The 128,475-nt window shown below is 34.8% G+C and overlaps 9 protein-coding genes and 1 non-coding gene across 15 annotated transcripts; 3 read left to right on the top strand and 7 right to left on the bottom strand.

Moving 5' to 3' along the window:
• Positions 1 to 6,817: 6,817 nt before the first annotated feature.
• TRNAM-CAU lies at positions 6,818 to 6,891 on the top strand. The gene has a single exon. It is a non-coding gene; the product is annotated as a tRNA-Met (tRNA).
• Positions 6,892 to 17,399: 10,508 nt separating this feature from the next.
• On the bottom strand, positions 17,400 to 26,633 carry LOC108994089 (putative aminoacrylate hydrolase RutD). 2 transcript variants are annotated; one of them, XM_035684856.1, is made up of 12 exons: positions 26,314 to 26,633; positions 25,871 to 26,066; positions 25,078 to 25,160; positions 24,665 to 24,765; positions 20,863 to 20,958; positions 20,771 to 20,773; positions 20,533 to 20,586; positions 19,857 to 20,005; positions 19,487 to 19,604; positions 19,194 to 19,281; positions 18,450 to 18,678; positions 17,400 to 18,354 (listed from the first exon to the last, which is right to left on the bottom strand). In XM_035684856.1, the coding sequence occupies exons 1-11, from the start codon at positions 26,432 to 26,434 to the stop codon at positions 18,467 to 18,469; spliced, it is 1,221 nt and encodes a 406-aa protein (XP_035540749.1). In that variant the 5' UTR covers positions 26,435 to 26,633; the 3' UTR covers positions 17,400 to 18,354; positions 18,450 to 18,466. The 2 variants fall into 2 exon arrangements, with proteins under 2 accessions (XP_035540749.1, XP_018824727.1); XM_018969182.2 differs by lacking the exon at positions 20,771 to 20,773 and having other exon boundaries at positions 26,314 to 26,632.
• Positions 26,634 to 33,541: 6,908 nt separating this feature from the next.
• LOC108994058 lies at positions 33,542 to 39,820 on the bottom strand. 3 transcript variants are annotated; one of them, XM_018969137.2, is made up of 3 exons: positions 39,511 to 39,820; positions 37,265 to 38,367; positions 33,542 to 34,401 (listed from the first exon to the last, which is right to left on the bottom strand). In XM_018969137.2, exons 2-3 carry the CDS (start codon positions 38,236 to 38,238, stop codon positions 33,936 to 33,938), a joined length of 1,440 nt encoding a protein of 479 aa, XP_018824682.1. In that variant the 5' UTR covers positions 38,239 to 38,367; positions 39,511 to 39,820; the 3' UTR covers positions 33,542 to 33,935. The 3 variants fall into 3 exon arrangements, with proteins under 3 accessions (XP_018824682.1, XP_018824681.1, XP_018824680.1); XM_018969136.2 differs by having other exon boundaries at positions 37,265 to 38,361; positions 39,506 to 39,820; XM_018969135.2 differs by having other exon boundaries at positions 39,506 to 39,820.
• Positions 39,821 to 45,110: 5,290 nt separating this feature from the next.
• Positions 45,111 to 51,369, bottom strand: LOC108994060 (RNA-binding KH domain-containing protein RCF3). The gene is made up of 8 exons (XM_018969140.2): positions 50,236 to 51,369; positions 48,369 to 48,845; positions 47,844 to 48,092; positions 47,157 to 47,417; positions 46,241 to 46,320; positions 45,992 to 46,100; positions 45,760 to 45,886; positions 45,111 to 45,643 (listed from the first exon to the last, which is right to left on the bottom strand). Exons 1-8 carry the CDS (start codon positions 50,905 to 50,907, stop codon positions 45,624 to 45,626), a joined length of 1,995 nt encoding a protein of 664 aa, XP_018824685.1. The 5' UTR covers positions 50,908 to 51,369; the 3' UTR covers positions 45,111 to 45,623.
• Positions 51,370 to 66,538: 15,169 nt separating this feature from the next.
• Positions 66,539 to 68,683, top strand: LOC108993975 (protein PLASTID TRANSCRIPTIONALLY ACTIVE 7). 2 transcript variants are annotated; one of them, XM_018969049.2, is made up of 4 exons: positions 66,539 to 66,655; positions 66,915 to 66,971; positions 67,085 to 67,144; positions 68,158 to 68,683. In XM_018969049.2, the coding sequence occupies exons 1-4, from the start codon at positions 66,608 to 66,610 to the stop codon at positions 68,491 to 68,493; spliced, it is 501 nt and encodes a 166-aa protein (XP_018824594.1). In that variant the 5' UTR covers positions 66,539 to 66,607; the 3' UTR covers positions 68,494 to 68,683. The 2 variants fall into 2 exon arrangements, with proteins under 2 accessions (XP_018824594.1, XP_018824595.1); XM_018969050.2 differs by having other exon boundaries at positions 66,542 to 66,652.
• Positions 68,684 to 70,115: 1,432 nt separating this feature from the next.
• Positions 70,116 to 79,460, top strand: LOC108994067 (protein phosphatase 2C 57). The gene is made up of 10 exons (XM_018969152.2): positions 70,116 to 70,601; positions 75,977 to 76,105; positions 76,225 to 76,330; positions 76,648 to 76,758; positions 77,261 to 77,340; positions 77,467 to 77,520; positions 78,202 to 78,373; positions 78,514 to 78,546; positions 78,641 to 78,687; positions 79,181 to 79,460. The coding sequence occupies exons 1-10, from the start codon at positions 70,288 to 70,290 to the stop codon at positions 79,302 to 79,304; spliced, it is 1,170 nt and encodes a 389-aa protein (XP_018824697.1). The 5' UTR covers positions 70,116 to 70,287; the 3' UTR covers positions 79,305 to 79,460.
• A 4,544-nt stretch (positions 79,461 to 84,004) lies between these two features.
• Positions 84,005 to 85,093, bottom strand: LOC108994016. Its single transcript, XM_018969086.2, has 3 exons — positions 84,972 to 85,093; positions 84,788 to 84,846; positions 84,005 to 84,483 (listed from the first exon to the last, which is right to left on the bottom strand). Exons 1-3 carry the CDS (start codon positions 85,027 to 85,029, stop codon positions 84,334 to 84,336), a joined length of 267 nt encoding a protein of 88 aa, XP_018824631.1. The 5' UTR covers positions 85,030 to 85,093; the 3' UTR covers positions 84,005 to 84,333.
• Positions 85,094 to 98,047: 12,954 nt separating this feature from the next.
• On the bottom strand, positions 98,048 to 99,751 carry LOC108993977. The gene has a single exon (XM_035684380.1). The coding sequence runs from the start codon at positions 99,749 to 99,751 to the stop codon at positions 98,048 to 98,050; it is 1,704 nt and encodes a 567-aa protein (XP_035540273.1).
• A 9,514-nt stretch (positions 99,752 to 109,265) lies between these two features.
• LOC108993992 lies at positions 109,266 to 109,805 on the bottom strand. Its single transcript, XM_018969064.1, has one exon. It carries the CDS (start codon positions 109,803 to 109,805, stop codon positions 109,266 to 109,268), a length of 540 nt encoding a protein of 179 aa, XP_018824609.1.
• Positions 109,806 to 117,058: 7,253 nt separating this feature from the next.
• On the bottom strand, positions 117,059 to 121,720 carry LOC108994081 (acyl-CoA-binding domain-containing protein 1-like). Of its 2 annotated transcripts, none has more exons than XM_018969172.2 (6): positions 121,007 to 121,720; positions 120,136 to 120,241; positions 119,918 to 120,021; positions 118,742 to 118,833; positions 117,696 to 117,793; positions 117,059 to 117,475 (listed from the first exon to the last, which is right to left on the bottom strand). In XM_018969172.2, exons 1-6 carry the CDS (start codon positions 121,480 to 121,482, stop codon positions 117,296 to 117,298), a joined length of 1,056 nt encoding a protein of 351 aa, XP_018824717.1. In that variant the 5' UTR covers positions 121,483 to 121,720; the 3' UTR covers positions 117,059 to 117,295. The 2 variants fall into 2 exon arrangements, with proteins under 2 accessions (XP_018824717.1, XP_018824718.1); XM_018969173.2 differs by having other exon boundaries at positions 119,918 to 120,018; positions 121,007 to 121,701.
• Between the last annotated feature and the right edge of the window lie 6,755 nt (positions 121,721 to 128,475).

Consider the following 128,475-nt stretch of genomic DNA (forward strand, 5'->3'; position numbering starts at 1 on the left):
ACTGTTCATATATTATTAGAATCACTGTTTTGTAATGTTCTAGTTTTATTTTGGGAGTGTGTTGATTTTTTATAATTCGTCAAAATGAAGGAATCACGAATGACGCAAATTTTTATTTTGTCTTAGAAATATTTTTGTCAATGCTTGCTGGTAATCATAATAATCATAATAAGGTGGATCATAAGGATGAGAAAACTTTCTAGTTAAATAAGAAATTTTTTTCCATTGTTCCAAAATGAGAACTTGTTTAATGGTAATTTTATGAAAAACAATAATTAGAGATGCAGGTAGAGAAGGTTAAGTTTGAAAAGAACAATGAATTTTAGAGAGAATTGAGTCGGTGCCTACTAATATGAATTCATAAAAATGCTGAGTTTTATTAATATAAATAATATAAATAGATGAAGGACTGGAGTGGAGTAGTTTGGGGGAGAGAGGAAGAGGCTTCAAATGGGAATTTTGAATGCTCTTCTTCCTTCGCGAACTCTTTTATATAGACACTAGAATAGTACAAAACAGTGATTCTAATAATACATTAACAGTATCAGCCGACACTAAAAACAAGAACAGTATCAACCATCACTTAAAACAAACTATGAGCATAATAATTAATGTATAATAATTTATATGAGTTAAAATGTCGAGAATATATTTTAAGACTTGAATTAGAAATCTTGATAAATAATATAAATGATCTTAAGAGAAAATAAAAATTGATGAGACAAGATTATACATTAATGATATCTAAATATCATGTATATCAGAGTAGACAGGCAGCAATAGAATTATATGAAACTGACTGCAACTTCCTAAGAAACGAAATTAAAAGTCTAAGAAATCATTTGAGGATTCTTGCTTTATAAAAATAAAAAAATAAAAAAGAGGAAGAAATCACTGATACAAGTTTTTTACAAAGATAACTCATAACAAAAGAGAATGAAGTATATTGGGAAGCTTGTGTTGGTAAATCATGAAAAATCGATAATTAGCCCATTCATGCTAGACGGCTTTAAAGGTGGTCCTGGTGGTGTTCCCTCAAGTTCTTAATTTACTTATTTCTCTTTGAATATATGAAATCTTTGTCTAAAAACATGTCTCGATGAATTTTTTATTCAAACCTAATGAATCCACTACTAGTATTCTCATAGAATCTGATAACATCAATCAAGAAGATTACAACATAATAGATATAGAAATAAATCTATAAGACTTGACAATTCCTAATGTTCCAAAAAATCAAATATACAAACATTCTATTTTTTCTTCTAAATTATCATTTCTTACAAATTATACAATTAAAACAGTAGAAAAATCATTAGTTTAAATAATGATTATGAATCGTTACAACTATTAACAAAAGAAGCAATTAAACATCACAAAGAACAGAAATATTCTCTCAAAAACATATTGGACTAGTACAAGTAGCTATAAAATCACTCACTAGAAGTGGATTAAACACCTCAGCATTACTCTGTTTAAGAGACGGAAGACACTATAATTTTCATGATTCATTACTTGGAATGGTAGAATCAAGCATGTTCGAAGGACCAGTTTATCTTAATTGTTATTCCAATTATTCTATTTCATTATTCAATACTAATATTTTACATGTTTTAACATTAAATATTAAAACAAACGGTTATCAGATGATGAAAGGATCACATCCTTTAACAGTAGTTTATAGGATTTATTATAAATTAATGAAAACAACATTTGAACCACAAACTCTTATTACCAGTCTAAAAGGATATACATTATTATTACAATCTAGTACACAAAACTCTAGTGTACAAATTTCTAAACAAATCAATTGGAATCAAATTACTCTTCCTAATGAATGGTAATTAGAGAATCTTAATCCATTACCTAAGATAGAAAATAATTCTAAGGATGATCTTAAATATATAGATAAAAAAACAGACGGAACAGTCCAAATAGCTTTTCAACCTTTTAGAATATCTTTTTCATATTATTCTTCTCCAACACCCTCTAGTTATCATACACTCAGATCTGTTCTTACATCAATCTCTCGGAATAAATCTCAAAATTTTGACACCAGATCTTTTGACACTAGATTCCAGAGTCTTGACACACAGATTCGAGAAATTATTCTCGGAAATATTATTGATACACCAGTATATACTGTTAGCCATCTTGATAAAGCATCCACCTCTCATAATCCTGAAAATGAACCTTCTTTTCCAACATATTCACAAGTAGTTGGAGATGATGTTCAAATATATACCTTGAATAAAGAAAAATTTAAAATTAACAAAGAATATTTCAAACAAGATTATATAAAAGAAAAAAATAATCACAAAAGATTAATATTTTTCTCAACTTTTACAAAAACAGAAAGAGATTATATTCAAGAAAAATATTACGAGGATTTAGAAAAAATACAGATTAATATACATTTATTTACATGGTTTAAGATATATAAATCAAGTCAATTGTCTACCATAAACAGGACTACTAACCAATGTATTAAATGAGAGAATAATCAAATTGTTTATGAAAAATACCCATTTTGAAGTCATCAAGTTCAATCAGAGAAATACTCAAATTTTGGCTTCACCAATAAAAAAACATAATATTACAAACACTGATAAAAATCTTGATAATATAATTCAACAAAACAATTATACCAATTTATATCTAAAAATCATGGGTAAACAATTAGAAAGAATTGAAACCCAAATATCTCATATAAAACCTACTATTAAAGAAGTAAAAGAAACCCCTTTATTTGTTCTCCCATGAAATTTCATCTCATTTAAAAACTATCTTTTCTAAAAACAAAAATGACTTATTGGAATAAATGTCTAGTAAATTAGAAAAATTAACTATTAGTAATATTGCATCTACCTCAAAACAATCTCATATTAATGTAGTATTAATGTAGTAAGGAAGACAGACTCACATGTAATATCTGACTCTGAAATTAGTAATATTGAAAACCAATTTAAAAATCTAGATTTACAAATAAATAAAAATAGAGGAAATCATGTTAATAGTTTTTCAGCTAGAGATTCTAAACATCATGTTTCTATTACTCGTAATTGGTATTTGAAGCCTACTCCACCAAATATGTAATTTGAAGGGAGATAACATATCGTAAGATCTACTTTCGCACTAGATGTATTATATGAATGGAATATAGATGGATTATCTGAGTATGAAAATTAAATCATTTCCAAGAAACGATTATGGTTACTAACGTATATAAAAGTAATAGAAAAACTGGTCACCAAGTAATACATATTATCGTCACAAGGTTTACTGACCAATTAAAAGGCTGGTAGAATCACTATATTTCGTATGAACAAATGTCACAAATATTAACTGCATATAAATATGATTAAAACATGCAAGTGATTAAAACATAAAACGATTTACTTTTGGAAGATGCTGTAAATATATTAATATATGCATTAACTAAACACTTTGTTGGTGATCCTGTTCAATTCAAGAAAATAACTAGTGATTTATTGATTAATTTAAAATGCCCTCAATGATATGATTTTCATTGGTATAAAGATGTATTTCTAACTAAAGTTATGATCAGAAATGATTGCCAACAGCTATACTGGAAGGAAAAGTTCATAACCATACTTCCATATTACTTCGCCTAAAAGGTATGAGAATCATTAGCAAAATCAGATGGTACTATTGACTTTTGTAATCTTGCATATGATGATATAATTAGTAATATTAATAGAACTAGTTTAACTATGTGCTGATTTAAGATTAAAAAAGCAAATGGAGAAATAAAAGAAATTTGCTAGAAAAGAATTAGGTACCTTTTGTGAACAGTTTGACAATACCCTATTATTAGCCTATTCAAAAAGACACAAAAAAAGAAAAAGAATTTATAAGAATTATTCTAACAAAAATCGAAAATACAGAAAACCCTATAAAAAGATAAAAGATAGACAAATATATAATAAACCACTAAAAAGTTCTAAAAAGACTAATAAAAAGAAAAAAATAAATTGTTTGTTATAAATGCGGAAAAGTTGGATATTATAAATCATATTGTAAAGTCAAACAACAGATTAATGAACTAGATATATCTGAAGTATTAAAATTACAAGAAAAATTATTAGACATTTTTATAATACATTCAAGTGAAGAGGAAGATAGTTCTTCAGAAGAAGAAGAAATCTATCAATTAAAAGAATTAATTTTTCAGAGCAATCTTCTGATAGTGAATCCAAAGAAGATGAAGTACAAATTTACAATTGTCTAAATAAGGATAATTGTATTTGTAATAAAACTATTAATGTACTTTCAAAAAAAGAATATATTATATTAGAATTAATATACAAATTTATATAAACCATTATTTAAAAAATTAAAAAAGAATACAACCCCATGGACAGAAAAATATACAAATATTATAAAACAAATTAAGACTCATGTTAAGAAATTACCATGCTTATGACTCTCATCTCATCATACTTTAAAATTTTTTGAAACAGATGCCTCTGATCTTGGTTATGGATGAATTATGAAACAAAAATTATCAACTGATTCTGCCCAAAAGAATTATAGTACTATTAAAAAAGAAATTTTAGCTATTGTATTATATATTTCTAAATTTCAAAATGATTTGTTGAACCAAAAGTTTTTACTTAGAATAGATTGTAAATCAGTCAAGGAAGTTTTGGTTAAAGATGTGAAAAACCTGGTTGCTAAACAAATATTTGCTAGATGACAAGCTATATTAAGTATTTTTTATTTTGATATTAAACATATTACATGAGAATCTAATTATCTTCCTGATTTTCTATCACGAGAATTCTTATAGGAAAAATCATGTCATCTTCAAAGTCAAAGCAAAGTCCAAATTTTCATACGCATGACCACCATCTCCTCCATATCTTTCACCTTGTCCTTCTGCAATTCAAAGGCCATATACGGTATTGAGATCATTACCACAAAATATTAGATCATCTTACAATTCATTTTCACCATTAGCCTCTCCAAAATTACCAACCTATTCCAAAGTTGTTTCCTCTTCTTACTCTTCTCTTTCCCAAATTATTAATCCTCCAATATTATCTCAGCCTTCTTCATCTCCTATTATCATCAAATCTCATTGGCATCCAGTCTTCCCCATCGAATCTGAAATTCAACACCTGCCTGACCTCCAAAAATTACTTGATACTTTTCTTTTACCAGACTAGTATTATGTTCCAAAAAATATGAAGAAAATCCAGCATTTTTATGAATTCATATTAGTAGATACCGACTCAATTATTCTCTCTGAAATTCTTTGTTCTCTTCAAACTCAACATTCTCCACCCGCATCTCTAATTATTGTTTTTCATAAAGTTACCATTAAACAATTTCTCACTTTGGAACAATGGAGAAAAAATCTCTATTTAACAAGAAAGTTTTCTCATCTTTATGATCCATCTTATTATGATTATTATGATTACCATCAAACATGGACAAAAATGTTTCTAAAACAAAATAAAAATTTGCGTCATTCGTGGTTCCTCCATTTTGACAAATTTCAAGAAATCAACACACTCCCGAAATGGTTTTCACTATTGTGAGAAAATTATGGACCTTTTCTCTTTCCTCTTCCCCTCCAAGAGAGTTTTCGAATTTTTACTACACAAGATGACAGTCCATCAGCATTAAACCATTGTTTACAACTCCTTATTTCCTTTCTCAAAACAAAATCAAATTGGATTATGAAATGAGAATATGTTATCAAACCCCATCTCTCTCTCAAAACCATTATATTTCTAGTTCGTCAAGTTTCTATCAAATGGTGGAAAAAATACAATTATGATCATGTCTTAAAAGTTTTTTCAAAAGTTACCAAGACTCCAGAAGTTCTAGTCCAATAGAGTAGATGTCAAGCGCAATTAGCATCCATTACCAACAAGAAGGATTTGAAAAAATTAACCGAAACAATGTCACAGGTTTCAGATAGTGACAATGAAGAAGAAGCACATCGTCTCGCGAAATTATCTCCATTACAGCAACCCGCCTTATCACCAGCCCATTAGCCTCTCATTCTCAACAGGCATCTCATTCTCAGGGAAACCACGCCGCCTCTCCTTCTCAAGATTACTCACCCTACCATCCAGTACATCTGATGAATTCCCAAGACCCATTTGAATTGGAATTAACAAATTATGACTCTCAGATTATGTGATTCCAGAAGATTACCACTTTCTCAATTAGTCAGCATGACAGATGGAAGTTGTCAGAAATATTATCTCCCTAGAAGATTATTATTCATGTCAGATTATTATCCAAAAAAAAAACAAATGACTTTATATATACTAGTTTACGTGTCCTATACTGTGTGTGTTTGTTTTTAGTGACGGCTGATATTGTTCTTGTTTTTAGTGTCGGCTGATGCTGTTCATGTATTATTAGAATCAGTGTTTTGTACTGTTCTAGTGTCTATATAAAGAAGTTCGCGACGGAAGAAGGGCATTCATAATTCCCATCTGAAGCCTCTTCCTCTCTCACCCAAACTACTTCATTCTAGTCCTTCTCACTTTGTAAATCTTTCTTCCTTCATGTCTTCTGCTTGCAACTCTTTTGAGAATTAGTCTCCTTGTAAATATTATGTTTTTAATGAAGAAGTTTATTCTGTATATATTTTTTATATTATTTACTTCCTCATGCATATGGTTCGTTATACTGCCTACTCTATCTGCTATCATGCATATGGCTGGTTATACTGCCTATTATTCTTATTAATATTATTGCTATTATTATCTATTAATATTACTTGGGATATACGCCTTTGGTAACAGAGCCATTGGTAATTATTCCCCGCTGAGCATCCATGGCTGAATGGTTAAAGCGCCCAACTCATAATTGGCGAATTCGTAGGTTCAATTCCTACTGGATGCACGCCAATGGGACCCTCCAATAAGTCTATTGGAATTGGCTCTGTATCAATGGAATCTCATCATCCATACATAACAAATTATTAGAATATCCTCTGGTGTTGAGGGAATTGCATGTATAGAGATTCAAAAAAGAATCGATCTGATTCAGGTCATAATCCATATGGGATTTCCAAAATTACTAATAGAAGGTCGGCCACGAAGAATCGAAGAATTACAAATGAATGTACAAAAAGAACTTAAAATATCTAAATACCAAATTCGCCCTCTATATAACCTCCGCAAACTAAAAGAAGTTCTTGGGAAGATTAAAGAAAGAAACTCTTCTTCCTCGGTGAAGAATTCTTCGAATAATTCCGAACCTAATCTTTTTAAAAAAGCGCGTACAGTACTTTTGTGTTTACGAGCCAAAGTTTTAACACACGAAAGTCGAAGTATATATTTTATTCGATACATATTGTTATATTTTATTATTTTGCCTTTTATATTGCTATTTTTGTTTTTATTTAACTTTGAATTATATATTTTATGATGGATAATTATTATGCTCATAGTACTGATTTTCGTGATTTATATGAGTTAAAATGTCTAGAATATAATTTAAAACTTGAATTAGAAATCTTGATAAATAATATAAATAATCTTAAGAGAAAACAACAATTGATGAGACAAGATTATACATTAATGATGTCTAAATATCATGTATATCAGAGTAGACAGGCAGCAATAAAATTATATGAAATTGACTGCAACTTCCTTAGAAACAGAATTAAAAGTTTAAGAAATCATTTGAGAATTCTTACTTTATAAAAGAAAAAAAAATAGGTACTATTGACTTTCATAATCTCACATATGGTGATATAATCAGTAATATTAATAGAATTGGTTTGATAATTTTGGAGAGGCTAATGGTGAAAATGAATTGTAAGATGGTCCTCAGATTATGTGATTCCAGAAGATTACTACTTTATCAATTTGTTAGCATGACAGATGGAAGTTGTCAGGAATATTATCTCCACAGAAGATTATTATTCATGTCAGATTATTGTCCAGAAAAATGGGCGGCTTGGTTGCCCTGAGAATGAGAGGCCTGTTGAGAAGGAGAGGCTGATGGGCTGGTGATAAGGCGGGTTGCTGTAATGGAGATAATTTGGCGAGATGATGTGCTTCTTCTTTATTGTCACTATCTGAAATCTGTAACATTGTTTCGGCTAATTTTTTCAAATCTTTAGTGTCGGCTGATACTGTTCATGTATTATTAGAATCATTGTTTTGTATTGTTCTAGTGTCTAGATGTGAAAAACCTGGCTGCTAAATAAATATTTTCAAGATGGCAAGCTATTTTAAGTATTTTTTATTTTGATATTGAATATATTAAAGGAGAATCTAATTCTCTTCATGATTTTCTGATCCACCTTATTATGATTATTATGATTACCAGCAAGCATGGACAAAAATGTTTCTAAAACAAAATAAAAATTTGTATTATTCGTGGTTCCTTCATTTTGACAAATTACAAGAAATCAACACACTCTCGAAATGATTTTCACTATGGTGGAAATATTTCTTATTATTAAAAATGTAAAAAAAATAAGTATTTTAAGACTAATAAAAATATAAAAAAATAATACTACATAGTTGTGATAATGTTTTATTTAAAATAGTAAAATTATACAAAATTTGACTATCATCATACTCTCCGATAAGCTTATTGCTAGTCTCTAGTAATTAAAGCAACTAAAAACTAAAGCTAAAAAGGTTAATTTTTTTTTTCATTTTTTTAGTTAAGTTTTGATAAAAGGTAAAAACACTATAAATACTAAAGAAATTTCACATGCATTCAATATTCACTGTGAGTGAAAGTTTTAGCCAATAAAAAAATACCCCTTGGTTTTGGATGATGTGACTTAAATTTCTATATGAAAGTATGATTCAACTCAAGTATTGCTAGGGTGTACGCTCAACAAATGAAATCACTTTGAATGAGTTATAACACTCTTAACAATATAATATGTGAGCGGAATCATATAATCAAAATCAAATATTTCACATATAAATTATTAGAAGAAATGCTTAGCAAGAAAATTTTAAAGTCTCGTGAAAGGATGCCCATGATAGAATTTATATCACATTTTATTATATAGTCATGTCAATATCTAAATTATGCAATCTTCAAAATCAAATAAGGACTTTATTGGCACGTAATCTAGGGTAAAAGAAAGGAAATATATAATATGTGTGTAGTTGTAAAAATAAGAAGTGTTTACAAGAATAATTGGACTTTAAACTCTCTTTGACATTTTTATTTCATTCATTTTTCCAACATTTTCAAGAAGCACTATATATTTCTTTCTTTCTTTCTTTGGTACACTTCTTCATTTTGACCATCTCTTTTTTTTTTTTTTTGGATTTATTTTTATTTGATCTTTTTTATCATCTTTTTCTACTTCTGTTTTTGGCAATCCCCACAATTTTACTACACTTTCACCATATGGATTAAATAAGTCTATTCTAGAAATACTTTGGAAAAAATGCACCTAGGAATGAAATGAGGACGAAGTATTGGGACATACATGGCTCAATGAAAACGTGACGGAAGCCTAAACATTTTGTGTAACATATGAAATCTTATTTTTGTAAAAGAACTTAAATTTTTATTTAATGAGTTCTGCAGCAAAACTCTCTCTTAGATTTATAAATGCAAGTTTTAAATTTTAACTGTAGAATCTTTTATATCCTGAGAAGGGAAAGAAAAAGTTTTAAAAGTTCATTAATTCCCGTCTCGTTTTTCTAAAATCATTTTCTAAAGTCTCACCACAAAGATGAGAGTTACAACAAATCTCAGCAAGTTAACAATTTACTTAACTAGCAGCATACAGATACATGTATGACAATAAAAACATGAATGCTAACGTGAACATGACGTGACTTGGCAATTAACATGACATGAGATTACATGGACTGAACTGACTCGAGCTGAAATGAACGTGAAATAAACATGATGTGAATTAAAACTGAACTAAACTTGAAACTGAACATGAACTTGGAATCTAGTTCTCATAATAATTGATTAATTAAACATGAACTGTGGATGCTACATGGGTCCCCTTGAGTCATGTGTCATTGCCAATACCACATCACATGTATTTGTACCAACTGTGAGTACGTTCACATACGCATCACACCATGGGTATATGCACCCACTATGGTTTGACCGTCGTTGTTGGTACATGACTTTTCACTAACCAAAAATTTCTGAAAAATCATATAAAAAATATCCCAATGGAAACTAGACTCAAATAGTAACAACTTATATGAAGAAAATTTTGTGAGAATCTACTTCCAAAGGTTTTTAAAAATTCAAACAAGAAAGGCCAGAAATGATGTATGAACTCTCTCCTTGAGTTCTTTCCAAGAAAGTGATTCAGAAGTGAAAAAATCCTAAGGAAAAAGCCATGGACGACTCATATACTAGTGGAGAGTTTGAGAGGGGATGTGAGGGTGACCATTTGGTGATGTGTTGTCAGCCAAAACCATGGGCTACATCACACAGTTTTCTGCCTTGAAGTTATCGTGTGATGGGGTGGTGAGGTGGTTGATCGCCCTCCCATGAACCCCTATTTGGGATTGACATGTGTAGTGAAAGTACACTCATGGTAGTGGGAAAACTTCTCAAGAGTTAAGAATCCTTGCATAAGTGGAGTTTTTTTGTGGGCTTAAACTAATTGGGCCTCGTTTGGGGTTTTAGTTTCTAACAAGCCCAAATCCAATTTATTTTGCCGCAATGAAAATACTATGGCATAGAAGAGTGGATAAGGGTGTAATGATATGAATTTGAATTGTTAATAGCATGTAAAAGTGATTTTATCAAATGATTAAACACTAAACTAAAACTGGCTTCATTTAGGGTTTGAGAAACTATTTAGGTTTTTTTATTTTTACCAGATTTTTGGAGTTTCAATTGGATCTCAAATATTTTGGATTTCACTAGGGTTTAAATCCTCTTTAGTTTGACACAAAAATGAATAGTCGGATGGAATAATGTTTGGCTTAAGTGGTATGATCACAAAACTTGATTTTCCTTCATTTCCCTCATATTGCCATCTCATAATTCCTATTGGTACCAAGTATCCTATGGTATTCACTAAGTGTGACAAAGATATTGTCATGTGTCCAAATAAAACTTCTTTAGATTGATTTTAACATTCCACTATGTGATCTGAAAATGACTCACATAAGTTACTATTCACTCCAAAAATTATGAAAATAACTTTACACCATAAAATCATAAATAATCTTATGAAACTAAGAGTGCAATTCATTTCACGAGTTTCAACTCCTAAGTGTCTTGAATAAATCGAAACAGTTTTCGAACAACTATTGTTTGAAAAACGAAAATCATTTTATTGCCCCGTAAAATCTTAAATATTCATCTGAGACTAAGGGCTCAAACTGTCTCTCATTCTCACACTCCTAAGTACCTTAAACAAATAAAATCGTATTTCTAACACCGAAGTGGGTAAGAAACTAACTGTGCTAACAGATTAAAACCTACATGATTGCTCAATTCGTGAGACCTTTCCGGAGTTTTCATGACATTCCTAAAGCTCAAAGAAATTCATCTACTGAATTTCTGATGGGTTGTTACAAAAATGATCTTTCATTTTCATGGGATTCAACTTGCGATAGTCACTCTCCATCTTGTTTGCACTTGAGTAGGAACTAGCTCATCAACTTTATTCTTGACCACTATTATGCTTGAGTTCTTTGGCACAACTTGTACTAGACTCACTCATTTGCTATCAAAGACTGGGTAAATGATACCCACATCCATAAGCTTTAACACTTCAGCTCTCACCACCTCTTGCACGACAAATCTTACACATCTTTGTGATTCATGAGAAGTTTTAACATCTTCTAAGTGAATTCTATGCATAATCACTAATGGACTAATACCCTTAACATCAGCAATTGTCCAACCTATAGCTTCCTTGTGTTCTTTAAGTATACTTATCAAATAACGCTCCCTAGAGTCATCTAACTCTGAAGCTATAACGACTGCTAAGATCTAAGAAGAACCTAAAAACACATATTTGTGAGTTTCGTTCAATATCTTTAACTCTAACTTTGGGAGATCTACATTAGATGGAAGCGGTCGTTTGGAAGATAGAGAAAGATAGACCACTTTTTGTTGCCACTTGTGGTGCTCAAAGAAGGGACTGAATCTAACAAGGAATTGACATCTTCAATTGATTGCTCCATATTAAAATTGCACCCAAAACGAGTAAGACAAGATTCTAAAGGGTCTTCACAACTTGCTTGTACAAAAGTGTCTTGAACAAGACTCTCAATTATATTGACCTCACAAACATCTTCATCATCTGGTATTTGCTTGCTTATGTGGAAAATATAAAACTCAACAATCATGTTCCCAAAGGAAATTTTTATGACACTACTTCGACAATTAATTAAAGTATTAGATGTGGCTAAGAAAGGGTGGCCCAAAATAATATGAATTTGTGTACTAACATTTTGAGTGGGCTCAGTGTCTAATACCACAAAATCCACTGGAAAGTTGAATGAGTAGACTTTGATTAAGACATCCTTGACAATACCTTTGGGAATGTTAACAAACTTATTACTTAACTAAAATGTCATTTGAGTGGATTTTAGCTCCCCTAAGCCTAACTGTGAATATACAGAATATTGTAGTAAATTCACACTCGATCCCAAATCTAACAAAGCTTTCTCAATGTGATGATTCACAATGAAATTGTAGGAGATCTAGGGTCCTTGTAGTTGACTAGATGTTTACTCTGAATAACAGAACTAGCCTGCTCAATAAAAAATGTCTTTTTGGAATATTGGTTTTTCTTTTTACTGTAATAAGATCCTTTAGAAACTTTGCATAAGAAGGTAGTTGCTGAATTGTATCAAGGAAGGGTATATTATTAATTTGTACTTGCTTAAACATCTCCAAAATATCATCAAATTTAGCATTTTTCCGAGGATTTGCCAACCTCTTAGAAAATGGGTCTCTAGGAACAAGTTTCTTAACAGACTTAGAAGGACTAGAATCATGAACTTTGAGGAATGTTAGGTGGATAGAATTGACTTTGTTGCTACATCTTAGGTCCACCTAAATTCATGGGAGGTTGATTCTGCCTCTAGAAAAAATTAGAATGATACCGCCACTTAGGACTGAATGTCTATAAAAAAGGATTAGCAAACGGCTTCCTAAAATTAATTAGTGCATTTGCTTGCTCAGCATAGCACTATGGGGAAGGATATGTTTGTGTCATATGCATGGGACTAGTACAGAAAAACATATTTCATCCTGAACTTAATTGTTAGAATTCAAGGTTTTACTTAGAGTCAAAACTTCTACCTTACAAGTGAGATTGTCTAATCTGACCTTAATATCATAATCTTCATTTAATTTATACAAACCTCCTTTCTTGACTGTATGTGATAGGATGGGATTATCTCTCTCTACGATTAGAAAAGTCTCATTGTTGGGAGCTTTAAGACAAATTTTCAAGAAATTTAAATGCCACATCATCCATTAAATTTAAAAATCCACTACCATTTATTGACTCAATCATGTTACAGTTTGTCTGAGTTAAACCATTATAAAAAATATTGCACCAGTCTCCATGTATCAAAACCACGGTAGGGACACTTTAGAATAGGTCCTTAAATCTCTCTCAACACTCATATGATTTTTCATTTTCTTCTTGATAAAAATCAGCAATCTCTCTCCTCAAAGCATCAGTTTTTTACATTGGGAAAGATTTAGAGAGAAATTTTGTGACAAGAATATCCCAAAAAGTGATAGATCTAAAAGGCAGAGAGTTAAGCCATGTCTTTGCCTTATCCTTTAAAGAGAAATGAAACAAGCGTAGTCGAATTGACTCATCGATGAAGTTTTGGAACCTAAATATAGCACAAATTTCAAGAAAATCATTTACATGCATGTAAGGATCTTCTCTCTTAAAAAAAGTTTTGCCTTATCCTTTACATGAAGTTGAATTATTTGTAACTTCAACTCAAAACATGTCGTAATAGTTTCAGGCAACACTATACTTCAACTCAAACAAGCAATCCATGTAGTTGCTGATGAAAAGATTGTTGTAGGCAACACTATACATGATGGAGGTTGAAGCAATCCAGTGGGTAAAGATTGTTCAACCTTAATTCTCTGACAAACATCACAACCCCGTATAAATTCCTTTATGCCTTCTTAATTCTTGGCCAGAAAAAATTTCTCCTAACCCTATACAAGGTTTTATCAACATCAGAATGACCTCCTTCTGGACTACTATGTAACAAGTGTAGTAGTTTGTTGATAAAATGATGATCATTAGGCACATACAACATGCCTTTATAGAATAGTAAGTCCCCTTTTACAATAAACCTCAAAGAGCCTTGACCATCATTCACCTTCTTAAAAAGTTCCTATAGCTTAGAATCCTTAGCATAATTGTGCTTTAATCCAGTCAACCAATTGAGAGTAGAAAAAGAGATAAGAAATAAGGATCCGATCCCTCAAATCTAGATTCTTCAAAATGTCTTGACAAAGCATCTGCCACCCTATTCTCCTACTCTTTTTTATACTCCACAATATAGTCATATCTCAGTAGCTTCGTTATCCATCTCTGGTGCATAGGAGTACCTATTCTCTCTAACACGTATTATAAACTCTGGTGGTCAATCTTAACAACAAAAGACTGACTTAACAAATAAGGCCTCCACCTCTGAACAATTGACACTAAGACCAATAGTTATTTTCTTACTGTTGAGCATGGTTATTTTTTTTACTTGTGATTTGATGGGGACTTCTTGATTGATTTCTTATTGTTGAGCATGGTTATTATTTTTTTTTTTTTTGAAAAAATAGTAAGAGAGGAAAAACGGGAACTTCTTGATTTTGATGGAGATTTCTTGATTTTGTTTGTTTGAACATGGTAGCTGACATTGTAGCCATTACCTTTACCATAGAAGTCCTATTGTTCCTCCTAGAATAACTAGAGTGAAAATCTAAGTATTGCGAGGGAACCAAGAATTAAGTTCATTCAAAAAATATGAAAACAAAAAAGAAAAGAGAGAGCATGCATCTTCATGCCTGCCCGCATGAAACCACATATAGACAGACTTGTTGTATATATGTGAAAAGAGGGAGAGCTTAAAAATTCAATTTTATGTATCCTGTATGTGTATATGCTTTAATAGTTTGGTTTTTCTTTTCTTGTGTTATTCCTGATGGGTTATTTTGTATTTTGTGTCATGAATTAGTTAAAGGTTTTTGTAGTAGACTTTGTATTTTTTGTTTTGAAAATAAACTTTTCGTGTGTGCCACAAAAAACTTTTAACTAATTCAAGACAGATTTAAAACCTTGTATGTTTGTCTGTGTGTGCTTTTACATGCACGTGTTATTGTGAGCGTGTGTGCGCGCACGCTTTTTCACATACACCAAGCTAATATTGTTTTGAACCAACAAAACAGAATTTGAAATATTGTATTCTGCCACCACCAATACTATTTTCAATTAATACAAGTCAGTGGAAAAGCTAATATTAGAAAGTAATGTCCAGCATTATGTTTCATCACACTTTTGCAAAAGTGGTGGAGAATGTATTAATAAAGTGGCTGGGGTAACTCATTGATCCACCTACTTTGTGTTACTGTTTTGATCCACCAACTTTGTTTTGTTGTTTTGATGAAATTATACTTGGTTGGATAGAAATGAACTTTTGATGGCTGGACAGATTATGTAGTGGCTGGACAAATAATGTAGTAGCTAGAAATGTATGAACTTTTAATAAACTTTTGTTTGACAGATTATATATTAGGTTGATAGATGAAAATGTATAAACTTTTGATACATGTGTATGAACTTATGCAGTAGCTGGAAATTTATGAACTTTTGACAAAAATTCAATTTGACAGATTATGTATTAGGTTGATAGATGAAAATGTATGAACTTATGTAGGAGTTGGAAATATATGAACTTTTGATAAACTTTTGTTTGACAGATTATGAAATGTATGAACTTTTGATAAATTTTTGTTTGATAGATTATGAAGTTACTTTAGGTTGATAGGTGGATTTTATGCGTTTTGACATAGAGATTGTTGGAAATTATGAAAATTAAAATAAAAGTATTTTAAAAATAATTAAATGATGCATTAAAAATTATATACAAAAATTTTAAAGAATAATATTATTTTATTATTATGAAGAGTAAGATAACTAATTCAATCTAAAGTCCAAGTTTTGAATGATTAGGCATAAGGCAAAAAGTAGCACATTAGCCAAACTGGAATAAATTTTGCCAAGCCAACAAGAGTGCTCTAAGCGGCCATCATTCTTAGTTCCTTAAAAAAAAAAAAAAAAAAAAAATCCTTTTAAATTAGGATAATGATAGGTTAACTAATCTCCTATCACTCTTTTACTATTCTATAGTGTATTTGAAAATTTAATTTTCTTATTATTTTCTTTCAAGTATTTATTTGACATTCTTAATTATTAAGAAAAAATTAAAAAATATACCACTTCACTAATACTCATTTTTTTAACCATTAAGTAAAAAAAAATTAAAAAAATAAAATGAGTAATAAATAAGTAGTAGAAAGTAGTAAGCCTATCATTATTCATTAAATTATGAGTCTTGCTTTTGATACGTATTGAGGTGAAAGTTACTGTAATGAATTGGCATAGACGAATTTATGACTGTTGTTTTAGAAAAGAAAAATGGTATATACAATCTCTAAATATATTAATTTTGCATAATTTATTTGTAAAAAAGTGAATTTCATCGTAAAAAAGAATCGTGAAATTTTCTTCTTCTTCTTCTTCTTCTTCTTTTTTTTTAATAAAAAAACCGCATTCTTTCCAAAGACTTTCAAAACTTATACATTTATAATTTATACAAACAGAATAATGCTATATATAGTCGTGAATTACAAAAGCGTCGCGTAATTTTTTTAAAAAATAATAGAGTTTACTGTTAAAAAATTAGTTCTTTTCATATAAATATCATATTTACTTTAAAATTTTAAAATGATTACACAATCCTTACATATTACTACTACAAGTATCATTTTTCTTATCGCGAAAATATTTCTAAAGAGTTAGTCTACATACAATGTCCAAATGAAGACTATTCATGTAAACTCATATAGTTAAGTTTAAAAAAAATTAAAATTTTAATAATATTATTTTTAAAATAATATTTTTTTTCCTCTTACTTCGTTTATCAATAAAATTACAGACATAATCTCTTACTTAAAACTCCAAACAAAATTTCTCATTTTCAAATGAAATGACCCCAAGACAGTAAGAAAAGACGAGGTTTTAGGATTGGATACGGAATATCTCAAATATTTTTAGAATATTTATTGTTATTTAATATTTTTTTATTATTATTCCGTAATATCAGAAAATACCCCTTTAAAGGCAACCTGTTTCAGAGTTTTGCGTGCAAATATCCAGTGGGCATATTCCCGCGGTATATTTCACATCGACAATAGATTCTCACCGCCACCAATAGATTCTCTCTCTCTCTATCAACCTTTCTTTAGACTTTTGCTGCTTTTTCTCAGCAGACAACACACTAGCAGCTTCAATGGAATTGATGTTCCTTCATCTTTCAGAAAGAATTGCCAGGCAAGTTTTCTCTCTCTCTCTCTCGTGATTTTTGTTGTGATATTACTATCTTTGTGTATGGGAATTTGTTGAATTTTTCTTGTCTTGGGTTGGCCTTTCCACAACTGTTTTCTTCGAAACAAAAGTTTATTGTCGCACAAAATTCTGAATCATTGGTTTGATCCACCATAACTTATAGGTCGTGATTAGATCGCCTGAATCAAATAGTATCTGGAAGTGCTTGATATCTGGCTTTACCATGTTTTTGCTACTCTTCATACAGAACTCTGTTGGCTCTTTTGTATATATTTGTCGCAAACATGCCTATAAAAACAAAATACTGAACCAAATCACTTCTATTTTTTTATTTTTATAAATTTCTCTGTTGTCCTCGATAAGCACAGTTTAATATGTAGGTTACTTGTTTTAAGTTCCATCAGTTGCAGTTCTGCTGTAAAGATTCTAAAAACTGTAATCTATTTTGTATGTCAAGAAGCAGAAGGATTCGAAACAAAGAGAGTGATTAATCTTCTCGCTTTTAAATTTCACTCAAAAAATATGTTGTAGATACAGAGGGATTTGTTAGCATAATCGTTTGCAAGAAGAATGAATTGAAGACATGGGGAGAGGGATCTGCCTAAATTTTGGGGTCCCAATTTCCCAACATTTTTTGTGCCTCCAACTGCTTTGAAAATGTAGATTCCCGAGTACAGAGTCCTTGCATCTTGTTACAAATGTTATTTCCAGAATCGTGCTATCCATAACCTGTTTTACTTGGTAGGTATGGTAATGAGGAAGGGTGACAAATCAATAAAACCCTGCAAAAGAAGGGAACAAATCAATCTTTTGAGCTTCTCTTACTAGTGACTTTAGACAGGAACAAAGAGAGAGGAATTTAAGAACAGGCAGTTACCAGTAAGAAATAAGGGATCATTCACCATTAGGTAATGCCAAAGAAGGTCCAACTCTAACTGTTTTAAAACCTTTTAGAGCCCTTCTTCCATACTCGAATACCATAAAAAAGAGACCAAAGAGGTATAAGAGAAAAATATGCAGCTGTGATAGCAAGTAAAACGGGAAAGAGACATTGCTTCCCCCCTCCATGTTTACTCTGATTAACGCCATCCTTGTTCCTATCCACCCTGAAGAAAAGAACAGTATATATCAAAATGCCATCCTTGTTTCTAGAGTGGTACAGTGAGTGTCACTAATTTGACTTTCCTATGATCTAGGTAATCAGTGTAGTTTTGTTAGTTCCTAGATTCATCAATACAATTGCTACTCAGAATCCATATTTCAAGCTTGGTTAGATAAATTATCACAACAAAGAGTTGAATATCATGAAATCAGGTTCTATTTCAGGCTAAGTTGATCTGAAATATTATCAAGCAAAGGCTAAAACACCTTATTTGGATGTACCCTTAAGTGCCATCTACGATTATTTGCATTGTTACAGCACTAAGCTTCCACTGGCATTCATGTCTGCCCTAATATGTAAAGCTCCACATGTGGGAACGTGTTTATGGGAGTAAGGAGCTTGGTACTCTATGATTGCTATCTAATGACTTCTTAACTACAGTTAAAAGTCCTGATGTAACCCAAGTGGAAGGGGGAAAGAGGTGGGGAGAGATAGTTGTCATCATTGTAAAATACTTACCAGAAGTTTTCTTTGGCAAATTAGTCCATTCGTGAGGATTGATCTTCACTTCTGATGCCTTTATCAGTTCAAGAAGTGCTTGATTGACCTATAATTTTGGGGGAAAAGTAAAGTAATTAAGGTTCCTTTTTCCTTTTCAAGTACAGTCAAATCAAGTCATGCGGAGTAAATCTCCAAATCATTGAGATTTGGTATGATGATCGCTGAAATACTATTGTCTTAGATTTCTGGACACATCATAATCGGATGAACTGCTGTATCATAGTCAACTTGCCTACATATGTGAAATATACCTCTTCGGTCCTCTCGTGGCTCACTAGATGACCTCCATGAAGTTCTATCATTCTAGCAACAGGCTGTAGCTTCTCTGCAAGTCTCCGCGCATAATATAGTTGAGCAATTATATCATGCCTACACAGTCAGAGAGTAGTGTTGAGTGGAAACCATAAATCAATAAGATTAAAGTTACAGATTTATAGAGTCCATCTCATTTAGAGCTCAGAATTACAGAAACTTTATTTTGCAAGGTATTTACTTGATAAAAAGAGAATGTGTTATCTTGGTTCAGAACCGAGAAAGTACGACTATGCTTGAGTGCAATGACAAAAGGGGTTGAGTAAAGATTTTATGTGACTAATTAATACAGAGAATATGGCTGCACACCTGCCATGAATGACTGAAACAAGAAATCCAGCAGAATGGATCCGTTCAATTTCCAATCGTGTCATTTTATGTGTCCAGCAAGCATTGACTTGACCCTCAAAACCATTGTTAGACTGCATTCCAGTTGCTGATATACATCTTACATATTCCTGCATAGACATTAGTGGGTCAATTAGTAAAGATTGATGTGCTATTGAAAGATAAATCTGTTCAGAAGCTGATAAACCCTGCCTACCGGTTTCAACCCGATGTTTAAGGTCAACACTACATGTGATGTTGAAAACAAGTACAACAATGGATAAAGGAAACTTATTACTTGTAACTTGACACATGAAACTATTTCAGCATCATTTGGAAACATGATGCTACAATCATCAGACAATTAGAATAGTGATGATGCCTACATCTAGCCAATTAGATTAGTTGATTTTACCCTTGCTTAATTCTGCTCTCTAATCTGTTTTTCACTGCAATAATGTGTCCAACAAAGTAGGAAAATCAAACAATCGACTGAAAACAAAATTAGCAACATGTTATTGCAAATTTATCATGGTAGAGAAAGTGAGTGTATCCACTTCCATCTGTAAATAAAATTAAAATGCAAAGGCTAGCCACCTTTAATAAATCATAAAATTTCTTACTAGATGCAACATTGATGAGCATTAACATTTCTTACTTGATATAAAATTGTTTTTCTTGTGTTTGGCCCAACATACTCCTCAAGATATTCCTGCATCATATGCACAGAGAGACTGAAATTGGATCTGTAGTTTAGAATATAAGTGAGCATACAAAATTTGAAAATTAATATCCAGATGGCCCTTCAACTAAATATTTAAAGTTGATGAGAACTCTTTGATATGGAAAGTTGCAAAGATATCAGCTGCAGCCTAGACAAATTCTTATTGCTTTACCCGCTGTTCAAAATAAAAAGGGTTTTGTTCCTCAGTCATTATCCAGAATACATAATAGCAAAACCGGGTACAGAATAGGGAGTATCATCTACCTTTGAGTAGTGGGTGTCCAAGTCAACAGCTGCTCGTTGCTCGGGAGTTTTGGCCCGTAAGAAACGGATTGCAATTGATAATGTTTGTCGATCGAGCTGCAAGAAACAGAATTATTTTGACCATCCTTCTAAGAATAAATTAATCGCCAAAATTGTGTTTTTGAACATAATATATTCTATTCATTGGCGAGGTTTCCATTATTTATGGCTCTGAAGTTACTTTTTATCAGGATATCCGGCACGAATAATGCTACAGTCGCCGGGAGCTCTCGCTAGATTCTAGTATGTGTTTTTTTTTAGTTCTTTCTTTTATATAGATTCTTTTAACAATTTTAAATATTTTGAAAAAATAAAAGAAATTCACAACATCATTAAAAAATATTTCTTTAATCACAAAGTAAAATAGAAAATGATAAAAAAAATATTTTTTATTTTACTTTGTGATTAAAGAAGTAATTTTTAATGATTTTTTTTTACTTTCTGATTAAGGAAGTGTTTTTTAATGATGTTCTAAATTTATTTTATTTTTTAAAAATATTTAAAAGTGTTAAAAAAATCTATGTAAAAAATAACTAAAAAAAAGCACATGTTAGAGCCAGCGGAGCCCTAGTGGTGGCTCTAGCATTGTCCATCTAACACTCTCAACTCATCTTATCATTATAATTTTTTTAAATTTTCATACAAAATATAATAAATAATTTAATTTTTTCAAATCTTAAAATAATAATAATATAAAAAATAATATTTTAATAATATTTTATTCAATTAATATAAAACCATCTTATATTATCTCATGTCACTATCCAAATGAGCCTTAACTTCAATTTGCCCTCCCCACCTCCCCGGCATGTTTGTTCTTCAGTTATATCACAAACAAAGCTAATTCTCTACAACTAAATTCCAGAAACTTACTACACTAAGTTATCTTCACAATACCCCAAAAAAGCTGCTACCCATATTGTGAGAAACTCCTTGAGGGCATGTGCACCTTCAGGATTATTCAAGATACCCAATGTTACTAAAAAAAATAAAAAAAAAAGGGGTGCTACCCAAATATTGCTGCACTTTAATTCTTCATTTTCTGCCTCTGCTTTCATAACTCCACTAGCTTTTCCCCAAAAAATGCTGTTTATCAGCATTCATGAACATAATCCCACCTTCCTTCGGTAAGACAGACCATAGCCTCAATGATTTCAAGGTTGTTCTGTCTCACTATTCCAATAAATTTATAATAACTACGCATTCTGCACCAGCATAAATGTCGGATTTCTCCTGAATCTATTATGGTCGATATACCATTGTCAAGAGACCAACTTGAAGTGACCTAAGGATGATAAAGGTTTTCCACAGCTTAACCCTACACCATCTTGTGGATTCTCAACTTGAGCTACCGTCCTTAGTAAACCATGCCATGTTTTTGGCGTTCATCAATTCAAGACAAGGACGATTAGCATATGCTTTGCAAAATTTATACTAGAAACTAGTTTACACTTTCATTATCTTAAAAGTAAAACATAAATTCAGTACAAGGAAGATTAGCATATGCAGTTTTGGTGAAAGCGCCAGTTATACTTAGCTCCTGGTTAAAGATAAGCGCACATTTTTAAAAATAATGTATATTATTATTATCAAAGTATCCATAAAATACAGTAGAAAAAGGTTTAAAATAGATAAAAATATACTTGTCCCTCTAAATCAATTTGTTAGAGTAATATATGCAATATTTTCATGGATATGGAGGTGCTTTTGATGAATTAAATGTCAATCCTTGCTAATCTGGAAGACAAATGATAGAAAATTGAACTTGGATATTCTAAGACATCAATTTGGTAGTTTTTTTTTTTTTTAAATTCATTTTGTATGAGGATCTTCAGAAATTATGTAAAAAATACATGGGGAAATTGGTTATTATATAGATGTATACCATTCGGGATTGGATTTCTGGGCAGCCAACAAATCAATGTTAAACGATTCAACAACTATTATACACATCCATATTTTGATTTTTTTGACAGATATATAATAATGGTAACAGGGAAAGAATAACGAGCAAACTTTAAAGGGTTGGTATGTGTCAGGTTAGATGATTTTTGAAATTAAAGAGAGACAGAGTGTGGGTTAAAAAAAATAACGAATGGGGGGGTATCAGAAGCGTCCAAATGGAAAAAAATTTGGAAAGATGAGGAATTTGAGAGAGAGAGAGAGAGAGAGAGAGAGAGAGAGAGGATGTATAGCGGTTGAATAGCAAATGTGTTTGATAAAAAAAATTAATGGATTTCAGGAGAGTCCAAAGGAAAATGAGGGTGGGTCGTGGGTGTGTGTGTGTGTGTGAGAGAGAGAGTGTACACGGTAGGGGTGTTGTCATGTGGTGTCCACTGTCCATGGGAAATCCTTTAGTTTTCATGTCTTTCTTAATAACTGATATTTTATATATTTTTATATTAAAAAATTATCCTTTTTTCCAACACTTCAAAAGTGCACTTTTTGCACCTTACACAGGCCTCGTTTGGTTATATATACAAGATAAAAATTGAAAGTTGAATAAAATATCATTAGAATATTATTTTTATTTTGAGATTTGAAAAAGTTAAACTGTTTATTGTATTTTGTGTGGAAGTTTGAGAAAATTGTAATGATTAGATAAAATGAAATAGTTTGTGTAACCAAATGAGATCTTAAGTTCGTAATTGTGCTTTTACCAATACCGATGATTATGTAACTAAATATTTGACAGAGAATACATTTGGAACCAATGAAAATTGACATTATATATATGATAGAGCTTTGTAGTTAAGTATTATAATAATGTTATGCCTTAGGACTAGAAAACTTACGCATCTACACTATTAAAAATTGGTATATATCAACATCTTGGCAAATTACCAAAAAAGTTACTTTGGAAAGATTTGCATGACTGATTTTTGCTCCCTCTTGCAGGAGACTTAAATATAGTGAAGGGGAGCATCTGCTAGGCCTTCCCAAAATCAAGCATTCTTCCATCCTGCTCCTCCCTGCACATTTTATCTCCTAAAGCTGTTTTGGTTCACATTTAAAACATATCTTAATTCTTTGGTTCCGGGTTCCGAGACAAATTAATACAGTGATGCAACTGATTTCGGCCTCGTTTAGATTCAAAAAGTGTTTCATTTCATCTCATCATTACAACTTTTTTAAATTCTCACATAAAATATAACAAACAATTCAATTTTTTCAAATCTCAATTCAATTTTTTCAAATTCTAAAATAATATTCTAACAATATTTTTTTCAACTTTCATCTTTCATCTTAAATTATCTCATCTCATTTCTAAATCAAAACCAGCCTTTCATCTGAATGCACTCATACATGATTATCAAATCATGCTGTTGCAGTACTAGTTCCAGAAACTACACTGTAAAAAGCCAAATGTTTCCATACCCACGTTGGATTGTGGCCATGAGTAAACATAAAAGGGATATATGGGAAAAATCTCTCCTTAACTAGTCATTTAATGCAGTCTTCGAAGATGAATGAAAATGTTAACAAAAGATGTAGATCAAGGGATGAACTATATGCTTGAAACCAACATGGACTAAAATGCAATATTCTTTGAACGGTAAACTGAAAAGCTTAAACTTTATGCACTGCTTTCAGATTAAAAAAAAATATGGGTGTGGCCAGATTCGTTTAACACGAAGTTGGTAGCTATATTCAATTAAGGGGAAACAAAGTGTACTCAATGGTAGACATAATATCATTATTCTACAGCAAAAAAAGGAATGGAAGATGGTCTAGCTGAGTGGCACAAAAAGATATACAATACCTTCGGAAAACATTCAAAGCCTCCACCTGTTACATTAAGTAAAGCCAATGACAGCACTCTTTCGGGCACCATTGCTGCTAACTTGCAAGCTATCATAGCTCCTGTTTTGATGGTACAAAGAAAGAACTTCAAAATGAATTTGATTCATAACCATCAAAGAAATTAGTTTTCATGCATGTGAATCTGGTTGATGTTACTAAAGCATCAAGTGAATAAACCATTTGCCCAATTTTGAAGGTCTTCCTGCTTCAACCATTTTCCAGAATCTTAAAGCTGAATGCCAGTGTTCAACAAAGCCTAAATTACTACTAAATTCGCAAGCTTTTTATCTCTTGTATTACATCGAAACCAGTAAAAGTTTCCTGTATATAAACCTAGTCAAAGTCTAAACACACTCAGGGGCATTGACTCACCCATTGAATGTCCAAAAACATGGGCACTTTCCCACCCCAAATGATCCAACATCGCAATTGCATCCTTCGCCATAATCTTTGTTCTGCACACAGCAATCAATCACAGGCCATTATGTTTATAGAGGAAACATTCAGTAAAAGAGCCGTTCCACAACAGAGAAAATGAAAACTTTTTTGAGTACTACAAACACAAAAAGATTATACAAAATAAACCTACAAATTAATATGGTTTCATAGAATCCGTTAGATCTAATTTATAATAACAATAACTTTACAATCTGACATGACACATCAAGCCAAATCAGTTTGTGAGTTTACTTTTGTGTAATTCATTTGTGGCTAAAGTATTTTCGTAACTTTTTTTCTGGTTAGAAAAAACTTCTGATCTGATTCAACTGTCCCGTTTGATTTTGAATTCAAGATGAGAGAAAATCACCCTAACTGTGCAAGTCAGCTCATTTAAGCAAAGGCTTTTGTTTCTTCCGAACGAAGATTATACTCCCAACGTAGAACATTCAAATTAATCAAAATAAACTAATACAACCACACGCGAGCACACACACGACAACGCAAACGTCGATCCGTAAATTAAACCATTAGAAAGGAAAACACTACGAAACCCAAAAAATACACGAAGTTTCTTTTTAAAAAAAAAAAAAAGAATCAGCTTGTACAGTGCCATAGAGCCAAACAAAACTTAACATTACAATAAAAAACAGAAAATTCACAGAACCCGGAGAAGAAATATAAAAACTAGTTGTTCAAATTACATGAAATTGAAACAAAAACTCACGTGTATTCAGATTTTTTGGTGGGTACGGAGCTCCGACCCATTCCACGGTTGTCAAACGCACATATCTGGATACCACTGCCACTCTCATTGTCATCTGAATTCCAATCGCCGGTTCTCGTTTCATCGTCATTGGGCGTATCGGTTCCCACTAGCCCCTTGATCTGTGGACCCCATGAATCGTGGGTCCCTGCCAATCCTGACCATTCATCATAAAAACCATAAACAACGCGGAATTTATATATATATATATATATATATATATATATATATATATATATTGAAACTTTAAATTCTGAACTGAAATGGAATGTAGACGATCAAGCGATTCAAGCCATTGAAATGAAGAGCCCGAAAAATGATAGTTCAACCAAAACCTAGTTGAATAATCGGAATTCAGAGTTCAAACTTCAATATAAAAGAGAAAATAGAATCTGAAGGGAGACCTATTATGAGGAGGATCTTTGTGGGTCCCTGACCGTAGGTTCTGTAAAAGATTTTGACTCCATTGTCGTTGAGCTCTGCGTCTGCACCGCCTGGTTGTGTCCCAGTCGTGCAAAAAGGCATCGTTACGAGAGAGAGAGAGGTTTTAGGTTGGTTTAGCTATGTAAACTATTTCTGGGTAATTCGGGGAGGAGAGACTAGAGAGGCAGAGGAGGGGAGACAGCCCGGGTGCGAAAAGTTTTAAAGGCATGGCGGGGAACACGTGGCAAGTAACCAGTGGTTGGTTGTTACCACGTCGGATGGTCGACTTGTTAATGTGTCTCAATCAAAAACGAGGGTGAAAGAGGAAGACATTCGGAAGTGGGAAGGAACGCAAGAGAGAGAGAGGTCGGCCTCGTTCGTTTTAATGGAATTTTCAGAATATTTCATCCTCATATTTCATATTTATCATTTTTTTATAAAATATAAAATTATTTTTTATAAGATGTAGAATATAAAATTAAATAATAAATAATAAGTCAAATAAACAATCCCCTGGTGAAAAGGGAATACACTGAGAAGTGGAAGGCAGACAAGAGCACGAGGCCACGTTGGTTCTAAGTTTCTAACTTCTAAAAGAATTTTGTGAATATTTTAAAAATAAAAAATTGAATGAATTTTAAACTAATTTTAAATATTAAACTACTTTTTGTATATCTAAAACCTTCACGTTGAATTATTTATTGAGTCTAACTTTTAAATTGCACTCCTCAATTATGCATTGTTAGATAAATTATTATATGCTTTTAGAATATGAATAACTCAGTACTTTGATTCTATTATAAAGTGTTATTAAATTAAAATTATTTATAGAAATATAAATCTTAATTAACTTGATATGAGTAACACTTGTCAATGACTCTCTATGCCGAAAGTACTTAATAATTATTCTCATTACTAAAAAAAAATATTTATCTTATGGCGAGAAAATATAAATTATTTAGTGAAATAAATTATTTTAAGTTTCAATAAATATATTTCAAAGAGTTTCATTATATACAGTTATTTTTGAATATTCTACTTATATGATTAGTCAAAATAATTATTTTATATTAAAAAAATAATGTAACCGATCACATTAGTGAAATATAAAAAGAGTATCCAAAAGTAACTATACATAAATTTTTTATATCTCAAAACTTATCAATCAAAATATTTTTTTTACACAAAATCTAAACAAACAATTTTGATATTTATTATTTCTATACACTACACATCATATTTATTTTTATTTATTTATTTAAATTAATTGAATTCATCTCTTCATTATTTTTACTAGACAAAGAAATTATATGTAGTATTTATTATAGATAATGAGTAAAATTTTTGGAAAAAAAAAAAAAAACCACCTTGGGAAAAGAGATGTTGAGGTGCGACAATGGGAACTGCCTTTGTGCTGTGGGTCCGACTCATTCAAATCTACGCCGCGCGATTTGGACTTTTTTGCCTTTCGGTTTCGAAACACTTCAGAACTTTTCGACATTTTTAACTCTTCCAGTTTAGGAATAAAGGCTTTATTGTCGGTGACAAACGGATATATAAAGTTCTCCTTCGTAGGAAATTCTTTTCGATCTATGATGTATTCTTTTATTTTTTTTTTGAGGTCAAAGATCGTTGCTTTATTGCATATCAATAAAAATCAGTCGCCAAGTATAAAATTAGTGATTGTATAGGTCCTTCTTCTATCCAGACCATCTCTTCAGTATAAGCAAAAGCTAATTCTGCAAGCTTGTGAGCAATGTTGTTTGCTTCCCTGTAGTCTGTACACGAATCTAACACCAGTTTGAATATCTAGAAATAAGCTTTCTTATATCCTGTAAGGGGACTTCCCCCCACTTCATAAGCCTACTGGGTGTTCTGCTGAAAGTAATGGGCATTGCCCTAATACCTGGCCGCAGGGCCCGAACTTGCCCATAAAGTAAACTACCTGCAAGAGAAGGTAAATAATGATGGCTGATGGAACAGACATATTTGACGCCGCTCGACTTCCCTCTGCTCATGGGGACTCGTATAGGACAAAGCGATAAAGATGGAGAACCTTTCATCTTTTAACGTAGAAACATTGACGGACCATCCAAGATACCAGCAAAGTAAGGGAAATAGGGAATGATACCGCATTGATAGCACCACTACCTGAACTATACGCTACATTAATGAATCTGTCATAGAGGCGCATCATATTAAAGGAATCTAATAATAAGAACAGTAAAAAGGACATAAACTCCAAGAGGGAAGGCACGATCTGTCCCCACTCCCTGTTAGGGACCCCAGTCAAGTCCCTAAACACTAAGACCTCCGTGCCTAGGATCTTCTTGTGATGACTGAGAACTCGTTCCTCTCTTGCTTGGTTCGTGAGCAAAGGTTACCAAGATGGCAATTTTGGTAGGGTGAGATTAGGTATTTAGGCTTGGCTTGGCGTGTAAGGGTTGCAATGGGTGATGGAGGCACATTGCAATAGATGAAACTAGGGTTGGCGCCACCTAGGGTTTAGGATTAGGGTTGGATGAAAGAAGATGGAGTTAGGGCAAGATGTTGGGCGGCTAGGGTGGACGACAACAAGGAATGGATTGATTGATTGGTTGGGAGATTGTAGGAAAGATTCCTAAAATCTTGGAACTCCAGTAAGGAAAGAGATGGCCGGTTATGGGGGAGAATATGGTCAACTAGGATTCCTAAGTTATAGGAATCCCAATATGGAAATGGAGGTGGGTGGCTAGGATTAATCCAATTAAGGCAAGTGTTGGCCGAGAATTGGACTTGTATTCAATTGTGATGGTGTTTGGCTAGGGTAAACAAGGATGGAAATAGGATAAATATGGGAATGTCGTGTATGAAAGTGGGGATTTGGCTAGGGTTTTATGAGAGTGGCGGCAAAGCTATGTACGGAATGTGGACCAAGGCAAACACTATAGTGGGCGACACTAAGTGTTTGGTTGGATCAAATTGGGCAAATGATGGATTTTGCCAATGAACAATCTGAAGAACTCAATGTATTCTCAAGAATATTTCAAGAACAATTCACAAGCAACACACATAAAATAATAGTATCAATTGAGAGAAAATGGAAGACAATAGAGTAAATGAATAATACTCATAAGATTGATAAACTTGAATTCCACTTATTCACGAATTGCAAAGTGTGATTCTCTCCTTAGGGATTCACGAATTGCATCTTAAAGAGCCCAAGTGCTAAGCACCAAATTGTTTGATCTCAAGAACAAAGTCGTCCAAAAGGAATTTGTCAAAAGATATAAAAGAAAATACTAAGGTTACTATTTATAAGAGTTACAACTTGAAAACTTCCAATAGGTCCTTGCAAATAAATAATAATTAAATCAATAAAAAAGAAATAAGATAGTGACATGGACCTATCTTGGCCGTGACATGCATGGCCCATGGTGGGTTAGAATGGTGCATGGTGGTCTTCGAGTTGGACCATGGCTAGGTGGCACAACATGGCTTGCTGATGGTCATGGCATGGTGCCCTGCATGAGCTTGCTGATGGGCATGGCCTGGTACCATGCAAGGCCAGATGATGATGAGCCATGTGTGCGTGCTGCATGGCCCAGGCTCTGGACAGCAAGGCATGGGCTGGAGCCATGCGCTGGATGGCATGCTTGGTATGCATGCCACTGGCCTGCTCCACAAGGCACGGGCTGGAGCCGTGCGCTGGATGGCATGCCACTAACCTCGCTGGTGTGCGGCGTGGGGCGCATGCTGGGGCATGCGCAGGAGCTTGCGCGCAAGGGCGTGCGCAGTGGGGCACACAGGCTCATGAGCAGGGGGGCGCAGGGTCGCGCACATGTGCATGCACTGGGGCGCGCGCGGAGGCATGGGCTTGTGTACAGGGTGTGCGCTGGCGCGCGCATATGGGCGTGCAAGTACTAACCTCGCTGGTCTGCATGCTGGGCACCTCGTGCGTGTCAATGCGCGGGCCAAGGTATGCATGCATGCTGGGCGCCCGTGAGTGTCACGGCACAGGCCAAGGCATGCATGTAGGCTAGTCATGGTGCTGTCCTTGCCTTCCAAGGGCAGTGTCAAGGCTTGTCCCAAGGCCATTTTCCTAGGGATTTTAACACTTCCCTCAGACTTACGGTATAAATAGTAATTTCCATGTACGAGAAACCTCTCTCTGATCCCTAAACTCTCTCATTATTTACAAACTTTCAAAATACTCTACTAATTTTGACATCAGAGACTTCCTAGCCCCAAGGCCACCCTCTTCCAGTTTATTTCTTCTTTATTTTCGTAGGCCTAATTTTGAAGACATGAGTTACGGGAACTTGATCTAAAAACGTACTAAACACGACGTTAAGAATATCATTATTAAATTTATTGTTTATATAGATTCAAATCATTACAACTAGGCCATAAAACCAAGGATAACAAATGACAATACCTTAATTTGAATGATATATAAGTTCTAAATGTATAAATTTTGTACAGATCTTTTATGAAAAAAATGAATCACATTATGAAAAAGATTTATGCCGAATTTGTGCATTTGGACTTTGTCGCTAGCATTATTATATATGAAGATACATATATTACATTCTTTTTTATGTTCTTTTTAGTAATAAAGAAAAACTCGATACTACTCTTACATACAATTTGACCCGGATTAGACTTTTATATATATTAAAAACTTAAACTAATCATATTTTTTTACGAAACATTATATTGATATGAGATTAGATGAGATGAGATGAGATGATTTTAAATAAAATTTAAAAATTAAATAAAATATTATTATTATTTTAAAATTTAAAAAAATTGAATTATTTATTATATTTTATGTAAAAATTTAAAAAAATTAATAATAAAATGATATGAGATCAGTTGAAAGTATTTCTCAATTTAAATGACTCGTAAAGCTAATCATAACTCATATGATTAAGGAAATTAGGAGCAAATAGATAGTTACAGAAAATCCTCTCCGATTTAAGGTAACAGAAATGTTAAATGTCTCGAAAATATATTTTAAAAATGTGTCTCGAAATTGTTTTTTTTTTATTTAGTGATTAAGAAAGTATTTTTTAATGATGTTGTGAATTTTTTATTTTTTTTATAAATATTTATGATGATTAAAAAATACATAAAATAAAAAAAAAATAAAAAAATAAAAAAATACTTTTTACGTGTTCGGTAGACTTTCGGGTTTAAGGTAAAGTGGAGAGAATCCTTCCTTTAAGGGATAAGATTGGTTTTTAACAAGTAAAAGAAACATATCCATCCGACACGGATGTCACTCTTTCCACGTGTTGGAATGAGTCTTTCATGCAAAAACCCATCTTCCACGTGTATCATTATCACCACCTAAATTTATATGCGTGTTTAATGTTACTTACAAATCTCAAATATATGTCTTGCAAGCCTTTTAAAGTGATTATTTTATATTTTTTTATGATAAAATCATCCTTTTTATAAAGAACATTTTCAATATGAAAAAATCATTACTCGTTAAAAAACAAAAAATCTTTGAAATGTGGCCTAGTTGACATAATTCTATCTCTAAAATGAAAGTCTCGAATTTGAAACCCTCTCCACCGACTCAAATTTTGATCGGAAAATAAGTGATGCAAATTTGAACACAAAGTAGGGCCATCAAGAATTTTTCTCATTATGTGAAATCAATGAGTTAGGTCGGCATTTTCTTTCATTTTCTGGAGAAAAACATTACAAAATTTTCATTTAGGTCGATAGGCTGATATTTGAGTTTAGATTTCAAATCAATAAATTTAAAGAGTAATGATAGATACAGTTATAAGTTATGGAAGCATCGGGCACTCTTTTGAAAAAAGAGTAAGGTTCATTATTACAAAATTAATTTTTTTTTTTTATCTAAATCTCATACTTCTTCACTTTTTTTTTTAAAAAAAAAATATGTGATGCTTGTGCACTCCATAACTGTAAATATCATTTATCAAATTTAAAATACCATGATTATAAATTAACTTATTTTCATACTAGAAATACAATGTTTTGAAAGAGAGTAATGTTAGATACAATCGTGGAATGCGTAAACACCGCACAATCTTTTTGAAAAAGAGTAGGATTCACTGTTAAAAAAATAATTTTTTATTTATTTAAGTTTCATATTTACTCGCTTTTTATAAAAAGATTGTGTGATACTTACGTACTCTACAAATGAAATATTATTTCTCATATTTATATTAGAAGAATTATATTTACAAATCGTTGAAATATTATAATTTGATTTATAAGATAAATTTAAAAATTAAAATCTTGCAATTAAAGTTTTATTATTTTTACTGATGTGGGTGATGCGTCTTCCACGTCAGTTTGCAAGTATAATGACTCTAAACAGGAGATTTTAGATTTCAAAGACGGAAATACAAAGCATCCTTCCAAAATCCATCTCATGTGCAGCCTCATCTTAACAAATTGTCAACTTTGCTCTCTAGAAAAAGGAAGAAGGAAAAAGCTCATGATCTTAAACCCTTTTAGGTATAGGCAGAGGTGGAGTTTGCTGCCATACCCAACGTATAGTTGAAGTTTATGAAAAGTATTAGGAAAGGCACTGATCTTTAGCTTTATCATTTGGAAATGGGTAGTGCTGTCTAATCAAACGAGCTGACTCCAGCTATAGCTTAGCTTCATGAATTTTGCATGAGATTTGACTAATAATACATTATTTGCAGTGCCAAGTAGTTCAGAACGCGTCACCCCAAAGAATCCCATCCAAAATTTACAAGCAAAACAAGCCGTCGACAAAGCTTGACCAAGCCCAAATGAGTACTATTATTTATTTTTTCGCTAATCCTTAATAAAGTTTTATAAATAGATGTATCAATTATTATGCCTATAAGGATTCAAGTAACATATTTGGTATTAAGAATATGATATCCTCTTTACCAAACTCATGGGTGTCTTATGTGTGTGTAGAGGTGAATCTTACTTATAAAATACCCAACATTCAACTAATTAATTGTTATATCCATAAAAATCCTCGTTTGGATTCGGAGAGTTTTATCTCATCTCATCTCATTATTACAACTTTCTCAAATTTCCATACAAAATATAATAAATAATTCAACTTTTCAAATCTCAAAACAATAATAATATTATAATAATATTTTATTCAACTTTTATCTAAAATCATCTCATCTCATCTCACTATCAAAATAAGCACTAATTAATTGTTATATTCATGGTAAGAAAAATAACAAATTAACCTTATAAGTCAATTCATAGAAGTAAAATAAGCAATCTTGTTCTGGCTTTTAACTTAGGAGCCTAGGAGCCTAGTTCCCAAGTAAAATAACTCCAGATAGGAAACCAACATTTCTTTTTACAAGGCAGAAAATCTAAAATCAATATGTTTTACCTAATATTATACATATATGCACATCTGGTCAGGTATAGTGTACAAATTATGTACTTTAATCTACATAATAAACAACTCTAAACAAGTGCATGCATACTTACAGAAGTTAAGAAAACGTTACCAATTTGAAACATGCCTCTCCGTGCAATCCTTTGATCAAAATGGAAAGCAGATTCCAATCAAGCATGATACCTAACTGCACGAGAGTCTCATTCACAGCCATAAACAAGAAACAATTTAAGGAGGCGGAAACAGCCACCCCATGGTCCAACCAAGAAGCAAACCAGCACTGGCAAGACCCAATCCCACAGCAAAAGCAACCGCACATTTTCTAATTTCACTTCTATGTTTACTTCGCTTTCGCTTCCCAGCCTTGTGTCGGCCCTTCTTCATTTGCCTGCCTTTGTGTGGAACCCAAGGTAAGACACCTGGAAAAAGACTGGATATTGGTTCGTTTTTGTTCTTAAGCTGGAGGCAGAGATTCTCAATCTGCAGTAGTTGCAACCACTGCTTATAAGCAAAGAGCTGTGACGCCTGTCTCAAAAAGAGCATGATAATATGCTCCTTATCAGCATAGGCTTGCTGTGCAGCTTCCTCAGCTTCCCTTGCTCGTGTTTGAGAATGACATAGTGCCTCCAACAACTCAGTCTTGCTAGGATCATTGTCTGCCTCATCCTTGGTTGTACTATTACCAGTACTCTGGCTGAGCAAACAAACTTATCAGCATGTATAAACTAAAAAGTAAAAAAAAAAAGTTACAAAAGTGATGCTCCAAGACTTTGAGGACACTAGGGATCGGCATTACTCCTTAAAACCCAAACATAGGCATAATGCTGCACCTTTAGAACCATCACTAGAAATGGGGAAGCAAGCAGGATTTTTTTTTTTCTTTTTTTATCAGTAAGCAAGTAAGCAGGAATGAACACAACTTCCTTGATTTTCATGAAGAATGTGGAAAAATGTAAAGGATAAGTTAATAAATGTTGGAAAATTATCCAGCATGATTTAGAGAAAGGATTTTTTTATTGATTTATTAAATTGCTTTATTTTTTTCTAAGTAAAGATACCACACTTTACTAAAATGACAGGAGCACAACCCGAGTGCGCTAAGATTATACAAAGGAATTCCTATTCTAGAACATAGAAGAGTAGCAACGGCTAATAAAATCTACAAAGATGCAAAGCGGCTACATTATGAGCTGTAGTTCATTATTTAAGACTTAATAGTGTTCTCTCACAGTCTTCGAAGTTTCATGCGTCTTACTCCCTCCAATTACTCCACATTATGCAAATAGGAGCCACCCTCCCAACGTCTATGTCCATAATTCCTGAATTACTAGTAGATTAGATGAGCATATCATATGTTTCATATCTACTTCCGTTACTAGGTCAAAATCATTGACACCTTCAAAATATGGGTAATTTGTCACAGTAGATATAACAGGGAGATGATCAAGCAAATCTGTAGTAGCAATCAGTTTTCTCCTTCTTCAATAACTGATTTTGATAACTCATTGTCACAACAATATTGTATTATAGAAATGGCACGGACAATATAATTCATATGCCACCCACAGTAGTCATTGCCATCATGGGGCAGTTTCTGTTTGTCCAAATTATACTGACTACAAATTGAAATAAAGATGAGAATATGAAAAGCTCCCAGTGTTGATGGTAAGTTACAAAAATTGAAAAATACACGGCAACTAGCAAATAAAATAGTGAGTATAAATCCCTCTGCTTAGGATATGTAGTCAAAGAAAAGACTTGCAACAAATGTGCCAGAAGTGACCACAACATTTGTGCTTGCACCATCAGTGTCTAGAAATGCAGATACGTGTTCTCGCAACCAAGGGAAACTCCTCATTATATGAAGGACAAAGACAACTCCAGGCTGCATATAAGAACCCAAAATCCTTAAAAATGTAGGAGTACTGTTATAACAACCTAAGGAAAGCCTAAGCCATGGAATAATACTCCCAAATCCCAAATGACTGGTCAAGGTTTCAATTGGAGCTCCTTGTAATCAGTGTAAAACTTTGTTCCATTTAGTAAGGAACCATTGTTCTGATACAATTTGTAACAACTTAAAGAAAGTTCAAGCCGCATCTAGGCTTACACACCAAAAGGTCAAGTTAAATATTTGAGTCCTTCGAAATCATTATAAACTGTAAGAATTTCTACCTCCCAGACAATATGGGATCCCGAATTCACCTCCCCCAATACTCAATACAAGTGAGCGTGACTAAGGGCAGGTTTGGGAGGTGAGATGAGAATTTTGTGTTTTGTTTTAGTGTTTAAAATATTATGTTTTAGTATTATTATTGTATTGAGATTTGAAAAAGTTGAATTGTTTATTATATTTTGTATGGAGATTTGAACAAAGTGTAATGATGAGATGATAATTTTGTGTCTCATCCCATCCCCCAAACCTGCCCTAAATCCCCGCCCTCCGCTCCAAAAACACAACCAAGAAAAAAAAAACTATTTTCCCTCTATCCATGTGTGTACCATCTCATTGGGGTGTCATGTGGGACTACCGGACTCAGCACTTACAGAATAACAATTGGACAATCATTAAACTGGAAAAAACTGCGAAAGAGAAATGATATGTAAATGGATCAAATAGGATGAGAAACCTCAACGTAGTCATCATACGAGCAATGAATTCTTTGGATTTGAATTTTGGATTTCTGGAGCATCATAATGGTCAGAAATTCTTAATTATAAGAACTAGATAACAAGATACACAATCTTTCATAATTCTCTTTCAACAGATAGATAACATGATAAATTACTCTATTTCTCAGGCAATTTATACATGTAGCTATTATAAGGTTGTACGTCAAATTATGACAAGAGTGTGGCGGTTTTGCTAGCATGTAATAAGCAATCTTGTTCTAGCTTAACCTAGTCATGAAATAAGGGAATTTAATGAATCAAATAGATTATATCCTGAAATTTCATTTGGTGATTACTGTATAGTGGCTACTCGTGTACCCTAATAATTTTTTGGGGCATCCATCTTATCAAACTGAAAGGGCTTCATTACCTTTTATTTTTTTTAAGTAAAAAAGCTTCATTACTACATCCGTGAAATGGTGAACCCTTGTAACAATCAAGGTCTTTTAATAGATTTAGATACTCCTGTATGACGACAACAATTGATATAATCCTCTTCATAAAAATAACTTAACTTTAGGCTAATCGAATTAAGCAATGATCATTTTCTATATATATATATATATATATATTTCTATATATATATATATATATGTAACTGCAAAATAATTATTAAATGTTCTTCTAAAATAATAGCTAAGTTGACACCAATATACATCAGTAATACTCACTAGTACATTGTATGAGAAATTGATGCGAAAGGGGGAAGTTTTCGTTTGGGTAGCACCCCAGCATAGATCGTTCCATATGCTGAAAAGTTAGGACACAATTGACATTCATGAAGCATCAATAAGCTCCCTAAATGGAGTCCCAATGATGGTCTTGTTGATTGTGGAAAAAAAAAAAAAAAACAAATAATGTAAAGTAACAATCTAGAGATGTACCTGAAAGCCTGGTCCAAATTCTGCAGTGAGAGATCTGTAGTGAGGCTTTCACAGTTATACTTCTCCAGATTGGAGAAATCCGTATCAACCATTTGATTTAATGAAGCAGAAACCCCATCATGGTCGAAACACTCTGTACGTGCAGATGGACCTTTCCTAAAATGCTTGGCCTGGGGTCGTGGAAGATCACAATTCTCAATACTTTCAAGTGACTTCTGAGCAACTAAGGAAGCCAACTCATCTTGACCAGCAGAGCGCCACCAGGGTTCAGTCTTCTCAGATCCAACCCAATCAGATCCAAGATCAGAAGAAAGCTTCATGGCTTGTTCGGGGGCCAAGCAGTTGAAAGAATCCAAGCCCATGAATTTATCTTCCAAGTACCAGAATTCTCTCAAGTCCTTTTTGTTAGTATTTCTTTGCAACTCATAACCAGTTACAGCCTTGAGTTCAGGTTTTCCAGGATCATGTTCATTTTTTACACAAGTGGCAGTAAACTGCCAAGGTTTCTCCACAGAATAAGAATCATTATTATTTATAACAGACTGATAACAAAATTCTTTCTTCAGTTGGTTTCTGTCACTAATCTTTGCAGTTTTATTAACAAAGTCACAACTCAAAACTTCGAGATCAGCCTCCGAGACATTTAGCTGTTCATATGTAAAATCTTTGTGGCGCCCAAGGTTTGGTTGTGGGTTCAACCACCATTTCATGGTGATTGGTGGATCAGAATATGGCTTATCAATTGGGGAGGGATGATCAAGTCCACGTCCAGTATTATCAGGGGCAACATCGGACTCTGATCTTGAGGAAGATGATGATGGGGAGTGAGAAATTTTTGGAGCTCTCCTTGCATCTTCTTGGGAAAAGTAGTCACGGTTTGCTGTACGCTGCCATTGTGCTCTTTCCTCTGCTTCAGCCATTACGTTACAACCTCTCTTATAGGTTCCGCTGGTGGCAAAACTCGAATCTCTCATATGGTACTATATCAAGTACAGCATTTATTCAAGTCCCCAATTGAAGCATATGAAAACCCAAACAATTGCTTGCAACAATCTCAACTCAGAAAAGGCTTATTGTATTTATTTGGTCCATGAATCCTAGCACTCCACAACCATAAACAGAATTCAGATGAGGTAAAATATGATCAAGAGCAATTCAATGCGAAGTTAAGAGTCAAAGACACCTGCTAAGAATTAGAAGCACAGAGATATACTGTAAATCATACTAAAAATTTTGGGAAACATTTGAGAACTGCTTGAATTTGGTTAGGAAACGTTTAAGAATCAAACAGCATCTCAGTGTTAGGAAAAGTTTAAGAACCAAACAGCATCTCACAGTGTTAGGAAACGTTTAAGAATCAAATAGCATCTCACAGCGTACGCAAATATATTGAGTGATGCTCACTATAACACTGACCATAATGTTCTTTTGATAGGTAACACTGACCACAGTGCATAAATTAACAAGCATCACACCAAACGATCAAACCACTACCATCAAGAAAGAGAACAAACCATTGAGTCGTAGGGTGTTCTACTCACAAGCAAGCAATATTCATAGAGTACGCGATAGGTAACACTGACCACAGTACATAAATTAACAAGCATCACACCTAACGATCAAACCACCACTATCAAGAAAGAGAACAAACCATTGAGCCGTAGGGTGGTCTACTCACAAGCAAGCAATATTCATAGAGTACGCAAATTTGGAATCATGAAATAAATTTCAAAAGCAAACATAACAGAACAGTAAAATATATAGCGTGATAAGTATCCCGACAATTCAATTTCGGAAGTATAGATTCGACACTTAAAAAGACGAACAAAAATCACAAATAAACCCGATTATATTCGATCGTATTAACCGACACCCGAAACTGAATTCCAGGTTCTTAAGACCCACATCATGTAAACGAGACTCGTTTAAAATTACTGAAAAACCGAAAGATAAACAAAGTCAAATAACACCCACTTCAAATCCTTCATATAATTCAACATAAACGAAGCTGATAATCAAACTGGGTTCACTGTCATCTCAGAAGTTGAAATCAGAAAGCGAAACAATTGTCCAAAAAAAGATATACAACCATCTCGTGAAAAGCCAACATACTCACAAATGAACAGAAGCAGATTCTGGATCAATAGATACACCAAAAAAGTTAAAGCATAAAGACATATTAAAATAAAACTTAAAGAGAAAAAGAGCTGTAAATTTCGAGGTTCAAAAACGGAAAGATACCTTACACGAAATGGGTTTTCTAGATTTGCCGCTAAAGTCATATGGATTTGGGGACAAAGGAGTTGGTTCCGAGAGCCCCATAGTCGTCCCCGTTTCTTGGCTCTTACATCACTGTCAATATGGTAATATCTGAATGAGATTTTATTGGGGAAGAAAAAAACTCACTCCGAAATTTTGTTTTCCATCTCAAAAAAAATATTTGCGTTAACATTTCAACAAAATTTTAAATGGCCAAAAATCTCCGATCATTTTCAACTACCATTCCATCGCACTCATAAGAGAAAAAAACACCTCTTTTCAGTTTCACAATGAAAGACAAACTTGGACAAAACGTGCCCGTCAAGTGTTAAGTCTCCACCATGTGATCTGTGTCCATTTTAGAGCTGAGCTGTGGATGGGACAGACAGCCCATGACCGACTAGGGCGGTAAAGGAATAAGATTACTGTATAGGCCCATCAAACTCGATTAGATTAAACTTGAATTCAATTCGAATCGATTATTAAAATGGATCGTTCGTGAATTATAAATTATAATCAATTATTAAATGATAGAAACTCATATAAAGCTTGCTCGACTTATTTAATGTTTGTGAACGAACTCATATAAAACTCTACTCAATTCGTTAGCTCTACTCTTACCAAACCGCGTATCGACGCTGGTATGACTTTTTTTATTGAAAAGAAAAATAAAAGAAGGAAAATTTTGAGAGAATAAGAAGATCATCTATCTCACGAAAATTATTTTCGTCTCAATTCGCACCGTTTTATTAAACGGATGCCTTACATGCCAACATTAGTGCACGGTTTGATGTGCGAACTCACTTGCAAGAAGATTTTTCCTATATATATACACATAGTTATATATACATTATATTATATATGTATTATGTATATAGTCCACTACATATACTATATATATATATATATATATATATCATAAAAGTTATGATGAATACAATATTAGCTATAACTTATCAAATGTCATACAAAAATTTTTTTTATAGTTGCATATAACCAAGAGTAGTATTATCTATAGTTATCACTTATCAGTGATCACGTACTATTATTAGTATCTTATTATTTTTATAAATAATATGCATATTTAGTATTCATATGCATTGTCAATAATTAATAGGCTCATACTAGTGGTCTAGTATTAATTCTTACATATATATATTTATGTATAAATAATAATATTACTTTATTCAGGTAACGAGCCGAAAGAAATTTGATGGAAATAATTTTTTTAGACCTTAGATATGTTATGAAAATTCTGAAAGGATTTCATGAATCCAGTGATTGATTAGGTTTTAGTCTATTAACGTAATGGAATCCCAATCTACTACAAAGACAGAATCGCTTTTTGATTTATTTGAGGGACTTAGGAGTATAATTTTGCAAAACAAATGTACCATTAAACTCGTATGAATATGAGGATTTTATGGTACAATAAAATATTTCAAGTTTTTTGGATGAATAGTAACCCTTCAGAGTACTTTGTGGCATATGGTTTAAACAGTTGTCAAATAACTATGTAGGATATCCAAATCAGCCTAGAATCACTAGAAAACCTTTTTGGACACATGGTACAATCTTAGTTATCTATTTGGGAATCCAATTGACACTTGTCAAGAGGAGTACATGCTGTGTAAGTGATAGAGTGAAAACCAAGCAAGTGAATAGGTTTCTTACACAATTCACTATTCCATCCACTCAAGCACTATTTGGTCAACCACAAAGAGGCTTTCAACCCTAACAAAACTCCAAACCTAGAGGTGCAAACCGAAACCCCAAATGAATAGGGTAACCCAAACCCTAAACTTGTGGCCGATTTTGATTATGTGATTTCCACTTAAGTACACTCTCTTACACCCTCATCCACTCCCATACACTTTGATACTTGCATTTGACCAAGAAAAAATAGATTTGGACTAAACCCTAATCAAAACCCATTGAAACTCCAAACGGAATGTCATTCAGTTAGCCTCACATTAGTCCAGCTGAAACCCCTTGTTACCCCAAGCTTCTCCCACAAGCTTTCCTCCACTTACAAGGCCATACCATGGCTGACTTCCCACCTCATTTTCAACACCAAATAATTCCATTTATGGAAGGTCAAATAAGCAACACATCACCCCTCAAAACACCATTCGGCCAAGATTATTTCCAGCCCATTTCCAACCATTTGTTTTACCACTCCCACAAGCTATCTTCACATCATATGACATGCATTTCACCTACTACAAGTCAGTCATCACCCCATCCCCTTTAAGCCTCACATGACCCTCATTTTCTTCCTCACTTTACAGCATTTTCATCTCTTCATTTGAGAGAAACTGGGTGTGAGTTTAGGAGAGAGAAACCTAGTGCTTGCTTCTATGGTTTCCAACTGCCTTTGTAAGGGTAACAACCCGTCAAAAATTCAGTGGTTAAATTTTTTTAGGCTTTAGGATTATCATGAAACCTCAGAACGGTTTTATGAATTAAGGAATTGCGCATATTTTAATTTGTCAACATAGTCAGTTTTACTACTCATTGTGGTGCATAAACGTGATTTTCTTTATTTGAGGCACTTAGGAGTGTGAGAATTAGAAACGGTCTGCGCCATTAGTCTTAAATGGATATTTAGGATTTTATAGCGCAATAAAACAATTTTCGATTTCTAGATGACAACTGTTCGAAATTGCATTTTGAATTGTTCAAGGCACTTAGGAGTTGAATTTCGAAAAATGGAAATATACTCCTAATTTCATATGAATATTTAGAATTTTATGATGCAAATTTATTTTCACCATTTTCGGAGTGAATAGTGACCCCAATGTAAGCGTCATGTGGCATTCAGTCCAGTGTTTTCAAGATCACATTGTGAAATGTCCAGATTAGGTGAGAGAGATTTCATTTGGACACTTGGCAAAATCTTAGCCACACTAGAGGAATCATGAGATGGAAATATGAAGGAAAATCAAACTTTGTGATCATGCCACCTAAGACAAACACTAAATACAAAAGAAGAGTGCATGTTCAAGGTACATTCAAAATTCTACATTTTATTGTGATATATCGATTGCCTCAATTCTCCTAACTTAAGCATCGGAGATGTTCCCATCACACCCTGAAGCTTCCTTTGGCTCTTTTGTTGCAGGTCAAGGAAACATCGTGACACAATGCGAAACCCATCATCAACAGTATCCATGCAAAAACCAAATCAATTCATTTTAAGAGCATTTCTGCAAGACTTTATACTCAAATGGTTTCACTCTCTACTGATGGAAAGGTTCTGGTAGCTACAAATTTCTTTTGTTGTTTGTATGAAGTAATTGAGAAAACATATTTATTTGCATATATAAAAAGGGGATTGAACAGAGACATGTTTAGGGTTTTGGCTCCAGAGATAGAAACTTACTGATAATGTGATGATGATTGATGGTCCAGTGAACACTCAATGGTCTCTGTGACGGAAACGACGGTGGAGGCTCAAGTTAGAGAGAGAGAGAGAGAGAGAGAGAGAGAGAGTAGAATGCGAAAATGAAGACTAAGAACAGAGAACAAAGAGAGTAAGTATGGTTTGAAGGGATGGTGAGTATAAGACATAAAAATCGTGTCAGTTTGATAGACCAAAACAGCAGAAAGACGACATCGATTTGATAGACCAAAACCACAACACTTTCGAAAGGAATGCATTTTTTTTTTCCAAAAAGTGAACCTGGTTTCTAGGTATTGGCTTTTAAATCCAGATGCCGAGGGGCTGATTGGCCCCCACGGTCACCTGCCCACTACCCACTCAGAGAGAGATACCAATTGGGGGTGACGGCAAGAGGGAGAGTGATTGTGACAGCTATCGGCTGGGGTTGATGGCGGCAACGACTCGAGAAGTTTAAACTTTAATTGGAGATGTGAGAGAGAGAGAGAGAGAGAGAGAGAGAGAGAGAGAGAGAGAGAGAGAGAGAGAGAGAGAGACGCGAGGGGGAAGATGTTTTAAAACAAACCCTATAGTAAAACGACATTGTTTTATTAAAAAAATTTGTTATATATATAATTGTTGGGTCGGGAGGACGACGTAAACCCCAGGCAAGCATGGGCCCAGCCCGAGCCCCATTCCTCAACGTCCAACTGGGTGTCATTCGCCCGCATGCCCCCATCTGTGGACGAGGATTGGACTGGATGGCGGAACCCCGCCGCCCACCCTTACTCGGTACTCGAGTCTCGTACTCGTACTCGCCCCTGGATAGTGGAGGGTGGGTGATAAGATTTTTCGCATTCAGAACTCTAATACTCGGGTTCCTGATCGAGTCAAAAAATTGCCTAGATAAACAGTGTACCTCCATCCATCATTGAGTTTTTCTTTTGAAAAAATAAGCATGATCCAAGGGTGATTAAAAAACGTCATATATTTATATAATGGGCTGAAAGTGTGTTATGTAATAGAGCAATGCTACATATAGTCGTGGAATGTGCAAACGCCGTGCAGTCGTTTTAAAATATAGTGTGATTTACTATTAAAAAATTAATTTCTTTTCATATAGGTCCCATATTTATTCATTTTTTTCAAAACGACTACACGACGCTTGCACACTCACGACTGTAAGTATTATTTCTCCACGTAATATTCCTTGATCTCAAAATGATTTTTCTATTAGTCTCATGGCAAAAAAAGTTGACGTAGAGTTGATTATCACATTAGAACCACTCATAAGAAGGCAGATGTCATCTATACATCTAATCAGCATATAAATAATTAATGTTTATTATTATTTTTTTAATTTTGTGTATTTATTTTGTTGATTTTTCAAATGGGTCTGTTTTGCTTAAAAATTAATTTGGTTTTAATAAACTCATTGGGCCCAATAAAGTCCTTAGCCATCCAAATTAATTTTATGGGCTCATGGTTTATCCACTATTGTCCAGCAACTTCAATTGGGTTTCCAATAAAATATTGGATCTTTGATACTACTGAAAAGCATTAAACCTCAACCTGCATTAAAATAAAAGAATAATGATGGATATAAAACTCGTTTTACAATCTTTTATACAATTATATTTTAAAATAAAGATATTAATGTAAAGTAAAGTTATTTTTATAAATTACCTTACACAAATACCCTTAATTTAAAACATAATTGTAGTAAAGGCTGTAAAAAGTGTAATATCTCTATCATTTTCCAAAATAAAATAATATTTTCCCCAACCTCAATAAATTCATAACACGTAAAACTTATCCAATATAATCCGTTAAACCTAACTTGGGCTTCATATGAAATTCATGAAACCCCAAGCCCTAAAACATGTAAACCTCCAAAATGTCTGAAATAAAAGCCTAATAATAACTTCTCTAATTTCTAGCTTAAAAACTCCACAAAATAATAACCTTAAATAATAGCAAAATAAACTATTTACAAAGTTTGGGGGTGTCACATCACAAGTGAGAAACCTTGGGATTATAATATGCCAATACAAATATCAATAATCAGTATAAATTTTCCTGATTATTGGTTATAAATTTTCCTGATTATTGGTTTTTTGTTTGTTTTTTTCTCACAATTATTAGACAATGGAGCAGAGCATGAGTGCAAACTGAAATAAAGGGAAAAAAAAAAAGTAAAATAAATTATAATAATCATAAAGAAAAAGACTTTAAATAATCAATGCAAAGTATTCTGCTGCGGAATCAGTCATGACTTGCAGAACTGACCTAGATTGCCAGGGTACCTCCCTCCATTCAGGCCTTTTGGGGAAGCTCCAATGTGTACTTGGATATGCAATGATAAGGCCTTACACGTAACAGATACCTGGGACTCAGGACTAGGGTTTGAGCATCGATCGCAAGGTATACAGGCATAAGTGAAAACAACTACAACAGTGCTCCAGAATAAATGCAGGAAAATTGGAACATTTCAGGAAGAAAAAAACTACAATTAAAGCTCTCTTTAGATGTTGACATTTACAGTGGAATGCTTCTTTCACTATGAACATTCACACTCTTAGAACGGCAGAGCTAGTTGAAAGATTTACAAACCATCCTGTGACTGTAGAGCGCAAATCCCCTTCCTCTTTAGGATTGCATATCTGGGAAATCAGATATGAAAAACTGAATGGCACCATCCCGGCATGGCAAGCAAATTTAAGGACCATCCTCTTGTGCTGAAGAAGAAAGCAGGTGTAGGAGTCATTCTCTGTTTTTAGGGGCCAGAAATGGCAAGAATTGGACATGCATGTGCGTGGTGCATTGAGAGAGAGAGAGAGAGAGAGAGACTTACTGCTCAAAATAAAGCCCTGAAGCAGGCTTTGGGCTCTCTCTGCCTGCTCTGGAGTGCCTGATATTTGAATGATCTTCTGAGTCAACTCAGGTCTATCTTCTATCAGGGTTACATTGGCTCCTGACAGCTGTCAACATCAGAACAAGGGTCAAAAGGCATTCTGTTTGATTATAAATTCAGAAAAGTCATGCATTTGTAGAGTTAAATGAGTTAAAGAGCCAATCAGACTTACCTCACTTATCTGAGCAAGCTTATTCTTTGATTTCATTACGAGCTTGGGAACTGCATGGTCTGGTATGACAACTTCAAGTGTACTCCTAGTGACAAGCGGTACAGAGATTCTGACAGAAAATGAAAACAGGATCAGCAAGGACGTTTATTACTTAGCGGGCCCAAACGCAAAACAAGAAAAACCTAAGAGCCTATGTGGGACATAGATTCATGAGTGTATAAAATATTGTTATGGAGCAAAAATTCCTACCTATTCAAAACAATTGGAACATCGTCCCGGTGGTGACTTTCATTCTGCTTTGGTATTTCACTGCCAGGCCCTCCGACGTCCTAGAAAACAAGGATTAATAATGCCAAGTCAAGAGCTCATGTGAATGGCAAAATCTGCTACCGCCTACCAGCTCAAAATCATAACAGAGAATTTCCTCGATTAGCAGTAATGAGAAACTTCGCATAACAAGTCTTGTTAGCCAAAAATGATTTTCATAAGAGTAATGATACACATACAACCTTCTTTACAACTTTATTTTAAATGGGAGGCAATGATATAATTTTATTTTTTTTTTATCAGTGGCAATGATATAAAATTTGAAATTCCAGTAAAAAACTTTGGTATTTTTAATGAAGTGACATTATCACATTGTTTAGTTGTAAAATGGGCTGTAAAATATTTTTATAAGTACTTTTTATGACGAGGAATCTCAGAGACCGTGCGAATGCAACAAGTCTTTTACTCGATTGACTGGACCGGTGTAACGTGTCTCCATCACACAATACACGAGTCTCCATCATATGAATTAAGCAAATCATTGACTATTCACTAATGGGACGTGGCACTTAGAACTTGTTTGCAACTAAATGTTTGAGCCTTAGACATGGAGAGAGCATACCGGCAAGACCAAAAACCCTTACCACTTGAGCTAACCCCTAGGGCATGAATAGTTGTATAAATATATTAATTATTTTCATAATTAAAACCAAGGATAGGTTTAGCTGGCTGAAAATCCCATTTAACCAGAGGGCTAACAAGGAAAGAAGACAATGAAGCAACTGCACAAATAGTAGCCATTGACAAAGAAAAAGCACTGAAAAAGAAGCTAATAAAGGCAGAGAGAGAGAGAGAGAGAGAGAGAGAGCATTCTCAGTATATCAAGGAAGAATGTTACCCTTGATGGCTGAGTTATTGCCACAGTTTGCACATTCTGATAGGTTGCACTGGGAGCATCAACTCCAGTGTGACCATCCCGAACAGGAATTATGTTATTGGGAGAATACGCTTCCTGTCCTATACCGCTACCCACAGGGCCTGGTGCAGAGACAGAAGGGGGTGTCGTGTCCTTTTGAAAGAATTCCCTATATAAGTGACTCCGTAGTCTTGATGTCACTTCCACAAGAGCATCTCGAGCTGCTTTTATCTCCCCAACAATCTGCAGATTTCATGGAACCAATCAGGCAGGCCAAAAGTAGAACTGATCCTGCTAACCAGGCCTTTTGTTGACCTTGCATCTGTTATGTTATATTGGAAAAGTAGAAACCATAACCTTTTGTTTTTTGTAAGTAATCTGAATATTAAAAATGAAAATACACATCCCCATGCATGAGAAGAAGCAAATCCCTAAAACAAGACATTCTAACATTAATAGCATATAACAAGATGAAAACCATTTTTTTCTGCACTAAAAGTTTACTTCTAACAGTCCATAATCATAAGTGTAAAGATACACAAACCCACAAACGAGGGAGCCACCACGCCCATATGCTTTATGGGGATGCTATGAGAATTGAGAACTCATCTTCATGTAGAACCAGGGCAGCTAACAAATCCAAAAACCTAGCAAGGCATAATGACAAACCTGTATAAGTTCATCTGTCCCTGATACAAACACGGGGATTTCTTCTCTTGGCAAAACTTGTATATTTGCACCAGTTAATCTCCTCATCTCCAACAACGATCCGTCTCTTCCATCTAAACATCCAATATCACAAGATGGAACAAGTAATCTAGTTGTTATAATGTTGTCTTTATCCGGAACAAGATCAACAATGCGGGTTTGGATATGCAACAAAGCTTCCTGAGCTGGAAACAGCTCATCATCAGGACCCTAAGCACGGAAATAAAGCAAAGATTGGCAATAACCCACTAAAAGTAAAAATATCATTTTAGAAATCTAATCAACAGTAAAAATATGTCTGTTTTACTTTCTAGATGTAACAACATGTCCAGCATCATTTTTCTGCTTTTATAAGTAACAATATGTCCAACATCATTTCCAAAAGCTTATCATAGAACTCATCAGCGAATGGGCACATGTTTATGGGCCTGCACAGGTCAATATTATTTATTCACAGCATCTTAAAGATAGAGAAATGGCAGGTACCTCCTCTGAAGAAATAATTATAATCTGCTCATTTGAACCAGGTACAGATTCAGTAACCTTAACATCGACGCCAATTTCATTTCGAAGCAATTCTAAGATTCCATCTGCTTCTCCAACGACAAAATCCACCTTGTCACTTGGGCAAAGCATTCGAAACACGAGGTCCTCAGCATAAAATGGCTGCACATTGTCAGCCATGGGGATAGTCCCTTCAATTGTAAAACCAGATGGCCGTGAGGCATAGTTGTTGCCTCTGATATTGTGGGCAGATAATCTTGGTCCAAAAGCAGCACCATCTATGGATGATCTGCGTGCTGCACTGTTTATGTGAGGGATATAATCATCATCTGGAGCAAAAAACCGTTCTGGGGAGTGTATTCGTCCCTGGAAATGACTGCGGTCTCGATGCTGACTCTCCCTCAAACGTGTTGAAATAATAGTTATAGCACTCTTTACGCAGTTCGCTTCACCTACAACCTGGAGAGGAAATAATCACCTCATATTCAACTTCATAATATATTTTATAAAGGGGAAAAAGAGGAAAATACTCTATTATATGTTCAGAAAAGTTATTCGAAGGTGTGTCTACATGGTTATTTTAGATGAATATAAATGCTCTGATTAGACACCCCAAATGACATTAAAGTAGTAAAAAAAAAAGTTCTCAAGTTGGTCTTGCACATAGATATCCCTATATTGTGCAGAAAACGTAAGAAAAAAAATAATAGATGTATAAAAAAACACCTCGAAATCTTGTAAACAGAGAGTCAGAACCTCTAATAAGGCTCATAAGCTCAAAGAATCAACAAGCATGACCTTTGACATATCAACATCAAGCATTAGCCTCAAAATTCTTAAGTCTGAAATACATAAAGCAAAAAGGTTGTTTCTAAAAGCCCTACACAAGTTTCAAGCACAATAAACAGCCACCAGATGTGAGGTAATTCAACATGATAATTTTCCAAAAGAATTTATATATGAAATATTCAGGAAATATAAACAGCAAGTCTAGCATTAGAGGGAAAATTATACATATTCATCTTCAAGGTGCACAACGGCGTATCACAAATTTATAACTTCACAATTTTAGCAACTAACAAGAACTTCAAACGAGTTTTAGGATATGACGGACTGAGATTTGTTTTGTTAAATCCCTTGTTTTGTACTGTTAAAGACAATGTATCTTTACTTATCACAGAGAGAGAGAGAGACTAGCTTCAAGTGCCGAATGAACTAGTCATAACATCAAAACCTGCCAATGATTGTGTAATTGGGGTCGTTTCTAACGGAAACATTGTGTAACAATCAGGTCTCATCCTCAACATTCTGAAATTAAAATGAGTTCACTAAGACCAAATTCCACCTATATCTCTAATCTAAGAACTCGGCATCCGAATATCAACAACCGCCAATACCCCAGCTACCAGAAAGTATCAAACACGAGTCACAACATCATTAAAATGCAGATAGTTTCGTTATTTAAGTCTCACATCATGGCAGTAAATATGACCAATAGGGTCAAAACTCATTGTGCAGTTCAAATCTGGGTCGCTGGCAGCCGTATTTTCGGCCACTTCCAGCCTTACCAAGGCAAACCCAAACGTCAGCATAGACTACCAAATCCTCATATGGGCAGAATAGATGCATGTAGCATTCTCTCACGAGTGCCACGTTTCACTAAGATGTAAAGCTCCCAAATGATTTGTGTACTTAAGTTTAGGTCTTCTATGTAGAAAGCCAATAATTATACCGTAACCAGGCAGGTCACTCTTAGTAAGTCAGTAGTTAGTCTAACCGTCCAAGACCCAAACTTCATCAATCATATGAGACATCTTTTTCAACATGCAATGCCAGATTTGGTTTAAACCTGAACAATCTCCTCAGACATGGTAACGCAACGGGGCAGATTATGATCTCTAGGCAGAATCCTAATCTGGGTCTTGGTCTCAATCCTCATTTGCTCAATAATCTTGCCTCCTTTCCCCAACAAACACCCCACATGCATCCTCGACACCACCAGCCTCGTCGCCACCTTCTTCCCTCCCACACCAACCATTCCGTAGCCATCATCGCCGCCGCTAGAGCCGAACTCGTCGCTGCTCTCGAGGATCCTATCGTGGATGAGGAGCAGGGCCTCCTGGGCGGGAGAGAAGGAGGGCATTCGGCCCTCGGGGTCCCTGCGGCGCGTGTCGGAGATCTCGATGATCCTCTCTTCGTCGCCAGCAATAAGCTCGTGGACGTTGATCCACGCGCCCGTGTGTTGCCGGATCGACTTGATGATGCTCCCGGACTTGCCGATCACCCCACCAGCCTTCATGTCGAGGCAGAGGATGCGGTACGTGGTCGTCACAGTCATAGAGGGATCCGGCTGGGGCTTAGATACCCGACCCGAACCGCCTCGGTGACGGTGGTGGGAAGGAGGAGGAGGAGGAGTGGCCGGGTAGTGGTTGTTGTAGCGAGGCCTCGTCCTACCCACCGTCTCCGAATCATAGTCCTGGTGGTCATAGTAGTAGTTCCTCTTAGATCTTGACCTGTCCATCTCCCAACAAACAAAACAAACGAACAAAATAAACAAAAAGCTAGGGTTTCCAAAACCAACAGTCCTCTGAGAGTCCTCTACCACCCACACATTTGACACTGAAGAAAATCCCCGATATATAATTTTATCGTTACGAGTCCCAGAGTTGAGAACTGTGGTCAGTTCTGGAATCACGGTTTTCAGTCGTTTGCAATCTCCGTTTACTAGTCGTTGTATCTTCTTTTTCCTGCTTGTTTCTCGGTAAAGTGTGCCAAATTATTCAAAGTTTGAAACATCCAGCAAGAGAAGATAGAATCCGAGAGAGAGAGAACTGCAGAGGTAGTGTTGTGTATAGATTTTGATTACGTAATTTTGAGCTGCGAGCTTGGTGTCTCAGCAGTTTGAAGGGGAGGATGACTGAGGAGGGAAGTGTTGTGGCGAAAAGTGATAACTTTACTTTACTGTTCCTGCGTGATGCAACCACAACCTTTTTGTCCATATGTTCAGTATTTATACAAAGTCATTCATCCGATATTTCCAATTAGAGACTGACAACGAAACGGCGTCGTTCCCTTGCCGTGGAACCGGAGGGATGCCTTGCCACGCCATTGGTGCACCAAGTTTTTGACTTTCCAGGTCAGTGAGAAGCCGTGTAGTGTACGTTTACTTCTCTCTCTCTCTCTTTTTTTGGTTTTTTAAGAAAATTAGAAAAAATAAAGATAAAACGAACTGCGATTGAGTAACCTTCTTACTTTTTTCTTGATCGACGTGCTGCCACGTCAGCATTCAAAGAGGTTAAAAACTTTTATATATAGTCTAATTGAGAGGCTTTTATGGATTCTGCAGAAAATCTAAGAATAAAAATCTTATGAAATTATATTTAATTTAAAAGTTCGGTGACAGAAGGTACTTTAATTTACATGTTAATTATTTGGGTCTATGCTTCTTTTGTATTATTTTTTTGCCTTTTGCTTTAAAAAGATACATAATTAGTTCATGTACTTTGTTTTAAAATTAAATTAGTTTTTATATTTTTAGTTTTACTTTGTTTTAAAACTAAACAGTTCCACTTTGGAGCGATAAGGCTGTTTTCAACCTTAAAATAACACCCAATCAAAAAATGACATTTCAGCATTATACAAAGTAAAATCATGAGGATGACTACATGAGATTTCTACCTAAAATGAAAATTCCTAAAAAGTATTTTTTCTTTTTCGTCAGCATAGTGCTACCCGACGTTGTGCCTCTTCGTTGCTTCCACCACCTTTTACTGTCGCCACCCACAGCCACCACCCAGTCCGACGCAGCCACCTCCGTCCTACCTACCGTCGTCGTCCATGGTTTGTTTTCATGATTTGTTGGGCATTGCTAACTGAAGATGCATTTTTAGCAATGTATGAAGTCCTTGAATTCGCAAGAAAGTTTCTCAAACCTTTCGTAGAAAGTCATTTTGACTCAATTGGTAAAATACCATCTAGATTTTGAACTTCGTTTAATGTCAAATTTGTGCCTGTAAAATTGTTTGGAAGTTGGTGGTGAATTGTTTGGAAGTGTGGCATTGTGAGCCACCATAGCTTGCAGATTCAAGGTACGAGAAGAGGAAAAATAGAGGAACATAAGAAAGCTTCAGTTTTTAAACATGCAGAATGAAAGAATAACAGCAAAATTAATGAAACAATAGAGGTTTTTTCCTCAACAATTTTAATGAGAGATCTGGGTGAGGAGAGTGAGACGAGAGGGACTTTCATATGGGAGATAGGAGATGGGCAAGGAGAGCTCTGTTTTCAGATGGGAGAGAGGAGATGGGCTAGGAGAGAAGAGTTCATTCTACTGTGTGTCGCGCATCCACTATTAACCCATGGGTGGGCTATGTGGCAAAATATTATTGATGATTGTTTTGAGCCCTTAATCAGCATGACCGGTGAGAAGATATTCCCTTAATTAAATTGATTTCTAAGTTGAAATTAATTTTATCTGAGCGTTAAAAATACCACGTTAACAATAATAAATGTTGAATACATAATTACTAATAGAGTGGTCATTACCTAGAAGGTTACCTCTCGAGAGCTGCCTTTTTTAATTTTAATTTTTAAAAATTTTGTTTGTTTTTTAATCTCTAGACATTTAGGTCTCGTTTAATTATACACATAAAATGATATGATAATAGTAGTAAGATAATTTGTGAATAGTAATAAAATTTTATATTTTAATAGTGATAGGTTAGATGAAGATATATATAAAATATTGTTAATTTATAGAATATTAACAAGTATTAATAACATATTTAAAATTTTATATTATAATTGTACAATTATTATATAAATAATATATATAATATTTTTTTTTTTCATTCAGTCTGGTCCAGTCTGGAAAAATCCTAAATCATGGACTAGATCGAAACTTTTCGGTCTTCTAAAACGTGGACCGAGATAGACCAGTCTCAGTCTCGGTCCGGACCGAAACGGTTGGTCCGTTCGGTCTGGACCGACCGTTTATCATCCCTAAGAGAAAGACTTGACAAGGGAGTGACCAACACTAAATGGGCTACTATCTTTCTTGATGCTAGAATAACTCATCTACCAATACATACATTTGACCATGCTCTTCTATTCCTTGACACCATTGGATCCAAACAATCTTCTTCTTTATTCAAGTTTGAAGAGTTTTGGGTTAGAGATCCTTCTAGCTTTACTGTCGTGGCTAAGGCATGGGACAGAACAATAGCAAGTCCTCCAAATTATGTCTTTTCTTAAAAACTCATCTCTGTCAAAAAAGCTTTAAGGATCTGGAATAAGAATCATTTTAGTCATATTCAAACTAGAATTAGGGAGTTTAATTATCATCTTGTGGCCATACAAAAACAAGATCCCATTGACCATAATATTTATCTTGAGGATTGCAAAAAATAATGCTTGAATGAACAACTCAAGAGAGAAGAGATCCTTTGGAAAAAGAAATCTAGACTGCAATGGCTCACAACCACGAATCTTAATACCAAATTCTTTCACATGACCTCCACCATAAGAAGAAGAATGAACAATATTCATTGTCTTAATGACCAGTCTAGTCAATGGGTTTATAACCTTCCCATTATCTAAAATAAGTTCTTGGAACACTTTCAAAACACCTACAAAACCTCAGAACCTGACATTCCAGTTAACCTGGATAACCTCTTTCCTGAAAAATTCTCAGACAAACCCCATCATCAAAGGCACCTGGCCCAGATGGATTCACTGACTTTTTCTACAAACATTATTGGAGATTGTGAATGATGATTTTATTAAAACCATAAAGAACTTCTTTATCAAGGAACATGGTCTTAAGGAGTTAAATCAAATCCACATTGTATTCATCCCAAAATCAGAATCACCCAGTACAGTGCACCAATACAGACCTATTAACCTCTCCAATGTGTACTATAAGGTGATTGCCAAAATGCGAAGTTTTTTCTCGTCTCATCAGTAGAGATGAACACTTGGACAACATCCATGGTATAAACATCAACAAAAGAGAGCCCTTCATTACCCACCTATTGTTTGCAGATGATCTTATTTTATTTGCTCGTGCTAATAGGAATAATGCAAACTCTCTTCTCAGGTGTCTTGATAGGTATTCTTCATGGTAGGGTCAAAAGATAAACAAAAACAAATCTTCCATTCATTTCAGTAGAAACTCTTCCACCTCCACCACTAGATCAATCAAAGGGATTTTAGCCTTCAAAACTTCCACCTCCAAAATCAAATATCTTGGTCTCCCTCTAAGTTTTGAAAGACCAAACAGAGTTAACTACACTGAATCCTAGAAAAAATTTCAAAGAAGCTATCAGGTTGGAAGTTTAAGCTTTTATCACAAGATGGCAAAACTACCCTAATCAAATCGGTTGCTAGCTCCATTCCAACTTATATGATGTCAAGCATCTTGATTCGAAAGTCCATCTCAAAATATATTGAAAAATTTCTAATGAGATTCTAGTGGGGGTGACCCAAAAAAATTTCACAATTTCACTCCCAAGTTCTATAAATTCATTTGTAAACCCAAATCCATGGGAGGTCTTGAATTAGGACAAACTTCTATCTTCAATAAAGCTTTTCTCTGCAAATTGGGATGGAACTTTCTCAGCAATGATACCAACCTGTGAAAATCTCTTATCTCTAAGAAATACGTGAAACAAACATCATCGATGGACATCTCTACTAAACCCACTGGTCCTAAATTCTGGAAAGGATTGATAAAACTCAAAGATTTACTTGCTTCTAGCACTTGCATGCAGATTAACAATGGAGTCAACATAAGATTTTGGTTTGATCCTTGGATCCCTACTTTACCACAACAAATCTCAATTCCCTCATTATCTCTTATAATCCAGGACCCACAACTGAGAGTTTCTGAACTCGTTAAGCTTTTCATGTTGAAAGTTTTCAACAATATTCCCCCAAAAAGATCACTGTAAAGAATTATATTCCCCTTAATGAGGATCAAGCCATCTATCCATTCTACAACTCTGTAGAAAAAACCACCTCTCATATTTTCCTAGAATGCCCATACTCTAGAATCCTTTTGAGACAATCCCCTTGGAGAAATTGTATTCATCAGGGTAGAGTATTCAGGAAGCTGTAATTCAAACCAAGGTGAAGCTATGGTAGGATTCATAGGTGTACATGAAGCCCAAGCAAAAAACTTAAAAAATATCATAATAGAGGGAGACTCCCAGAGAACCTTATCAGTTTTACAAGAAGATCAAAGTTATCAAGATTGGATTACAGAGGGCACTATAAGAGACATGAAATTAATGTTGGAGAAATTTTAGAGCTGAGAAGCAAGAAAAATACATCGTTCTCAGAAACAATGCACGCATGCAATTGCGCAATGGGCAGCTTCCAAAAAAGTTTCTGGAATCATACCCTTAATCAAAATCTCACCATGTCTATTGGATTTCCATAGCAGCAAGGATCCTCTCCATTTTGTAATTAATCATTGTTAAGTAGACTACCTATTTATGTATTCTTTTGTAATCTGTATTAAGACCTTGGTTATCAATGAAGTTTATTTCTCTTGAGAAAAAAAAAAAAAAAAAAAAGACAAGTGTGGAACCATCCACCAATTTAGCCCCGAAATTTTTAAAATAAAACTCAGAACTTTATTCTTTTTTTACAGTTTTTATATAAGGTGAACTTAATAAATATAGTCTTGGTTATGTGGAATCTTATGCTTGGTTTGTTTTCGCAACATTTTTTTATCTTATCTCATATCATCTAATTATTACAATATTTTCAAATTTCTATAGAAAATAAAATAAACAATTCAACTTTTTCAAATCACAAAACAAAAATAATAGTAAAAAAATATATTTTAATAATATTTTATTAAACTTTCAAATTTTATCCCAACTCAACTCATCTCATCTCATTTGTGAAAATAAACTAAACCTTAGGCATAGGGGCAGCAGAGCCATACTTGGCTTGCCCGGCCCTTGCCTGGGGAGAGTGGGGGCATCAGCTCGCATGTGGCAGGCAGACAGGCGGACGACCACCCATGGGAAATGCTGTGGATGGGTGTCAGGTTGGGCCTTGGGGCTCTCCCGAGTTTCATATGTCTGTTAGGCTCAATATATATATATATATATATAAACATACACACACATTACATATATTTAAAAAATCTGTTTAATAAAACAACATCATTTTGTTTAGGTTATGAATCTTTAAACTCTCCCGACTCAAATCTCTCTCTCTCTCTCTCTCTCTCCATGCATTGAATAGTAAACAGTTGAAGTTTTGATAGTAGACGGACAACCTGAGGGCCAATCCACCCCTCGGCATCTGAGCGAGGCACCTGCCAAAGCAAGACTGGTTCGAGGCCCGGGAGCTCAACTCAACCCCACTGGCCATACGGGGGTGGAGGCGAAGGCCCTGACTGCTTGCCTGCTAGGGCAGGTAGCACTTCTAAGGTCTGTGCATTTTGATTTCGTTGTGTTGTTGTTGCCATAACTAGGGTGTTCCTTGCTTGCTTGATTAAGTCTTTAGGCCTTGTTTGGATTTAAAACTCAACTCATCTTATCATTACAACGTTTACAAATTTCTAAACAAAATACAATAAAAAGATTTAACTTTTTTAAATAAAAAAATAAATAATATTATAATAATATTTTATTCAATTTTCATTTCATCTTATTTCAACTCACTATCTAAGGAGATGTCTGGAAATAATTTTCATATCATCTCATCCCATCCTATCTCATCTTTTCTTACACTATCTCATTTCCTTCTCAAATATCATTCAAATACAAACATTTTCAAACTAATCATTATAATTTTTTCAAACTAATTATCACAATTTTTTCAAATTTCTAAACAAAAAACAAAAAATCATTTCATTTTCTCAAATCTCAAAATAAAAATAATATTATAACAATATTTTAACTTTATAATTTTTTTATTCAACTTTTTCTTTTCCTTTCCCAAAACCCAATAAGCCTTGTTTGGATAATGAGTTGATTTCATCTCATCTTATCTTATAATTACAACTTTTCCAAGCTTTCAAATAAAGTAAATAATTCAACATTTTCAAATCTCAAAACAAAAATAATATAAATGAAATATATTCTAATAATATTTTATTCAATTTTCAACTCTCATCTCATCTCAACTCAACTCACTATCCAAACCTCTCTGCAATGCAGGCGAGTTTTTGATGTCAGCCTCAATTCTTCGATTTCCAGATTGGAATAAGAAGTTCATGGTCATATTCCTTACATCTAGATCTCATAATAATAAACGTTGTGGGCATTAATGTGAACGTTGAGGTCTACATTATTTAGGGTAACAATAAATTCAGAATATTTAAGGGCCGATAATTGTAGATAATCTTAATTCATGAAGGAGATAAATAGGTGGAGTGGATTGTACAATAATCATTATGATGTTGGTAAATCTCTCAAATGTTATTAAATGCTTGTTACATTCTATAAGATCTACTTTATGCGTTTGGTTCTCTCTCTCTATGACTAGAGTTTGAATATAATAATGATATACTCATAATTATTTTACATATAACCAATGTGACAATTAAGACTGTAAAAATAAACTAGAGAATCGGAGAATCGGATAGGTTTCTTTATTTTAAAAACCGGTCAAAATTGATCTGGTTTCTGTTTTAAGTTTTTCGACATCGGACATGACCGGTTCATATATATAAATTAAATTAAATTTTAATATTATATATAATATTTTTTACACTATATATAATTTTATATAATATATATAATTATATATGAAACAAAGTTATATTATAATTTATAACATAAAATTTAAATCTTAAACATGAACATTTGTTTGATCATATGTTTTAAATATAAAGTATATATATTAATTACACTTTAAAACCTAATAAATTCTCAACATATTCAATTTGATAAATACATTAGTAGTACTAATATACATTAGTATATTAATTATATTTTATGGTCTAATACTAATACTATTAGTAATCTACTTTAAGTCTTTATAAATTACCATATAAATTACTATAATATTAGTAAATAGTATTAGTTATATTAATACTATATCACTATATGATACTATAGTAATACTAATACTATTAGTGATATAATTATACTAATACTATTATATAGTTATACTAAATTAAAATCGTTATAACAAATACTAATATATAGTTATATTAATAACTATAACTAATACTAATATTTATACACATACTAATAGTTTAATATAGTTATACTAAATCACTATAACTTATACTAATATAATTATACTAAATCACTATAACTAATACTAATATATAGCTATACTAATACTATTATATAGTTATACTAATCACTATAACTATATATAGTATTAATATGACTATTAGTATAGTTTATAGTATTAGTAATAATTTAGTATCAATGTATTATTATATTTCATAATGTATAACATATAGTATTAGTATCACTATAATATATATATATATATATATACATACTATATGCAGTAGTAACCCTATAATAGTATAATATATAGTACTAGTATATATTAATATATTATGAGAGTTATATATTAAACCGGACCTGAACCGGTAAAACCGGAACTACTAGGTTAGAAGGGCAATTGGGGTGGTACTGGTTCTTGAGAATGCAAAACCAGTGTATATCAGTTCAGTTTCAAAATTTGTTCAAAATTGAATCGAAACAAACTGGTTACACCCCTAATGACAATACTATTTCATTAAAAATATTCTTGATTTATATATTTAAATTTTAAATAATTACCCTTAAAAAGCTATATAAGAGTCATAAATATATCATTAAACATTTGGATAAAATATTTATTCACAAAGAAGAAAGTGAACGGTTTTTAGTCATAATTTTGTAAATTGGCTGGCATTGTTTTTGCAGGGAACCATTTTTATGTTAGTGATATTTTTTTAATGAGAATTACACAAAAATTAATAAACTCACAAATTAACATGTGATTTGTTAGATTTACTTTATAATAAAAGTAATTTTACAATTTAACGTATTACATCAAATCACATCATTTTATAGATTTATATTTGTGTAATCTTTATAGACTAAAGTATTTTTCTTTTTTAATTATTATAGTGGAATATTTTTGCTAAATATTTGTCATGTAATTGGAGATTCATTGGACTGGATATATAGTGTGATACATGTAATAAATGACATGGAAAGAACGTGCTTAGTCAACTTTTGGGAAAAAAAATCGTCACAATTGATTTCCAATAAATAATTAATACCAAAAAATGTAAGAGTGGTGCTAGAGACACAGAGACTCTACACATATTTTCTACCAAACAATATTTTAAGCTTTTTTAAAACAGAAATTTGCTTCTATTTATAATTTCAAACAACCCATTTAAACTTTTCTAAAAAAAAAAGAAAAAAATTCACAAACTCAATAAAAATATTTTTCTAATCATTAAGTAAAAGAGTTTTGTTACACAACTTCCACCATACTCTACACTCTATATTTTTTTAAAATTTAAAATTTTAATTTTTTTAAAATTTTTTTTGAGTTTATTCTTTTTAAATTATTTCAAATTTTTTATTTATTATTTATATAATAAATATTTGACAAAAGAAAAAATAATAAAAATTAAAAAAAAAGGTGAAATATGGAATGTAAAATATGAGAAGGTTGTGAAGATTTGTTCTTCTCAAAATATAATGGAACGATTTTTCCGGCTCTCCAACGGAGTCTATTTTTCATCAACAAGGCTAAAGATATTTTTCATGCTTTAATAGCGATTGTGCCAAGTGGCAGAAAAAAATGTTCAAGTGATATCACTCAGTTAGTATTCAAACAATTTAGAATTCAATGTTGGTATATTAAAGTTAATCGGCCCTTGACTTTATGTTCTTAGATAATTCTCATTTTAAGTGAAATACACGGCATTTATTTAGTTTAAAATATTAGATACTGTGGTCATTGTGTTTGACATGCAAAATAATTAAAATATATATCTTTTCTGGTAAATAAATACTGTATTCTAATTTAGGATTGGTAATGTTAAACGCGGCTAATAAAAGAAATGATATTTACAGTCATAGAGTATACAAGTGCCGCACACTCCTCTTGAAAAAATGAATAAATATGTGATTCATATGAAAAAATTAATTTTTTAATAATAAATCTCACTCTTTTTCCAAAAGAGTGCACGGCGTTTGTGCACTTAGGTTGTGTTTGGATATTGAAGTGAGTTGAGTTGAGTTGAGTTGAGATGATAAAATATTGTTAGAATATTATTTTTTAATATTATTATTATTTTGAGATTTGAAAAAGTTGAATTGTTTATTATATTTTGTATTGAGATTTGAAAAAATTGTAATAATGAGTTGAGATGAGTTGAGATGAGTTTGGTAACCAAACTCACCCTTAATGACTATATCTAACATTACTTCTCGCAAAAACAACATGAAATAATAGAATTAGGATTTAGATAACTTGATAAGAATATTTTTTATTTTACTTAAATGATTAAAGAAGTGAGTATTAGTAAGTTATATATACTTTTTTAATTTGTTCTTAGTAATTAAGGATATTAAAAAAATACTTAAAATAAAATGATAGTAAAATGATAGTAATCATATCACTACACTTATTTTCAAAATGATCTTTTTACCTTTGTATTTGTGAGGAGTTTATCCTGAAAGTTCTCCAGACCCGAATTTAGGCTCTAGGAACGAAAGTCGAAAAAATCATACAATATTTTGGTATTTTGTCATCAACTATATATTGCTCGATCTGCATCAATCGACCTTGATAGTTTATATATGCTCCACTTTATTTATTTTGAGTATTATTAATTAGAAATTTGCTTTTTCTTTTTCAAATATATAAATACTTGGTTTAATTAGATCAATTACTCAATCTATATTTGAGGTTTTTGAGAATTTAAATTGTTTATATATGAAAGGTCAGGCGCAACGTAAGATTAGTTGAAAAATTAAAAGAGTAATAGAAATTATAGTTATAATCGTGAATACGCAAACGTCATGCAATCATTTTGAAAAAAGTAAATAAATACGAAACTTACATGAAAAAAAAATTAATTTTTTAATAACGAATTTCATTCTTTTTCAAAACGACTGCATGACACTTGCACACTCAACAACTATATATAAAAAACATCCACATTGGTTACACTCTTGTCTCCAAAGATGGCTTCGCTTGCTACTAAGAATTCCTTATTTACCGTTCCGTTCCGTTCCGTTAAGAATTTCTTATTTGTTAAGGAATATTCAAACTTGCAACCTCGACAAACAAGTTGCTCGCGTCCTATCTCTACACCGTTTTAATATGGATCAAATCAAGCGAAGAACCTCTTCCGCTTCAAACTGAAACCTGGTGGTTGTAGGCTTTTCCATGACTATGTATATGTAAAATAATCACGGAGAGAGTATGTTGAATTCAATATGTGACCATGGAGTTTGCTCACAAGTAAGACAAAATATGAGTTGTCGTGGCCTCTCACTACTCTAGAAGTTGTGCATAACTGACGTCGGATTATTCTGACGGTTAGCTAAACAACAAAAGTTAAAAAAAAGAGTAAAAAAAAAAAGAGAGAAAAAAAATAAATGAGGTCGAAACATCAAGAGAAATAGAATAAAAGAGAAAATAGAGAGGTGACTGAGAGTTAAGAAAAAATAGTAGAGCCACGAGAGGAAAATGAAAAAGAGATTGTAGAGAGAAACATAAAAATAAAAGTGAGTTTAGAGTCTGAGATTAGGGATAAACTCTGAGAAAAATGAAAATAGAGAGAAAATTCTAAAATAAACTCTGAGATTAAGGTTTGCTTGTAAAAATTGAATAATGTCATTTTAAAGTCTACAAGCCAGACTTAAATAGTCAAGAAAACGATATAATTATGATCAAATAATAAAATACGTAATAAAATAAGTATATAGCTAAAATCTAGCTAAAAATCCAAAATAAAATCAGTCATCAAAATAAACATTATCATAAAACAAAATATAACCAAAAATAGAAAAATAACTTATAATGACGATTTGGAAGAGAAAATGGCTGATTTTTGAGCTCAAAATTGGAACTACCAGGCATGGCTTGGTGACTATGATGTGCGTGCCAAAAATAGCTTTCCAGATCGGGGTTATATGTGTGATTCTGACACTCATAGCTAAAATTATAATCAAAACACTAATATCGCTCTATTTTCTTGTCCGACTGAGAAATATCAATCTTTCCTCACCAAATCCCATTTTCTCGTCAAGAATGTTGTTTCTTGCCCATTGGAGAGGAATTTCATTTTCTCACCTAACCGAGGAATCTTCATATTTTTTTATCGATTTTGTGCTGATTTACCTTCTCGAGATAGCTTAGTGCTATTAATCCTTAATCTGTCAGCCGAGCATCATCATGCCCGAATCCTCCTGCATCAATAATTATATATATATATATATATATATATATATATATAGTTTCTATCGGTTATTTAGAGACTAAACATTATCAACTTATTGATGCATGTAAATTAGCGAAATAGGAAATTAGAAATATTCCATGAAAAAACAGATAATAATAATAATATAATTGAAGTAAATACATTAAAAATGTTTAAAATTGTGAAGAGTGAAAAAGAGAGGTTGACCCAACACAAAGTTAAATGGTCGACTCGAACTTGACTGCCATCTTTAATTATGGGTGCTGTTATTTTGCTATCTCAAATGTACCCTTCAAAGTTATTACTAACTTTTGTTTTATATGTTCTTTTATTTCTAATTGAGTTGGAGAAATTTCCCTCCGACGATAAGAAAATGACATGAACCGATCTAACATGTGATGATTTGAAAATTACCATGTGTCACTTAATGACATATATTTTTATTGATTTAAAATATATATTCTTACATGTTCAAGAGATACGCAATCTGTATGTATACTGTATAGACGAAGGAGTGCGACCAAATTAAATTTCAGGAGAATTTCAGTTTAAATTTTAAAAGCTTCTGTACCATATACCATGTACGTAATCTTATAAATTAAATTATACTACGTAGATGATGTGCAGTATAAAGACATTTTAATAGAGTTATTCAAATTCCAATAAGAATCACATGCTCAATAGTAGCAGCATCATTAACTTCATGTTCTATTTTGCTTGCAGCCATAATAACCTCTCTCTGTCATCTCGCAGAACCACTCCAATCTCAGCTTTTCTCGCATCAGAAAAAATTGCCCCATCAACATTGAGCTTAGAAAACCACTTGGAGGTAACTTCCATTGAGGCACTTTCCTAGTATCATTTGCAGTAGCAAGTCTAACCTCATTAAACTGTAAAATACACGAAAATACATGCTAGAAATCAGAATCTAAGGAGACGTTTGTATTCACAGCTCATCTCAACTCATCTCACTACTATTCATTACTATTTAGCAATTTTAACTCACAAATCTCACTACTATTCACAACTCATCTCATTACTATTCACAATCCATCTTAACTCATCTCAAGTTATCTTCGAATCCAAACGTCTCCTAAGATAGCAATGTTGAATACAAAAATGGTGAAAATATACCTGCGGAAGCCATGTTTACAAAATGTAGATAGATAGATCTTCTCCTCCTTGCTCCTCACAAATTATCAGCTATCAATGGGGCAAGCCAATGGACATATGGAGAAGAGGAGAGACCTAGCCTCTTATAAATGAAAACTTATGGAGTCCACCCATTAAGGACTCAAATTAATATGGGTCTATAAAAATTTCAGAATAAAGACCCTTACTTTTTTAGGCCTACATACGTAATTATACCACAATATAAATAAGATATAATCCTATATTACTAAGGTGCAATAAACCCCAAATGATCACTCAACTTAATGGGTTAAAACAAAATACCATTGTGAGCTATATATATGTCTAACCCGTTTTATAAAATATGCAATCAAATGAAGCCCATATTTAAAAATATTCTAACATAAACACCTTATAAATGACAAAGCATGATTGGCTACCTCCATGGGATCAACAAGAATCTGCTCCGTTTGCATTTTGTTGCGTCTGGACCAAACACTCTAGCTCAACAAAAACAACATAGTAAACTCTGTGAAGCATCACAAATCTCACAATTTCCATGAAAGTCATTGGTGGCTGAATATTTTGCAGTAAGGGTAGAAATTTCTGCCATAGTTCTTGGATTTGTGGGCACCACAGCAAAGCATGAGTAACATCCTCCATAGCTTCCTTGCAAAAACAACATCCATCATCCACTGCTACCTTTTTCTTCTTCAAATTAGTAAGTGTTGGCAGAATTTCCTTACAAGCTTTCCATGTAAAAGTTTTGACCTTCCTAGGAACTTTCATCTGCCATAGACTTCTCCACAGTTTCTTATCTTGCATATGTGTTGAGCTTTCCCCATCACAACTTGTATTCAAATTCTAAATCATATGGTAAACACTTTTGACAATAAACCACCCATTTGATTCTTGAGCCCAAATCCACTTATCCATGTACTGTGTAGTCGAGAGCCTAATCTCGAGAATATTATCAGCCATCCTTGGATTGAAGAGAGCCCTAACATGCTACACCTTCCATGTTCTTGTTATTTGATCAATAAGGTTGTCAACTATATCCTCCTCATTAGCATCTATCACTAATCTTCCATCCAGCTTAGGTTGTAAAACTCTATAACCTGTACCCATGAATCATTCCAAATCTTAATATGTTCACTTGTCCCAACTCTCCACCTGCAACCTGCAATCTGCCATCAGCAACCTCTTAGCTTCAAAAATACTTCTCCAAGTATAAGATGAATTTGGGCCTAATTTGGATTGGAAGAAAGATCCATTTGGGAAGTATTTAGTCTGATAAATCCTTTGCAACAAAGAATCCTCATTTTGCAAAATCCTCAAACCTTGCTTAACTAAGAAGGCCATATTGAAAAAATGCAAGTCCTTAAATCTCATTCATTGGACAAACACAACCTTTTCCAGCTTAGCCAGTGCACTTTGTTCTCATCACTCTTCTGTCCCCACCAAAATCTTGTCATCATCCCCTCCAATTCTTTACACAAACTCAAAGGTAACATAAAACAACTCATAGCATAAGTATGAATGGACAAAGCTACGGCCTTTATGAGTATTTCTCTCCCTCGTGAAAAAAAGTTTTTTTTCCAACTCTGTAATTTAGTCCAAACTCTACTCTTAATATTAGCAAAAGCCATTGACTTAGATCTTCCCACAAGGTTTGGCATCCCTAAGTATTTATCATACTGCTGAAAGCTACTAACTCCCCATAAATTTAACAACTCTCTTTGTCTAAGTGCATCAATATTCTTTGAAAAAACCACAGCTATTTTGTCCTTGTTAATTTTTTGTCCAGAGGCTATCTCATACTGCTTCAAAATTCCTTGAATGTGCCTAGTTGTCTCAATATCAGCTCTACAAAAAATTATGCTGTCATCTGCAAAAAGGAGATGAGTAACCATAGAAGCTCCTCTACACACTCGAATCCCTTTCACATTCTTTTCAATAAAGAAATTAACCCTTATGTGCATAGGAGAAAAAAGTAAGGGGATAGTAGATCCCCTTGCCTAATACCCCTAGTTGGAATAATAGGCCCATGAGAACCACCTTTAATCAAAACTGAAAATGAAATAACGTATAGAGTAAGAAGTTGAAAACTCTTCGTTTAATTACACAAATAATTTTAAGTCATCTTATTTTATCATTATAATTTTTTCAAGTTTTCACATAAATTATAATAAATAATTCAATTTTTCAAAATTTTCAAATAAAAATTATATTAAAATATTATATTTTAATAATATTTTATTTAATTTTTAATTCATTTGATCGTTACGAAGATTTGTGTAAGCAAACGATGAATATGTCAAAAAGAATTGCTACATATATAAAAAGATTATATAAAACTAAACCCATAAATTAATATAATTTAATATGATTCGTTAGGTTTATTTTATAATAAAAATAATTTTATAATTTATCATACTATGTCCAATCACAATAATTTATAAATTTATTTTTATCCCATTCATCTCTGGAGAATTTCCTATGTCGAAACGACGAATGTAAGAGAGAATTTTAGAATTTCCTATGTCGAAACGACAAACGATAAATTTGTCGAAACGACAAATTTCGACACTGTTAAACCTTAAAAACAAAGCAGTAAAAGAGAACGAAAGACGGATAACGCAGACAACAGGCTCGCTGCAGCGATTCAGCCATGGCAATTTCCGCACTGTCTTGCACTCTCTATTCAGCTTCAACTGTGGTTTTTTCTCTTTCCCTCTCCCATAAATATCTCTGTTTGTTTCTTGAGAAAACTTCTGATCAAGAGAAAATTTTAAAATAAATTAACTTCTAGAATTTAGTTAGTTTAAAAAAGAAAAAGAAAAACAAAACAATTTCCTGTTTGTTTCGCGAGAAAAAGAAAGAGAAATTGGAAGAAAATAAGATTTGTAGTTTTATATCATTTACTTACTCGATTAACTTAATACTAAAAGTTATTATTATTATTTTTTGAAATGTAGAGGATTGAGGCAAGAGCTTGGAATTCATGGCGGCCGAGCTGCCCTGTCCGCCCGCTGGTTAATATTTAAATTTGAATCTCACTGCCAATTGTTTATTTTCAAAATTAAAGCAAAATTCCTTTTTTCTCCTCCTTTTAGTGATTCTAATTCCCAATACAAATCATTTACAGGTAATGTCCCAAATACAAAAGGATGGTCCAGGCCGGCGAGTGTGGCGGCGTAGGAAATTGGTACCAATAGAAGCCCCTTTACATAATTTACTCATTTATTTATCTTATATTTTTTAGAGTAATTATAGTAAAGGAAGGAGAGTTGATAACTTTTCAACTCTATGGTTGGAGGCCTTGATGTAAGATTAAGGATCGTCATTTTCTGCTACAAAATCAAGTGGCTGCGCACTATATTTATGATCTTACAAAGAAACATATGTTACATGAATGCTCCCTAATGAAGGGAGGCCGAAATGGGAGTTTTCTTTTGATCTTGGTTGGTATATTTGATTCATGGTGCTCATCTGATATTCATTTAAGAATTCTGCAGTGGTTTGTTCATTTCTCCACATGGTAGTGTGTATATTACTGTCTTCGAACATTGACAGCTGGGTATTTCACCCTATCTGCTGCGTTGAGCTAAGTACTGCTGAGATTGCAATAGGCAGATCCTGCCTTACATCAAGAGGGAGAATCTTCAGAGATATAACTGGCAAATGCATATGTTGTTCTGCTGGTAATGGGAGCAGTATTTCTAGCCTAGTACCAGACTTTTGAAGTATCAGGGAGGGTCTTTATAAATTGAGGAACAAATGTTCAGATATTTAATAGTCGAACCTGATTGCAAACCAGACATTTAATGACCAAGATGGGACATTTTAAGCTTCAACCAAGTCAAGGGAATGAAAAGTTCTTTGTGAACTTTGTGGCAAGTTTGGTTACTAGACTAGAGATGCTGCTATTATAGAGTTGAACTTCCCATTAAGGCTTGTTACTGCTAATTTAACTGGATTGACCTACTGTGTCCTGTAGCATGTTGGTCTTGTAACCCCTATAATCAAAAGAAAAACCTTTTGATTATTTGCTTCAATCATGATGAATATATTCACAGCCAAGCTAGAAGCTAGGCAAGCAGTTTTGTACTGTTGCTTATGAGACCATAGTCAGAATGACTATGTCATCGGAAAAACTTCTAATGCTTTGCACATAAGCACTATCCATAATTACTAATGCATTAGTTTTCTTTGTTTCAGACAAAGAAGGATGACATGTTGCGGTACAAATTGGAGCGAATTCCTTTCCTTGAGGAGCAGATGAGGAAGGTAAGGGAAACAGGGAAGCTGTTGACAATGGACATTGAAAGATTGTTACTCTCGGAGGATAACCGGTTTGATTTTGTGAATGAGGTAGCTGCTGAGGCCAAGGAATATGTTGAGAATAACGTGGACGAGTATGGAGGTAGGAAAAAAGCCATCCTTCATGTGCTCAGCAACCGTGTGAATGATGCTGGGTTTTACCGACCAGAGGCATATGAAGAATCTGATCCCTTTAAGCCTGGCCCTGATTACCTGAAAGAAGAATTTACATAGGCTTAGATGGATTTACTATGTCACTGAGAGTTGTAATTGTCAGCTTCTGTAGGACTGTCATTGTATTCTTATCTTTCCTTGTCCTTCCATACCGTTTTACAACGGCCGAGCTGAGCTTGCAATCTGAGTCTGAAAATTGAAATGCATATATATGAGAAATCTTGCCAGCAAGCTCCATTGGGTGCATCAAGCTCCACTTGAACAGTTAAATACTAACATAAGATCCGGGTGAATGTGGTGTACATAACCAGCCATTCTCTTGCTGATGGGAGAAAAAAAAAAAATTCAATGTTTTCTTTTATGGAGATGAATGGAAGCTAATTTAATGGGTTCAACTGCATTTAAAACTATAGATGGATATCGATTAACAAATTAACATAATTGATATAGAGAAATGATGTTTGAAGTTAGAGAACTGCTACACTCACAGAAGATTTCCACCGAAATCTTCTACCGAAAGGCAAATGTTTTTTTTTTTTTTTTTTTGCTTTTTTTTCAATCATTTTTTTAAACACTTTAAATATTTTTAAAAAATATAAAAAAATCATAAATTCATTTAAAAACATTCCTTAATCACTAAGTAAAAATAAAAAAATAAAAAAAATAAAAAATATATTTTCGGTAGAAATTTTCGGTGGAAATCTTCTGGAGGAATAGCATTTTCCTTGAAGTTATAGTGTGTCAGCGCCTGACACTAGGGGTGATAAACGGTCCGGTTGGACCGAACGGACCGACCGTTTTGGTCCGGACCGACCGTTTTGGTCCGGACCGGACCGAGACTTAGATCGGTTTGGTTTGGTCCACATTTTAGAGGATCGAAAAGTTTTGGTCCGGTCCACGGTCTAGGGTTTTTTCAGACCGGACCGAATGAAAAATAAAATATATTTTATATATAATAATTGTACAATTAATAATATAAAATTTTAAATATATTATTAATACTTGTTAATATTCTATAAATTAACAATATTTTATATATATCTTCTTCTAACCTATCACTATTAACAATATAAAATTTTAAATATGTTATTAACACTTGTTAATATTCTATGAATTAACTAATATATAATATCAATTAGTTAATTATATAGTAATTATATAAATTAATAATATAATTTTCATCTAATTTATTATCATTGACCTTATAAAATATTTTTTTATTGAGTTTGTTACATAATCCATATTAATCAGTCACTTAATTTAATTTAGTATTTTAAATAATTTTTTTTACTAATTATTTAAAAAATAAAAAAATTAGGCCGGACCAACTGGACCGGTCCCTTTGGGTGTTCGGTCTGGTCCAGTCCGAAAAAATGATGGACCGAAAAATTGGGTCCATTGCCAGACCGGACCATTTGTACTCCTACTTGACGCGCCGTACATTCCTTTTGAAAAAATAGTAAATGTAAGATCTACATAAAAAAATTAATTTTTTAATAATAAATTTTATTCTTTTTTTTTAGAAGCAGTGCATGATGCATGCATACTCTACAACCGATAACTATATCTAACATTACAAATTGAGTCGGGTGAATATATTGATTTCAACCTTCAAATAATTTATGTACAAAGTAGTACAACCTTCAAACAAGTAGTACAACCAAACATACGGACCCTAAAGGATTCCACCCAATCTGGAATCCGATCCGTTAAATCAGTTAGAGGCCTTGCTTCACCCTCTCTTATCCTTCACTAAACCAAAGCAACTCTCCACCACTACTTCCTGAGTCCAACACAGTTACTTCCAAACTCTTTGAACTCTTCCGACAGAGCCATTAATTTCAAGCTCTGTCAATGGCACTACCAAGTCCTCAGTTGCAGAAATTCCTCTTGGCAAAGCTCCAAAACTACAGCAGGTCCAGCTTCAAGCCACCGAAGAAATTCACTAGTACCGCCAAACCAAGAAGTGGATGCTGCTCGGCTATTGCTATCGATGTGCCGTCAAGGCTAAGCGGTTTAGCCGGTGTTCGTTGGGGATTGACAACCCTGCAGGGTCTTCGGGAAGAGATGGAAGACGATGCTGTTGTCCGGTCTGATGGCCTTGATGGGTTCTCGTTTGCTGCAGTTTTTGATGGGCATGGTGGGTTTTCTTCAGTCAAGTTCCTCAGGTTAGGCCAAGTGGAAATGATATAGTTTGATCCAAGTGTGCAATTTTCTTAGAAGGGGAAAATAGAGTACTACTTTTTCTATGCTCGTTTCTTTGGTTTCGATTTAATTTATTTTGTGGGATACTGGGGTTACGGTAGCACTTATGTTAATAGGCGTGATGGGCTGCCATGCTTGTCTTTTTTTTTTTCTTGCTTTCTTCAATTGCATATTAAGCAAGTAATTGGATTTGCTTGGATTAGATTATATTGGAAACATGTACATGTATTTGTTTGCCGATTCTCCTGTGTATATTAGGAAGACTCAATCTCTATCCAAGTATCTCAAACTATTGACAGAATCATCTCTTCCCATAATTTAGTTTGCACAAAATCAGGGATTTATTATTTTAGGCAATTGTTACAATAGTATAGTTTCCTTATATGTAAATTTCCATTATTAGTTTCATTGTACGCTTATATATTTTGTAAAGCAGAACACAAAATCAATATACAGAATTATTCAAACACTTTTTCCCTCTTTCTTAACATGGTATCAGGCTAGGTTACGTTTTCTTGGCATCACCATGGATGAATCCTCCAACCCGTCTCTCCCTTCCCTCCCTTCCCCTTATCTTCTTCATCCCTCAGATTCACCCAGCTTAACCCTTGTCAATGGACTCCTAACCGGCGACAACTATCCCAAATGGCAAAAAGCCATGACCCGAGCCCTCAATGCCAAAAACAAACTCTGTTTTGTTGATGGCACTCTCAAAGCTCCTGAACCTAATACACCCGAGTACACCCGATGGAACCAAACAAAGGATATGGTTCTTACCTGGATCCTCAACTCCATCAGCCCCTCTCTTGCGAATTCTCTTGAATATCACACCAACCCACGTGATGTTTGGCTGGACCTTTCCTCTCGGTTTTGTCATGGCAATAATGCCAGAATCTACCAACTCAAACGGACTCTATCTTCCCTACATCAAACCACAAATTCCATTCATGATTACTATAACCAAATCAAACAAATTTGGGATGAACTTGGTCATCTCAAACAAAGCACTGACCTCACAGCTTTACAGCAGCAAGCCGATGATGAACAGGTGTTCCAGTTCCTCCTCGGTCTCAACGATTCCTTCGCCTCTCTTCGCACTCAAATCTTAGCCATGGATCCACTTCCACCGATCAGCAAAGTCTTCTCTATTTTGTTTCAAGAAGAGCAACAAAGGTTGCTCAACGTTAGACCCCCTCAATCGGAAATCATGGCCATGGCTGTTCGATCTAGTGGACGCCCAAAAAACCCTTTCAAGTGCACGGCTTGCGGCAAAGATGGTCATACCCGAGATCGTTGTTGGACTCTCGTCGGTTACCCTCCTGGACGAAACCCGCGACCCAAGACCCAGCCCTCCATTCTCGGACAGCCTCCGTCTAGCGTCAATCAGACCACTGCCGTTTCATCGGCTTCAAGCCCGGTTCCTGGTTTGTCACCGGAGCTCTACCAGAAGCTTCTCGGCTTGCTCGCGCCATCTTCTTCTCCGATTGAGTCATCTGTGAACTTCATTGGTAACCTCTTCTCCCCTCATCTTGATTTTCCTCTCAATCGGCGCCTCCATTGGGTGGTAGACAGTGGCGCGAGCCACCATATCTGCCACCACAAGGAAGCTTTCGCCGATCTCCAACCCCTTGCAACCCCCCATTCGATTCGGCTTCCCACGGGTCAAGATGTGCCTGCCGAGGGTCTCGGCACATGTGTTCTCTCCCCTTCTCTCATTCTCACTCAAGTTTATTTTGTTCCCCTCTTAACCTTCAATCTATTATCTGTTTCCCAAATTGCCCTTCACAATTCTTGCATTATTACTTTCTCTTCTAATAATTGCTTATTTCAGGACCCACAGTCGATGAAGCTGATTGGAGCGGGTGAACTCTGCAATGGGCTTTACGTGTACCGTCCCGACCCACCTGTGATTTTTGCTGCTCAATCTACTGCTAATAAGACCCTATGGCATCAACGTCTAGGTCATCCCTCCAGTTTTATTATTCCTAAAATTTTAGATTCTCCTTGTATTCTTTCTAATTGTGATGTTTGTGCTCGTTCTAAACATACAAGATTACCCTTTCCAATTTTTGCTAATAAAAGTGTTTTTGCTTTTAATCGTATTTTTTGTGATATTTGGGGCGGATATCATACTTCTTCCTTATCTGGAGCACATTATTTTCTCACAATAGTGGATGATTTTTCTCGCACCACTTGGATATATTTAATGCGTTTTAAATCTGAAGCCTACACTCATTTAACGCATTTTTTTGCTCTTGTCAAAAATCAGTTTAACACCAATGTTAAAATTATTAGAACTGATAATGGACAAGAATTTCTCTCTCATCAATTTCAAACTTATCTTCTTGACCACGGCATTATTCACGAACGTACTTGTGTTGAAACTCCTCAACAAAATGGTGTTGCGGAATGTAAACACCGGCACCTTCTTAATGTTGCTCGCAGTCTACGTTTTCAAGCACACTTACCCCTCCCTTTTTGGGGTGATTGTGTTCTTACTGCCGCCTACCTCATCAATCGCACTCCCAGCCGTACTCTTCAAAATAAATCACCTTTTGAGGTTCTCTTCAACAAAATACCCAACTACGATCACCTTCGTGTATTTGGGTGCCTCTGTTATGCTCAAACTCTTCGTACTCACCGTGATAAATTTTCTCCTCGTGCTACTAAATGTGTTTTCCTCGGCTACCCTAGCACTCACAAAGCCTACAAACTCTACAATTTTGATACACGGTCCATTTTCTACTCTCGTGACGTCACCTTTCATGAACAACAATTCCCTTTTCAGAATATTTCAGACTCCTCTTCTTCTTCATCTCAAATCATTCCTCTTCCAATTCCTGAACTCACTTTATCTACTTCTCAAACACCTCTAAATCCTCCTCAAACTCCAGCCTCTTCATCTTCACCTCCTCAAACTCCACCCTCATCACCCCCACCTCCACCTGTCTCTCGTCCTCGCCGCCATACTACCCGGCCTTCCTATCTCCATGATTACATATGTCCCACTTTACACACAGAGCCCACGGCGTCTTCACCTGCTACAACGACTTCAGGTACTGTTCATCCTCTGTCTGCTTTTCTTTCTTACTCTCGCTTTTCCCCCTCACATATTACTTATTTAAATGCTCTCACCTCTTGTGTTGAACCCTCATGCTACTCTGATGCTCTCAAACATTCTCATTGGCGCGAGGCAATGTCTACCGAGCTTCAGGCTCTAGAAGCTAACTCCACTTGGACTCTTGACCATCTTCCACCTGGTAAGAAACCCATTGGCTGTAAATGGGTTTTTAAAACCAAACTCAAAGCTGATGGATCCATTGAGAGATACAAAGCCCGACTGGTTGCCAAGGGCTACACTCAAGTTGAAGGACTTGACTACCATGAAACCTTTGCTCCGGTAGCCAAGATGACCACTGTCCGCTGCTTATTGGCCATTGCTGCTAACAAAAATTGGATCATTCATCAGCTTGATGTCAACAACGCCTTCTTGCACGGTGATCTTGATGAAGAAGTCTACATGATCCCACCTCCTGGCTATTGCACTCAGGGGGAGACCCGTGTTTGTCGCCTCAGAAAATCTCTATATGGCCTCAAGCAAGCCTCCCGCAATTGGTTTTTTAAACTAACTACTGTGCTTCTTGATGCAGGTTTTCGTCAATCTCAGGCTGATCATTCCTTATTCACTCTTATTACTCACACCAGCATCACTATTGTTCTTGTTTATGTTGACGATATCTTAGTTGCTGGCAATGATCTTCCCCAAATTGAGTTTTTCAAGAATCATCTCTTCACTCACTTCAAAACCAAGGATCTTGGCTCTCTGAAATTCTTTCTTGGTCTTGAAGTTGCTCGTTCTTCTGCAGGCATTTTTCTGAATCAGCGAAAATATGCTCTTGATATTCTTTCTGACAGTGGCCAACTTGGTGCCCGGACCGCCTCTTTTCCAATGGAACAACATTTGAAGCTTTCCAATGAAGATGGACCTCTACTTCCTGATCCTAGCATTTATCGTCGTCTAGTTGGTCGTCTCATTTACTTGACCATCACTCGACCTGACATTGTTTATGCCGTCAACATTCTTAGTCAGTTTATGCATGCTCCTCGTATTCCCCATATGACTGCTGCTACGCGTGTTCTCCGCTACATCAAAGGGAGCCCCGGCCAAGGCATTTTTTTCTCCTCTTCCAGTACCACTCAGGTTACAGCTTATACTGATTCTGATTGGGCCAGTTGCCCAACCACCCGTCGCTCCACCACAGGCTATTTCATCCAGCTCGGTACCAGTCCAATCTCGTGGCGCACAAAAAAACAGACTACTGTTGCTCGTTCTTCCGCCGAAGCTGAATACCGTGCTATGGCTGTCACAACCTGTGAACTCACCTGGCTAAAGCAACTCCTCACTGATCTTGGCATTCCTCATCCCGAGCCTTTCCATCTCTACTGTGATAATCAGTCTGCACTTCACATTGCTCACAATCCAGTGTTTCATGAACGTACCAAGCATATTGAGATCGATTGCCACATCATTCGCGACAAAATTCGCTCCGGCCTCATTAAAGCCATCCACACTTCTTCACATGAGCAAATTGCAGATATCTTCACCAAAGCTTTAGGACAAGATCTTTTCCACCATTTCTCATCCAAGTTGGGCATTACGAATCTTCATGCGCCAACTTGAGGGGGAGTATTGACAGAATCATCTCTTCCCATAATTTAGTTTGCACAAAATCAGGGATTTATTATTTTAGGCAATTGTTACAATAGTATAGTTTCCTTATATGTAAATTTCCATTATTAGTTTCATTGTACGCTTATATATTTTGTAAAGCAGAACACAAAATCAATATACAGAATTATTCAAACACTTTTTCCCTCTTTCTTAACACAAACCTTGAAAATGGTTTGTTTCTGATAGGTCATAACTGTTTTAGAAGTTGTAGAGTAAGAACTTTTTAAGCATCTGTTTTTCATTTCTGAACCTTTTTATTTTAAAGATATTGACTAACTCTCCAATAATCAATTTCGATGCCTTTTGATGCAACGTTATTCATGAATCCCAGTTTCATCAGTATTCTCAAGCTCAACGAACAGAATATTGGGTAGATCATGGAGACATTTTTTCCTATTCTGTACAGGGTTTGAAATATCTCCACTTGTTGCATGTATAAATCTTCATACACAATTAGGACGCATGGTATAATTTGTCGAGCTGAATCGATATTGTAACTCTTGCCTCTTGCTGATCCCTGAATATTATAAATAAATCTGGAATATAATTGAAACTATTAATTTATAATTAAGTTTTATTTGCAATAACCTATCTGGTCAACCACAGGGATGAGCTATATAAAGAATGTGTTGCAGCTTTACAAGGTGGGTTACTTCTGAGTGGAAGGGATTTCGAAACCATTAGAGAAGCATTGCAAGAGGCGTTTGTAAAGGCTGATACAAAGCTATTGAAATGGTAGGCTAATATATGCCTTATGCAAAAATCTGTCTTGGTCATCCTATATATGATCTCAATATGATTGTATATTCTTTATTATTGCATTTACAGTTTGGATGGTGCTTCATTTTGTATAGGCTTGATGAAATGTCTGGCGACGAAGATGAATCTGGAGCAACAGCGACTGTTATGTTGATTGGAAATGATATGCTGTTTATTTCACATGTTGGTGACTCATGTGTGGTATGTATCCAATCCTAGCACATTCCTTTTGTAGGCTGCAGACCTCATGGTTGTTTTCTATATTTTTCTTAGGGAAATGTATTGTTATTTTTTCTTCAATTACACTTAGTTTAGTTTTTCCGATAAGATATAGTGGAAAGAAAAGGAAATCCAACAGAAAAGGAGGAAAAAAAAAGGAAGAGTATTCTCGTCGAGTATGGTCGGGATAGAGCCTTTACTCCCATTAAAACTTTTAGGAATAAGATTGAGCTAGTGAAACTAGAGGTCAGAGAATTTTAACGATCTTTCATGTTTTCTTAGCCAACTTGTTGGTGCAGGTCCTATCTCGCTCTGGAAGAGCAGAAATCTTAACCAATCCTCATCGACCATATGGAAGCAACAAGGTCTCACTTCAAGAAATCAGAAGAGTTAGAGAAGCAGGTGGATGGGTGTGTTTTTCTATTCATTTTCTTCCCTGAAAAAAAAAAACCTGAAACCACCATGCAAATGTGAAAATCCATTTTGCCTTAATAGCCAATTTGGTAGATGCATTGAATTGGCATTATCACTGCTTTTGCCTCATTTCAGGAATAGAGGTTAAAAAAATGCTCTTCTTTGAATATATATATATTTATATATATATATATATATATATATGGCTGTATATCTCTGCTCAACGGTACTAGGAAGTTGGAGTATTGTCTGAATTTTAGTCAACGTTTAGGCTATCTTCTTTCCATTCAGGAGTGAATCTTCCCTTCAATTCTTGTTTGATGTTGGTTTTGATTCAATTGGCATATTGGCATGGTTTTTATTGTTTTCATATTTTTGTAATTAAAACTTCATATCTTCAATTCTAAAGGTTATTAATCAAAACTCCTGCATTTCTTTGGAGCTCTTATATAATCCATATTATGTGTCTCATGAAAAGTTTTCTTATGGGGTCTACAGATTGTAAACGGAAGGATTTGTGGAGACATTGCTGTAGCTCGTGCTTTTGGAGACATGCGGTTTAAGACAAAGAAAAATGAGTTGGTCTTTTGCACCCTCTTACTTCTAATCTAAATTTAAAGCACTGATTTGGAGTAACTTTTAAATGCATGGTCTGCTACTATATGCATCTGCTGATGGTTTTCTCTGTTTTCGCACATGAAAAGGATGCTAAAGAAGGGAGTAGTAGAAGGGAGATGGTCTGAAAAATTTGCTTCTCGGTTGGTACTCTTATATATTTCTTGTTTGGTTGGTTTTTCATTCATATACATATACTCCCGATTAACTTATTGTAGTTGTTAGTTTTGCTTTCATGTTATGGTTGATTTCACCTCCATCACGAAGTTCACACTTTTTGATTCATGTCCAATGAATGGATCAAATTAAACAAAAAATTTAATCTGTTGTCAACTATCCAATAAACTATATGGCCATATTTAGCTGCAAATTCTATGTCATTAGGTTATCATTTGAGTGTTCTATAGGCTTGAATATGTGCTCGAGAACTGCCAATTGAATGTTTGAGAACTTGAGATCTCAACATGTGTGTGCTTGTGTGCGAGTTTCTGTGTTTATGATGGAATGGATGGATATGGAACCATTTGCTTATTGAATATTTGATATGTTATGCCCCTTATATTGACCACCATCGGAAATTTTGAGAAGATTTGGACCTCTATTTTCTCATTCTAAATATACAATTCAAACTTGTAACAATTGATGCCATACTGGTTTATGAAGGGAAGATTGGTTGTTATCTCATGAGAGGAAGCTTTACTAGATTTCTGGCATAATCTTAAAGTAACATGAATTATGTATACAGTGATAGTATTATAGCAGTTTGTGCATCCAAGATCTTTTAAAGGACTGTTCTGATAGTGAAAACATTTACTTTGTACCAGTGTACAATTCAACGCAGACTTGGTTACTGCATCTCCAGATGTTTATCAAGTAGCTCTTGGGTCGGATGCAGAATTTGTACTGTTAGCATCAGATGGCCTATGGGATTACATGAACAGCTCAGATGCAGTCACTTTTGTTAGGAATCAACTTCGACAACATGGAGATGTTCAGGTATGTATCACACCTTGTTTTAACATTTTGGTCCCATAAATTTGTTATGACCTGGAACCCAGCTTAAAGTTTTGTATTCTGTCCTTTCATTGCTATTTTAATTGTGTGCTGTGTTAAGTTTCATGTTGTTCTGATTTCAGCTTGCTAGCAAAGCACTTGCAGAAGCAGTTCTGGTATGAATTACATGGACCTATAGTTTTATTACGCACAGACTGTCATATATTTTTCTTGGGAAGTTCTAATGACCGACTTGCATATGCCCTGCAGGACCGACGATCACAAGATAATGTCAGCATTATCATTGCTGATTTAGGGTATGCGCCTGCTTATTCATTTATTTAACTTGTATACTTCAATGGTGAGGCCAAGTAGATAATAGAATAGCTCTGATTAAACCGATGAGAGAAAATAATACATCATTAGAATGAAAATAAGCTCAAGATTCACAGTTAAGTATTCTTTTCCAGCTGGAAGTTAAATTGTCCACAAGCTAGAGTTTAAACAAAGGGTTAAAATTTTGAGTAATGCTACATACAGTCGTGGAGTGCGCAAACACCCTGCAGTTGCTTTGAAAAAGAGTGGGGTCTACTATTAAAAAAATTAATTTTTTTCATGTGAGTCTCGTATTTATTCACTTTTTTTAAAGTGATTGCGTAGCGCTTGTGTACTCACGACTGCAACTATCATTTCTCTAAAACTTTTATCACCACCTGTTATGCTTGTAATCTTTTTGTGTCTATTCACTTCTTCTGGCTAATTTTTGTGGACCTTTCTCATTTTTCCTTGGTTCTTCGAACTTGTGCATAGGCGGACAGACTGGCAAACTTTGCCACTTCAGCAACAAAATTTTTTATATGAATTGGGCCAAGCTTTTGCTACAATTGGTATTGTGTCAGTTGGAGTTTGGATGTCATCTCAGCTGTCTTTATAAATTTGAACCTCCGGCAGTGTATACAAATCAATATAGATTGCCACATTCTCTGTATTATATATTATTGTACATGTCTCAAATAATGTTGGCTTAGGAAACTTAGAATAATCTTAAAGAGTACCATGAACTTTGCTGCATCATATTTCATTTTCTGAAGTTTGGTGACTACTTAATCACTGCAACATACACGCACAGAATACTGAAAGCGTTTGATGGAAAATACATTCTAATAGTGATGGCGGCACCTATGATCAGGATTCATGATGTAATGACTGACTGTTTTTTCCTGTTGTGTAAAGCATGCCAAGAAAACATGTTCTTACTTCAATAGAACGAGGTGATCGATCAGGTTCAATAATCTGACTTGTCCTGTTATAACTTCTCACCTGATTGGACGAACATGTTAATTCTGAGATGCATTGGTGTTAAGCCAATAGGAGAGCTATAAGATCCATGTGAAGATTATGAAATTATGCAATCTCCAAAATAATCAGTGCAGTAAACGAACGAAAACATGGGAATCATGAGATATTGGGAAGTGAAAATCCTTCGAAGTATATACTCTTCAAAGGCAAAATCACTCTAGAAGAGTGAACTAAGAGAAAGCCAATCCATCAAATGAACTTAGTTGTACAAATAGTTCCTCTTACAACCCCTTGTAATTAGGAATTCCCTTTGTGTAAGACAAGCGACTTAATTACCTTCTGCCGCAACAGCTCTATAACCTTTAGGCAATTTTGCAATCTTGAATTCTACTCCCAAAACTTCAGTGGCTTTTCTTGGATATTGAAGAATAGAACTCTTATGTTACTTAACAAAACTCTAGGAGAGCATTCTCAATAATCTCTCTCTCAAAAAAACAAAAAAAAACATTTCTCACAGATTTTGATCTCATCTTACATCCTAATTAAGATACTCTTTAAGTTCTAAGAATCAGATTGATCATCACTAAATATAAAATTTAGAGCTTTTTTCTTGGTTCTAAGATAAGTTTGAAATTTTGCCCAAATGTGTCCAAAACTTGAACACTTATGATGTTGAACTCTTTGAAAGTCTTGTCCTTCTCTTTATTCCTAGGGTGGCTCTTTGATAATCACCCTTGAATTCTCCATTAAACTTGAACGATTTGTCTCTCAAATTCACGCTTCCCATGGTTTGAAAAATTTCAACCTTTTAACTAATGAGGTAAAGCCCTCATCCCTAAAACCTTCCTCATTTGAGAAGTAATTATTTGTGTCTTATATATTATATTTCAAAGCTAGCTAGAGAGTACTTTTTTTTTTTTTGTCTTTGTCAAATAAAGCTCATATATTATATTATTTCTAAAGAGAACCAACAAATTTTTAACTTTTTCAACTCTCATGGTGTCAAGGTCCATACTTTCCTCATTAGCTATGACCTTGGGGCTTGAAACACTCTGGTAAAGACCTTCTGATTTTCTATGCAATCTTACAACCTGAAATTTTCTCATCCAGTGTTAAAACATATCATTGAGCTAAGCATAAAATTTTCTTTTTTCATCTTAAGAAAGGCTACGTTTGGATGTTGAGCTTAGCTGAGTTGATCTGAGTTCTTTATGAATAGTAGTGAGTTGAGATGATTGAGTGAGTTTTGTGAAACCCACTTAAGATGAGTTTAAAATGTATTTGGATGTTAGGATGAGTTTAGAAATATTAATGGGAAGTTGTAAAATTATTGGGACCCACCATAAATATCTACTGTTTACTGACATTATTGTCTCCCCACAGTGCGCCAAACCTGCAAAAAAAAAAAAAAAAAGAGTTTTCTACACTTCATTCTGGCGCAAGCATTAAGGAACAAATGTCATACTGTGAGTTTGAGTTGTGGAGTCCAACAACACATGTCAATGAGTAATGCACTTGAAATGCACTGATGTCAATTGTCAACTTATGTCTGGGGAACCATAAAGTCCCTTTTGGTAGTTGCCGGCGCTATTTACGTGGGGTCCAGTCAACGAGTTCAAGTTGAACTGCACTAATTTGTGTGTTTGGATGTCCAAAGCAGCTTAAAAGTGAAATGCACTCAGCTGCTTTCAACATCCAAACGCAGCTAATCTCTTCGAATATAGAAGTCAATAACTAAGGTTTTGAATATTACATCTCAACAACAATAAAGACATATAAAACTATATACTTATAGAATTCGAAAATAGAATTTATTCGTGTTATATGGATTTTTGCAATTGACCAGTTTATTAATCATATCTTATCGAGTCAATCCGTTTTATCTAGCCAAATCCATATATATAAAACCCAAATCCGCTTATTATATGTTGTGTTCGTATTGGACTCACTGATTATGTCATATATTGCCGGCCAACCCCTACCGATCGAGCTTGTTACAGTCCAAATTTTCTGACTTTTCACTGAGGTCTGTTTTATTATTGTAAAATTTTTATGAAATACAAAATTTTAGCATTTTGAATTAGCTTTCCAACACCATCGATCAAGTTCATGCATTGATCATATGATTGTTTTACTTTAACTAGGTCAGTACGTACTATATATAGAAGGATTATGCCCAGATTCCATGTACTATTAATAATTGAATCGAGCATAGGGAAACAACAGTACTTAGTCTATATTATATATAAAGATTGATTTTGTTATTAAAGTCTTAACTGTTTGACACCGATCGATGTTGCCAACCAGAAGAACTAGCACCATGCATGTCTTGTCTACGCAAAAGATTAATACAAGATGGTATTTCCTTATTCCATCTAAAATCAAGATAAGTTGAACCAACCAGTGTTGACCAAATGACAACAGAACATGATAATTTCACTAAAGGAAAAGAAAAGACAAAGCAAAAAAAGAGAGATCACTTGGTAGAGAGTCATGAATTAGTGGAAGGAGAACTTGGATTTTAGCAGAAGATCAAATAATACACTTTCTCTGAGAATTCATATTAATCAAGCAGAAGTTAAAAAATAAAAAATGTCAGAAAGCTGTCCGCTCAAATTTTTAAGGCAATTAATTACATATATATATATATACACACACACACACACACACACACATATGAGATGCATACGTACAATATTTAGTCATCACTATCATGAAGAAAAATTCACGAAAGTTCCATCCATGATTTTGCATTGACTTATATATAAGTACTACAAAGTTGATCAAAAACATGAGGAGTACTCCAAGCTGGTAAAGATCGATGGAGGTTTCTATTAAGCATAATTTGCTATCGTCAGCCTTAGTACTGTATTAATGGTGAAGTTGAATGGTACCAGATTATGAATTTCTTAATTCCAATACACAATCATGAATAGGAGAAGAAGAATTAAGGGTGGAAAGAAAAAGGAATTAGTCGGCAGTACTGATCAAGAGCACTACTAGCCTCTAATGATCAAATGATCAGTCTCACACAGCTATTTCATGAGAAATTTGGTGCTTATAACAGCCATTGATATAATTTCTGAAAGTGTATATATAGTTTTTGGTGGGGGATAGTTTTATTTCTCTGTTGGTAGGATTGGTTGTTTTGTTAGAATGTTTTCGTCCGTCATAAGTGAGGGGTAATAAAGTTATATAGAGGCTCCGCCCTCATTTTAAAAAAAAATAAAAATAAAATAACAGATAAAGACAATATTTAAGGTCTTCGAATTGCAAAAGTCTTAGGAAGTGGTTTTATTTTAGTATATTATTCTTCTCGTGTCTGTATACATGATGAGTTGGAAACAACCATTAGCTAGAGAGAATTTTACATATATATATATATATGTATATATATTGGTTCAAGCTGTAAATTCTGACCATCAAATTGGAAGAATAGATCAGTAAAAAATGGTTTCAATGAAGTGGATTGAACTAGCTAGCTAGCTTGCCAAAGGATATTGCTTTTATTGGTTGGGCCCCTCACCTTCATTATCTCTTGGGCACTAATGATGTCAGCGTTGTATAGACACTACAATCAGGTGCTAATCAAGGATGTATTTTTTAGCATTTAATGTTGGTGAAATCCATATTAAAATAAAAGCAAATGGCTTGTCAAGATCGAGGACATGAAAATCATTGCACAAAAAGCAATTTTTGGACAGTGACAACAACGATCGAGTAGTACTACTCCGTCCAGAAAGTGCCAACAACCATGCACATACATGAGTGAGTCTTCTGATCTTTTTGCTGTTACAGCATATTTAGGCAAATTAAGTTCACAATTTGAAAGATTCATCATGTGGACCTTGACCACCCCCGAGAAAAAACAGAAGAAATATGGAAAGAAAAAAAACATAAGAAGAAGAAAAAGAAGAAGAAATGGAAGAGCATTGTATATGCCTTTTCGTCATGTAATCATATCTTGACCTTGCATATAGTATTTTAGTTACAAAATCTCCAGCCACACGTTTTTAATCCTGGTCGGTTCTACTGCATGTACTACAGCTGCTTTAGAGCATTTTCTGGGAAATTAAGCGTATTAAAAGATCATGATCTATTGATGATCAGCATGGCCTTTAATTTGCTTGCAGCTCAGCAGCTGGTTCAGTAAATTCAGTACTCTTCAAAGATTGGTCAACCAGTAAACGTCTGCATTGTTTTGGATCCAAGCGAATGAATTAATATAATTTATACCCGTGTTTCTGTATTGGCTTATATCTGCTCGATCGTACGAGAGGATCTTCTATTTATTAATCTTTCTGGTATCAAATATTCAAATTAGCAGTAGCAGAAACTGATAATTTTATTCATACTTCATATGTAAATATAGATCATCATAGATATCCAGGACATGCAAGCAACAGCAGCAGATCGAACTGCTTACACAGGAAAGGAAACATGATCTGATAACATATATATATAGGCTCTCTTACTATACCCACAACTAGGGTTATACATCTCATAATAATTAGCTAGGATATTGCTTCTCAACACACACACGTACATATGATCATCGCAGCCTCAATCTTCCCAGACTAGGAATGGTCTATTATATATATATATATATATATATATATATATATATATGATAATATAGAGTAAAGGTCCCGGAATTAATGTAGTTAAGGGTTCCTGCTACCTCCAGGTCTATTCTTCCTAGGATTAGGTTCATGCTTGGGATTAGGTCCTGCATCATCATAATCCAGCAGCGAATCAAGCTTTTGAAGCTTCCTCGAGTGGTAGTAGTACTTCATGATCATTCGATTACCATCCTTTACAAACAAATATCATTTATTATTAGCAAAAAAGAATTAGTATATATAAATATATATATATATATATCATATATATATGTTACCTTCCAAACCACATATATATAGGATGATAATAAAATCAGTAATATATAAAAAGTAACGTAACCATAAATTATTGCATTATTTGTGCATGATCAGCAATATTACAATATAAACGACGTTAAACAAGAAGTCGATCATCTTCATATCTAGCCTCCTATGTATACATACATACATATATATATATATATTTTAAAATTAACTAGATCATGGGGCTATGTACCTTGTAAAGTGAGTGATGATTGGGATTCATGCGATCCTTGAAGCCTTCAACCATACGGCCTGCAAGAAATGTGAGCATTCGTGAAACTTCTCAAGTAAAAAAATAAAAATAAAAATAGAATAAATTGGAAAGAGCAAGGGATCTATCATTTGTAAATATGTGTATTGAGAACTTTAATTCTCACCAGATAAGGGAATGAGTATGAGGAGAAGAAGAACAAGAGTCTTGATTTTAAGAGCCATGGCTAGCCGATCTTCTTCTTGATCTTCTGGTTAAGCTTTTGAGACAAAGAAGGTGAGCACTGGCTTAAGCGGGGAAGACTGTGGGAGGGGAGGGTCTGCTTTTATGCTTGCTGCTGGGTGGACAGAAAATGTGGCATCACGGAGAGAGAAAGAGAGGTGTTATTGTCATTGTGCAACCCCCACCGAATAGCAACAGCATCATGATGATGGGATGCATTAATATTGATCTTGGCCACAACCCTAAAGTCAACTGCACTATTTCATTTTTTGTATATAAAAAAGAAGAGTTTGTATGCATGTGGACACTGTACGTACACATGAATTCCTTGCATGGCTTAAATTCTAACACCAGTTTCAGCTTGGCTTTTTGTGGGTATTTGCCGCCTTTAATTTACTTGCATACACACGTACATACATATCTATAGTACAATCTTCTTTTCTTTTCTGATCGATCTCCAGTACCCTCCTAGCTAGCTAGATGCATCTCATGCATATATATATATATATATATATATATAGAGTAATGTTATATATAATCATAAAATGCATAAATACTGTGCAGTCTCTTTGAAAAAAAGTAGGATCTACTTATAAAAAATTAATTTTTTTTTCATGTGAATCTCATATTTATTTACTTTTTTCAAAACGACTGTACGACGCTTGCCCATTCACGATTGTAAGTATCATTTCTCATATATATATATATATATAATATATATAGAACTCTAGCTCATTAATTACTTATGGTCTTGTGATCAACTTGGATACTTTAATATATACTGGATCAAAATAAATTTTTAATGCTTAAGGGCGATATATATCGCAGAAAAGACAACAAACTATTCGAAATTTTAAAATTCTAAATTCTCTAATATTTATGACATGATCTTTGAAATTATTTTAATTTTATACTTGACTCAATAGAAGCATGCATGCAAAACTCCTTTTAAACTCATGTACATAATGTTGTGATTAATTAATTCTCATTTAATAATAGTAGCAGATGATGTTGATCATCAGTACCACTGCACAGAGAGAGAGATGATTAATAAAGCTTCATGATGTTTTGAAAAATATTTTGTGTATTAATTAATAGATATGTATGAGGTATTAATGCTGAGGCATTAATTTTTTGAGGAATATTATGTATCAATACTATTTATTCTCACATCTTATATTTATAGTTTTTTTATAGGGTAAGAGAGTATTTTTTATTGTGTAGGATGATAAATATTAATGATTGATAAGAATTTTTTTTAATTATTTTGAATATGAATTACCACTACCTAGGAAAAATAATATATATAATTATTTTTTTCCAATTTCTATATAAATTAAATAACGTACAGTACTACTTTAATAAAGCATATGATCTTTCTGAAGAGCTCCGTGGTACAAAACAGCACTTCAATTAATATTGTGTGGTGCTAGCTTTTGGCCCTCATCATGATCATCTTTCGGCTTTTATCACTTTCTAAGTCAATAGATGGAGACAAACATGAAGAGATCAGTGGGCTACAGACGAAATCAAATACAAAAGCATTAGGAGGATTGAGTGTTGGGAACCATTATAGTGTGTCATTAGCTAGCACTAGCTAGCCAAAGGGGGGACATCCATGCATGAACTCAACACTTTAAACTCCTGGCCAACACCATTAATTTTCTTTAAATACATGTATCTTAATTAAAGAGTAATGCTACAAACACGAACGAAAATGCACATACATCATGAGTCAGAGAAGGCAAAATTTTGTTAACTTTTTTTGCTTTATTTTGCAATGTCGATCGGTGCATTTTTATCTGCATTTCTATCATTTTTGTTAATTAAAACAAAAATCTCTTTAAAATCGTCGTAAAGAGTAAGGTTGAGTTTAGATACACAAATTTACTTATTTTATAATTATAACTATCTTAAATTCTCATATAAAAATATAATAAATAATTTAATTTTTTTAAATATTAAAATAAAAATAATATTAAAAAATTATATCTAATAATATTTTATTTAATTATTATTTAAAATAATATCTCATCCCAAATGAACTTCTATCAAACCCAACCAAAATTAAAGTGTCTCCTTCTCGAACATCGATCATAGAATCTCATATGATATATATCAGCTAAGTACACTTATCGGTCAGTATAAAATATTATAATATATATATATACATATATTGTACGAATAATAAACTAATTTATTACTAAAAATAATCCTCGTTTTTTGGCAACGTTGTTGTCGAAAGGAGTCAGAGGATAAGTGCACTGAGATCGATAGCAGCATTTTTAAAGTCACTAAAAGACTGTTGATCAGAGTGGTGGGAGCTGTTCATTTAGGAAGCTTACTGCAATATTGATATCATTTTTAGTTTTCTGATCACTTCCCTCTCTGGATCTGACCAATCATTCCTGTTTTTTGTTGTTGTTCAGATTTTTCACTGTAGACGAAGGGACGAATCAACAAGAAATGAAGCTACAGTACAAAGAGTGATAGTTAGATCAGCTAGCAGCATTTCAGGAATTGGGAATTAAGGGAGGAGGGAAAACGTACAACAAATATAGCAAAAATAAAATGAGTAGTGAATCTAGTGATAGGCTCCAGCAATGACTGTCGGATGTGTAGTACAAATTTTTTTATTTTTTATTTTTTTAATATATTAAAATATTTTTTTATATTAATATATTAAAATTCATTTTTCTTAATTATTAAATAAAAAAATTAAAAAAAATTAAATATATAAACTGTAGAGAACAAATTCAAACGACATATAGCATTTCCCACAGCAAAAAAACATATGATCCAACTCCACTGGTTTGCTACACATGTAAGGTGCATGCATGGCTGTCATATCATAAAGCGTCACACCACTTTCTCCCTAACACTTTCAAACTAAAATGTACAGTACTAACTGTGCATGCCATTGCCATTTTCTTCCCTTAATTTTCTCCAAAATTAAAAAAAAGTTAAAAAAGCTTACGACGGCCAATATATATATATATATATATATATATATATATATATATATATATATATCAAGGTGGCTTTTCGGGGAACAACACACCTAGGTAGCCTTAGTACGTACTTCATTTGTCTTTTTGCAGGAAACTAATTATCTTGTTCACAACCCACTTTTCCCACCCTCGGCTGCTTCTTCTGTTTTAGTTAAATTTTATGAACAGAACTTGTTATAAATATTTTACCTAATTGGTCTATATAGATCATAAATTATATATTGTACAGTTTTCAAATATAAAATTTAGATAACATCTATAAGATCCATTAGCTGTGATTAATAAAGTAACATAACTGAACTCATGTTGACACAATATCTTTAAAAGTCTATAATTTTAGTTTGATTATGAGCATTAAAGTGATTCGAGTTCAATTCATATATAAGGACTCAAGTACTTTTATTATTATATGATGAACAAAATTGAAATTCAAGCACTATATATATGGTTATGGTCTTCACATCATATATATGGTTATGGTCTCCACTCTAGATTTATATATTGTTGACTCTATGTATCCCATCACAATGAGTTTTTTTATGGAGTAAATATAGGACGTAAAAGATCGGATCGCTACGCTCTTTCCTCCAATGGCTACAAATACGCTCTTTCTACCAAATTTCTACAACGGTTTGGTATGTGATCTTGAAACATTCAGATTCTCCAAATTCAATAGTTGGTATTAGAGCCTCTTTGTCAAACCGTTGTGGAAATACATCTTCCATTTGTAGCAATATGGAATCTATATTTTATCCATGTACTATTTTTTGTCCATTTAGTTTTGGCTATAGTGTTTTGGGTGAAAGGGGTGGGTGGAGAGTTTTTTCTTGGGCAATTGGTGTGATCATCAGGGGTGAGTGTTAAGGACGTGTTTCATTGCCTGTCGACCGACTCCGTCAATCTGCGACAAATAAATAGTGGTTCGGTGTGTTTGATGCACATTCGATGCTTATGTTAGAAATATAAGCGTATTTATCTATGATGAGAGATTTCAAGAGAATCTTACCTTGGATCACTATAGCTAGCTCTTTATATAGATGTGAATTCCCACTGCTAAGGATTGGTTAACAGCTCGATTTCTTCCCATGACCTTGGGGCTTCAATTATCAAATCATGAGATTTCAATGCAGAATGAAGGAATTACCATTCTTAGGTGGATATATCATTGTTTTCTTTATTAGCAGGAGACGCCTCCAACTATCAACGATGGTTACTATATTAATCCTGCTAAAGGGCACAATTTCTTGGTGGCAAGCACATACCTTGGTCTTCCAACTTATTGGGCTTCCCGCATGGGCCCTAATTGATATTGTTGGGCCCGTCTATCGAGGTAAAAAATGCTTCTCCAGTTACCCTGCAAATTCTCGTCACGTTAGCGTGGAGGGAATTTAATATTTCTGAATAATTTTGCTTATCACATTGTCAATTCTGATTGGCAGTTCATCCTCTTATGCCTCGAGGAAGTAACGGCTCTGTGTCTGCACCTAATCATGTCACCAGATCGTGGGATCTTTCCACAATGATTTTACTGTCAGTTCACTCGCACGTTTCCTGGAGTACTCTACTGTTACTCCTCCTTTATAAATATTTTTCTCTCTCCCCTCGTAGCCTTTTCTCAATTCTTCTGCTTACTCATCTTTTCCCTTGTCTGCGTTATCTGTCAAAACCCTATCCTCCATCCTTCATGATACCCGTTCGTGTTAATGGCTCGCATGAACGTTGCTTAACTTCCTTCTCATGAATCTCCTCCCCCCCTTCTTTTGGGGTCTCACTACAAGAAACAGCCCCTTTTGTGGCGACACTTAAACGTCGCAAAAATCCCTTTTTTCGCCGCAATTAAATTTTGCCCACCCAAATTTTTCGCTACGCGGTGGACGCCAACGTCTGGAGGCAAATACTTTTAAGCGGCGAATTGTATAAATCGCCGACAAAAAAATTTATTTCCCACGATAGAATTTAGCCGCAAATGGATAAAATATTCGATGGGAAAACTTGTTGGAAAGCTGCTCACCCCATTGCAAATAAGTTTTCTGGCGGCAAATAATCGCCACAAATAAAAAAAAATCGCCAAAAACATTTTAACAGCAACCACATAATTTGTTGGCAAAAACTAATTTTGGCGATTTTATGCCTTTGAGATTGAGTTTTATTGGCGACATTAAAGCGCCAGAAAAAATCGATATGTTATTTGCATCAAACCATTTTTCGTCGGAATAGTTTATTGTGGTGATGTTTAGTCCTTTGGAATAAAGTATTTGTGGCGTAACAGCACCGTTGCAAAATGTTGTCTTGTCGGAAAAAAATATTACATTTTATTTTCGTTGATATACAGTTGTTGCTGGAAATAATCTTTTGCACTGTTGAGAGTGTGAAAATTTTGTACCTTATTGCGACAGTTCATTGGAAATGTTCAATTTTTGTTGAGGTTTGAAAAAACCAGGATACTTGTAGGCTATATTAATTATGTCCTCAATTTTATTGCTTTTTTTTTAAAAAAATGTATTTTTACATTTCATATGTCACTGCTTAACCCCATGCAAATCCAGAAAATGATACAATATTATTATCTACTTGCCTAAAATAAGAGTGACCATCATCAACCATGGGATTTCCAAATATACGGCTTAAATGAAAAATAATGAGGCAGAGAATGTAAAGGGAACATATATATAACAAACACATAGTATTTGATAATATATTATGATAATCCCATATAAATGGCTAACTAGGAGTGTAACACCTTATACATTTTGCATTACCCTATAACTTAAGTACATCATATTCAGAGAATCATTCCCAGAATCCAAACTATCTTGACATGCTAGCATAATTAACATTATGGGCAGCAGGATAAGCTGGGCTATTTGATCAGATAGGTACCCTCAATTCCAAGTAGCAGATGAAAACAAGTGAAGCGATACTGCCTGTCATCCCTACAAGATGCAAACCAGGTTCTATTAATCTTAAGTTCAGACCATCAACAAACAACAAAAACCAAACTACAATCTGTAGGATGTTGAGTAATACATATTAATTATAATGTAGTAATAGTTTAATCCAACAACAATCATAAATCACACATGATGACTGCAAGCTATTACTCAAGGACCAAAGAGATTATGCAAGAAACATAATATTTGTACAACACACACAAAAATGATATTGCTATGGATTAATAGCATTGTCTATATAAGGATTTAGGAATGAATGTGTATTTAATGATGTAAACACAGATAATGGACATGATGCATTTACACAACCAACCCAATAAACTCAATATCAACTAATATCATAGCAGGACCACTTATTGTCATATCCATTACAATTAAATGTCCATTGTATAGCTATTGTTATGCCATAAGCTTGAGAATTTGTTTATTACCTGTGAGTAAGTTCCCCATGATTACAGCTGGCATCGATATTGCATCTACAACTGATGTATACAAACATTAAGGTAAAAATAATGTTGAAGTTTAGCAGCCACAAAATTATAGATTAAAAACTGTCAAACTACTATAACTGGTGAGGCACATTACCGCGTTTAATTCATAAATCAGTTTCTGAACTATCCACTGCATGTCATTAGCTCCATCCATGGTTTTCCACCATTTAAACAAAACATCAGCACACCACTTTAACATATGAACATATAAACATCCAAACTATGGCTTTACTTACGTAATATGTAGCTACTGATGAGAAGCAAACCACTTTAAACTCACAGTGTCTTGCATCAGCCCAGATCCTCCAAAAAATAAACATGGCTTATAACAAAAGCCAAAAACTAATTCCCATTGCCTGCAAAAGCCAGTACCCATTACTCTGCACAAAAACAAAATCTTCCAATAAACCTTGCTAGCATATCAATCTCAAAACCAGCAAAATACAAAAAACTTCTATCTCTCAACCTAGTGTCCTAAGCATCAGGGAGAGTCTCCCTCACTAGACTTCCCTGGGACTGCCTCTCAGAGATATAGGAGTTCATAAACTTGTCATACTCCACTTGTCTCTCCAACAGGGTTCTCACATCTCCCCTCAATTCGTCAAGCTTAGTCTTGTACTGCTCAGCCTCTTTTTGATGTTTTTCAACATCTTCAACCAAATGTTTATGGTTTTCACGGTCAACAACTTTTGGGCACTCCGGTATTATCATCTCTCCAAGACCTCGTGCGTACCCCGATCTATGATCTAGTACATCCCTAAACACCCCAACTGCTGCCTCTGCAGTTCGGACCTCGGGTTCTAAATCAGATAGCTTTCCAACCATTTGTTTCTGCACAAACAAAGTGAGCAACTTAGTATAGAGACATGTTGGACAATTCAAATCAGAACTAACTATGACAAAAACTATTATTTTTTTTTATATATAACTAAAACTATCCAACTGTTCAGAATAGTATTTTCCAGTAAAAATTCACATAAAGATCTTCTGTGGTGGAGGTCACAAATTCCCCCTTTTTCTTAGACCAACGAACTTCTTTGTAGAACTCCACCAAGTTCTCCGTACCAGGACCTTGCATGCCCATTGAATTGAGTTAGATAATATGCATTTAATGGTGAAAGTAAGTTGAAATAACCAGATTAATTTATTATACAAGGATACCTTCTCTTCTAGTATCCTCACGAAGGACTTTCTTCCAGTAGTGTGATTAGTCTTTAGTTTCTTTCTATTCTCTATATTTTGCATTGATACTTTCTGTACATTCAATGCAAATGAAGTTATACGGTAATAAGGTCTAAGAAATAACCCAAAATAACATATAGGTCTATCACAATTAGACGATGGGACCAATACCTTGAATGCCTCACTTCCCCATCGGCCACATAATTTAACCCAAACCAAGGGCTCCACCAAGCTACACCTATTGGCCAATGCCTCTTCATGAGTTGCATACTCCAAATATTTCTTGTGCAATTGATGATGGAAGGCATTAAACCTTTCACGAAGCTGTTTCCAAACAGTTTTCTGGTGGTTCTTCAAATCCCAATCAAATATGAAATCACCCTATGTTTAAGATTGTAGAATGTTAGGAAATTATGATACATTTATCAAACCAGAAAATTAATATGGGCGATGCTTACCCGCACGCGATCAATTAGCTCATCTTTCTCAGCCTCGGGGACATCACTCCATCGAGCATAACTCATGTCCCCATGATGCTTCAATATCCATGTCACCCTAGTGGTAAACATGGTTGCATTTTCACAGCAGGGTGCTGTGTGCCCATCATTTATTTTCAGAGGGATTTTTCCATGCTTACGCAGCTTATTAAACTCCGTACACTTTGTGGGTCAACGTCCACGTTTCTTTGGGGGCACCACTAAGGGCACATGCATTGAGCCAACATTTACTTCTGTATGAGGGATACTCAATGTTATAAGGAGAGAACAAGATATAACCAGATCTATAAATTAATTAACAGAAGTATTATAATCAGTATTTATGTGTATACCAACTTACCATTGTCATTCCTATTTGGTACTACATGTGGATTCTCAGCCACTATTGGATTGTCGAAACAAGTGTCCGATACTCTATCTGGTGGCTGCGTTGAGTCATCCGATAGAGTATCACTGTGATCATCTCTAAGGGTCCATGAATTAAGTTTTGGATCTTGTGGTGGTTGTATAATAGTGGCAGCCCGAACATGTTTACTACCTGCACCTCGCCCACTCCCTCTACCTCTTGCACGTGGAGCCATCTTTTGATAGTTGTTGATTGTGATATATCGAGAAATTTGGTAAGTATAGATTAAACCCACTTTTGTTAACTTTTCCTCTTACAGTGATAATACAAGTTATTTATGATAATATTACCAATCTCTGTCAAAAGATTACACGCTATGTTATAATTTCTCTATGTTATAAATATTGTAGTGTTAACTTTTTTTCCACAAATAACCATAAGAAATGTCTAAACCTATAGTACTACTTGGAAATATTATCAACTGCTTCTATATATGTAACTATAATGCAAAATCCTCAATATAATTGGTATAAAATTCTTTGGATACACCATATTGGTCTAGAAATCATCAAGTTGTTGGGTCTTAGGCAGAAAATATTTTCTGCCTAACTATGGTAATGGCAACCTTTAAGAAAGGTTATGATCAGAAAGGTTACCTCAGTTGTAGTCCAGGACCTCAACAACCACTAACCTCCACTATAAGAAAGTTTTGCATGAACCTTCTAATCCATACAAAGCTACCAAAAACTGCTCCACCTCTCAAGCTTCCCACTGAAAGGTTATGATCACTCAAGTTCCAACCTTTTCAAACATCAGAAGAAACTGTGAAAATGCTTTAGAAAATCCATCTATCTATGTACATTTCATGTATGGTGAAGGTCAAAATTTGGGTGGAAAACAAGGGTTGCTGAAGACTTATTATTTGAACAAAAAACTCTCAGAAAACTTTAGCTTGCATGTTGATAACAAGTTAGGGTAAGGATATCCATAACTTTAGGCCTTCAGCATTTAGAAGCTAAAGAATTTGTGTGGAAAACAAGGGGTTGTTTCTTGTAGTGAGACTTAAAATTTGAACAAAAAAACTCCCAGAAAACTTTGCTTGCATGTTGATAACAAGTTAGGGTTGGGATGTCCATACCTTTAGGCCTTCAACATCTAGAAGCACCCGAGTTCATCATGAAGGCAGTAGATTATTCTATACTTTGACAAGGCTGGTAGAATAATCTTGAGCCTTAGCTTCTGAAAGTTGGAACCTTTAACGACAGCTATCTCCAAGATATTTTCAGAAGAAGGAACTTCTGATAAGAGGCTGAAGGAACCAGCTGTAGCTTGCTTAAGCACATCAATGACGAAATCAAAGTGACTGGCCTGCATATATTCCTGTTTTGTGTACTTTGCTGTCGAAAGATTTTTTCTCTGGGTTAATTTTCACTTTTACCCCTTATTTTCCCCCCAGGGCGCCAATATCTCCCGCCCATCATAAATTGCTAAGTTTAATTCCATCAGAGTTAATTTTGTGCAATGTTACCAAATCTTAACTCATTTCCAATTTATACCTGTACATTAAACCTTTCCCAAATTTTATTAGAAGATATTTGTAATTGAAAGAACCTCAATTAAATTAAATATTCTTGAACCAGGTTCCAGAACTTGTTCTCACAAAAAGATTGTATTTCTTGAACCAAGTCAGATGCACGAAGACCATATTAATTTGGGATTTTTTTTTTCCTAATTGATTATAATTGCAGGATATTAGCATACCAATAATTTAGCTGTCTATGGCCAGATTATTAGTAATTAAAATATATGGAGAAATAACTTGCTCATTTAGCTTCAAATTATTAACTCTCAAGCTATCCCTTAGATAGCCACATAATTAAGAAGCTGGGGATTAGTGTATTATTCTTAATTCTCATTGATTGTTCCCCCCAAGCCCCAATTCAAGTGGTTAATCAATGTATGATGGCATGCATCCGGGAATTGAGCTTAACCACAAAGATTTCTGCACCACTTGCCTATATAACTAGAAGGTGGTTTTTTTATCAGAACCACAAATTCTTGGATTATATATTGCTCTCACAAGCTATGTAGAAGCAAAATAGAACCACAAATCATTCTTGCAGTAATGCTAAACCTAACATCAACTTCCTCCAACTTGCCAAAACTTGGAAAAAAACCTGTAGAAACAAAAGAAAGAAGGTGCAACAACATTAGAGAACATAGTAGAATTGAACCCATACCCAAAATACTATAAGGTTGAGAAATATAACCAATATTACTCAATCCTAGGCAACACCTCCACTCAAGGGTGTCGACTTTGGTTAGTACCCTAAAGAATAACATACAATGCTTTTAGACAATACTTGGCAGCGAATAGAATGAATGCCATAACAAAACCAATACATTAAAGATCCTGAGTGTGATCTTCTAGCCGAAGGAAGTAGCATATACTTGAGAAAAAGAATATTATTTCCCATAGAAAACATAATCAAACTTAACTTTGATATGTAATAAAATCACCTTACATTGATCGGGCATGTTAGATGGTCTAGTCTGACAAGAAATCTTCATCGATCGATAGATCCTCATCATCAGAATCCTCATCATTGCAATTTGTATCCTTTGATCCATCACAACAACTCTCTAGGTCATAGTCATTTATAAAGGCCATTTCTGTAGTTTGCTCATTAATGTTTTCCATCACCGCTAAGTCATCAATCGGGCATGGTTCTAGGTCACTCCTATGTAGTGGAGTTGCAACACCAACATCAGCACATTCGACAGAAGTGTAAAGGTGAGATGACTCATCCTCTTGATAGGCATCAGTGTCACTTGTTTCTCGATCATGCTCTACAGAAAGTAGACTAGGTGGAATGTCATATACATTCCTGTCTACATACTTTTGTACAACGTACCAACTACCTTTCACCCTTGGATCTTTGATGTAAAAACACTGTGAAACTTGGCATGCCAATACAAAAGGTTCGTTTGCATACCAAGTCCGATCCATATTGACACTAATAATATGGTTATCCACATGTATTCCTCTTCTAGGATCACCAACGTTAAATCACTCACATTTGAATAAATAGACACGACGCCATCCCATATAGCGTAACTCTACAACATCAGTTAGAATGTCATAAAAGTTTACATTGCTAGACTGATGTTCACCAGTTACCAACACATCGCAATTTTGAGTTCGACGACTTTGTGATCACTCCTTTATGTGGAACCTTTTGCCGTTTATTACGCAAGCAGCATATGATGCAACACATGGATCAGGACCGCATGCTATAGCATATAGGTCAGCAGAGATAGCACTAGGGTCCATTCTACGCTGCTCTTGAACCTGGCAAGCCAAGTAAACAACAAACCAACATATTACTATGTTGGCTAAATAAAACGATTCATTAGTTTATGGGTTGCTCATATGCCAATATAACCTACACGTTTCTTCAACCATCTTGGAAACTGTTGTGAGTGAGTTTGATCGATAGAATTTGGGTGCTTTTCCTTACATGTGTTGTAGTGCTCACTACATAGAGAAAGAAAGAACTATTATTATGCTATTTGTTCCTAGCAATAATAGCTGATAAAAGCTATTCTCAGGTAGCCATAATGAGTTCATAGGAAACATTATTAGTAATCAGACAACATAAGGAATTAAGCCATACTCTAGGTAGGTTGCAATCTCAGTACAATTGTTGAGGATGTACCAGCGTGCTGACTTGAACAATTTATCATCTAATTGAAGTTGAGTTGAAATACCCAAGGGAGGAAATTTCTGCGTGAAAACTGAGAACCCATCTCGGCCCTCATCGTCTGGTAACCCATCAATGTTTCGGTCTTCCCGATTGAACCTCGTCTCAATGTCATGGAGATACATCGAGCAAAATGTTAAGCATTCTATATGAATATACGCTTCTGCTATTGATCCTTCCGGGCGAGCTTTATTCTTCACATACCGTTTGAACTTGCCAAGGTACCTCTCAAAAGGGTACATCCACCTATATTGAACTGGGCCTCCAAGCAAAGCCTCACGAGGTAAATGAACTGCTAGGTGGACCATAACATCGAAGAAAGAAGGGGGGAAAATCATCTCCAACTTGCATAGAATGTTGACGATATCATTGTCAAGCTGCTTCAATAGGTTCCGATCAAGTGTTCGCGCGCATAATTCTTTGAAGAAGTTGCTAAATTCAATCAAGGTCAAGCTAATATCCTTTCTTAAATACCCACCCACTGCAACAGGAAGTAGTTTTTGCATAAAAATATGACAATCATGACTCTTGAAACCTGAAATTTTGCAATCCCGCACAAAAACACAACGAGAAATATTGGTAGCAAATCCATCAAGAAATTTCACAGCCGACAACCACTCACAAAAACTTTTCCTCTCATCTCCATGTAATGCGAAGGTGGCATGTGGCATTGTACATCGGTCACCATCGTGTATCAAATGTAATTCTTTTCTTATACCCAAGTTGGAGAGGTCATGATGTGTATTGATATTATCTTTACTTTTTTCAGGAATGTTCATCAACGTGCCCAAGATGCTGTCGCAAATTTTTTCTCGATATGCATAACGTCTAGATTATGTTGAAACTTAAGTGTGGACCAATATGGCAAATTGAAGAAAATGCTCTTTTTTGTCCAATTCAACTCTTCAGGAGTGCGTTTGTGCTTCTTTGAGCACTTCCCAAATGACACATGTCCAATAGAAGTTAGTTGACCGAGTAACTCTGGTCCCGTTAACAAAGTTGGAGGTGTGCGGTGATCTTCTTTACCATTGAAAATGCTTTTTTTTTTCCTCCATGTGTGTTCCAGTGGTAAGAATCGACGATGCCCCATATATGTATGCTTTCTACCATAGGTCAACCACATGGAATCTGTGCCTAGATTGCACGATGGACACGCTAATTTCCATTTTGTTGACCAGTCAGAGAGGTTACCATATGCAGGAAAGTCATTGATTGTCCACAATAGAGCAGCATGTAGCATAAATGTTTCTTCACTAAAGGCATCATATGTCGCAACCCCATTTTCCCAAAGATTACTCAATTCATCTACCAATGGTTGCAAGTACACATCTATTTCATTCCCCGGTGATTTTGGCCCAGGAATAATGAGTGACGTCATAAAGAATGCCTCTTTCATGCATAACCACGGCGGCAAGTTATACGGAACGAGGATTACTGGCCATATACTGTAAGGTTTAGCCATATTATTGAAAGGGTTGAAACCATCACTTGCTAGACCCAGTCGTACATTGCGAGCATCCTTAGCAAACCACCTATGTTCTTCATCAAATGTTATCCAAGCCTCTGAATCAGCAGGATGCCGCATATTAATGCCATCATGTGCTCGTTGCTCTTTATGCCATCTCATGTCAGCTGCCGTCTTTGATGACATATATAGTCGTTGCAACCTTGGCTTCAAGGGGAAATGTCGTAAGACCTTTTGAGGAATTGGGCGACTTTTGTGTGTTGATTCCATCCACCTAGATGTGTTACATTTAGGGCACTCATTTAGCTCAGAATTTTGCTTCCAATATAAAATGTAGTCGTTAGGACATGCATGAATTTTTGAGTAACTGAACCCCAAACCCCGTTCCATTGATCGTGACTCTTCGTATGAGTGTGGCAAGACAACATTAGGAAATGCTGACCTCAACAACTTAAGCAGTATGTCAAATGACTTTATTGACCAACCCCCGATCGTTTTAATGTGCAGCAACTTTACGATGAACGAGAGCTGTGAAAAGTTTTTACAACCATCAAATAGTGGTCGTCGGGCATCGTTTAAAAGTTTCTCATATGCTGAGGTTTGTGCAGGTCCAAGGATCGGAGAGGCTTGGTGTTCATGAGGAGTTGTAGTATTGCCTGATGCCACATCAACGAATGTGCTTTCCATAAAGTCACCCAACATCTCATCCATGTCATCAATATATTCTTCTTGATGACTTACCTCCACACTGTCATCAGAATTGTTGACAGTTTCGAATGGATCCTTATCCCCATGAAATATCCAGTTGGTGTAGTTGGGATTAATCCCTGTAATGAACAAGTGGGTTTCCACCTCACTTATAGGTAACCAAATATTATTAGAACATATACGACATGGACACCGAATGCAACCACTTCCCATAGCGTGGTTTTCTGCCTGTGTAAGGAACTGCTTAACCCCTTCAGCATATTGATTTGATTTAAGTCTATCACTCAAATTCATCCAACTCTTGTCCATCTTCAAAATAGGAAATTAAGAAATTAGCTTGTAGTTCGCATGTACATGTTTTACAGGGACATATGTAGGGAAGTAGCATGTGAGGAAAAAAATTGATCTACTAGTTACGAAAAAACTTTATGATTTCCATGCCGAAATATTTGATTTTTAATATGATGACACTACGTTGACTTATTTCATTGGGTAATGGGGAATCGTGGCCATTTATTTCATGCTCGGCATAGTATATATGCATGGAGATAATCTCAAAGACCCCCTTCGACTATGAAGGGGCAGACCAAGTACATGAGTAAGTGAGAAAGACAAGAGCCCAAAACATGCCTGATCATCAACCAACCATATTATTCATTGCTAATTACTAACTTTCATACTAATGTCACTTATAGTGAATATTTTCAATTGTTATACATAAACTAAAAAAATAGGAAATACAAATATTCGTTATGATGATCTAAACCAGTCACTAGCTACCAGTAATAAACATGGCTTTACACTCCAAGAATTTCAAGGGGTATCTACATAGCTGAACTCATATATAGCAGAAAATATAATTTCAACTACACATGCCAATCTAGACGATTCAACTAAAATCTGCAAAATTAAGTATAATAGCAGTTGCACAAAGTGAGGACATACATCCATTACTTAGATATATTATATGGTTCAAATAAAGGTTAATATTGTAATTAACGCAGCCCATCAAGCTGCGATTATTAGTGGAAAAGTGTGGCATTAATCATGATAAATTTCATAGGCAGGCCAGGAGTTTAAGGAAATGGAGTGTATCAAACAAGCAAAAAGACACTGCACAACTATTCAATGAATATGAAAGCAATTATCCAACTTGTTTACATTAACGTAAGTTAATAAGATGCAGCCCCAATGACCGGAAGAGAGCCAAGCTTCTGCATTTATATATATATATATAATATGTTTCTTATATAATATGTATGCCTTTAAGGCAAAGCAGAACCACAAATAATTAAGTCAGCAGACCATGAGTTGTATATAATACATGAATGATCCCCTTATGGCTTATGGACAACAAAAAGGTTTGATCCACATACGCATTTATAGTGAGTGAAAGGTGGTGGGTACTAATTCTAATAATTTCACTCTCCGATCTTTAATTTCATTCCTAAGCTTTAATTTGTTGCCGGATTATTAAGGTGTCTTACTAATTAAATAGGAAGAAAATTATATATCAAGAGATGAGTACTTATGAAGAGTTCATCATGTGGTCTTAGTTGCTTCAATAGATTCCAAGTCTTCCTTTTACTTAATGAATTATCCTTGATAATTAAAAGAATATATATATATATATATATATCTTTATTTATATACAAAAACTTGGCCCGCAAAGATAATTTTAAAAAACCACTTTTCAAGTTGATGGGCTTAAATATAGTATGACGTTAAACCATATATGTCAATTTATAAGAAATTATTTTGTAGTTCCTTTTGGCTAAATTCAGCTAGCCTTTTATCGTTTTATACGAAGAGTTCCTGCTTGCATATAATTAGACTCCAATCCAATTAACAACATAGCATATAATCAGTGAAAAAACTTTCAAATATACTCATTGTTCTGTATCGACTGTGACATACAAAAAACTGTGTGTCTATCATTATTAAAACAACTTAAATCCATGAGCGGCAGTCACATGCATGTCAGAATAGGAAAAAGGTTAGTCACTACTGTAAATTATAATTCGTTGAATATATATATCCCTACAATTTACTTCTGTCAAACACAAGATACTATGAGATATTATTAACCACAAGGAATAGTTGATACAAAAGCAGATCACACTCAAATTCCAACCATGTTGCCTGCCCCTTGATCATAGAATTTCATATATTGTCGCCCCGCGTTTGAAGTTCATAGAACTGATAAACATTATATAAGAAAATCATATAGGATGAATGCATTCCCAACAATTCTTCCCAAAACACTTTTAATTCTTTCCAAAAATTGAGTTTTATGCTTAAAGCTTAAAAATCCAAAAATGGAGGATAGATATCTCTATAATTTGATGGTAGAGATTTTAGGGGAAAAGAAATACCTTGATTCACATGCAAATCTTCGAACTTGTCATCAATGACTTACAAGTGGAGGTCTGGATGTTCGATAGCATATATATGTCGGATCCTTGTACATTAAAATAATAAAAAGAGGTAAATTCATTCATATAAAATCGAAAAAAACTTGGATAGATTGATGAGCCACCCGCAAATGATGCATGAGATAAACCGCCTGGTGTAGACAGAAAATCTTAACCCAGATTTTTCCAATTGCACCATTGAAAATGTGAAATAGAGTCATGAGAAACTTACAGTTGATTCGGAGATCTTGCCTCATAACGGTAACCAAATTCAGTCATGGTGGTGGGGGAAATCGCAAACTGCAGAAGATGAGGTAGGGTTTAGATAGAGAAAGGGGATCGAAGGAGAAAATGCCCAAAACGTCGCAGATCAGAGGAGAAAATGCCCAAAACGCCGAAAGTTCTTCTAGTCATTATTGCGGCGACAAAATATTATCGCCTTATTAGCTGTATCTTGACGGAAATTTTTTGACGCAAGAAACGATTACTAGTTGCGGCGAAGAACTTGTCGCAAAAGAACAAAAACTCGCTATAACAAGTAAACCAACTGCGCTCACTGTAATCTACTGTAAAATCTAACGGCGACATTTATTCCGTCGCAAAAAACTACTAATTGCAGCGTTTTCTTTTGCAGCATTCCACATATCGCCACAATAACTACTATTCCTTGTAGTGTCTTCAACAACAGCATAATCTTCCTCTCAACGTGACATTCCTTATTACGAAGGTTTTGATTGGTCCTTCATCCTTACTATGATCGACCTTAGGAAGTTAAGAGATTCCTATGGAATCCCCAACTCGGTGATTCTGAACCTCACCATGGGGCCATCGACTTCAAGTGCTTTGCCGAGACAATGGCCCTTACTACTTGTGCCCTTTCCCATGGGTTAAGACTCTCTTTTTGCCGGCTAGTATGTGACGTTCTTGACTTCTTGAAGTTGGCACCAACTCAACTTCACTTTAATGCTTGGAGAATTCTGATGTGCTGATGTGTTGCCTAGAGAATGGTCTTGGAGCCGACTTGAGAGGAGTATCCCGATTTGAATGCTTTGGATTTTATTGTTACCCATGCAGTCAGGACGCTGGAAGGCAACATTTGTAACTTTCGTTCCTATTTCAGGTAACCGTCTCGCGTGATTTGAAGGTCGGCATTCTAATGCCAAATAGTGGTAGAAGAAATTCCTTTTTGTTTTTGGCCGAGGACGGGAGTTCCCTAGTAGCGAGGGTGATAAGGCTGAATTCTCAGTCCGTGCTAAATGGGGGAACACTCCTGATGATAAGGTGATTGTCGTTGATCTATTTGAGCAAGAGTAAGCTCGCATTGAAATGGTTTATTCCTAGGTCGAGTAGAACCAGGAGCTCTTTGGATAGGGCCCCTGTTGTTGACAGGTTTCTGGTGATGCCCGACCTGTCCCAAGTGAGTGGTCATTGCTTTTTGAGGGATTCGACTGCTCCCCGTGACAAGAAAAGGCCTAACATCACCCCAATAGCGAAGGAGGGGAAGTAATCCTGCCAGGAGGTCAGGGCGACACTAAGTCTCATGTGACCCTGGCTCATCCTGGAGTAGGCCTGGAGAATGCTCGCCCATTGGAAGATCTTTCTAAATTGGTCCAGGGACCCCGTGGGAAGGCAATCTTTGATTTAGGAAGGTTCCCTTGACTTAGATGGTCTTGGCGACTTGTTTGGGGCAGGCACTCACGGACTTGGCCATGAATTTTGATTTCAAGTTTCCTTCCTAGAACTCGATTCCGCTCAATCGCCAAATTTTATCCTTTCCTCGATCCCGCTAGTCGACTTGGAGTTGATCAACGAAGAGGAGGATGCGGACATTGATGCAACTTTATCCTGCGGTCTCTTAGATTCTTGTTCTAATGATCTTTGAGACATAACCCCAACGGGGGCAGTAGAGACTCAGGACCAGGTTGGTGAATTGCGGGCCGAGGTTGTCTCTCAAGAAGAGGCAGAGGAAAGAGAGCCTACCCGAAGCTCCATTCCCTCAACCATCTTTGGTGGTGAAACTCCCGTGCTCCATAATGACTTGGAGTCATGTAGGGGTTGGTCTCGATTCTCTCTTCACTGTTTAGCACCTCTTTGGGGGGTAAGGAGGGGCTTTCTTTGCCTACCATCGCTGAAAGGGGTAGTATCATCCCTTTCTGGTCAGGAAGAAGAGCAGTGAACAAACTCCCTCCGCACTGAAGGGGGAGGCTAGTGAAAGTCCTCACCAGTTGACCCTGCTGTAGCTGGCTCTTCCTAGCTCTTCATTAAGAAAAGGGCTAGCGCCTTTGAGGGTGGCTCCTCGCCCCCACATGTGGCTACCTCTAGCCCTTGTCTGCTTGGGGTCCTTTCATGGCTCTGTAACTCTTCCTCAGGGTGAGGATCTTCCAGGCCTGTCCTATCCTTTGAACGTGTAGAGTACCCAGGGAAGGAAGTCAGCGAGGGACGATGAACAAGTTGAAAGATTTCTTTTCTCTGGTAGGCCATTTGTCTGTTTTTCTCTTGCTTTTCTTTCTTGGGATTAGATCCTTATATTGTTGTGTGTGACTTGTAGGACCTGGACCAACTAGCCACCTAGATTGTCGATGATCAGACCGAATTGGAAGATGGGATTCGGTCTAGGCGAATGTTCACCTTTTGGGCATGCATGGAGGTTGCAAAGCTGCAGTATGAAAAGGCCAAATTGGAGGTAATCCTCGACTAGACTGATGGCTATATACACTCACTAGAGGGTGATCTAGCTAGTCTCCGTAAAGATGTGGTCGATCTCAGGGGCGAGCTCAACTGGGCGAAGGGGGAAGCTCCCCATGATTTTGAGTTCAGGGTGTTGCAGGAAGAAAGGGTTTTGAAACAAGAACAATTGTCTCACCTTAAAAGGGAGTTGGAAGAGACTAAGAAGCGCTGCCATGAGTTGGCTGAGATCACACGAGAGTTGAGGAAGTTTGTCAGCATCTGGGGCTCGACCTTGACGAGGTAAGGGGGAATTGGAGGAACTTTCTGAGCCACATTCAACGATGAAGAAGGATCACGAGTGGATGGACAAAAGACAAAACGAATTGACAGACTCTATGTTGCATCTCAATAAGAGGGTTAAAGCTCGCGATCAATGACTTAAAAACTTGGAATCCGAGCTGGCTGCTTCTGGCGAGGAGCTTATTCTGCTATCCCTTTAACTCCTAGAGGCTAGGTTGTTGGCAACAAGGCCTTTAGTTATGGTTATGGTGTCGGTAGGGGTGGGCAAGACTATTGCCAGTTCCAACTTCGATCAACGTCCACTCCAATTCCAACTCTGATGGAGTAAAAAAACTGGAGTTCGGAATCGGAGTTGGAGTTCCTCCGAAACTTTCTGTCAGAGTCGGAGTCGGAGCCAATGTTTGCTTCGACCTCTGAACTCTAAGTCCGACTAGGAAAAAAATCTGTGGCAATATTTATTGCTTCTCCGAACAAAGAAAGAAAATTCTTTATTTTTAGTGTATTTTCTACATCTGTCTCAGTCCATCTGTCTTCTGTCTCTATCTGTCAGTCAATCTATCTTATGTCTCTTTGTTTCTTTTTACGGTTTTATGTTCAATTTTCAAATCACCATCCTTTAGTTTTTGAGGTTTTCTATGTTTCTTCAAAGGAGTGGGAGTGGGGTAGAGTCTTAGACTTGTAATTAGCTTTGTGAGTTTTCAAATTATTGTTAGTTTTTTTGCTTTTTTTAGTTTTTTTCCTTCTTTTGTTTTTAAAATTTTTGTTCTAGGGCCCCGCGAGAGCTAATGTTAGCTTTTTTGAGTTTGTATTTTTCAAATCATTGTCAGTTTTCGCATTTGAGTGTTTTCCCTCTTTTTTTTTGTTTTTATTATTGGTTTAAGGGAGTGAATGTTAGTTTCAAGATACCAATCCCAACTGCTCATTCCTTTACATCGATGACTTTAATTTGAATATAGTGGTAACAGTGCGCGCGCGCACACACACACACATTTTAATTAGTTTTTTACTCTCTCTCTCTCTTTCTCTTTCAATATCCGAGCTCATCTTCAACACCGAGTCTCTACTCTTTTCTCAGTCTCATTTTCTTTTCTGCTTTTGTGGAGACATCTTGCAAAGGGTGAAATGCACCGGAGTACATATATACCATTCACCAGAATGTACAGCCTCCATATCATCACAATGGTTTTAGTAGCGTCGACTATGCCATCTTTAGACGACGGCGGCCAACCAAGCCATCTCTCTCTCTCTCTCTCTCTCTCTCTCTCTCTCTCTCTCTCTCTCTCTCTCTCTCTCCCTCCCTCCCTCCCTATGTGGCGCCGATGCTCTGACTCCGACTCCAAAAACTCTGATCGGAGTTGGAATCTGCTCCTAATCAGAGTCGGAGTTCTAGGTGCCAACCTCGGTGAGCAGGGGTCGCTTAGTCTGGGGAGTTGCGCGCTTGTATTGTCACATTGAGTCTAAGAACTCAACCTCGGTGGACCAGGGTCGCATAGTCTAGGGAGTTGCGCTCCCATATTATCATCGCGAGTCTAAGGACTCAACCTCAATGGGCGAGGGTGAGGACTTGTGCACCCGAATTGTCACCTCGAGTCTAAGGACTCAACCTCGGTGGGTGCTATCATTTGAGATTGGAGACACATGAGGGGAAGTCAACAACTTTATTCATTGCTCTTCACTATGTAATGCTATGAAATCAAGCATAATAGTTTTTTAGATGCTCAACGTTCTATGGATGCAGTAAATCCTTTCCCTAGGTGTCTTTTAGGCAATATGAACCCGATTGGTTGTTGCCAACCACATTGTAGGGTCCCTCCCAACGGGGACCAAGTTTTCCTTCTTCTTGTATGGTTGTTCCAGTTTCTCTTAAGACTAGGTCGCCTATTTTGAAAGCCTAGGCTTGACTCTTCGATTGAAGTAGTGCTCCGTTCTTCTTTTGTTGAGGGTTGTCTGAGCCTCGGCTTCTTCCCTTTTCTCATATAGCAGGTTAAGGTGCTCTTCCATCACTCTGTCATTCTACCCTTGGCCGAAATGCTGGATGCGGTAGCTTGGGCTTCCAGTCTCTACGGGCACCACTGCCTCACTCTTGTAGTCTCTACGGGCACCAATGGATTTCCACAAGAATTTGATTATGCTTCTTGTTGTGACTATTACTAGGAGTTCTGCTTCGGCCCACTTGGTGAAATAGTCTACGGCGATGACCACAAACCTCACGCCTTCTTTTTCTAGCGGGAGGGTCCCACCAAGTCAATTCCCCACTGCGCGAATGACTAAGGGGATGTTATGGAGGTTGCTCTTCTCGTGGGCAGCACGGTATCAGAGTGAATACTTTGCATTTCATGCATTTCTTTACAAATTCTTTTGCGTCCATGATGGCGCGGGGTGATGCACCTCAATAAGGGGGTCGAGAAAACCCGCTTATAGAGGATTCCATCAATCCTGGTGAACCATGTGGCCCTTCTTTTGATCCTTCTGGCCTCTTCCTTTTCTGTCGGGAGCTCTTCAGTACTTAGGTCTCTCATCACCTCTTAACACTTCGGTTCCCCTGGTCTTACTTCAGCGACCTCGGCCCTGACGGTCGAGACTTTCACCACTTTGCTTACTACTTCGCATGGCAGGATGGATTCTTCCATTCCCAAAGTTTTCTGTGCCAGCATGTCTGCTATACTGTTATTCTCCCTTGGTCTTTGTTCAATACCAAAATAATAAAATGGTCACACTTTTCCCATACCACCAGTAAGTAATTTTTCAATTTATTGCCTCTAGTCGTATATTCTCCCAATACTTGGTTAACTATCACCTGCGTGTCTGCTTTTACCTCGACTACGGTGGCTCCGAGTGCCTCAGCTATTGAGAGTCTTATTACCAATACTTCGTACTCAGCTTCGTTGTTAGTTGTTTTTTAAATTGAGTTTCACCATGTAATGGTGTTCTGTCTAGAACTAGTTATTATTCCCTAGCTAGTATGGCAGAATGAGCCATCAACGAAGACCTATTTGGGCTTCCTGGTCGGTGTGGTGGGCACTTATTTGGAAAAGTTGGTAAATTTGGCGACAAAGTCTGTTAGGACCTGGCCCTTCATCGTGTGTCTTGGCTAGTAACGATATTAAACTCACTTAACTCAAATAACCAGCTCACCAGGCGTCTAGAGGCGTCTGGCTTTTGCAATACCCTCTTTAGAGGAGTCTCTGTCAAGACCTTGATGGGATGAGCTTGTAAGTATTGCTAATCCTAATGAATATTACCAGCACGAAGTCTAACATCTCCATTCAAGGGTATCTCAACTCTGCCCCTCATAGGGCGCGACTTGTGTAGTATATTGGTCTCCAAAGTGCCCCTTCTTCTTTGATCAAAGTCACCGATACTGTGTGGGGTGATATCGCCAATATACGTAAATCATGTCCCCTTGCTTTGGTTGGCTTAACAATGGTGGGCTAAATAGACTTGCTTTAGTGCTTAGAATCCCGATGCAATCATCGTTCCAAGGGTGCACTTTGTACAAGACTCTAAAAAATGAGAGGCACTTATCTGTGGATCTGGATACAAATCTGTTTAGCGCTGCCACTCTACCGGTCAGCCTTTGTGTCTCGCTAATGTTTCGAGGGGCTTGATCACCATGATCACCTTAATTTTCTCTGTGTTGGCTTCTATCCCTCTCTGGGTCACTATGAAATCCAGAACTATCCTTGAGTCAATGTCAAATGCGCACTTGGTTGGGTTCAACTTCATATTGTATTGGCGCAATACAATGAAGACTTCTCTCAAATCCTCTAGGTGCTGGGACAACTTTTTGCTCTTAACCAGCAGGTCATCAATGTATACCTTCATACTATGCCCAATCTGATTTTTGAACATTTGATTCATGAGCCTTTGGTATGTTGCCCTAGAATTCTTCAGCCCAAACGGGATGACTTGGCAGTAGTACAATCCCCGATCCATTATGAATGAGGTCTTTTTCTCATTTGTCGGGTTCATCCAGATCTGGTTGTACCCCGAATAAGCGTCCATGAAACTTAGCATGCAATGCCATGCTGTGAAATCAACAATCAAGTTGATGCGGGGTAGTAGGAAGCTATCATTTGGGCAGACTTTGTTTGGGTCGGTGAAGTCCACATACATTCTCTACTTGCCTTTAGATTTCTTCACTAGTACGACGTTGGATGGCAACTCGGGGTAGTTGGCTTCTCTAATGAATCCTACGGTGAGCAGTCGTTCAACTTCTTTGGCTATGGTTGCGTACTTCTCCATGCTGAACAATCTTCTCTTCTGGAAAACCTTCTTCGATGAGCAGTCATTCACAATGGCGATGTTCGATGACTGCATTGTCTATTCTGAGCATATTTTCATGGCCCTTTGAGAACATGTCCCTGTGTTCAACTAGGAGCTTTCAGTGCCTCTCAAATCTCGGGCTGGAGCCTGGTCCCGATATGTGTTATAGCCTTCGGTCACTCTGGGTGTAATGTCACTAGCTCCAGTGGCTCATTTGCCTCTACTTGTTGCAGGTTTTCTTCATCTTGCGCTTCTACATCACAATCAAGGAGGACTGGTTGTAGGGGTGGAACCTCGCCCTGATTTTGGTTTTCCAGCGTACGGACATCCTTTCTCCCTGTTTTGATTTCTTGTACATAGCACTCCTGTGTCGGGGCTTGCTCACCCTGTACCTCTCCTACTCCCACCTTCGTCGGGAACTTTATGTTTAAATGATAGGTTGAAATGACATCTTCGATGCTATTCAAGGTTGGACGCCCCAATATGGCTTTGTAAGATGAGGGGGCTCTGACCACTAGGAAGTTGGTCATCTTGGTGGTGGTGTGTGCTCCTTTCCTGGCTGTGACTGGTAGGGTTATGGCTCCCAAGGGTTGTACTACATCTCTGGAGAATCCCTCCAGTGGTGTGGGTGACGGTTGCAGTCTACTAGGATCAAAGCCCATTTTGGCAAACACATCCCAAAAGTGAATATCAGTCGAGCTCCCATTGTCGACCATAATCCTTCTAGTTGTGTAGTTTCAAACAAACAACGTTACTACCAGTGTATCGTCATGTGCATATAGGACCCCTTCACAATCTTCCTCTCCAAAGGAGATGTTCACCATGTTCTTATGTCTCAACTGTTTCGGGGGTCTCTCAGTTGTGTACACCTCCTCGTACCTAGTCCTGCGAGCGTGTGCCTTTCTATTTGATGTGGAGGCTCCCCTTCAGTGAATCCTTCTGCTATCGTGTGGATCTCACCCAATGGTGCGTCTTTATGGTTTGGGTTCTGGCGAAGAGCATTTCGATCATCTTCCCCCATTGTTCGCTGTCTTTTAGGACTCCTACTCCAATAGGCATTTCTATCTCACTCCATCCTTCACCCCGACACTTGATTTAGGGCTTTTGAATGTTTCACAATTTGCCGCGATTGGGGGTTTCGAGTCTTCTTTTCATTGTGTAGTCGTCTCCCATCTAGTGACTATCCAAGTGATGGTAGGTACAGAAATCCTGTCCTCTCCTTGCCTGATTGCTCCCCTAGGTCCTGTGACTTTCCTTCTGACTGTACACTTAGATTATTATGAAAGAATCTCAAACCTCATTCCTGAGGGGGTGCTCGTCCTTCTCCTTTTTTATCGTGTTGGTTTCGGCCAGCTTTCTTTGAGGTTCTTCTTTCACCAAACCTCTGAGGGTCTTTAAGACTTTACCTGCTTCATTCATCTCTATTTTTCTTGGTGCGATTAAGGCCTGAAGCGTGTCTTCGGCATTCACAAAGTCGTCGGCCTTGTCCATGGACTCTTTCAGTGTCGACAAAGTCCTCCATGCAAATAACAATTAGTCCAAAGGAATATTGTTATTTGGCCTGGTCATAGATGGTATAAGGTAGTCAAATATAAATTTTATAATTTTGGGATCAACTTATGCATTCAATAGTCGACCTAAAGGAAGGTCATTGTTTGGCCAAACTCTGATTTCATATTAGTTACGTTAACTAGCCTTATTGGGTGAAAGCCACTAGCATGCTATAATTTACTGTCCAAAGACTTTGATGGCAATAATACAATAGGTATCTTGTAAGGGCTTACTTTTATAAAGCCATAGAATTTTCTTTTAATTTTATGTCATGTTGTTCCGTTGATTTTGTTGTTGAAGTAGGCTAAAACTAGCATAATGATAATTATAGTTTATTTATGGTTGTCAATACATTAAAAATGATGGGATATTTTATTTATTGTGAGTTTATTTTGTTTTACTTATAGTGAACACATCTTTGATATATGTCAATTTGAATAACATTCCAATTCTTAATGAATTCAATTTTGCAAAATGAAAAGAGCATGTTACTATTGTTTTTGGGTGTATGGATCTGGACTATGCGCTTTGGTTTGATGAACCTCCAAAGCCTAGAGTTCTACTAATCAAAGGGCAGCTTATGAGGAATGGGAGCACTCTAATCACATGAGTCTTATATAAATAAAGCATTCCATTCATGATTCTACTTGGGGTGCAATGCCTGAAGAGGAAAATGGCAAGAAGTTCATAACCCAAATAGCAGACCGATCTGTCGGATCGAAAAATGTAGAGAGATGTATGCTTCTTAGCAAACTTGTTTCAATGCGGTATAATGGCAAAGACAACATAAGGGAGTACATTATGGAAATTTCAAATCTTATTACTAGATTGAGAGCATTAAAATTAGCATTTTTCTGATGAAATTCTTGTGTAGCTCATTTTGATTTATCTTATTGCAGAATTGGGTCCCTTTAAGATTAATTATAATATTCAAAAGGACAAATGGATTCTTATGAGCTTATTGCTTAATGTGTGTAGGTGGAAGAGAGGATAAAACAAGGAAAGACGGAAAATGCTCACTTGAAAACTTTTCCTTGAGGAAATCTAGGCACCAAGAAAAGAAAGAGTAACAATAAAACAAAAAAGATATGGATGCTGGGACTTCAGAGGCAATTGTGCAGCAGAGACATTATAAGGTTTCTATCTGTTACTTTTACATGATGGTTAGTCATGTGAATAATGATTGCGTCAAATATCTTAATAAATGGCTTGCAAAAAAGGTGATTTCTCTATTTTTATTTGAACTGAAACTGGCTATTGCACCACCTAACACTTGGTGGTTAGATTCAGGAGCTATTATTCACATATGTGCTACTATGCTAAATTACCGAAAGTGTCGAAAGCCAAATGATGTTGAAAATTTTATTTACTTGGGAGATGACAATAAAATTAGTGTGGAGACAATTTGAGTATATCGATTAAAATTAGAATATGATTTTTATTTGGATTTGGATGACACTTTTTATGTACCGTTGTTTAGACGAGATTTAGTTTTTGTTTCTTGTTTGAACAAATCTGGTTATTCTTGTTTATTTAGAAACGAGAAATCCTCGTTTATTTTCAGAGATAACATGAGATGAGATGAGTTGAGATTAAAGTTAAAAAATTGAATAAAATATTGTTAGAATATATTTTTTAATATTATTTTTGTTTTAGGATTTGAAAAAGTTGAATTGCTTATTTTATATTGTGTGAAAATTTGAAAAAATTGTAATGATGAGATAAGAGATTTTCAAAGTTTTGGGTTGTAGTCTTGAAAGCAAACTAGGCTTTTATGAGATTCAAATGTTATTGGTATTGGTTCTCTAATTAATAATTTTTATTTGTTACATTTGCATGCCTCTCACTTAAAGTTAAATGAAGCATTGCATGTATAAAGTTGTAGCACAAAGCGAAGATTAACTAATGAGAATTCCTTTATATGTGGCATAAGTGTTTGGGACATATCTTGAAAGAAAGAATTGAAAGGCTTTGTGTCAATTGGAATGATTGGTTCTCTTGATTTTTCATATTTTAAAATTTGTGCTAAATGTATAAAGCGCAAGCAAACAAATATAAGGAGAATAGTTGCTAGTAGGAGTTCAGGCGTCTTAGAAGTGATACACATTGACTTTTGGGATCCATTCCTTACGACATCTTAGAATGGTCAACGATACTTTATCACTTTTATAGATGACTGACTATTCTAGTTTTTAATATCCATATTTAATACATTAAAAATCACAAGTATTGAATGTTTTTAAGGCTTATAAAGCTAAAGCTGAAAATTAGTTTGATAAAAAAAATTAAAGTCGTTAGATGTGAGCGTGCTGGTGAATACTATGGTAGATATGACAAATCAAGTGAACAAAGGCCCTAGCCATTTGCAAGGTATTTTAGAAGAAAGTGATATCGTTTCTCAATACACAATGCTAGGGACTCCATACCAAAATGATGTAACTAAGGGACAAAATTGTACCCTAAAGAACATGGTTAGGAGTATGATAACACATTCTTCTTTATTGGAGTCACTATGGGTAGAGACTATAAAGACCTCAATTGACATTCTTAATGGAGTTGGTAGTAAAGCAATAGCTAACAACCCATATGAGTTATGAATGGGAAAAAAGGCTTAGTATTAGGCATTTTCATATTTGGGGTTGTCCAGAGGCTAGACCCTATAGGCTAAATGAAAAGAAATTGAACTCAAGAATAATTAGCTGCTACTTTGTTGAATACTCGGAGAGATTGAGAGATTTCAAGTTTTATTGCCCTTCAGGTAATACCATAATTGAGACAAAATATCCAAATTCATTGAGGATGTTCAGGATTGTGGGAATACACAACCCAGAGATATTATATTTGAAGAGGAATGAATTGAGATTCCTCTGATAAATACTAAGAGTGTCGAGGTAGTCACACTTGTCACAATACTGGATACAAATGCAAAACACTAAACAATTTTTGAGTTGCCTCTTACTAATGCAGAAGAACCTGAACAACTTCCATAAGAAATGTCAATAAGGAGATCAAATAGGGGGAGGAGATAAACAATTTCAAATGATTACATTGTTTATTTCTAAGAGCATGAGTTTGATATAGGGTTGGAAGATTATCTAATCTCTTTCAATCAAGCCAAGCAAAATGCTAACTCCCAAAAGTAGAGGGGTGTGATGATAGATAAGTTTAAGTCTATAGAAGATAATAATGTTTGGGACCTTAATTATCGAATTGCCTAAGGGTGTTAAATCAATTGGTTGTAAATGAATTTTTATCAAAAGCTAAAAAGCCAAAACTAAGAATTTTAAAAAACCAAGAAAAATAATGACAAATAAAAACTTAAAAAATAAAAATAAAAATAAAAATAAAAGCACAACTGTAATATAGAGTAGGCCGAGGAGAAAGAGAATGAAAAACTATGAGTTGTTCATTAGGCTATCTATGTTTCTCATGTAAAAAACAAACGGGCATCGTAACCTTCTTCTTGCAACCCAAAGTCTCTAGTTATAAAGCACCACATGTAAAAAAAACACTAAAAAAAAAAAAATATGTAGGGGCGCCAAGGCCCAAGTTATACGCATCAAGTGTACACCCATTGCCATTTGATAGGTGACAATACATGATCTGCCAATCCAATATGAACGTGACATTAAATAAATGAATTTTAAGTTTAATGTAAATGACTTTAGATAAAAATGGATAAATTGTGAATCAACCCGCAAAACTCACGATCAACTTGTATAACTTAGAAAGAGATTCTATTCTCAAGTTCAAATATTTAGTTCTATATGCATTTGTCATTGTTGGGATATAATATTCATATTACTATTTGACTATTTAATTAATATCTCAAACTATTAAATTTTTTTTTTTTGTTAATATGCAATTTTATTCTTTGGAGATATTAACTTTCTTATATATTATTGATTGGGATATTGATCATAAGATACTTTATCATGAATCTATTTGTAATTATGAATTATTTATATATTTATCCTTATATTATTTATAAAAGTATGTTAATTGGGTCAAAATAAATATATAGGTTGGCCCAACCCAATTATATGAAATAGTTTAAACGAGTAGATACGGGTTGAAGTAAATCGTTTACAGATTAACTCAATAAGAATTCATTATAAACAGGTTATGCAGGTCGAGTCATGCCACCCATTATTCATGTGGGCTATATTAAGATTTTAAAGTTTGACTCGTTTAATTAAACAGATTGTGTTCGAATTGTCCCATATAATCGATGAATTGACACATTACATATTCTACCCATGAGCACGAATTGCCATAGTTACCATTTGACTATCCTTCTCATTCTACTTTTCTTTGGAGTTAACAGCTTTCTATGATATTCGTTTGTTTCAAGTTAGCAGTACTCTTCTATTTGTCTATTTTAAGTTAAAAGCAATAGATGGAATATGATATTATATCGTATATTGAAGAAAGCCACATTGAGCCTTGGAGCCGGCCTGTTATCTATTAGAAAGGCTCGAAAAATCAACATCGGGTTCGAAATCGGGTATAGATTGATTCAATGAATCAGACGATTCCACAAATCGAATTGGATAATTCTACAAACTGAATCGGATGATTAATAACAATTTTAAATCGGTTATTTCAACGTTGATAAAAAGTATTAAAAATCATATATAATTCAATTCAAGCATTTAATATCTTTATTGAAAAGTATAAACTATAAATTCATTGATTAATTTCAATAAAAAAAAATATGATATGAATTTAAATAGTTTTAATAAACATGTAACTCATGTATTTAACCTCAATTGTAAACATCTTTTGTCTCGTATACGAAGAAGATAAATACGTTAAGTTACAAGCACATGGAAAATGTAATAGTTTATGCGCAACCACAAATTTGATATAGAATACTTATTATCTCCTATCTTTTTTATTCAATTAAAAAAAATAAAGAACTTCATATTTTATCTTTCAATTTTTATATGATTTTTATTAATACAATAATGAAATAGTTAATATATGTTTAGGGCTATAATATTTTTGTACAAGAAATTAAAAGAAAAACTCAATTATTAGACAACTTAAAAATACGTACAATTTTGAATCGGTTAAAATCGATTTGCCGATTGAAATAGTTCGGTGAAAGATTAAAAAATTTCACTAAAATTGGTTAGGTTTCTTACCAATGCAATTTAAATTGGCTGAATCGAACTGTTTTTTCGAGCACTACCAATTGGCCACTGGGAAACTGCTATTGTTAACAACCCAAAGGATTACTTTCCTTATTTAGCTGTTTCATTTTTCTGTAATTTGGTCACTTCCCATCCGATCTGAATGTAACATGAAGCATATATGTGTCACTCTGCAAAAGTTATTTGTGTCCTCTATGAAGGAGAAAATACAGAGTTAAGTTAGTAAAAAAAAGGTCATTTTGATCGCCGGGGGAAAGGGGAGGGTGAATAAAATTTCGCTCCTAAGTAACCCTTTCGAAACAAACATTTCTAACAGTTGCTAGCATTAGTAACAGCACCTCTATTCCTGCAGCTCTAATCAGGGCTGAACAAAGATAATGTCAGAGTCAGAATGCCCTACCTCTGACTCCGACTTTGTCGAAGGTCGAATCGGATCTCTAACTCTGACTCCAACTTGTTGGAGCAGAGTTGAAGCGAAGTCGGATTTGAGCTTTTTTATTGAATTTTTTTTTAGCCCATTTGAAATTTCAATTTGACAATCTTGAACTCTCACTAATTGGATTTGGGACTCTAGATTTCAATTTTTAAAAAAAATATTTTTTCAATTTCAATTTTATTAAAACATAACCAAAACTGAAAAAATAAATCATTATATAAATTAATGTTATTATACATTGGCATTATATGTTAATGTTTATACATTAGTATTACATGTTATTATACATTGATTATTATATATTACTAGTACATGTTATTATACTTTAATTATTATATATTAGTATAACATGTTATTATCCATTAGTGTTTATACATTAGTTATTATTTGTTAGTGTTACATGATAGTAATAGTTAATAGCATGATGTTTACGTATACCAAACTATTATTAATCAATTTATTCTATTTATATTATATTATATGCATATTATTTTATAATAATTTGCTTGTACTGGTATATTATTGAATTTAATTAACAATATAAGTTATAGTTATACAAAATATATATGATTAATATATAAAAAACACATTTTTATAAAATATGTACAATATTGGAGTCAGAGTAAGAGTTGGACAATTAGGGTCGGAGTCGGTACATCGCCACCTCCGACTTCGATTTTTCAGTTAAGAAAACTTCAACTCCGACTCCGATAAGTCGGAGTCAGTGCGGTGAGGCAAAGTCGGGTTTTTGAATTTTTACTCAGCCCTAGCTCTAATGTTGACCGAACAAACCATGAATCAATTTTTTTTCCTGATAATTCCATAACAAAAGAAAGCATAGGCATGCTGTTTTACCCCTTGTATTCAATCTTCATATGTTCTTTAGTTCCATACCAGAAACCAAATATAAAAAGAATAGAAAACAGGATAGAAAGAACTTAAATCACTAATTTAAATTCATCTAACAGGCATAAGGGTTTATACATATACATATAATACATCCACAAGGAATTTGATCAAAAATAACTTTAAGGAAGAAACCAAAAGACTAATAACCTATTCAGTTAATCTGCTTCCCTGCACATTTCATCCAAGGCCAGTTCGCCTCACACAGATCAGAAGGGGTGTTGCCATCATTGTCCTTTAAATCTGTGTCTGCATTTTGCTTCACAAGAAATTCGGCAATGGCTTCTCTCTCACACACGACAGCATAATGCAGTGGGGTTTGGCCATCATCGTCCTTCCAATACAGAATGAAAGAGACAATTTTAGCAACAAAATGGAAGTTGAAAAGTCAAAGAAGTAACTGCACAGAAGAATCTTTAAAACCCCACGGTGCATAAGAAATGACACAAGGAGATGAACTACCTTTGCATCCTAAAAGGACAATGAACTAGTGTGGGGTAGGTCTTAGGTCTGTCTTGCCCAGTAAAAACAAGGTATTTAGAATTTCCAATTACCTTTTCATTTACATTAGCATTCCTGCTAACGAGTAATTCAGTGATGTTAAGGTGGCCGCGATCTACAGCCCAGTGCAATGGTGTCCGGCCCTCACTATCTGCAATTGACTTAGCAAACTGTTTTAGAAGGCAGTACAAGTTTTGATAAAGAGAGAGAAACACACATCAACAATGAACTGAAAGCGTTGTAATTGCCTACAAAGTTTCATTAATTTGCAGCATAACTTTGAACTTCTTAATTTAAGCTACCATACAACATTCGAGTGTCTCAAACAACTACACCAATATCTTAACAAGCTTGTTTCAAAGGTTGCATCAGGTTTACAAAAATGAAAGGATATCTTAAAAGACGTGATTAAAAAGAAAAAGCAAACTGGAAAATGAACAATGAAAGAAGGAAAAAGAAATAAACAAATAAATGATAGATGAGCCTGTAAGCAGAAACTATGCTATGACTAAAGAGCCCAATCCAAATAGAACTGAGTAGACTATGTGGCAATTCAATTGCCTTGATTGATTTTTGTCATGATTTCATGACCTGATAAGCTAGTGATTCCTAGTTCTTTTAACTGATGCTTAAGAGAAATTCAAGTCTGTTCTCAAGCAATTTGAGACAGCCAGTCGAGTCTAATATGCAATTTTGTGGCAACGTCCAAGATTCTTAACATCTACTATAGGATTATTAACAGTCAGTCCAGTCTGATCCCAAGCTTTAGCTTTTAACTTTTAGTTTTTTTCAAAGATAATCCCGGAGACCATGCAAACACAAGATGTCTTCTGTCCAGTAAAACCCCAGACTCATGCAGCATGCCTGCATCACACAGATAAGGTAAATTTTTAGCTTTTCATCCATGGGGCATAGTGGGGGGTGAGGGAGGACCTTATCTGTCAGGTCTAAATTTTTAGACCTGGAGAAGCATACTCCCAAGACCAATCAATGGCCTTACCACTTGAGCCAACACCTAGGGGTTACCTTTTAGTTTCTTATGCAATTAAGTTACAAATCAACTCGGTCTGTCAAAGTTGGGTGGGGGCTCAGGGAGGACCTTTCAGATTTACTGAAATGCTGCCTTCAATGCACTTAATCAAATTATCTGCGTCTCCTTCTCTGGCAAAGGCATGAATAGCATCCATTTTCCTGAAAATTAAAGCAAGGAACTTTTAGCTCAGCGAAAAGAAATAAAGAAGTACCTTTGAAATTTTTATAGGTAATTTATTTCTTTCAACATATGGCATCTGTTGGCGAAAGAAAATTGTTATTAAGGAACAGTTAATACCAGTAGGAGTTATTTAAAAATTCATGCTTTGCAATGCTAAGGAGAAGTATAGCATAGCTCAATGAAGCACATCCATAGACATAATAAAAGACATCATGTTAACTGATTACATAAGTAAGCATTCCATAAAACTACTACATGTTTCCATCAGTAATAGTAATTAGAAAGACACCTCTAAAAACCCTTATCAGTTGCTAAACAAGAACAACCTGAATCATGATACTTGTGCCCCATCACAAACTCCTAGGTCAGAGACGATTCACATCAAAAATAATATTTGCCTTCTCGTACTCATACAAAGCCTATCCCGTAAGAAGTCATAGGCAATATATATAATATCCAAATCTCGAATAGTCTAAAAATTAAAACTTTTGGTTGGTTAGAGTCTTCAACCTAAATCAAAAAAGAATAATTAACCACTCTGAAATCATTCCTTTTAAATTCAAAACAAGAAGTTAGTATTGTAAGGGCAGCATATCTCACTACAAGACCAACAAAAAGGAATTATTAAAGGGCCTCTCTCTGCATACAAGTCAATAGAACACTACTGTCCAGTAATAAGATCAGATGCTAAATATAGATAGCCCAACCTTTTTTCCCCAAGAACAAGAAACAAGAGAATAAAAACCACTTATAATAAAAACCACCATTAGTGAAAAGACTTCAATAAGACCCTCTGAACCTGACTGGCAGCCAAAGATCGTGGTTGGGTATACATGCAGCCACATAAGGGATTCTTTAAATTAAAAATATAAGCAGCCTCCAGGTGAGCCAGATCAAACCCAAGCCAGGACATACATACTGATGCTCTAGGATTGCTGTTTACATAAACACACAATCACTTAAACCAGACATCAAACCACCTCCATGGCAGAACTTTCTTTTCTACAAGGGCTTAAGATAAAGTGCTAAACCTAAAACATCAAGAAGTTCCAAGAACCTTACGACTCATTTCCAGATTCTTCCTCATAAACAAAAGTGCTGAAAACTGGTCCCATTGGTCCTTTAGCATCCATACTTGGTGCATTGCCTTCTCCACGTTTGCTCTTCTAGTTATCATGAGTCAAGAAACCATGAAAGAGGGGAAAAGAAAATCAATAGGGAGTAAGCACGTGCAAGAGTACCAAAAGATCAGCAAGATGGGAAAACTCATAGATTCTAACCAGAGTTAAACCATCCAACCAAGAAGGATATAGCTCTGTAACAATATCAATGTACTTCTGCATGGCTTCTTCTGGAGGCATAGCACCCAATTTCTGCCATGCTTGCCTAACAAACAGCAGTCAGCAAAATATTAAAAATATCAGGAAAAAATAGGAAACGTAATTTTATACTTCTAAATAAATATGATTGTGATTTATACGTCTAAATAAATATATTGTACAGGCAAAACGGAAGTCTGAAGAACGACACTGCTCTCTACCACTATATTCGTTAGGAGAAAGGGATGTCAAGGGGAGAGGTCAAGATCACCGATGGTAAAATAAACATGTTTCTCAATCGTTCTATTGCTTTTGAACCTCTCCCAAAAAAGGTGATTCCATGCTGAACTTAGATTTGATATCATACCACTGAGTCCCACACGACCTCGGTTTATGGTTGACAGAAAAATTGATTATTCAGATTTCCCCCATACTAAAATATTTTTACTGACATCACTAGGTACATGAACATCCAACGAGGAAAATCTATTTGTGACATGTACTTTGTCACATGAAACAAACACAGAAATTTTACTTCTGTAAAATAAGAGTAAAAAATGATGATAGTCTCACATTCATTATCATTATACTAAATGCTATAATTCTAATTAGGCAACATCAGACATAACTTACGATTGAATTGTGCTATTAATTCACCTTTCACCTTCTTGATTAGCTATCTATTCCCTCATTCCGAAGCTCGTGCAATTACATTCCACATAAAACCCACAACACCAACGTATTTAAAAGATAAAACCCAAATTTCCCATTCACCTTACCCATGCAACCAAAAGGAGAAAAAAACAAGGAAATCACAAAGATAACGCGATACCACTTGGCCCGAGCCGCGATTTTCAAAGCCGAGGGCTGTGGCGAGCTACAAGGGCCCTCGGTGGCAATCTTGTACAACCCGTAGAGCCTCAACTGCACGTCGTTCGAGACCTTCTCCGAGAGCCGATCCGCCGCGGACGCCGCCACGAACGCCGTGGCCGCGCTGAAGGTCTCGTCCAGCTCCGTACTCTCCACTCCCTCCCAGTCATCGTCATCATCGTCTTCGGCATCGCTATTGGGCACGCTGTCGTTCCTGATGCTACCCTGCTCGGCGATGACCGAGTCGGTATCGTGGAACGGGCCCAAAACGGCACCTTTAGGGTCGTCGTGGATGTCTGGTATTGAGGAGGAGCGGGAGAGAGAAAGGTTTTCTTCTTTAAAGGAGAGGACTATGGAGATGAGCTTGGCAACGAGGAAGGAGAAAATGAGGCCAAGGACAATGGATTGGACGAGCTGTTGCCAGTCGCCCATCATCATGATTGTAGAAAGTAGGCTGTCAAGCGATGAATTAACAAGAAGCGTAAACTCAGAAATGTGAAATGGGGGTGATGTGCGAGAGATAAACCCTAGAAATTGAGAAATATAATGTCTCTGGTCGGTCAGCCAAAGAGAACAAGAAATCAAGAGACTAGAGTTGTGGTAACAATATCCGACGAAGAGAGAGAGAGAGAGAGAGAGAGAGATGGGTCAATTGTCTTTCAAAAGAGAAATGAATGATCAGTCGTAAATATGTAGATACTATGTAATTGATTTAAAAAATTGAATAAATACAATATTTATTTGAAAAAAATTAATTTTTTAATAATAAATTTTATTCTTTTTTAAAGTGACTATCCGGTACTTGCACATTCTATGATTGTATATAACATTATTCTGATTTGAATAGTAAGATGAGATGAAATGAGATATTTTTAGATTAAAGTTAAAAACTAAATAAAATATTATTAGAATATTATTATGAGTTTTGTTACTCATCATCCCCATACACCATATTTTTTTTGTATTTTTTTTTTAAAATTTGTTTTATTCTTCTTAAATTAATTAAATTTTTCTATTATTTTTTAATATTATTATTGTTTTGAGATTTAAAAAAGTTTAATTATTTATTATATTTTGTGTGTAAATTTAAAAACGTTATAATAATGAAATGAGATGATACACTTTTACTATTCAAACGACCCCGAGCATGTGATCCAATTATGGATGAAACAAGTCGGATCACGTGAGGGCTTTGCTCTTAAGTTTGTGATCCAACTACAAATCAATTTGATTGGAACAAGTGGAAACTCAACTCCTGATCAAATAAGTCGTATAAACTAAAAGCTCAGATCCTAATCATTTGATCCGACCACCGATGAAATTGATTGGATCAAATGGGAGCTCGGCTATCGAGTAAAGCGTAGTCGAACTCTATAACTATTTGACCCCTTATCAAAACGGTCAAATCACATGAGAGCTCTCTTCCCAAGCACAAGATCTGACCTTCAATGAAATAGATCGGATCACGTGGGAGATTCCATACCAAGCACATTTTTTATCCCCGATCAAGTTGCTCGGATGATGTGGGAGCTCCTCTCCTGCAGGGCAAGCAAAGAGATCTCGTGATCCAGGCAAGCAACAAAGCTCGAACCTTGGGGTGAGCAACCAAACTCAAACCCTAGGCCAGCAGCAATGCTCACACTTAACCTAGCAAACGTACCCAGTGAATAAAGTCCTTCTCATGAAGGGTGAGTAATAATAGCAAGCACTTTGCTCTGCGAGCTAAAGGACTCGCATTAAAGAGGGTGAGTGATAGCACTAAAGGAATGCTTGCACTCTGAGGAGAGCAAAAACTGCGTATAACTTGAAGAGCGAGCAAAAATATCCGACCCTATGCTAGTAAAAGTGCTTGTACTCGAGGTGAGTAGCAACAACTTACACCTCGAGACGAGTATAAGGTGTCCCATTGGGTTGAGCAATATTATCTCACTCTAAGACAAAAGGGTGTCTCGTTGGGGCGTGCAAATAATGCTCATCTCGAATGGCAACCAAAAGATCTTGTCTTGAGAAGTGCTCCTAACATAGATGAGCATTCCAAAAATAAATAAATAAATAAATTATAGTGATGTTTGCAAAAGTGCTTGTCTCGGAGCATGCAAAATTCAGAAGTGCTTGACGCATGGGGCGAGCAACAACATCTCACACCCATTGGGCAAACACTTTGCTTGCATTACATGCCCAGATATCATGCTCGATCTCCATAAGTATTTGACTTCCGATCAAGTTAGTTGGATTACATGGGAGCTCAACTCTCGAGCATGTAAAGTGTACCAAATCGCCAATAGTATCCAATCAAGTCCACGCAAAAATTTCCACTAGAAAATCTTCATCTCAGAACCATCAACGTGGCTCACGCTAAGTTCGACCAATAAACATGGCTCTACAATTTATCTAGAGAAGAATAAGTTTGAAGCATAAGGAAAACAGAAAAAACAAAAGAATGAAAAATAAGAAGAGGGTAGATGGAGAGTGGGGAGTGCGAGAGAAGATGAAGATGCAACTTGTTCTGGAGATTTCTGGTTGATATCAGCTGGTTTGATTTGGATTAGGATTATTTCTGTCTAATTCGATTTATTGTAGAAATATTTTAGTTAGTTCAAATATGTGGCAGAGATATTTTAGCTTAACCCAAGTTTCTTGCAGGGACACCTTGGTCGGATCAGCATCTATAACAATGGCATTTCAGTTCAATATGGCATCTATAGAGGGATATTTTGGTCCAAGTCATCATATGAGTTCCTATCAGGGGTAGGGTCTATACTCGGTCTTTTATTTTTTTGGTGTGTGAGAGAGAGTAATGCTATCATTGTCTTTATACTATTATCTTCTTACTATCTTATGATCGTATATTATTTGTTATATTCTATTTGTGCCAATCATTAGATACTGTATCAATGGACTTCTAAGAGAATGATAATAAAAAAAAATGAAATAATATATATATCTTAAAATTCTTGTAAATATATAGTAATTTTAAGATCATAGTTTTTTTATACGGTGAGAATTTAGAATTCCACTTTGAACTCGAGGGAAACGAGAAAGTACTTGTGTGTTGTTCACCATGCTATAGATTCCTTTCTACGTGCTAAAGATACTAAAAGCTAAGTACCATGCTACCATGCTTAGAGAAACTCGATTTAATTTTTCTCTAAAGAGTCAAATTGCCAAAGTGATTTTTTTCTTCAAAAACTATATTTGTTGTTATAGAGTGCACAAGTACTAACACTTATTTTGAAAAATTGGATAAATATGGAACTTAAATAAAAAATTAATTTTTTAATATTAGAATCTAGTCTTTTTTAAAAGAAATGCGTAATATTTGTACAACTCATGACCGTATCTAGTATTACTCTTTCTCCTTTATATATATATAGAGAGAGATATTATAATGATTTAGCCCAATAATTCTAAGGTTGGATTATTGATAATTTTTATTAAGCTTAAATTATATTTAATAGTCCATATTGGATAAACTCACGAATAATAAATTATTAAAATTGATTAGAAATTTTAATTAGGCTTAATTAAGTTAAATCTCATTTATTATTTATTGAATGAAATAGATTCATTTTATAATTTAAAGATTAACCATTAAAAATTTATTTTAATTTAAAATTATTACTAAATGAAATCTCCTTTCACATTTTTAGTCACTGCAAATCTTACTGCAGGCAGAACTGTATAGAAGGGTAGCCCCCCAATTTTTTTTTAAAAATCAAATACAACATAAATAATATTAATTTTTCTTTGTATAACTGAAACGACCCCCAATACTAAGGTAGCCCCTAAATATTTTACTGAAATCGCTCCCCCAATACTAAGTAACCCCAAAAACTTTTTTAAAAATTAATATAATATATATGACTTTCACTTTATCTTCTGGCAATTTTGCCGCAAAATCAATGGCGCACTCTAACACCCTACACCCTGAGACTATTAACATCCTACAATACTCAAACACCCGGCTTCGTTTGGATAATAAACTCATTTCAATTCATCTCAATAATTTTTTCAAATTCCAACATAAAATATAATAAATAATTCAACTTTTTCAAATTTTAAAATAATAATAATATTAAAAAATAATATTCTAACAATATTTTATCATCTCAACTCAACTCACTTCAACATCCAAACGCAATCTAATTCTAGTGATTTGAAATGCTATAATTGAACACATTTTTTGATTTGAACACAGCCTTCGGCGTGGGATTAATCTTATTTTGATTTTACATTCTGAAACACTTACAGTTTTACTCAATCCATCACATATATGATACACTGTATCTCTCTTTCTCTATTACACAATCCGAATCTTTTAAGTTTTTCTCTCCTTCTCTACAACACTAACCTAGAGCCAAAGCACAATTGTACAGACCATATTTGCCGGTTGGTTTTTTCCGAAAACAGTCCCCATCAATAACACTAAATTTACAATTTTGAATATGTTAATCTAAACATGAATTGATGTACATTATTATTATTTATTTACAAAAATAATTCTATTTTATTTCATTTCATCTTCATTGTTAATATTCTAAATCTATAGATCTAAAAGCTTATGAATCACGGTGATTATAATTTATCTTAGGCTTGACCCATTGATGAACTACAAGCATACATGCTCTCTATTTTGTTTTCTCTATGAAGCATATGAGCTGGACATTAAGAGTAGAAAACTAATATGACATCAAATTGTAACAAAAAAAATTTCATAATAGTGGATTTGTCGGCAAAATGGAAGTACTTGTATTAAATTAGCCAGTTAGGCCTACTTACCCTCTTCTTTGTGCTCTAGTGATTTTATTTGTTAGAGACATTTTTTTTTTTGTTCACTTACTTTTGTGAAATTTATTTGTTATTAGTTTTTTTGTTCACTTATTAATAGTAATACAAACTCTACAAAAAATAAAAAATAAAAAATAAAAAAATAACAATTTTATATCATTACTTATTAGGTAATTTTTAGATTTATTCTTGATCTATAATTTTTTTTTCTTAAAGTATAGAAAAATATAAACAAATTGAGAACAACGGAACGTGATGCTTCTATCACTGATGAACGTCCATCTAAGACTTCAAAAATCCAACCTGAAGAGATGGATGCATTTGTCCATTTGACATCCATTATCAATTTTGTTGTTAGTTCTTCTAAATGTAATGATGAATTACAATCTGCTCAAATTGCTGAAATTGAAAATTGGAAAGTTTGCTCGCTTCCAATGAGATTGAAATTAGAAAAGGGACAAATCAAATTGGTACGCTTCAACGAGCTAGATATACTAGATGAGAATCTCTTTTTCAATTTATTTATAGTTTGATGAGGATATTCAATGCTACTTGCTCAATTATCAATACTATCTCAAATGAGGGATCAAATTATTCTCAACATGGTGATGCTGAAGCGGCTTATATAGTATTAACATCTTTTGAATTTATTCTAATATTATACATGATGCAAAAAATCAGGGGAATCACTAATGCACTTTGCCAATCTTTACAACAAAATTTTCAAGATATTGTGAATGCCATAAACCTAATTTCAACCATAAAGGTACTCATTCAAAAGTTGAGAAATAATGTGTGGGAGCCTTTGTTTACTGATGTTAAATCATTTTGTGAAAAACACCAAATTGATATTCCAGATATGAATGATCACTATATTAGAGCTCGAGGCAAATCTCATCGTCAAGTTGAGAAGTCTTTGACAACAATGGAGCATTATTTTAGGATTGATATATTTACTATTACAATAGACTTCCAGTTGCAAGAATTGAACAATAGATTTAATGGTCATACAATAGAACTTCTCGCTCTTAGTGTTGCTTTAAATCCTAAAGGGTGCATACAAATCATTTACAATTGATGATATATGTAAATTGGTTGAGAAGTTTTATCCACAGGATTTTACTGAGCAAAAAAAATTCCTTTTAAGAATTCAATTGCAACATTATGAGTTTGATGTGCTGACGCATCCAGATTTTCAAGATATGTCTACATTATCTTAGCTATGCAGAAAAGTCAAATATTTATTATTTGATTGACAGGTTAATTCGTCTATTATTAACTCTTCCTATTTCTACTGCTACTACTAAGTGAGCATTTTTTGTCTTGAAACTTATAAAAACTAGATTGCGTATTCGAATGGAAGATGAGTTTTTTGCATATCATTTGTTAGTTTATATTGAGAAAGAAATTGTCAAGAATTTCATTTCAAATATGATTATAGACGAATTTTATTCCATGAAAGATCGTTATTGAGCTTAATTTGAAAGAAAAATCCTAAGTTGATATTTCAGTTTCTTTTATTTCTATAAAGGTCTCTAGCAAACTACGAAAATCTAAAAGAAAATTATTTTATAAGATGATTTATAAACATGTATTTTTTATATACAATTGTATAACGTATGATTATTATTTTTTATATAGTCACTTGCAAAAAACACATATTACTTACACTGACACATACCACATACTTTGCCAATCCCCATCAAACACCAAATCCTAGTCCTACATCTGAATCCTAAATTGAATGAACTTCTAGATCATATTTTTAAATTCAATCTATCTTCTTGAATGATCACGACTGAGTCCAACTTGAGCTTGAACTCGTCGATACTCTCTCCCAAATCTTTCTATAAATATTTCAATTCCGTGTGTTATTTGGAAAAAAAAAAACCATAAATCCCTGCAAGTGCAGCGGCCGAACCGAAGATACCTGGTCTAGCATCGTATGTGTCCCACGTTCACCACGCCAATAGTCGACTGCCACATTCCTCTCACATCCCTCATGTTTCTCTCTCATTCTAGTTCACGTGATCAATTTCATGCTGAAAATATTGGATTAACGTTGCAAGACAAGTAACTTGATCATAAATTAAGATTAGAATACGTTAGCTAGTTATATATATTATTATTAAAGCCAGTTCTTTCAAAGCCAATGTTTATATATCACGCATGTCATGTTATTTGCAAGCATGTCATTAATCATTTTTCATTTAACATATTATAGTTATGTATTTATTATGCATCTCATGCATCTTTTGTGGCATAAAACACGTAAGCTTTCATAATATCAAGTGTAAGATAAATTCATAATAGTTAATCAGATGACCATTCAGATGCATGATACTAATGCACTTTTAGGGTGGATGTGCAAATTACAGACTCAAGCATGGTCCATCATAGTATGCCAAAATACTATCACCAGCTCTCATTGCAGCCGCGGGACGTGGGGCTAGTGCACAACCTTATGTTAAATATGTTTATGTTATGATGAGTTTCTTATTGAGCCATCGACTCATTTTAATTTTTTTTTTATATTTTTAAACAACCATAGGTTAAAATATTTATGAAGGTAAAGCTGTAGGACAAGACTTAGTCCAGGGAGGCGTGATAGTGGCCTCAATCATATATAAATATTTTTAAGTT

The sequence above is a fragment of the Juglans regia genome, chromosome 13, assembly GCF_001411555.2.
Source record: "Juglans regia cultivar Chandler chromosome 13, Walnut 2.0, whole genome shotgun sequence".
Lineage (NCBI taxonomy): Eukaryota > Viridiplantae > Streptophyta > Magnoliopsida > Fagales > Juglandaceae > Juglans > Juglans regia.

What these genes read in the sequence shown, in the direction of transcription:
- LOC108994081 (XM_018969172.2), bottom strand. Translation starts at nt 121,482, where the DNA reads ATGATGATGGGCGACTGGCAACAGCTCGTCCAATCCATTGTCCTTGGC. An exon ending in ATCGCGGCTCGGGCCAAGTG is followed by an intron (nt 120,242 to 121,006) that starts GTATCGCGTTAT and finishes GCTGTTTGTTAG; the next exon opens with GCAAGCATGGCAGAAATTGG. An exon ending in GGTTGGATGGTTTAACTCTG is followed by an intron (nt 120,022 to 120,135) that starts GTTAGAATCTAT and finishes CATGATAACTAG; the next exon opens with AAGAGCAAACGTGGAGAAGG.
- LOC108994060 (XM_018969140.2), bottom strand. Translation starts at nt 50,907, where the DNA reads ATGGACAGGTCAAGATCTAAGAGGAACTACTACTATGACCACCAGGAC. An exon ending in TAATTATTTCTTCAGAGGAG is followed by an intron (nt 48,093 to 48,368) that starts GTACCTGCCATT and finishes TTCCGTGCTTAG; the next exon opens with GGTCCTGATGATGAGCTGTT. An exon ending in TCAGGGCTTTATTTTGAGCA is followed by an intron (nt 45,644 to 45,759) that starts GTAAGTCTCTCT and finishes TTTCTTCTTCAG; the next exon opens with CACAAGAGGATGGTCCTTAA.
- LOC108993975 (XM_018969049.2), top strand. Translation starts at nt 66,608, where the DNA reads ATGGCAATTTCCGCACTGTCTTGCACTCTCTATTCAGCTTCAACTGTG. An exon ending in TCTATTCAGCTTCAACTGTG is followed by an intron (nt 66,656 to 66,914) that starts GTTTTTTCTCTT and finishes TTTGAAATGTAG; the next exon opens with AGGATTGAGGCAAGAGCTTG. An exon ending in TGTGGCGGCGTAGGAAATTG is followed by an intron (nt 67,145 to 68,157) that starts GTACCAATAGAA and finishes TCTTTGTTTCAG; the next exon opens with ACAAAGAAGGATGACATGTT.
- LOC108993992 (XM_018969064.1), bottom strand. Translation starts at nt 109,805, where the DNA reads ATGGTCGACAATGGGAGCTCGACTGATATTCACTTTTGGGATGTGTTT.
- LOC108994016 (XM_018969086.2), bottom strand. Translation starts at nt 85,029, where the DNA reads ATGGCTCTTAAAATCAAGACTCTTGTTCTTCTTCTCCTCATACTCATT. An exon ending in CATACTCATTCCCTTATCTG is followed by an intron (nt 84,847 to 84,971) that starts GTGAGAATTAAA and finishes CATTTCTTGCAG; the next exon opens with GCCGTATGGTTGAAGGCTTC. An exon ending in ATCATCACTCACTTTACAAG is followed by an intron (nt 84,484 to 84,787) that starts GTACATAGCCCC and finishes TTGTTTGTAAAG; the next exon opens with GATGGTAATCGAATGATCAT.
- LOC108994058 (XM_018969137.2), bottom strand. Translation starts at nt 38,238, where the DNA reads ATGAGAGATTCGAGTTTTGCCACCAGCGGAACCTATAAGAGAGGTTGT. An exon ending in AATTTGGACCAGGCTTTCAG is followed by an intron (nt 34,402 to 37,264) that starts GTACATCTCTAG and finishes TTGTTTGCTCAG; the next exon opens with CCAGAGTACTGGTAATAGTA.
- LOC108994089 (XM_035684856.1), bottom strand. Translation starts at nt 26,434, where the DNA reads ATGCCTTTTTGCACGACTGGGACACAACCAGGCGGTGCAGACGCAGAG. An exon ending in GTTTCAGTCATTCATGGCAG is followed by an intron (nt 19,605 to 19,856) that starts GTGTGCAGCCAT and finishes CTGACTGTGTAG; the next exon opens with GCATGATATAATTGCTCAAC. An exon ending in GCCACGAGAGGACCGAAGAG is followed by an intron (nt 19,282 to 19,486) that starts GTATATTTCACA and finishes CCAAAATTATAG; the next exon opens with GTCAATCAAGCACTTCTTGA.
- LOC108994067 (XM_018969152.2), top strand. Translation starts at nt 70,288, where the DNA reads ATGGCACTACCAAGTCCTCAGTTGCAGAAATTCCTCTTGGCAAAGCTC. An exon ending in TTTAAGACAAAGAAAAATGA is followed by an intron (nt 77,341 to 77,466) that starts GTTGGTCTTTTG and finishes GCACATGAAAAG; the next exon opens with GATGCTAAAGAAGGGAGTAG. An exon ending in TCTGAAAAATTTGCTTCTCG is followed by an intron (nt 77,521 to 78,201) that starts GTTGGTACTCTT and finishes ACTTTGTACCAG; the next exon opens with TGTACAATTCAACGCAGACT.
- LOC108993977 (XM_035684380.1), bottom strand. Translation starts at nt 99,751, where the DNA reads ATGGACAAGAGTTGGATGAATTTGAGTGATAGACTTAAATCAAATCAA.